This window comes from Coregonus lavaretus (genome assembly GCF_964263955.1).
Source record: "Coregonus lavaretus genome assembly, chromosome: 10".
Taxonomy (NCBI): domain Eukaryota; kingdom Metazoa; phylum Chordata; class Actinopteri; order Salmoniformes; family Salmonidae; genus Coregonus; species Coregonus lavaretus.
This window is the reverse complement of record NC_139997.1, coordinates 48,216,030-48,330,300: the sequence shown is the minus strand read 5'-3', so window position 1 is coordinate 48,330,300 and position 114,271 is coordinate 48,216,030. Positions and strand designations below refer to the sequence as shown.

Genomic DNA, 114,271 nt, shown 5'->3' with positions numbered 1-114,271 from the left:
AGCTCCGCCATATAAACAGCCAGACGATCTGTAATACGTTTCCTGACTTCCACCCCACATTCCTGCACAACAAATGCTGACCCAGTACGTCCTGTCCTTGGATCTTTTGAAGCATCTGTGTAAATGGCCACACAATCTTGATATACAGTTTCCAGACATCTCTTAAAGAAATCAGCTGGATCAACACCCTCCCTATTATTCTGTAGTCTCTCCAACACTTCTAGATCAACTACTGGAGGCGGGAGTAGCCATGGTGGATTTACAGGAATAACTACCGTTGGATTAAACTCCCTTCCGTACAGTCCCATCTCCTTCACCTGGGTATTACCCACCCACCCAAAGCTAGTTTTCTGTCTTTGCTTATGTTCCCAGCATGCCTGTAAAATCCCTTTCGCAGGATGAGACACCCCATGTCCTTGTAGGTTGACCCAATAATTCATTGCCAGCTGCTGTCTCCTAATCTGCAATGGCATATCCCCCATCTCCACCTGTAATGCAGCCACTGGGGACGTCCGAAACACCCCACTACATATTCTGAGTCCTTGGCCCTGTATGACATCTAGCCTTTCCAGTGAGGTCCGGGCTGCCGAACCATATCCTATACTGCCATAGTCTAATACAGATCGGATCAATGCAACATACATGGTCTTCAATGAGGAACGCCCAGCCCCCCACTCCTTCCCCGTCAGACAGCGCATCACATTTAGCACCTTCTTACACTTTCCCACCACTCTCTCAATGTGTTCTGACCAGGTCAGTCTAGTGTCAAAGTATACCCCAAGGAACCTGAAGGCCCCCACCCTCTCCAAGTTTCTCCCATATAACCTCAAGCATACCTCATCTCCCACCTTCCTCCTGGTAAAGAACACTGTTTGAGTTTTCTCTACAGAGAACCTGAATCCCCACATTAATGCCCACCGCTCTACCTCATCAATTGCTTCCTGTACCTTCCTGACTATGTATGGCACATTTCTTCCCCTCTTCCATAAGGCCCAATCATCTGCAAATAACGACCTCCCTATACCCGGCTGTACCTGAGAGTAAACATCATTGATCATGATTGAGAACAACAGAGGACTAATCATGCTCCCCTGTAGTGTACCGTTATCCACCAAGTAGCTGCCTGATAAAGACTTCCCCACCCAAACCTGGATAGACCTTCCAAACAGGAAATCCTTTATCCAGTTGTACGTCCTTCCTCCTACCCCCATAATATCAAGCTTGATTAACAACCCCTCCTTCCACATCATATCATACGCCTTCTCCACATCAAAAAAAGACAGCTACAACAGTCTCCTTCTTCAACTGAGCCTTCCTGACCTCTGCTTCTAAGCAGAGCACTGGATCCATAGTTCCCCTACCCTTCCTGAACTCACTCTGATGTGGCGATACTAGCCCTCTGCTCTCCAGGAAGTAAGTTAGCCTCTCCGTAATCATACGTTCCATAATCTTACATACATGTGATGTTAAAGCTATTGGCCGATAGCTTGTTGGCTTCGTTGGATCCTTACCGTGCTTCCGGATTGGTACCACTACTGCCTCCTTCCAACTGCCTGGTAGTTTCCCCTCCTCCCACACTCTGTTGTACAACACCAATACCTTATCCAGTGCCTTATCACTAAGATGGGCCTCCACAAATGTATCCACGTGACCTCAATATGAGCGCGGAGCCGCAAACATCGTCATGTGATCAAAATAGGAAGTGCCGCGTATGGTGTGGTTGACTGTGACGAGGTGTGAATGAAGGAGTCAGGCGCAGGAGGTAAAATACCGAAGTCCAGAGTTTATTCCGTTCACATAAATCAAACGCCCAAAGCGTCAAACAAAACTATACAAGGGAAAACATCCACCTTGGCATAAACACAGTGAATAGTAGCTCAACCGAGCTACACGCTCTCACAACAAACAATCACTCACAAAGACAAGGGTAACAGAGGGAGCACTTATACACATACTAATTAGGGGAATGAGCACCAGGTGTGTGTGATTGACAAGACATGACAAGTGGAGTGATGAGAATGGGATCGGCAGTAGCTAGTACTCCGGTGACGACGAACGCCGAAGCCTGCCCAAACCAGGAGGGAGGGCAGCCTCGACGGAAGTCGTGACAGTAACCCGCGCGGCTCCAGCAGTGCGCTGACCCCAGCCTCGGGGACAGCCAGGAGGACACGGAGCAGAGCGAGTCGGATGGCGACAGTGGAAATCCCTCAACAGGGAGGGATCGAGGATGTCCCGCCTTGGGACCCAGCACCGTTCCTCCGGACCGTACCCCTCCCTCTCCACGAGATACTGAAAGCCCCCCACCCGACGCCTCGAATCCAAGATGGAACGGACCGAGTACGCCGGGGCCCCCTCAATATCCAGAGGAGGTGGAGGAACCTCCCGCACCTCAGACTCCTGGAGCGGACCAGCTACCACCGGCCTGAGGAGAGACAAATGAAACGAGGGGTTAATACAGTATTCAGGGGGGAGTAACAACCTGTATGTCACCTCGTTTATTCTCCTCAGGACTTTAAATGGCCCCACAAACCGCGGGCTCAGCTTCCAGCAGGGCAGGCGGAGGGGCAGATTCCAGGTCGAGAGCCAGACCCGATCCCCCGGTACGAACACCGAGGCCTCCCTACGGTGGCGGTCAGCGTTGGCCTTCTGACGATGCACGGCGCGCTGGAGACGAACGTGGGCAGCGTCCCAAGTCTCCTCCGAGCGCCGAAACCAGTCATCCACAGCAGGAGCCTCAGTCTGGCTCTGGTGCCACGGTGCCAAGACCGGTTGGTAACCTAAAACACATTGGAAGGGTGTTAGGTTAGTGGTGGTGTGGCGGAGAGAGTTCTGAGCATATTCTGCCCATGGCAGGAACACCGACCACTCCCCCGGCCTGTCCTGATAGTAGGTCCGCAGGAACCTACCCACATCTTGATTCACCCTTTCCACCTGCCCATTACTCTTGGGGTGAAATCCAGAGGTCAGGCTGACCGAGACCCCCAGACATTCCATGAACGCCTTCCAGACTCTAGACGTGAACTGGGGACCTCGGTCGGACACTATATCCTCTGGTACCCCATAGTGCCGGAAGACGTGAGTAAACAGAGCCTCCGCAGTTTGTAGAGCTGTGGGGAGACCGGGCAGAGGAAGGAGGCGGCAGGACTTTGAAAAGTGGTCCACAACGACCAGGATAGTGGTGTTACCTTGGGAGGGGGGAAGATCAGTGAGAAAATCAATACTCAGGTGAGACCATGGTCGTTGTGGAACTGGTAAAGCTTGTAGCTTACCCACTGGGAGGTGCCTAGGTGCCTTACTCTGGGCGCACACTGAGCATGAGGAAACATACACCCTCACGTCCTTAGCCAAGGTAGGCCACCAGTACTTCTCGGTCAGGCAGCGCATTGTACAACCGATACCTGGATGACCAGAGGAGGGTGACGTGTGTTCCCAGTAGATCAGACGATCACGGATAAGCGCAGGCACTTACTGCAGCCCAGCTGGACACTGCGGTGGAGATCGATCTGTGCATAATGTCTGCGCTATATCTGCGTCCATCGCCCATACTACCGGCGCCACAATGCATGAGGCCGGGAGTATGGGGGTGTTGTCTCTGGGCCTCTCCTCTGTGTCATACAGCCGAGACAGTGCGTCTGCCTTCACGTTCTTCGTACCCGGAATGTATGAGAGTGTGAAATCAAACCGGGTGAAGAATAGGGCCCACCTGGCCTGGCGAGGATTCAGCCTCCTCGCTGCCCGAATGTGCTCCAGGTTACGGTGGTCTGTCCAGACGAGGAAAGGGTGTTTCACCCCTTTGAGCCAATGTCTCCACACCGTCAAAGCTCGGACAACAGCCAGCAGCTCCCGATCACCAACGCCATAGTTCTGCTCCGCCGAGCTGAGCTTCTTAGAAAATAAGGCACAGAGGCGGAGCTTGGGTGGCGTGCCCGAGCGTTGAGATAAGACAGCTCCTATCCCTACCTCGGACGCATCCACCTCCACTACGAACGGTAGTGATGGATCGGGGTGAGCCAGTACCGGGGCTGAGGTGAACAGACCCCGCAATCTACTGAAGGCCAAATCAGCCTCAGCAGACCAGCGGAGCCGGGACGGCCCACCTTTCAACAAGGAGGTAATGGGAGCTGCGACCTTGCCAAAGCCCCGAATAAACCTTCGATAGTAGTTGGCAAAGCCAAGGAAGCGCTTACTTTATCCTATCCCAGGTATTCCTTAAAGAGGTGGGGTTTCAAATGTCTCCGGAAGGTGGTGAGTGACTCCGCTGTCCTGGCGTCGTGAGGGAGCTTGTTCCACCATTGGGGTGCCAGAGCAGCGAACAGTTTTGACTGGGCTGAGCGGGAACTATGCTTCCGCAGAGGAAGGGGAGCCAGCAGGCCAGAGGTGGATGAACGCAATGCCCTCGTTTGGGTGTAGGGACTGATCAGAGCCTGAAGGTACGGAGGTGCCGTTCCCCTCACTGCTCCATAGGCAAGCACCATGGTCTTGTAACGGATGCGAGCTTCAACTGGAAGCCAGTGGAGTGTGCGGAGGAGGGGGGTGACGTGAGAGAACTTGGGAAGGTTGAACACCAGACGGGCTGCGGCATTCTGGATGAGTTGTAGGGGTTTAATGGCACAGGCAGGGAGCCCAGCCAACAGCGAGTTGCAGTAATCCAGACGGGAGATGACAAGTGCCTGGATTAGGACCTGTGCCGCTTCCTGTGTAAGGCAGGGTCGTACTCTCCGAATGTTGTAGAGCATGAACCTGCAGGATCGGGTCACCGCCTTGATGTTGGCGGAGAACGACAGGGTGTTGTCCAGGGTCACGCCAAGGCTCTTCGCAATCTGGGAGGAGGACACAACGGAGTTGTCAACCGTGATGGCCAGATCATGGAACGGGCAGTCCTTCCCCGGGAGGAAGAGCAGCTCCGTCTTGCCAGGGTTCAGCTTGAGGTGGTGATCCGTCATCCATACTGATATGTCGGCCAGACATGCAGAGATGCGATTCGCCACTTGGTTATCAGAAGGGGGAAAGGAGAAGATTAGTTGTGTATCGTCAGCGTAGCAATGATAGGAGAGGCCATGTGAGGATATGACAGAGCCAAGTGACTTGGTGTATAGGGAGAAAAGGAGAGGGCCTAGAACTGAGCCCTGGGGGACACCAGTGGTGAGAGCACGTGGTGCGGAGACAGCTTCTCGCCACGCCACTTGGTAGGAGCGACCGATCAGGTAGGACGCAATCCAGGAGTGAGCCGCGCCGGAGATGCCCAGCTCGGAGAGGGTGGAGAGGAGGATCTGATGGTTCACAGTATCAAAGGCAGCAGACAGGTCTAGAAGGACAAGAGCAGAGGAGAGAGAGTTAGCTTTAGCAGTGCGGAGAGCCTCCGTGACACAGAGAAGAGCAGTCTCAGTTGAATGACCAGTCCTGAAACCTGACTGGTTTGGATCAAGAAGGTCATTCTGAGAGAGATAGCAAGAGAGTTGGCTAAAGACGGCACGCTCAATAGTTTTGGAAAGAAAAGAAAGAAGGGATACTGGTCTGTAGTTGTTGACATCAGTGGGATCGAGTGTTGGTTTTTTGAGAAGGGGTGCAACTCTCGCTCTCTTGAAGACGGAAGGGACATAGCCAGCGGTCAAGGATGAGTTGATCAGCGAGGTGAGGTAGGGGAGAAGGTCACCGGAGATGGTCTGGAGAAGAGAGGAGGGGATGGGGTCAAGCGGGCAGGTTGTTGGGCGGCCTGCAGTCACTAGTCGCAATATTTTATCTGGAGAGAGAGGGGAGAAAGAAGTCAAAGCATAGGGTAGGGCAGTGTGAGCAGGACCAGCAGTGTCATTAGACTTAACAAATGAGGATCGGATGTCGTCAACCTTCTTTTCAAAGTGGTTGACGAAGTCATCCACAGAGAGGGGGGGGGGGGGGGGGGATTCAGCAGTAAGGAGAATGTGGCAAAGAGCTTCCTAGGGTTAGAGGCAGATGCTTGGAATTTAGAGTGGTAGAAAGTGGCCTTAGACACAGAAACAGATGAAGAAAAAGTAGAGAGGAGGGAGTGAAAAGATGCCAGGTCGGCAGGGAGTTTAGTTTTCTTCCATTTCCGCTCAGCTGCCCGGAGCTCTGTTCTGTGAGCTCGCAATGAGTCATCAAGCCACGGAGCTGGAGGGGAGGACCGAGCCGGCCGGGAGGATAGGGGACACAGGGAGTCAAAGGATGCAGAAAGGGAGGAGAGGAGGGTTGAGGAGGCAGAATCAGGAGATTGGAGGGAGAAGGATTGAGCAGAGGGAAGAGATGATAGGATGGAAGAGGAGAGAGTAGTGGGAGAGAGAGAGCGAAGGTTGCGGCGGCGCGTTACCATCTGTGTAGGGGCAGAGTGAGTAGTGTTGGAGGAGAGCGAGAGAGAAAAGGATACAAAGTAGTGGTCGGAGACATGGAGGGGAGTTGCAGTGAGATTAGTAGAAGAGCAACATCTAGTAAAGATTAAGTCAAGCATATTGCCTGCCTTGTGAGTAGGGGGGGACGGTGAGAGGGTGAGGTCAAAAGAGGAGAGGAGTGGAAAGAAGGAGGCAGAGAGAAATGAGTCAAATGTAGACGTAGGGAGGTTGAAATCCCCCAAAACTGTGAAGGGTGAGCCATCCTCAGGAAAGGAACTTATCAAGGCATCAAGCTCATTGATGAACTCTCCAAGGGAACCTGGAGGGCGATAGATGACAAGGATATTAAGCTTAAATGGGCTAGTGACTGTGACAGTGTGGAATTCAAATGAGGAGATAGACAGATGGGTTAGGGGAAAAATTGAGAATGACCACTTGGGAGAGATGAGGATTCCTGTGCCACCACCCCTCTGACCAGATGCTCTCTGGGTATGCGAGAACACATGGTCAGACGAGGAGAGAGCAGTAGGAGTAGCAGTGTTTTCAGTGGTAATCCATGTTTCCGTCAGCGCCAGGAAGTCGAGGGACTGGAGGGTAGCATAGGCTGGGATGAAGTCAGCCTTGTTGGCGGCAGAACGGCAGTTCCAGAGGCTGCCTGAGACCTGGAACTCCAGGTGTGTGGTGCATGCAGGGACCACCAGGTTAGAGAGGCAGCAGCCACGCGGTGTGAGGCGTTTGTGTAGCCTGTGCGGAGAGGAGAGAACAGGGATAGGCAGAGGCATAGTTGACAGGCTGTAGCAGATGGCTACAATAATGCAGAGGAGATCGGAATGAAATGAACTAAACATCTGGGAAAGGAGAGAGCAGGGCCTCCCTCACCAAAAAAATATAACTCTCCCAACTTCCACCTCAGAAACTATAATTGTTTCACTGAACCACCCGAATAAAACTCTCCCAACTTCCACTTTAGAAATTAGAATTGTTGTAAACTACAGCGGTTCAATGTTTCAATGAATAGACTCGACTTACTTTATTCAGCTAGCTAACTATGACGCCATAGCTAACTAGCATGCTAGCATCCAATAACACACAGTTTAGCACCAATACTTGGTTACAACAAACTACCAATAGTGTGTGAACACACTAAACAGATAATTCGTGTCCGTGTCTAGTTCTTTCATAACGCAGCAATGATTAAACGTTGGCTAGCTAGCACAAAGATATTGTATTTAGCTACTACAGTACAGCCAGCTGGTAGTGTTGGCTAGCTAGCAATGGCTGCTGTGTTGACTTTGTTTGAAAAACGGCGTCGCTGCGAACGAATGTAGCTGGCTAAAAGGATATTGTTTTTAGTTGCTACCGTTGCTAATAGCTACTCGCCAGCTAATCCAGGAGGTGAGTTAGCTAGCTAGCTTCGTGCTACACCCGGCACCGCCGAATACAAAAGTAACCTACAATAACTACATACAACAACTACCCACAACAGCCCACGATGCCTACCTATACTACCTAATAATATACAGCCCACGATGCCTACCTATAATACCTAACTACAATCTAAATACATAGTTTAAGCCTTACTCGACAAAGCCCAAGCTATGTATAAAGCCAAACTCACCCGACGCCAGCTGTCTGGGTGGCAGACTGCAATCAGTAGCTGTAATTAAGTACAGCAGCTACCAACCACCTAACGTTAATGCCTCGGATAATGAGGTTTAGAAAAACAGCTGAATGGTAGGCAGCTAGCTGGCTCAATCACAGGTACTCTTAAGCGTGAAATAACATTGGAAACAACTAACCACAGTTGCTAAAAGTTACCAGTAGCTACCCGCTAGCTAGCTAGCTAGCTAGCTTTGTTGGTCCAAGGAGTGGGTAAGCTAGCCTCGTGCTTCGCCGGGGTCCGCCGAATACAATACTTACCTACAATAATTACCTACAATAACCTACAATAACCTACAATAACTACCTGAGTAAACTACCTATAATACCTAACTACAATACCTACCTACAATCTAAATACATGGTTTAAGCTTTACTCAACACCATATAAGAAGCCAAGCTTACCTCCTGCTAGAGAAAACACAACCTCTCCCGACAACCGCTCCTGGCTCCACTAATCAATGCACGGGCGTAAACCGCCATCTTTCTTCTTCACAAAGAAGAAACTTGAGGAGGCAGGTGAAGTGGAGGGATGTATATACCCCTGGCGCAAGGACTCGGTGACGTATGTTTCCATAGCCTCCATTTCAGCCTGCGACAGGGGATACACATGACTCCTGGGAGGTACAGCGTCTACCCAAAGGTTTATCGCGCAATCCCCCTCCCGATGAGGTGGAAAACGCGAGCGCCAGATCATGGTATTCGGGGGGAATGCGCACAGTGGGGGTACCGTCTGGACTTTCCACCGTGGTCGCACCAACGGAAACACCTAGACACCTACCCGGACACTCACGCGACCACCCCGTAAGAACCCTCTGCGGCCATGAGAAATTGTGGTTGTGAAGGGCTAACCACGGGATACCCAAGACTACAGGGTAAGCAGGAGCCTAAATAATTATAAAGGTGATCTGCTCAACATACGTCTCCTGCGTAATCATCGTGACTGGTACCGTAACTTCCTTAACCAACCCAGACCCTAATGGTCGACTATCAAGTGCTCTGATGGGGAGTGGAATGATTAGGGGAACCAATGAAATGCCTTGACGGCGTGCAAATGCCCTGTCCATAAAATTCCCAGCTGCGACGAATTGACTAGCGCCTTACACTGGGAACCTACCAAGTGATTGGGAAAGGAGATAGATAAAGTACAGTGCGCCGTAACGGGCTCTGAACACGTTTGGGTGTCCGTTATCTGGGGTGATGCGTGACTACCCTGCATACCGCCTCCAGACCCAAAAGAACGTTGACTGCGACGTGAGGTGGATTGTCCCTTCGTGCACTGTCGCTGTACTCCTGCGCTCTCTCGACCGGCGGCTCCCCCCAGCTCCATCTGCTCAGGGTCAGAGTCGTCCGGAGTGGGAACGGGCAGACCCCTACCAGGACGTCCTCTGGCTGCTAGCAGATTGTCCAGCCGGATGGCCATGTCCACCAGTTGGGAGAACGATAGCATGGCATCCCGGCAGGCTAGCTCCCGTCGGACGTCCTCCCTTAGGTGGCACCGGAAATGGTCGATCAGGGCCTGCTCGTTCCACCCGGACACCGCTGCCAGCGTCCAGAACTCCAGCGCGTAGTCCTGAGCAGTCCTCGTCCCCTGCCTCAGATGAACCAGTCATTCGCCCACCTCTCGACCCTCAGGCGCGTGATCAAAAACGGCCCGAAAGTGGCGAGCAAACTCCCCGTAGTCCTCCAATGTGGTACCTCCCTCGTTCCACACCACGTTGGCCCACTCCAGGGCTCTCCCACAAAGGCAGGAAACGAGGACGGATACCTTCTCCCGCTCCCGGGGCGCCGGCCTGATGCTGGAGAAATACAACTCCAGTTGGAGTAGGAATCCCTTACATCGCGCTGCCGTCCCATCAAACGCCGGTGGCCGGGATATCTGGATCCCTCCAGGGGCTGGGGTGTAGGTGGCTGGATCCGGTTGACCAGCTGGTCTCGATAGATCGGATCTTCTCCTCTCCAGGCGTTGTACCACCTGAAGAACCCGATTCATCGCTTCCCCCAAGCTGGCCAACATCGAGGAATGCTCCTGGACCCTTGCCACAACACCATGCATGTGGTCTTCTCCTGCTGACTCCATATCAGATCAGGTGATTGATTCTGTGACGAGGTGTGAATGAAGGAGTCAGGCGCAGGAGGTAAAATACCGAAGTCCAGAGTTTATTCCGTTTACATAAATCAAACGGCCAAAGCGTCAAACGAAACTATACAAGGGAAAACATCCACCTTGGCATAAACACAGTGAATAGTAGCTCAACCGAGCTACACGCTCTCACAACAAACAATCACTCACAAAGACAAGGGGAACAGAGGGAACACTTATACACATACTAATTAGGGGAATGAGCACTAGGTGTGTGTGATTGACAAGACATGACAAGTGGAGTGATGAGAATGGTATCTGCAGTAGCTAGTACTCCGGTGACGACGAATGCCGAAGCCTGCCCGAACCAGGAGGGGGGGCAGCCTCGGCGGAAGTCGTGACATTGACTACGTAAACATTCATGAAATAACTAATTTAAGGTTAGCATTGTGGTTAGGATTAGGTTTAAAATATGATTTTATGAAGATAAATTGCAGAAAGCCAGGTTGAGTGGAAGCGTCTGAGATATTTGATTATTAACCTTCAAGGTTTCCCCATGAAAATACGAAATTATTTGTGTTTGATAGTGAGGACAATGGGGACACTTTTTCTGCTTATGGTGGTATTATATGGTACCATCAATTCAGTATGTATCTCCTTTCGTTTCCTTTCATGCATTTACATTCACATTTAAGCGTGTTAACCCATGCAGGGCTGCAGTATCCTCAAAGCATGTGCAGACCAGCTGGCTGGAGTGTTTAGAGACAAATTCAATCTCTCCCTATCCCAGTCTGTTGTCCCCACTTGCTTCAAGATGTAAACACGGGGCCCCACAAGGATGGGTGCTCAGCCCCCTCCTGTACTCCCTGTTCACCCATGACTGTGTGGCCACACATGTCTCCAACTCAATCATCAAGTTTGCAGACGACACAACGGTGGTAAGCCTGATTACCAACAACGACGAGACAGACTACAGGGAGGCAGTGAGGGCCCTGGCGGAGTGGTGCCAGGAAAATAACCTCTCCCTCAACGTCTTCAAAATGAAGGAGCTGATTGTGGACTTAAGGAGACAGCAGAGGGAGCATGCCCCCATCCACATTGATGGGGCCACAGTGGAGAGGGTGAAAAGCTTCAAGTTCAAGAAGATCTAAATTCATATTCCCATGAAACTAAATGAGATAAAATGATTGGCATGCAGTTTGGACATTTTACCGGTAAAACATGAAGAATTATCATTCACAACTGACCGTGATGATGGCCTATTTTGAAATTAGGTATGCTTAACTTGGTATTAAAAATAAAAACAATTATTGAGACCATATGTGTGGGCATAGGCTGAAGTTGCAATTCAATAGACTACATCTATCGGTACAAACTTTGATTGAGAAATGATGACCTAATGAAACCAATAATGAATGTTTCATTAAGATCCTAAAGCTGAGTGGGGTGTGTTGGGTTGAGTCTGTGCAGGGCGGTGGACCCCTAGGGGCAGGACGGGGTGATCCAGCTATATTGTGTGCAAGTAAAAAGAGCTCTACAGTACTATTAGGCCTATGATATGAATTACAGTGCCCTCCGTAATTATTGGGACAGTGAAGTAAAACAAACAGCAAATGCATCCAACAAATTTGTAGTCACAAGCTTGATGTAGTCATTGCGTGCTATGAATATGGGACCAAATACTTAACTTTTTACTACTTTAATACACATAAGTGAATTTGTCCCAATACTTTAGCTCCCCTAAAATGGGGGGACTATGTAGAAAAAGTGCTGTAATTTCAAAACGGTTCACCCGACAGGGTGAAAATAACCTCAAATTAAAGCTGACAGTCTGCACTTTAACCTCATGGTTAATGTTTGATTTAAAATCCAACGTTTTTAAGTATAGAGCCAAAATAAGAAAAAAGGCTTCACTGTCCCCAATAATTACGGAGGGCACTGTATGAAGGATGTGCTGTTTCTGTGTGTTAATGTATATGTGTATGTGTGTTTTTATTAAACTTTTGTTTTCCAAACCTTTCCCTTTTTCCCCCACATTTTTTTTTGTGGGAAGTAAATTGTGTTTGGGAGAGAGTTGAGTTGCTGACTAGACTGGTGGGGGTCGGGCGTGCAGGCAGCTCTGGCTGGCTGGGCGGTCTGGCTGAAATTTGATTTAGAGGATGTTTTAAAAAGACAATCAAAAGTCTTTGTACTTCATTTTTTAAAGAGTTGTTAATTTGTTAGGCTGTTGGTTAAAGGTGCAACACAATATAGATTTTTGAATTACCTTTGATCTAGTTCAGTCATCAATCACTTAACTCGTGTTGTCCTCCCAAATGCCTTACGCCTTTTGTCCTCTGGGGTCAAAAATGACCCCGCCTGGTTTGACTGTTTATAAAGCATACAGTATACATTTTCAATCAATTCTGTGTTACATCTTTATTCTTACTTCTGTTCAACCCATTACTATAATTTTTTTCATTTGTTTTGGAATTTAGAGCCAATAGACCTTGTTTACATAAAAGTATACCCTGTTTTTAAGTAAAAATACAATGAAACTATGAATTATTTTGACCTATTATTATTTTGACTATTTCACTTATCACTGAGTGGTATTTGTAAAAGTTTAGTGAGGATGCTGTTTTTGAATCATTTAATTTTTATTAATGACAGCCCATAATCACACCTTTTGTCCTCTGGGGTCAAAAATGACCCCGCCTGGTTTGACTGTTTATAAAGCATACAGTATACATTTTCAATCAATTCTGTGTTACATCTTTATTCTTACTTCTGTTCAACCCATTACTATAATTTTTTTCATTTGTTTTGGAATTTAGAGCCAATAGACCTTGTTTACATAAAAGTATACCCTGTTTTTAAGTAAAAATACAATGAAACTATGAATTATTTTGACCTATTATTATTTTGACTATTTCACTTATCACTGAGTGGTATTTGTAAAAGTTTAGTGAGGATGCTGTTTTTGAATCATTTAATTTTTATTAATGACAGCCCATAATCACACCTTTTGTCCTCTGGGGTCAAAAATGACCCCGCCTGGTTTGACTGTTTATAAAGCATACAGTATACATTTTCAATCAATTCTGTGTTACATCTTTAGTCTTACTTCTGTTCAACCCATTACTAGAATTTTTTTCATTTGTTTTGGAATTTAGAGCCAATAGACCTTGTTTACATAAAAGTATACCCTGTTTTTAAGTAAAAATACAATGAAACTATGAATTATTTTGACCTATTATTATTTTGACTATTTGACTTATCACTGAGTGGTATTTGTAAAAGTTTAGTGAGGATGCTGTTTTTGAATCATTTTATTTTTATTAATGACAGCCCATAATCACACCTTTTGTCCTGCCTGGTTTGACTGTTTATAAAGCATACAGTATACATTTTCAATCAATTCTGTGTTACATATTTAGTCTGAAAATAACGGTAGTTGTTTAATACTATGCTCTTTATGATTCAAACAAATTTGAAGTAATTTGATTGAATTATGGGTGTTTTACTAAATGTAATAACTTCTGTTGTCCTCTGGGATCAAAAAGACCCCGCAGCACAAAGTTTACATACTGCTTGGCAAAACATCTTTGATCATGTTTCTTTGATGTGTGGGGTCAAAACATCTTTGATCATGTTTCTTTGATGTGTGGGGTCAAGCAATGGTTATGACAACAACAACAACAACAAAAAGTATTTTCTCACAGGTGTTTGGGCATTTCACATTTTAGTCTGAGAGAGACAGGCAGCACAATGAGGAGGCAGAAGTTTTATAATGCACAGGAGGCTTGCAAGATAATTTTTGAAATAAAAGAAAATAATGACCAGGAGGACAATGCTGCACATAATGAGGATGAATCAACTGATGAAGAGGGTTCAGGGTCAGAAGAGGAGGAACATAATGATGAGGTGATAGATCCAACATACAGACAGCATGCTACTTCTTCCTCCGAAGATTCCCCCACATCTCCTGCTGCAGAAATGGAAGATGATTATGAATATAAGGAAATGGATGAACGTGATGATGACGTAGAATCTGAAGCTGGTATGGAAGAAGTGTCAGAAGTGGAGCACTGCACCTATTATGATGAAGAATCAACAGATGAGGTAGAATCTGAAGTTGAAATGGAAGAAGTGTCAGAAGTGGAGGACATCATCTATTATGATGAAGACGAAGAATCAACAGATGAGGTAGAATCTGAGGAAGAGGACCCAGCTGACCCTGAACCCTCTTCATCAGTTGATTCATCCTCATTATGTGCAGCATTGTCCTCCTGGTCATTATTTTCTTTTATTTCAAAAATTATCTTGCAAGCCTCCTGTGCATTATAAAACTTCTGCCTCCTCATTGTGCTGCCTGTCTCTCTCAGACTAAAATGTGAAATGCCCAAACACCTGTGAGAAAATACTTTTTTTGTTGTTGTTGTTGTCATAACCATTGCTTGACCCCACACATCAAAGAAACATGATCAAAGATGTTTTGCCAAGCAGTATGTAAACTTTGTGCTGCGGGGTCTTTTTGACCCCAGAGGACAACAGAAGTTATTACATTTAGTAAAACACCCATAATTCAATCAAATTCCTTCAAATTTGTTTGAATCATAAAGAGCATAGTATTAAACAACTACCGTTATTTTCAGACCAATTGATGAATAAAAAACATATTTTGTCGGCAAAAGATTTAATTTGGGGTCAGAATGACCCCAGGACAACAGGAGGGTTAAGCATATTTAATAATGATCTCTTACCTATCTTGATGACTGTGTGCATTTTTGCTTACTTTTAGTTGTTCTAAATAGAGAAGGCTAGAAGGGTCATGGGTCATATTAGATTGTGTAGAAATGCAGGAAATTATCTTTAGATGCCCACCGCCAGGTTGCTCATATTGTCGCCTGAGTTGTGGCGACAATAAGAGGCAACACCTCACATCTATTCAATAATTTGAAGAATATCCATCCCCTACTTTAAGACGATTGCATGATGAAAAATACATCTGACAGCAGCAAAGCCCCTCACCCACAACCAGTCAGAGCCACCTACGTTAAACAGGCATTGATGGCCAATGCATTTAAGTATAAAACGCCCTACTAAAAAACATCCCGCAGAAATCACAGAGGTTATCACCTATCACATACATTTACCAGACGCTCTTATCCACAGCGACTTACAGGAGCAATTAAGGTTAAGTGCCTTGCTCAAGGGCACATCGACAGATTTTTCACCTAGTCGGCTCGGGGACTAGAACCAGCGACCTTTCGGTTACTGGCACAGCGCTCTTAACCACTAAGCTACCTGCCGCCTAAGACATGGTTCCTATTTACGCAGTCATCAAAGACGGCTTCGAGAAGATGATAAACAAGCTGGACAGGAGATACAAGATTAAAACTTGCACATATTACACAAGTCGCCATCCCAACACTGTATAACAACATTAAGGGAGAAGTTGAAACAATGAATGTCGCGTTGAATGACTGGACCAGACGCCAATGTTTTGGACACAGCTACACCTTGCAATCGGTAGGCTATGTGTTACATGTTTTTAAGGAACTTTGACTTATTTCAATTATAATAATGATTGCGCCTACTTCCATATAATTACACAATCATAAACTTCCTATTCCATCCAGGGGCGGTGTGTTCAATAGGGCGATATGGGCGACGCACTGCCAAACGGGAAAAGGAAGGGATTTTTTTTCTAATCAATTATATCACGGCAACAGTAGTTATCAGTGTTGTAATCTAGACGTCTGATCTGCCACAGTGCCACTAAATGTCCAATCAGGCTAAAGTCGTGCTTCAAATGGCCCCCCCCCCTTTTGGGGCGATTTCAGTCAGGTTGAAAATCGCCCAGAAGTCTGTCATAGACTCCCATGTAAAATCTATTTTTTTCAAATATCAGAGCTTTCAATACAATCTCTATGGGTTTCTGAGGGCTTGCACTTACGCGCTTTCGTCATACGTAACATAACCATGAACGTAACTAAGAAAAGAGCGGGTAGCCTCATCAATCAATTCACTACTACTATCAAAATGGCTAGGCTTCAGTGCAACTCGATTGTGTCTTTGAAAGAAGTTCCTTTTTGTCGGCGAACAAATGAAGATAAATTGGCAACGAAACAATTAGGACCTCCCAGACCAAATTTAATAATTCAACAGGTTTCTACTAAAGGGGGGAAGTCCTACACCCGAGGATTTTCCAAAAATTGGTACGAACGAAAAACCTGGCTAGCAGGCTGCGATGTAGCTAATGCAGTCTTCTGCTACCCCCTGCTTACTCTTTCACCCTGAAGGCGGCACGGCAGACAGCACCGCTTGGACAGCGACTGGTGTGTAACGGACATGCACCATCTTTCAGGAAAGATTAAGAAACATGAGCTGTCAAAGACCCACATGGATAGATGTTTGAGATTGTCTGCTTTGGGGAGAGTGAACATTCCCACTCAACTGGATGAGGGATACAGGCTAGCTGTCCGCCGCCACAACGATGAGGTTAGTGTTGATAATCACAAGTTTACTGGAGAACTGAAACTGACAAGGCTGACAAGATAGGACCCTTTTGTCCATTGTTATTGGATAGGAACAGAACTTATAACCAGCTCCTGACCTAAATAGATCTTAGCACAACATTTTACTCAACATATCATATTCCATATTCACTATAACAAATATATTTACTACGACATTAGCAAGAACCGCCACATCCTCAGCCGGCTAATCCAGTGTGTGAAGTTTTGCGGAGTGTTTGAGTTAGCTTTGCGAGGCAAAGATGAAACTGAGGGCTCCACCAACCCTGGTAAGCCAACACTTTTGAGATCAGTCAATAAATGCTTCTGGTATTGACTTATATGCTGCCCCTGTCTTCATGTTGTTGCTGGACATATCTTTTTTAAAATGTGTGTAGGTCACCTAAATCATCAGAAAAATTGCCCCCCCTGAGAATTTTTTCAGGAGCCGCCACTGATTCCATCTGCAGCCTATGGCGACCTGAATAAATAATTAACTTAGGTTATTTAAAGTGGAACTGACAGCGTTTTAGCAACATGACATCTTATTAAAATCTGTTCATATACACCCCCAGGAAAAATACGACACTTTTTTTGTTTTACATTTTCTGACAAGCAAGCACTTAGATATGGTCATTTTCAGGTTTTCAAAAATTCATAGAATGTTTGGGAATGACGTATACTAAGGCATTTGTGAAAATTCTATAGCAATATGGAGTGGGAAACGGCAATGGGTTTGGACAATTAATAGACTTGTCACGCCCTGGCTCTGGGGACTCTTAAATGTTGAGCCAGGGTGTGTAGTGTCTATGTTTTGTTTTCTATGTGTTTCTTTCTAGATCGTTTATTTCTATGTTGGCCAGGGTGGTTCCCAATTAGAGACAGCTGTGGCTCGTTGTCTCTGATTGGGAACCATACTTAGGCAGCCTGTTTTGCACTTGTCATTTATGGGCTCTTGTTCCGGAGAGGTTTGTGTTTGTTAACCTTAGGACTTCACGTATCGTTTTGTTGTTTTTGTCATTGTTATATAAGTACTCATTAAAAGATGTACGCATATCACGCTGCGCCTTGGTCCGTTGTTTACAACGTTCGTGACAGACTAATAAAAATATCTGTCTTGTCCAGGACTGGTGTCTACGCAGACTGGTGCACCATAGCCAATCAGAGCTACAGTAGGCCTATATGCAAACAAGCCATTTGCCACACTGGCCTGCCATCATTCACTTTGAACTGGACTGTGTTTGTGTGTTTTACAGGCATTAGTAACAGCGCGACTTTAGATATTTTTTTATATGTGACACATATTAATGCCAAAATAACATGCAAAACAGGCAAATATATACAGTGAGGGAAAAAAGTATTTGATCCCCTGCTAATTTTGTACGTTTGCCCACTGACAAAGAAATTATCAGTCTATAATTTTAATGGTAGGTTTATTTGAACAGTGAGAGACAGAATAACAACAAAAAAATCTGTGCTCATGTCGACCATAGCGCAGAGTAGGTTTGAGAGTCCCGCAATAGACAAAGATGTTAGATGTGTTCCTTCCAGCAGTGTTCAACAGATGTCAGATGTTTTACTCAGGATTTAATACCAGCCTTCGCCCAATTAGAGACAGAGTTTGTCTTGTTGTAGCTACCAAGACCTTATATATATGATTTATATTTTTAATACATTTGCAAAAATTTCTCAACCTGTTTTCACTTTCTCATTATGGGTTATTGTGTGTAGATAAATGAGGAAAAAAATTATTTAATCCATTCTAGAATAAGGCTGTAACATAAGTCACTCCAGGGATGCATCTTTAAAAGGACATCAAACAAAGTAAAGATGACACAATCCCATTTCAAAGCAAATTAGCACTCCTGGGACATTCATTTGGGTTCACCTTCCCGAAGTGCATTCGTAAATCAGACCCTGAGACAGAGAAGTAGGTAGAACTGGTAATGACATTAGTCCTGAAACAAGTAAACACCACCAACCATATGCCAGTCATTACACTTCCCATGGCACCGTCATAACAATCTTTGAAAACAACAGGAAATAGGATTATGCATATTTCTTCAAATGTAATCACATTGTTTCATGCTGATTGCTAATAATTTTTTGGGTAAATGAGTTGAGCTTCCACCAGCATCAGGTTTAATCCTCAGACAGCTGGATGTGAAACCATTGGATACTAATGCAGCAGCAGCCAATTATGCCAGTCCACCTGAGAGGTGATCACAGGGAAGAGACATCCTAAACTCTATCTGCCAGACATGGACTACCTCGTCTTCTGTAACAGATGGAGCCCTTTGAGGTTGCTGTATAGATGGAAGGTGCACTGGACTGGATACTTATAAAAGGAGATGAATTACACGCATCCAGGCATCACATGGCACAGTCATGCAATAAGAAGAAATGTCTGCTTACTATTTTCTGCTAATCACTGACAAGATTCTAAAATGAAGACTTTCATGTGAATCATGAGTATATGAAATGTTATAAGTGTATAGTCATTAAGAATACTGCCTGTATACATGAATGAAGATAGTAAGTGTAAGGAATACCCGGGGCGGCAGGTAGCCTAGTGGTTAAGAGCATTGGGCCAGTACCTGAACGTTTGCTGGTTCGAATCCCCAAGCTGACTAAGTGAAATATCTGCCAATGTTCCCTTGAGCAAGGCGCTTAACTCTAATTGCTCCTGTAAGTCTCTCTGGATAAGAGTGTCTGCTAAATGACTAAAATGTAACAATGATATCTGTTTCTCCACAGGAGGTGTCTTCAAAACCTTGTCCAGTTTGTACAGTAAATGGCAGTATGTAGCTCTGGAAATGTAAGTAAATGTTACAAAGTGAATATTGATAGGGTAACATAAAATATGGTATATATGTAACCACTTCCCAATGAGTTAGTGGTGTACCAGAACAGGCTTAAAAAGAGACAATTACACCTCTGGACTATCATGCTAAGACCACTCTAATATTAAGGGAGTCTCGAGGTTCTGCTCCCTAAGTTAGAATACCTCATGATAGGCTGTAGACCATACTATTTACCAAGAGTGTTTTAATCTATATTAGCTGTCTACACTGAGTATACCAAACATTAGGAACACCTTTAAATGCAGGGAAACTGAAATCCATTTTACCTAATTTCTACCAGCATGTCACCTGTGAAACTGGAGGCGAAAAAACTCTAGATCACATTTACTAAACACATAGAAATGCATACAAAGCTCTCCCTCGGCCTCTCTTTGGCAAATCTGACCATAACGCTATCCTCCTGGTTCCTGCTTACAAGCAAAAACTCAAACAGGATGTACCAGTGACACGCCCAATAGATGGGTTATCTGATAACGTCACGAAAACAATGCACACGCTTAAATGGGGCAGAAGTCTGTGAGTTGTTGTGATTCTGGATGGCCAGATAGCTACCAACAATGACAAGAAACTGCCATGTGGAGAATCATAAGTGACTTGTTTCAGCTAGTTTCATCTTGTTCTTGATACCATGTCTTGTTTTGATGTGTTTTGACTGATTTCATGTCAATGCTAATATGGCTAAAATTTGTTAACTAACCAACAACTGTAACAATGTATTTGAGAGACAACAAATGCTCATTGTGCAAATGTATTGACACTGAACAAAAATATAAATGCAACACGCAACAATTTCAAAGGTTTTACTGAGTTACAGTTCATATGAGGAAATCAGTCAATTGAAATAAATTCATTAGGCCCTAATCTATGGATTTCACATGACTGGCAACACTTTAAAAAAAGTAGGGGCATGGATCAGAAAACCAGCCAGTATCTGGTGTGACCACCATTTGCCTCATGCAGCGCGACACATCTCCTTTGCATAGAGTTGATCAGGCTGTTGATTGTGGCCTGTGGAGTGTTGTCCCACTCCTCTTCAATGGCTGTGCGAAGTTGCTGGATATTGGCGTGAACTGGAACACATTGTCCTACACGTAAAATCCAGAGCATCCCAAACATGCTCAATGGGTGACATGTCTGGTGAGTATGCAGGCCATGGAAGAACTGGGCCATTTTCAGCTTCCAGGAATTGTGTACAGATCCTTGCGACATGGGGCTGTGCATTATCATGCTGAAACATGAGGTGATGGCAGCGGATGATTGGCACGACAATTGGCCTCAGGATCTCGTCACGGTATCTCTGTGCATTCAAATTGCCATAGATAAAATGCAATTGTGTTAGTTGTCCGTAGCTTATGCCTGCCCATACCATAACCCCACCGCTACCACAGGGCAGTCTGTTCACAACATTGACATTAGCAAACCGCTCGCCCACACGACGCCATGCACACTGTCTGCCATCTGCCCGGTACAGTTGAAACCGGGATTCATCCGTGAAGAGCACACTTCTCCAGCGTGCCAGTGGCCATCGAGCATTTTCCCACTGAAGTCGGTTACGATGCCAAACTGCAGTCAGGTCAAGACCCTGGTGAGGATGACGAGCACGCAGATGAGCTTCCCTGAGACAGTTTCTGACAGTTTGTGCAGAAATTATTCGGTTGGACGTACTGCCAAATTCTCTAAACCGACGTTGGAGGCGGTTTATGGTAGAGAAATGAAATGACATTTTTTGGCAACAGCTTTGGTGGACATTCCTGCAGTCAGCATGCCAATTGCACGCTCCCTCAAAACTTGAGACATCTGTGGCATTGTGTTTTGTGACAAAACTGCACATTTTAGAGTGGCCTTTTATTTTCCCCAGCACAAGGTGCACCTGTGTAATGATCATGCTGTTTAATCAGCTTCTTGATATGTCACACCTGTCAGGTGGAAGGATTATCTTGCTAAAGGAGAAATGCTCACTAACAGCGATGTAAACAAATTTGTTCACAAAATTAGAGATAAATAATATTTTTGTGCGTCTGGAAAATGTCTGGGATTTTTTATTTCAGCTCATGAAACATGGGAACAACACTTTACATGTTGCGTTTATATTTTTGTTCAGTGTATGTTTTCAGTAAACATTGGAGACTAAATATAGTTCAACTATCTAAGCCAACCCTGTCTGTTTTGCCCCATAGTTGCACACCCGTTGGTTTTGTTGCTAAACAACCAACCCATCTATACGGAAGTGGTCCGATGAAGTGGATGCTAAGCTACAGGACTGTTTCACTAGCACAGACTTGAATGTGTTCAGAGATTCATCCGATGTCATTGAGGCTTTTACTACATCAGTCCCCAGCTTCATTAATAAGTGTATCGACGACGTCGTCCCCACAGTGACCAAACGTACATATCCCAACCAGGAGCCATGGATTACATGCAACATCCGCACTGAGCTATTCTAGAGCTGCCGCTTTCAAGGAGCAGGACACTAATCCGGATGCTTATAAGAAATGAGCCATCAAACAGGCAAAGCGCCAATACAGGACAAAGACCGAATCCTACTACGCTGGCTCTGAAGCTCGTTGGAGGTAACAGGGCTTGCAAGCTATCACGGACTACAAAGGGTAACACAGCCGCGAGATACTCAGTGATGCGAGCCTACCAGATGAGCTTAATGCCTTCTATGATCGCTTCAAGGCAAGCAACACTGAACCATGCATGAGAGCACCAGCTGTTCCAGACGACTGTGTGATCACGCTCTCCGTAGCCGATGTGAGTAAGACCTTTAAAAAGGTTAACATTCACAAGGCCGCAGGGCGGATTACCAGGACGCGTACTCAGAGAAGGTGCTGACCAGCGGGCAAGTGTCTTCACTGACATTTTCAACCTCTCCCTGGCCCGGTCTGTAATACCTACATGTTTCAAGCAGACCACCATATTCCCTGTGCCCAAGAACGCCAAGGTAACCTGTCTAAATGACTATCGCCCTGTAGCAATTCTTTGAAAGGCTGGTCATGGCTCACATCAACACCATCATCCCAGACAACCTGGACCCACTCCAATTTGCATACCGCCCCAACAGATCCACAGAAGAGGCTATTTCTGTTGCGCTCCTCACTGCTCTCTCCAACCTGGACAAGAGGAACACCTATGTGAGAATGCTGTTCATTGACTTGTCATGACTCTCCTGACAGTGGATCAAAGGACTCAGATCGGCTAGGCAAATTGCTGACAACTAACAGAATGCACAGAAGAGGGGAGGGGGGTCTGTGCCGGTCTTGACACCTTAACACTGGACCGTAAATTTAAGCAAGAGAGAACTCTCTCCCTGGCTCTCTAGTATAGAGAAAATAATGCCTTTGTCTAGAGAATGTATGCACGCATGACTGTAAGTCGCTTTGGATAAAAGCGTCTGCTAAATGGCATATTATTATTATTATATTATAGAGAGAGAGTTTTTCCGGCAAAACCTTTTTCCCTAAAAAGTGAACATTGGAACATTTATTTATATCATCCGAATGTTAAGAATGGTCATGGGGACCTAAAGAATAATCATGTCATATTGTTTATTATTTTGTGATGTAATTAAGGATTGTATAACGAAATAACTGTAACTCAGAAAGTGTACACATTCTATTTATCAAGTTTACACCCAAATGTTGTATAAAATATATGATTAAAGATGAGAGTATTTTGTGAAGATAAGAATGTGATTTTAGTCTTCTAAATTAGGTAATTGTTTTTCATATAAACTTTTGCCCAGTCAGTAACCATGCCCAAGTGAGCACAGATATTGTGTCGGCGTGATGGAACACCCACTTTTTACCCGAGGATAAAAAGTATTGGTAACGAAATTTACCTCAGACCAGAAAACGTGAGAGTGGCGACTGCATGTTTAGAATGGTTAGAACTTTGAATCAGAGAACAGCAGACGTGAAGTGTGAGCTAAATGTTACAAATGGTTGAAACTCTGAGACCAGAAAACGTGAGACGGTAGTCTACACGTTTAAAATGGTTAGAACTTTGAATCTTTACAAGAGGTGGGAAGAAGAAGATCCCATCTCAGAAAATCACGGGTGCATCTGAGTATCTTTTCTATTTGAACCCTCCACTCCAAGCCAGGACAACTAAGGACATTGTGACCTCTGGTGGACAACCAGAGCCGTACACCCATAGGACACAAACCCTTTTTGAGAAAGTGATCGAGTTCAACAGAGAGACGACGAACAAAGACAGACACGTAAATACATTCATGAATTCTTCTCCGAATGGGCGGTGGTTAGGGTGCAAAGTATTATGATTACTGTGAGCGTAGTTACAAATGTATAAGTGTTGTGTCACTCTCTCTCTCTATTTTCTTATTTATCTACCCCTCCCTTTCCTTTGATAACCAAGCAGTCTTCCTGTTGTTATTCCGCTAGGGACCTTTTCTCATGTACTAAGTATTTATGTATTCTGTGTTATTATTTAGTTAGCTAGCAAATCAATAATTAAGCCAATTTGTGTACTGCTGATTCATAAGTAAGGTTAGGGTTCTTGCGGATTCAAGGATAATGCGATGTTCAGAATGAGACTGATATGATGTAATGATTAATAAGTGACTTATCACTACATAACATATATATATATATATATATATATATATATACAGTACCAGGCGTTGTAAACGCCATGCTCTACCAACTGAGCTACATCCCTGCCAGCCATTCCCTCCCCTACCCTGGACCAATTGTGCGCCGCCCCATGGGTCTCCCGGTCGCGGCCGGCTACGACAGAGCCTGGATTTGAACCAGGATCTCTAGTGGCAAAGCTAGCACTGCGATGCAGTGCCTTAGACCACTGCGCCACTCGGGAGGGTGGACTGGTATAGGACTGGTTTTTACTGTGGATATAGATACTTTTGTACCTGTTTCCTCCAGCATCTTCACAAGGTCCTTTGCTGTTGTTCTGGGATTGATTTGCACTTTTCACACCAAAGTACGTTCATCTCTAGGAGACAGAACGAGTCTTCTTCCTGAGTGGTATGACGGCTGCGTGGTCCCATGGTGTTTATACTTGCGTACTATTTTTGTACAGATGAACGTGGTACCTTCAGGCGTTTGGAAATTGCTCCCAAGGATGAACCAGACTTGTGGAGGTCTTGGCTGATTTCTTTTGATTTTCTGATGATGTCAAGCAAATAGGCACTGAATTTGAAGGTAGGCCTTGAAATACATCCACAGCTACACCTCTAATTGACTTAAATGATGTCAATTAGCCTATTAGAAGCTTCTAAAGCCATGACGTCATTTTCTGGAATTTTCCAAGCTGTTTAAAGGCACAGTCAACTTAGTGTATGTAAACTTCTGACCCACTGGAATTGTGATACAGTGAATTATAAGTGAAATAATCTGTCTGTAAACAATTGTTGGAAAAATTACTTGTGTCATGCACAAAGTAGATGTCCAAACCGACTTGCCAAAACTATAGTTTGTTGTAAAGAAATTTGTGGAGTGGTTGAAAAACAAGTTTTAATGACTCCAACCTAACCTTCCGACTTCAACTGTATATGTACATGTTTACCTTATTTACCTCGTACCCCTGTACATCGACTCGTTACTGGTACCCCATATAACCAAGTTATTGTTACTCATTGTGTATTTCTTATTACTTTTCTTATTACGTGTTTATTATTGATCTATTATTTGTCTATTTTCTTTCTCTCTGCAGTGTTGGTAATGGCCCTTAAGTAAGCATTTTACTGTTAGTTTACACCTGTTGTTTACCAAGCATGTGACGAATAAAATGTTATTTTATTTAATTTGAACTAAAATCTCCCTCAGGGGGATCATGTCTAAAAAAAGAGTTTATGACACTAGTCTGTGGTCACAGTGGCTATACAGAGTAGATGGGGATAAGTGGTTTTGACATTTGTAGCTACCTGGCCACTAACCAAGATCAGTAAATGCAGGGCAAACCCAACAAATATGGGGGATGATGTGATATCATATATTAGTGAAGTTTCTTATCTGCTTCTTCAAGAGACACACCCATCTTTGTACAGAAAGTGTCCCACATTACACAGCTGCATTTTCACAGAGCTGTCACGACTTCGGCCGAGGCTGCCTCCCCTCCTTGTTCGGGCAGGCTTCGGCGTTCGTCGTCACCGGAGTACTAACCACTGCCGCCCCAATCATCATCACAATTGTCTTGTCTCGTTATCACACACACCTGGTTCTAATCCCCTAATTAGATCACCCAGGAGACTCATTTTGAGCAGGTTATTTTTTCGATGATTGAATCTCCTGCTTTCCCTGTGGTATTAGGTATCCCTTGGCTAGCACTCCACAACCCCACCTTCTCATGGCCGCAGAGGGCTCTCACGGGGTGGTCGCGAGAGTGTCAGGGTAGGTTTCTAGATGTTTCCGTTGGTGCAACCATGGTGGAAAGTCCAGACAGTACCTCCACCGTGCGCATTCCCCCTGAATACCTCGATCTGGCGCAAGCGTTCTCTAAAACGCAGGCAACTAAATTACCACCTCATCGGGCGGGGGATTGCGCAATAAACCTCCAGGTAGACACTGTACCTCCCAGGAGTCATATATACCCCCTGTCACAGGCTGAAACGGTGCCTATGGAAACCTATGTCACCGTGTCCCTGCGCCAGGGGTATGTACGTCTCTCCATTTCACCCGCCTCCTCGAGTTTCTTCTTTGTGAAGAAGAAGGACGGAGGTCTGCGACCGTGCATTGATTATCGATCACTGAACAGGGAGACAATAAGATTTAGTTATCCTCTCCCCCTCATTCCTTCGGTGATTGAATCAATGCATGGGGCATGCTTCTTCACCAAATTAGATCTCAGGAGTGCGTACAACCTGGTGCGTATCCGAGAGGGAGATGAGTGGAAGACAGCATTCAGCACAACCACGGGGCATTATGAATACCTGGTGATGCCCTATGGTTTGATGAATGCTCCCTCAGTTTTTCCAGTCCTTTGTGAACGAGGTGTTTCTGCGGGGTCTGTTCACCTCAGCCCCATTACTGGCCCACCCCGTTTCATCACTACCGTTCGTAGTGGAGGTGGATGCGTCCGAGGTTGGGATAGGAGCTGTCCTGTCCCAAGCTCCGCCCCTGTGCCTTCTTCTCTAAGAAGCTAAGCCCAGCGGAGCAGAACTACGACGTTGGTGATCTGGAGCTGTTGGCTGTTGTCCGAGCCTTGACCGTGTGGAGTCATTGGCTCGAAGGGGCGAAACACCCTTTCCTCGTCTGGACGGACCATCGTAACCTGGAGTACATCTAGGCAGCGAGGAGGCTGAATCCTCGCCAGGCCAGGTGGGCCCTATTCTTCACCCGGTTTGATTTTACACTGTCATACATACGAAGAACGTGAAGGCAGACGCACTGTCCCGGCTGTATGACACAGAGGAGAGGCCCAGAGACAACACCCCCATACTCCCGGCCTCCTGCATTTCCAAGGTTTGGAAGGCATTCATGGAACGTCTGGGGGTCTCGGTCAGCCTGACCTCTGGTCAGCCTGACCATTCCAATGTGTTTTAGGTTACCAACCGGTTCTGGCACTGTGGCACCAGAGCCAGACCAAGCCTCCTGCGGTGGATGACTAGTTTCGGCGCGCAGAGGAGACGTGGGACGCTGCCCACGTTCACCTCCAGCGTGCTGTGCGTCGTCAGAAGGCCAACGCTGACCGTCACTGCAGTGAGGCCCCGGTCTTCGTACCGGGGGATCGGGTCTGGCTCTCGACCCGGAATCTGCCCCTCCGTTCAAAGTCCTGAGGAGAATCAATGAGGGTACGTATAGGTTGTTACTTCCCCCTGATTACCGTATTAACCCCTAGTTTCATGTGTCTCTCCTCAGGCCTGTGGTGGTTGGTCCACTCCAGGAGTCTGAGGTGTGGGAGGTTCCTCCACCTCCTCTGGACATCAAGGGGGCCCCGGCGTACTCTGTCCGTGCCATCCTGGATTCGAGGTGTCGGGTGGGGGTCCTTCAGTACCTTGTGGAGTGGGAGGGGTACGGTCCGGAGGAACGGTGCTGGGTCCCGGTGAGGGATATCCTCGATCCCTCCCTGTTACGGGATTTCCACCGTCGCCATCCGGCTCGCCCTGCTCCGCGTCCTCCTGGCCGTCCCCGAGGCCGGGGTCGGCACGCTACTGGAGCTGCACGTCGGGGGGGGGGGGGGGGGTACTCTCACGACTTCGGCCGAGGCTGCCTCCCCGCCTTGTTCGGGCAGGCTTCTGCGTTGGTCGTCACCGGAGTACTAACCACTGCCGCCCCAATCATCATCACAATTGTCTTGTCTCGTTATCACACACACCTGGTTCTAATCCCCTAATTAGTCTGTGTATGAGTGTTCCCTCTGCCCCCTTGTCCTTGTGGGTGATTGTTTATTGTGAAGGTTAGTGAAGCTCGGTGGAGCTCGTGTATTTTGTTCAACAGGAGTATTTTCCTGTGTGCCTTGTATTTTCCAGTGCACCTGTTTTGTGCCCTGGAGTGTGTTTGACGCAGTTCTGCGTAAACCTGTATTTTGCGGATTAAAGCTTGTTATTCTGTGATTTACCCTCCTGCGCCTGACTCCTTCAACACCACCTCATCACAAGAGCCCTTTGAACAATGCCGCAATTTCAGGAGATAAAGTTCACCATGGGTTCGTAACAACCAAACAATAGGAGAAGTGTTTTGTCCATTAAAGAAGAGTACTGTAGGCCACTTAAGGCTTTTACATTGATATTATCCTGTCAGGTGGATGCTCTGTATTTTTTTAGACTTTGTTGTGTATACAAATGACAATTATCTTTATCTGTGATAACGAAATAAGTACATGGGAGTTCCATGTACAAAATAAATAAAATAAAGTGTAATAAATCCTGTACAGTTTAGGTACTGTATTATGTTTAAAACCCTTATTTTACTAGGTAAGTTGACTGAGAACACGTTCTCATTTACAGCAATGACAGCAAGTATATCTTAAATCCTCCAATTGATTTGTTGGGATTGAATAGAATTACAACATGGCTCTGCTGTAATCCAGAGAGCCAAATCATGGAGTATTCCTCTGTTTAATGATCCCTCCCATGTGGATGCTGAATTTCTATCATTCTTTAATCACATACACTACCATTCAAAAGTTTGGGGTCACTTAGAAATGTCCTTGTTTTCGAAAGAAAAGCCTTTTTTTGTCCATTAAAAAATTAATCAGAAATACAGTGTAGACATTGTTAATGTTGTAAGTGGCTATTGTAGCTGGAAACGGCTGATTTTTAATGTAATATCTACATAGGCGTACAGAGGCCCATTATCAGCAACCATCAGTCCTGTGTTCCAATGGCATGTTGTGTTTGCTAATCCAAGTTTATCATTTTAAAAGGCTAATTGATCATTAGAAAACCCTTTTGCAATTATGTTAGCACAGCTGAAAACTGTTGTGCTGATTAAAGAATCAATAAAACTGGCCTTCTTGAGACTAGTTGAGTATCTGGAGCATCAGCAATTGTGGGTTCGATTACAGGCTCAAAATGGCCAGAAACAAATAACTTTCTTCTGCAACTCGTCAGTCTATTCTTGTTCTGAGAAATGAAGGCTATTCCATGCGAGAAATTGCCAAGAAACTGAAGATCTCGTACAACGCTGTGTACTACTCCCTTCACAGAACAGCGCAAACTGGCTCTAACCAGAATAGAAAGAGGAGTGGGAGGCCCCGGTGCACAACTGAGCCAGAGGACAAATACATTAGAGTGTCTAGTTTGAGAAAGACGCCTCACAGGTCCTCAACTGGCAGCTTCATTAAATAGTACCCGCAAAACACCAGTCTCAACGTCAACAGTGAAGAGGCGACTCCGGGATCCTGACCTTCTAGGTAGAGTTGCAAAGAAAAAGACATATCTCAGACTGGCCAATAAAAAGAAAAGATTAAGATGGGCAGTCTGAGATATGGCATTTTCTTTGCCAAGAGTGTGCAAAGCGGTCATCAAGGCAAAGGGTGTCTACTTTGAAGAATCTAAAATAAATGTTGATTTGTTTAACACTGTTTTGGTTACTACATGATCATGTAGTGTAGGTGCATATCTAGACAGCACAGATTAAAGGCCAGGCAGAACTCATCCTGTGGACGAAGGAGGTTGTCAACCACTTTTGGTGGTGCTGTAAAAGGGCGGACACATACGAGGAGTTTATTTTAAGTCATATTTATCTTGTCTTATTTATTACTCTCATTTATGTGTTATGTTTGAGTGGTGATGTACTTACTGTATTGTGCTTAGCTGTGAGCTAGCACTTGTCCCTGAGTTGCTGAACTCATATCTACAATAGGCAAGGTGGAGAATGACACTGATCTTTGAAAAAATGCATGCATTACGATTGTATGTTTCAGGGCCTGTGGAGAGGTGTTATCCACCATGTGGTGAATGAACTCACATGGACACTGGGACATTGTGAACATTACTGCCTGGGGGACAACCACACCAAGGAATGGATCAAAAAGGTCTCTCCAGCACATCAGGCTCTCACAGACATCGTCCTCAACTCAAGGCGGCTGAAGGATGTTCATAAATACCTGAACTTCAGGTGGGTTACATATTTTCTCAAGAATCCTTCCCCGTATTTAGCAATTGGTTACAGATAATGGTCCATTATGTATTACTGCAGTACTATCCTCGGGGACCACCAGAACATTTATAAAAATATTGGTATATTTGTCACAGAGAAGAGGGTTGGGAAACCCTGCATTAGGGTTATGTTTGACATGCACACAGCCAAAGGAGGTTGAGAATTGAGTTGATATGACGCATTCATTATGACTTGTCTGTGTTCTTTAAAAAATATTTTGTTTTACGGATCAAAAGCTGATCTTGAGTCCTACCAGAAACATATTCTGATGTACGCCAGCAAGCGTTTTTCCTTTTCACCACCAGTCTGAGGCCAGAACACGGCTGGCAGAACTAGATTTCAACTTCCACAAGGACATGCCAGCCAGGCAGAACGCAGATGGCACCAAGATGTAAGTGCCCACTCTATTTGAAGTCAATAAGTTAGAGAAGGACGTTTTGAACAACATAACTTTTCAAGTCTGCCCTGCGCACCTGTTCATACTCACACATTGGCCAAACACAGGGTCTTTCTAAATTCATATTTCCTGAATTGCTTATATCCTCTCTCCTTGCCTCCTTCTCAAAACCTATTGGAGAAGAGGGTCCGAGGGGAGTGACCCTGGACCTTCTTCTACCATACGACTGAGAAGTAGGCAAGGACGTGGGATATAAGAAAATGTAGTCATTGAATATAAACAGGAACTTCTAAGTGTATTTGCAGTGTTTTGTAAACCATCCAATCTCCTTTCTCTAAACCATTGAGGGAGGTGATGCACAACCTTATTTGTTCTGTTGTACTCAGATTGCAAGATCTGTGACCTTACTAATTAATAATATAATAAATAACATGCCATTTAGCAGACGCTTTTATCCAAAGCGACTTACAGTCATGCGTGCATATATTTTTACGTATGGGTGGTCCCGGGGATCGAACCCACTACCCTGGCGTTACAAGCGCCATGCTCTACCAATTGAGCTACAGAGGACTCACAATTGTCCTTGAAAGTACATTTTTTATATTTTATAATAATGCATACTCTACAATTATGTTGGTTTATAACTACAGAAGACTGTATTTAAAAAAAGCTAAACGTTGGAGTGTCTACTCACTGAAGACTAAGAAGACATATGGATACATTCTGGACCTCCAATGCAAGATTTTGAGGAAGTGGTTGGAATCTGGTGGCGGGATGCCAAGGAGAAGAACCCTATGGCCCGAAGACCCTAGAAGACGTGGAATCCTACCCCACCAACAACCGAGGAACTTGTGCAATCACAAGTGAGAAGAGGCCTAGGTAAGTAAAGAACTGAAGGCAGGAATATCAGGTAGAATTACATCAGACCTCAGAGTGAGTTATAACAAGGCCTGTAGGAGATGATTCCTATGCAGTCAATTAATATTTGTATTTTTATAATTTCACGGTATCTGTACACTAAACCTCCACATTCCTCCTTCTTTCCCTCCCCTCCCCCCTAGCGTTGGGTGAACCTCGAGACCATGCAGGAGCTCCAGCAACCTCCTCCAGCTCAGCAACCCTGTGAGAAACCCAGGTAATGACCCACATACATAAATTACAAACAGTTTGACTCCAAGTACATTACAATGACAGAATTTGAAAGAAGTGGTTTCAATAATTTTTTGCACTACAGAATTCTTTGCCCCTCGTAGTAACAATTATATTTTTTCTGACTTATCTGTTGGAATACATCTCAAGATTGAAAGGCCCTGATGGACCAAGACCCCTGCTGCTGGACCTCTCTAAAGACCCCTCTGAAGCATCCACTATTAAGCAACTAGGGGGAGACCTCTCTCCCAGTCCCAGCCCCAAAACTGATGCAGCACTTTCTCCATGTACCAGACCACACACACAGACTGATGACAGGAACATACACATGGACAGCTTAAGCTCGATGGCTGGCTGGTATAGTGAAGGAATGGGATGAAATGAGCATTGATCTAAATATCCTTATGCTGTGCAGAGGGCCTACAGTGCCAGACCAATTTCATAGGTTTACTCTGCTCTGTAAACATGGCCTTACTTTTGAGAGTACATTACTTCATTAAAGGCCCACCGTCATCACATGATCACCCCATTCAATTTGCCAAGCAGCTCCTCCTAAAAGGCTCTTCACAAAAAGTGACATCACATGTCCCGACTTACAAACGAATCATTGGTTTAGAAGATAAAATAAGAGTGACAACGTGATTCTAGTCTATTGAAACACACAGAGCAGACCATCCCCCTACCCAAATCCCTTGCTACACACCTGAACCTTATTTTGATTAAGATTGTGATCGGTGGTGTACACGTGAGGTCATTTGAATGGGGTGATCAATTGACAACAGTGGGCTTTTAAACAGTTAGTTCAGATGAAATCTATAGAGGTATTTACATAGCTAGATCCATTGATCCACCTATGCTGCGACGTCTTACTCGGACCACCTGTCAGCCATAGCTCTATTAAAAGATATGGTTGGCCTCTTTTCCCTCCTCTAATCCTCCCATCCCTGTGTTCATGGGGCTCTACCTGCCTCTAGGGGTGTATATTATGTCTGGGCTGGCATACAAATCTTTTATTTCTTGTTAGGTGACAAGTGACACAAGGTTCTGGATCATAGGTGTTTTTGATCTGGTTATATTCTGAGTTTCTGTTTTAGCCATCTATCAGTTGACCATGTTTCTTGGTAGCTAAGGGTTAACTTGAGTTTGATCATGTTCACATTGCATCTTAACTCCTTAAAGCTGGAATCAGCGAGTCGTCTGCGACCCCCAGGATGCACCTCTTCTTTTGTTATTTCATTTTGAACGAAACCCAACACTTACCTCTTTTTCTCTCTTCTCTTTTGGGGTCGAGTTGATCCAGATCCAATATTAATGATGATGATGCTTGTTCAGTAGATCATTAAAAAAAAAAAAAATGTTGTCCTTGCTACCACAACTGTTTATCTACAACTACCTAGCAGCTGACTACTCTGCTGTTTACATTCTAGCTCTCTCGCGCACGCTCATGCGTGCTCCCTCATGACCAAGCGCTCTCTCTCACATCTATGCGCTCTCCCACTCTCTCACAACCATATATTGTGTATATATAGTATAAACACATGAAGCGGGGCGAAGCCTGGGGTCATGGACGACTCGCTGATTACCACTTTAAATCGCGGCTATGGAACCCTGACCTGTTCACTGGACGTGCTACCTTGTCCCGGACCTGCTGTTTTCGACTCTCTCTCTCTACGACACCTGCTGTCTCATCCTCTGAATGCTCGGCTATGAAAAGCCAACTGAAATTTACTCCTGAGGTACTGACCAGTTGCACCCTCTACAACCACTGTGATTATTATTTGACCCTGCTGGTCATCTATGATCGTTGAACATCTTGAAGAACAATCTGGCCTTAATGGCCATGCACTCTTATAATCTCCACCCGGCACAGCCAGAAGAGCCTGGTTCCTCTCTAGATTTCTTATTAGGTTCCTGCCTTTCTAGGGAGTTTTTCCTAGCCACAGTGTTTCTACATCTGCATTGCTTGCTGTTTGGGGTTTTAGGCTGGGTTTCTGTATAGCACTTTGTGACATCTGCTGATGTAAAAAGGGATTTATAAATACATTTGATTTGATTGAGTTCATTTGTCCAGGGGTAGTTATGTGTTTTATATCCCAGTTGAAAAGAACTAATAACTTCACGCCTCTGTCTTATTTCACTGTCTTATGTCTTATTTCACTGGACATCCCATGTCTCCTTGAATAGCAAGGCATGGAGAAAGTTATCATTTACCTGCATAGACCTGACACAAGTCATTGGCATTGACTGTTGTTTTGAGGGTGACATTTTTAACTGTATGATTATGTCAATGGTAACCAATTTTCAAGATAGACAAATGTCTAAAATGTGTAAAACCCTTCCTTTTAAACTTTAGATCCACAAAAAAACAAATATGCAAACAAACTAATGTAACATTATTTATTCAAGCACACTTTCAGATGCATGAATAACATAGAAGTGCAGCGATGACACTTTTGGGTGAGAAATTAACTACTAACCTTTAGAATCTTTGATATGATGTGGTGTTCCCAGTAAGAAGGTTTTTGATGTCCTGAAGATGCACCTGGCAGGTGTTTGTGTGTGGAGAATGCAAACTGAGGGAGAGGTTGTGTTCTGTTCACAGCAAGTGACATGATGCCATACTAATGTCATGCCAATAAGTGTCTCGCAACGGACACTCTTTGGGCATAACACTAGTATGTCATCATGCCACACGCTTTAAGAATCCTAGCGCCCAGGGTGGAACCCAGTGTACTGTGAATGGAGATCAGGGAAAGTGTCCTTGATTCTCCAAACACAGCAACTGGGGATGACAACTGGCTTTCCTGCACCAAGGGCACCATGTTGCCATATCACAAACTGTGTGACAGCATGCTGGTACTCCTGGGCGTCATCTCCAGGCTCTGCTGCATAAGGCCACTGCCAACCCTATACCGCCTGTGCAAACGTAAATATCCGTTGTCTAGGCAGTAAATGTGGCAGCTGGCTTAAACAGAGGTCTGGTCCCTGACCGCAACACTTCCTCTCTCTGTCTGTAGGCATCTCCCTGCAGTTGCCACAGGTGCACCTGGTACATGTGCAGGTGGTGGCTCACCATTGCGCTGCCGGTAAATCTCTAGACATCAAAAACCAACCCTGGCTCTCGCTGAAACATCAGCCTCACCACCTCCCTGTTGTCTGCATCATCCAGATCCCTGAGGAGGTATTCCTGAATGAACAGATGCACATATAGCCTATTATCAGTAAGGCAGAATGTGCTATTTCTCTTCACACCCCACTAAATGTATTTCTCGTATGGTCAAGGTCTACGATTCATTCAAAGCCAATTCAAACACTACTAGATCATGTTTCTATTGAAAGTAGCATGTGTGGAGAAATACACTTGAATATAGTATGTGTGGAGAAATACCAAAAACCAATATGCATTCAGCCACCAATTATTCTATTCATACATGAACTATTCAAGAAAAAATACTTTATTTTTGTTAAATCTATAGGCATTTTCAACATAATACAAACCTGTGTGGCAGCCATTCTATCACGTTGGAGAGCAAAAAGTATCTCGTCATCCTAATTTCTGTCTCTCTGCTGCATGCCTCTGCCTCTCGCTCTCCCTCTAGCCCTGCCTCTGCCTGTCCGTCCTCTGCCCCTGGCTCTCCCTTTAGCCCTGCCTCTGCCTGTCCGTCCTCCACCCCTCGCTCTCCCTCTAGCCCTGCCTCTGCCTGTCCGTCCTCCACCCCTCGCTCTCCCTCTAGCCCTGCCTCTGCCTGTCCGTCCTCCGCCCCTCGCTCTCCCTCTAGCCCTGCCTCTGCCTGTCCGTCCTCTGCCCCTGGCTCTCCCTCTAGCTCTGCCTCTGCCTGTCCGTCCTCCACCCCTCGCTCTCCCTCTAGCCCTGCCTCTGCCTGTCCGTCCTCTGCCCCTGGCTCTCCCTCTAGCCCTGCCTCTGCCTGTCCGTCCTCCACCCCTCGCTCTCCCTCTAGCCCGGCCTCTGCCTGTCCGTCCTCTGCCCCTGGCTCTCCCTCTACTTCTACATTTTGCCCTGCTAGTCGGACTGCCATCAACATTGTCCAACGCAACCTGCGCATACAATGAATGACGTTAGCTAGATGTTAGATGTCCTGCTATGTGAAATACTTTCTTACATTGGCTATTACAAAACAATTTCACAAGGTTGAACTAGCTTTGGTTTAGCAAACGTTAGCAAGGCTAGCAAGAGAACCGACAGAACACATCACAGAAATTGCAAGTACAACGTTGCCATATGGTATTACAATACAAATACTTTTTGGAGTTTAACGTTGTATTTCACCTCATCACTCGAACATTCTGTGTGTCCAGTGGTTAGCTAGTAAACTGCTGCTGTAGCTGTATGAAATGGCTGGCTAGCTAGCTAGCTATGCCTATGTAAACAAATCCACACATTTTAGAATTAAAGGGAGAGAGCATGCAAAGGTGGAGTGACTCTAGGCTTGTTGAGAAAGGGGGAGGGGAGAGAGTTGTTTGGAAATAGCCTAACTGTTGTTGTAATTCGCCAAGCTTCCACAACGTGGGAGAAAACTGGGGATATCTCCTTTAAGACCTACTTTAAAAAGGCAAAAGGATGCCATTCTGGTGCACATCCATTCCGGCATCTCACAGCCCTCTATGAGCCAATGTTTTGGATATATTCGTCAGCAAAATGAACAGTAACACATACAATTCCCATACACCATCACACAATAGGTTGAAGTCAAGAGGAGTTTCATTGCTATGATGCCAACAATGGGTTCCCAAATATGAACGGAATAGACGGCACCCACATCGCCATAAAAGCACCATCCCAAAACGAGTTCAACTGTATGAACAGAAAAGGCTTCCATTCGTAATGTGCACAGGTGATACTGTAGGTTGTGATGCGCAAAAGACGCTGCTGAATGTGGTAGCAAGGTGGCAAGGCGGAACACACGACTCCTTCATTCTACAGAACAGCAATGTTGGCCTATACGCCTACAGGAGGGAGCTGTTGAGGATGGATGGCTTATTGGTGAGTGTTGCTTACTCATTTGAAGTATTTTTGCCAAGCTGTCATCAAGGCAAAGGGTGGCTACTTTGAAGAATCTCAAATATAAAATATATTTTGATTTGTTTAACACTTTTTTGGTTACTACATGATTCCATATGTGTTATTTCATAGTTTTGATGTCTTCACTATTATTCTACAATGTAGAAAATAGTCAAAATAAAGAAAAACCCTGGAATGAGCTGATCATTGTCTGCAGCTGGCTCTGATCATAGTGTAATGAAACAGGCAGGGAGAGTGAGCTCATCTGTGGTGGTCGGCAAACCCTCAACCTTCTGGCCCATAGCCCTGCATTGCACTAAGTGTGCCACAAAAGCATGCTGAAGTGGCAAAGTCCATAGCCACATTTACATTTTAGTCATTTAGCAGACGCTCTTATCCAGAGCGACTTACAGTTAGTGAGTGCATACCATTATTTATTTTTTTTCATACTGGGAATCGAACCCACAACCCTGCCGTTGCAAACGCCATGCTCTACCAACTGAGCTACATCCCTGCCGGCCATTCCCTCCCCTTCCCTGGACCAATTGTGCGCCACCCCATGGGACTCCCGGTCATGGCCGGCTACGACAGAGCCTGGATTCGAACCAGGATCTCTAGTGGCACAGCTAGCACTGCGATGCAGCGCCTTAGACCACTGCGTCACTCGGGAGGTAGTTTATAAACACAGGTACAGTTATTGTTATTGTTATTTGTGGTCATAAACATTATTTTGAGTTAATTCTATGAGGGGGGAGGGTGTTCCATTTATTTTACAGCACAAGGGGAGGTTCATGTGAAAATCTTTGTATCTTTGGGGAGGGGGGGTGCATTTTTTAAAATGACACCTTGAGTTGGACCAGCCCCTCCCCCCCAGTAAATATCAATCTGTCCCTAAAGCATCTTGAATTGTCCTAATGGTCCTCTCCAAGGTTGTGCACAAGCACTGAGGATTAGAACAATTGGTATTTATCAATGGTTTGGCTATCTCCTACCAGTGTGTGTATGACGCTCGTAGGATTGTTTGATAAATCACACTTTCTATGTGTACGAACATTCTAAATTTCGTTTGTAAGTAGTATTTTAGAAAAGTTTCAATGCAATATTGATAAATAAAGTCCCTGGCCCATAGGAATTGTCTCTTTGCGTTGTAACAATATATACAGCATGTATATACTGTAAATCAAACAGTTGCTGGAAACTATTAGAGCTTGTTGTGAAATATAATAACAATATTATCATTATTATAAATCCATGTGTTCAAGGAATGTCAAATGGACCACAATGTACAGTATGTTACATCATTTACCAGTATTAGACATAGTATAATCTGTCCACATAGGAGCCTACATGGCATGAGTCCTCATTATGACATGCATCACATCCATGAGTAAACATACCTGGACTTTTAGCTTGAATACATGTTAATCATTAAATCCATGCCCGAATAAGAGTAGGTTACATTACAGGACAGTTCATATCAAGACCTAATCCTTCAAAGCCCAGAGTCCATGATACATCCTCTAAATGATGCTTTTACTTGAACTTACTGTGATTTGATGACCTTGTATATTTTGCTTACACAAATGAGTCTTTGAGAAAAACTTTATCACATTACCACATTTACCGAATGCACAGGGTTGTTGCTGTTCTGTTGATCTAGCTACATGGTTACCATAAAGGTTGTATGAGTTCCCAGGAGTTGGTCCAGTCTTTCTTCTGTTGTATTACATTTCTGCACAGAACAGTCCACATTGTAGACTGTGGTAGGCAGTGAGAAGCAGCTGAAGTGTAGAGGCCTTGTATATCTCCGCAGTGCTGTTAGAGCACTCTCTCACTTATAACCAAGGCCATCATCCCGTCTGGCAGGAGAACACCATTTGTAGTCCTCGTCGCTGGAAGATAGAAGCAACAGCTGTTACTATAGAAGTGAAATTCGTTTTTACCACACAATTACAGAGCAGCTTTTGTATAGCCACCGAATAAGCAGTTAAAAGGGAGATAGATAGTCCATGTAAAAAATGACCGCACATCCCCGGTCATATCAGCCTCTGAACACAACCTCAACAGCTCCACATCCATCATAATGTCCTGAGTCTTGTTAGGTCTGTGTTCATGTTCCCTTTTTTAGAGAAAGCCAGGCAGGCAGTGAGGGACCCGCTGCACCTCTGCTTTGATCTGACTGTTACAGCCAAATTCAGACAGTAAGTCACCATGCAACCAGCCTGGCCAACACAGGAAATTGGCTGTATAGGGTGTGGAAACATTGTCTAATGTTCTCCCTTTCTGTCTGATATATATATCAATGTGTTCAAGGATGGGCTTAGGCAGTGCCAAGCACTAGGCTTTACTCCCATTCAGGGACAATCTTCAGATGAGCTGAATTATAATGTGATGCTTGGCTTGATCCAACTGTGGAATATCACCTTCCAACAGCAACAAGAGAGGACAAGTCTGTTTTTCCGTTGTCTTTTACAATACCACTGTAGTTAGAACAGGCAGAGATGGTGTGTGCGTTGACAAAACAAAGAGAACAAACTAAGGATATTGATGCTAAATGGGCATCAAAGGTCATGAGTCAGAAAAACGTCCAATACCTCTGTACATACAGTTGAAGTCGGAAGTTTACATTCACCTTAGCCAACTACATTTAAACTCAGTTTTTTACAATTCCTGACATTTAATCCTAGAAAAAATTCCCTTTCTTAGGTCAGTTAGGATCACCACTTTATTTTAAGAATGTGAAATGTCAGAATAATAGTAAAGAGACTGATTTATTTCAGCTTTTATTTCTTTCATCACATTCCCAGTGGGTCAGAAGTTTACATACACACAATTAGTATTTGGTAGCATTGCCTTTAAATTGTTTAACTTGGGTCAAATGTTTCGGGTAGCCTTCCACAAGCTTCCCACAATACGTTGGGTGAATTTTGGCCCATTCCTCCTGACAGAGCTGGTGTAACTGAGTCAGGTTTGTAGGCCTCCTTGCTCGCACACGCTTTTTCAGTTCTGCCCACAAATGTTCTATAGGATTGAGGTCAGGGATTTGTGATGGCCACTCCAATATCTTGACTTTGTTGTCCTTAAGCCGTTTTGCCACAACTTTGGAAGTATGCTTGGGGTCATTGTCCATTTGGAAGACCCATTTGCGACCAAGCTTTAACTTCCTGACTGATGTCTTGAGATGTTGCTTCAATATATCCACATAATTGTCCTTCCTCATGATGCCATCTATTTTGTGAAGTGCACCAGTCCCTCCTGCAGCAAAGCACCCCCACAGCATGATGCTGCCACCCCCGTGCTTCACGGTTGGGATGGTGTTCTTCGGCTTGGAAGCGTCCCCCTTTTTCCTCCAAACATAACGATGGTCATTATGGCCAAAAAGTTCTATTTTTGTTTCATCAGACCAGAGGACATTTCTCCAAAAAGTACGATCTTTGTCCCCATGTGCAGTTGCAAACCGTAGTCTGGCTTCTTTATGGTGGTTTTGGAGCAGTGGCTTCTTCCTTGCTGAGCGGCCTTTCAGGTTATGTCGATATAGGACTGGTTTGACTGTGGATATAGATACTTTTGTACCTGTTTCCTCCAGTATTTTCACAAGGTCCTTTGCTGTTGTTCTGGGATTGATTTGCACTTTTTTTAATGTGCACTATGGTCTCTTTTGGGGCTGGTAGATGACACCTCCTGTTACTACAGGGCCTGGTGGAGATTGGAGAAGCATTTGATATTCCAACTGTTTGAATGAATGACTGTGAATGATGCAGTCCTGAAGCATGGCCTTCAATTTAGCCTTCAGGTACACGTATAAGAATAGTATAATGATGTTTTTGAAGGTCTTTTTACAAACGTCACAAACACATGACTTTTCTAATCCAACAGGTTTCTTCTAAACCTGGCTAATTCTAAAGTCAAAATGATTCAAACATGTTAACATGTGCATGTCAGATGGTAAGAAACACTTTTATGTACTTAATCTTCAAACTAACCTTTATGGCATGATTATCCTGCCATAAGTTTATGTTTTATGGTATATGAAGAAGTATGACTTTGCTAATGTTTAAAGTAGAGGGAGCCATTTTGTAGTGACACCCCTGTTCGTTGGAGACAGGTGATTGGACAGTAGAGGGAGCCACCCATATTTTTGTATATCTTATAAGTATAGGCTAGAGACAAAGGACGTTAGAACAGACATATTATTTTGGGACACTGTTCTCCAGACACTGCAGGCGTCTGTAAACTTATACTGAAATCTTGTGATATAAATAAAACTTATAATCAAAGTACAGTATAAGCGGACTCTTTGTTTCACAGCAATAATTAGCAGCATTGACTCGACACTACAATTGGCGACGAGGATGGGATCGGTCTGCATCTTTCCTGTGTTGCATTCATGAGCAGCGAGGTGACTCCCGCTCAAGCCGGCTCATAAGGTGAGATTCCTCACAAATTTTGTGCGCTAGTTGGTTCGCTGGCTTTTGGGTGTGTGCGCTGGGGAGATGTACCGTGTAACTTGTGTGTGCTGGTGTGGCTGTTATTGCTGTCGACTAAGGGTCTGTCATAACTATTCTAAATTTGTTGGCACTGGTAAACGGCGCAACTAGGGGGGAGTGGCTATAGAGATATTTTGCTTGAATAGGAATTCAAGAACAATCGATGGAAGGGGATAAGGCCAAGGTATATGTATACAAATTAGGACATTGCGAATCTGGAAAAGACCTCTAAACAAGGCGACCTCTTTAAGGTGGGCCGGAAATCCTGGAACATGTTAGATGTAATGGGTGAGTCCGTAGGACTGGAGATTGTGGTATATACATTTTATTGCAAGTTACTGCTCATCTTATAGCTGACAAGGTATATGTTTGATGTGACCGCTCATAGAATATCCATAACTCGCGGCAGCATAAAGTTAGGGACAAAGGAACAGGAATTTTGGCGCAATGTAGGTTACATGCTACATGTTACATGCCACATGTTACATACATGCTACATGCTACCTGCTAACATGTGACCTTAGAGGGCCATCGAGATGGAATAAAGCCTCTTAAATTATGTTTGTGTGTGTAGAATTTAAGTTCTAGGCTTTGTGAGCTCTGTTAAATGTTGTTTGGCTATGAGGAGAAAACGGAGTTACAGCGGGACTGTTAACTTTCTGTTTGGCTTGGGGAGAGAGCTGCTTGAGGGCTCCGTCCACGCTGAAATCGTATTGGTGAATGAACTGCGCATGCGTGTGATTTTATGACTTTAGGGTTACGTAGGGAGAATATCCCACTGCCTACACTGGGTGCTGGGAGATGCAGACTCAGAAGCAGACAGAGAGAGATTTGAACACGAATGGAATGTTCTAGTTGTTACATAGTCTGTTGCTTAATGATGAAGCTATTTGTTGAGATCTATTGAATTGATAAATGAGAGAGATATGTTGACGGATAAAAAAATTAAATAAAAATAATAAAATAAATGAAATAAAATGTTAGAGCTATCGATAAATATTCCTGAGTTAAGTGTTTGCTTATTTCTTAGCGCAAGTGTGAACAGAGGAATATTGAATGCTTAAAATAACTCAGTGAGTGTATAAACTATTAAATGCTTGTCTGTCCTTTTGTTCTTCGGTCATATGAGAGACGAGAAGGAGGAGAGAGAGATATAGGAAGTGCTGACGTGTACATCACGGGACAGGTGTGACGTGACAGAGGATTGAGTCAAAATCAGGCCAGTGCTGTTTTGTTTACAAACCTTACCTTCCCATACAGGATATTTTGTGTGCCTTGCATATTTCATGTTATGACAATTTGGCAGGGACTTGGCAACAGACTGATCAATTGATGTAATTGCATATGGGAGTTTTTGTGCATGAGTTGGTTTGATTAGAGTTCTGTTGGAAATCGAGTACTGACATTATTCTGTAAAATTAAGATAATTGGGTGCTTATTAAGCAATGGGGTTTATGAGTATTGTAGTGTTGTAGGATTAGAAGTCTTTATTTTTTGGATTGCTCTGAAGTTGACTACTTGCATTTACTTTCCTGATGGGATGTGGTAAGATAGCCACTAATTGATAAATTTGTAAAATAGGAAATAGAAATAAAAAATTCTTTTTGATTATTCCTAAATGTATTGATTAATTGTTTAATTTAAAAAAAATAAAAAAATAAAAAAAATAAAAAAATAAATAGTTGATTAATTATTTTTGAATATTCATATTTTTATTGATTAATTTAAAAAAGAAAAAAGATAAAAAATAAATAAAATACTAAAATATTAAAAAAACAAAAAACAATTTTTGTATTTTTGTATTTTATATTAATAATTAAAGGGAGGAAGCCATAGGCTATATAGTCTAAAATAAAATAATTCACAATAAAGGAATATAAAAGAGTTGTTACAATGGGGAAAAAGGACATCAGGGCTATGAAAGTATGAAAGTAATTACACCTGTTGATATAGTTGAAAATAGTAATCCTTTAGTTAATGGTATTGCGAGGTTATCCAGCAAATGGAACAAACGTTGGCCTGACATTGAACAACCATGGCCAGTGGAAGGGACTCTTAACCCTGACGTCATCAACATCATGAAAGTGCTTCTGTCAATTTACAAGGCAGATCAAAAGAAGGGGAAAAAAGAGAACAACGTAAAGAAAAGAGACAAAGAGAGCTGGGTGTTCTTAAGCTGTTTGAAGATGAAGGACAAAAACTGATGAAAGATACCAACAATAAGAGAAACAAAGGTATAGAGAAAATGCTAAAGGAAGAGAAGGCGACAGAAAAACTAAGGGCAGAAGTCAGTATACCTTTCTCACATACGGATTTAGCAAAAAGACCCCCACCTTATGAGAAAGAAGTAGAGTTTAAGGACGTTTATCCTCAGCTTCCAGTGATCAGCCAGGAGGGTGATTATTGCATCAGAGATGAAGATGAACGAATAATAGAGAGAGGACAAGCAGAAACGACCATAAAAATGAATCCAAACTCCAAAAGTAAAAAGAAAACGAGATGTCTGGAAACTAAGGGTGGAATGAGGTTAAGTAGGATGGAACTGGATGATGACGATGATGATCAGAGTGATTCAGATGAGATCATGGGTGGATATGATCCTGTGATCAGACGGAGGTTGTCCAGAACGGAAAGAAGGGGTGATGAAGGTTTGAAGAAGAAGAATACAAGATATTCTAGTTCTGATGAAAGCAAAGATGAAGACAGCGATAAAGATTAGGAGATTAAAGGTGCTGCGTATTCAAGAGGATTTTATCCTACAATGACTGGCACAGAAGAAATAGAAAGAGATATAGACCGATGCGTATCATGCCTGGATAAAGCTAATAGTTTCGTAGAAGTAAAAGAACTGGAGGAACAACTCAAGAAGCTGAAGATACAAAAGGAGAAACTGCTGAGAAAAGAATCCCAAGAAGTTGAGGGAAAATATACATTGAGGCCAAGGAAAAAGGCCACTAGTAAGAAAATGATGCCAGTTATCATTCGAGGTCAAAACTTAGAATATAAGCCTTTGCAAAATACTGATATGTCAAATATACTTGAGAAGCTGCCTACTCTTCAAGATGGGGCCTATCCTTGGATTTCAAAATTGGAAGAAATTACGGTGGGAACACAGTCAGCCATAGGAGACATTAAGAGACTTTTGGCTAATCTCCTTGGGATTCCAGATATGGAAGAAATCTTTCAGAGAGCTGGACTTAATAGATATGTAGGGACTGCAGTGAACGACCCTGAATTGTTGGCTGCAAGTAGGAATCGTCTGTGGAGAGCATTGAAAGATACATTTCCAACAAATGTGCATCCTGATAATATTCTGATTGACCCACTAGGACAACAAGAAAATCCGAGAGCCTATGTGTCAAGAGTTCATCAAGTGTGGAGAAATATTACTGGAAATGATCCAGATGTGAGTCAAATTGAGCAGTCAATTTTGAGAGCTAAACTGCAGATGGGACTGCCCTCACCAGTAAGGAGCAAACTGGCAGAAGTGGTTGGACTTGGAAGCATGACAAAAGGTGTCTATACCGATCATATAGCCCATCAAGTGGATCTGTACAGGAAAAAGGAACACAACCAGAAAGAACAGGACGAAGAAACTCTCAGAAAACTCAATCAAATACAACTGGTGGAGAATAAGAAGGAGAAGAAACAAGCTTTGGTTATGCAGAATCAGTGTGCACCAAATCAACAATCTCTGCCACAGCTTCAACCAGACCAGTTCCAACCGCAATTGTACCAGCCACCAATGGCGGTACCAGTTGTTTCATATCCACAGCCAGTTTCTGGACAGACACAGAATTGGAGAGGAAGAGGACGAGAAGGCTTAGAAAGAGGAGGAAGATTTAAGCCATACTTCCAGCAATCTCCAGATGTGTGTTATAATTGTGGACAGGTTGGTCACTATGCCCGTGAGTGCAATGGGTCAGGAGGAAACATCAGAGGGAATTTCAGAGGAAGATACAGGGGCAAGTCAAGATCATCTGGAGGACCGGTGAACCCCTATAGGGGTCCGGAGCAAGGATTCTAGGGGTGCCTAGAAGATCCGAAAGGGGGGTGTCAGCTGGTAGCATCAGGACCAAAAAAAGATCCAACAATTGAGGTGAAAATAAACAACCGACCATTGGAAGTGATGGCGGATAGCGGAGCTGCGTTCACCTGTGTTCGGCCTGAAGATGCTACACATCTCCCTATGTCCAATCAACTCATTAGGACAATCGGATTTGAGGGAGTAAAACAGCTGATTCCTCTTACGGAACCAATTGAGCTCTGCTATAAAAATCAGAAAATTACAATACCCATACTGGTATCAGAACATACACCTATTGCATTATTGGGAAGAGATGCATTGTGTAAGTTGAACTGTACAATAAGATGTACACCAGACGGCTGTCTGGTAGAAGTGCCAAAGGAAAAGGTTTACCAATTGTTGATGATGACAGAGATGGATTCGTCTTCAGTATTCTGGATTGGAAATCTCAGTGAAGATTTTATGAAGCAGGCTAAGATATGGGAGAGATTTATTGTTGCAAATATGCCGGATGCGAGGCTTCCGGAATATCCATTCCATTGTACGCTCAAGTATTTCAAGAATGCTGCCCAACCACACTCAAAGGAATGGTTGAGTCATCAACCGAAGAATGTTCAACTTAGCTCAAGTTGCATTATTTTAGGACCACAAGGAGCAGCTATGAAGATAAACACAGACGATTATCTGAATAAAGAATTTGAGATTGAGAAGAGTGTGCCACATGTTACCTTGTTGGTTTCGGAAGGCTATGAGCAGAAGCAAATAGGAGAAATTATGACAGAAGCAGAGAAAGTTGTTTTCAGACCGATGAAAGAGAATTTGGCGATTTGGAGGAGTGAAGATCAACGAGTTCTTAAAATAATGATTTCGGCTCAAGGACAAGGAGAGCCACAAGCTGTACGGATGACACATGAATCTATGTGCAATATGAAGATGGATTCAGACTCTATGAAAGAGGAGATGTTGCAACAAGTTCCAGAAGGGTTGTGGTCTCAACACAGTACCGATATTGGACTTGTGAAATCAGCCCAACCTGTGAAAGTTGAACTTCGACCAGGAGCCAGACCTCCATGGAAAAATCAGTATCCATTGAAAGATGAAGCAATCCAAGGGATTGAACCACAAATTGAAGGACTTTCGAAAGCAGGTGTTTTAAGGACAACAAAAACAACCCTCGGAGTAACACGCCTTTGTGGCCTGTGGAAAAACCAGATGGAACTTATCGTGTGGTTCATGATTTGAGAGCAGTAAATGAGGTAGTGACTGACATTCCAGCAGAAGTGCCAGACCCTCATACCTTGTTAGCCCAAGTTCCTCCTGATGCGACACATTTTACGGTGTTAGACTTATGTGGTGCATTTTTTACTGTTCCACTTAGTGTGGAGAGTTTATTTGGGTTCACATATAAGGGACAATTCTATGAGTACAGTCATTTGCCACAGGGGTACCGGCATAGTCCTCATATCTTCAATAAAGTACTGAAGGATGATTTGGTAGGGATAGATCAGATATTGCACAGCACTGTCATTCAGTATGTAGATGATATAATTATTTGCTCACAAAATAAGGAAACATGTCATAGAGACTCAATTAAATTGCTACAGGTATTGGCAGAAAAGGGGCATAAGGTTTCACAGAAAAAGCTGCAATATTGCCAGGAGAAGGTTGTGTATTTAGGTCAAAACATAACGCATGGCCACATAAACATTTCGGAGAGTCAATTGGAAACTATTCGTAAGGCTCCGAAGCCTAGAACTGTCAGAGAGATGATGACATTTCTTGGTATTGCTGGTTATTCCTCAGCTTGGGTGGAGGGTTATACTAGTTTGATGGCACCTTTGAGAGCTATGGTTAGGGGTACTGGGAGTGGTCAACTCCATAGCAATCTTTCCTGGACACAGGAAGGCCATGTGGCATTTGAAACGATCAAACAGAGGTTGCAGGAGGCACCTGCACTTACACTACCAGATTACTCAAATCACTTTTTGCTATATGTGTCTACTTCTACTGGAGGTAGATATGCATGTGCAGTTCTTTGTCAGCCGACAGGCACAGGGACGAATCCTCAGCCTATTTCCTACTACTCTACTGCTTATTCAGAGGTAGAACTAGGGTTACCACTGTGCTACAGAGCAATGGTGGGAGTATATTCAATGTATGACAAAGCATCATCGGTCACGATGGGTTACCCAGTAACAATTCTTACCCATCATAGTCTCAGAAATCTTCTGAACTATGGGAAATATACATTGACTATGCCTAGGCTCAGAGACTATCATAGGCTCTTAGAGCAGGAAGATGTCACCCTAGTGAGGTGTGATAGTACTAAGTACTAAGTCATGTTTTGCTGAGGGGTCAAATACTTATTTCCCTCATTAAAATGCAAATCAATTTATAACATTTTTGACATGCGTTTTTCTGATTTTTTTTGTTGTTCTTCTGTCTCTCACTGTTCAAATAAACCTACCATTAAAATTATAGACTGATCAGTTCTTTGTCAGTGGGCAAACGTACAAAATCAGCAGGGGATCAAATACTTTTTTCCCTCACTGTATATATATATATATGTATATATATATATATATATATATATATATATATATATATAGTGGGTTACGAAAGTATTCACCCCCCCTTGGCATTTTTCCTATTTTGTTGCCTTACAACCTGGAATTAAAATGGCTCCAGCTCCTTCAAGTTGGATGGGTTCCGCTGGTGTACAGCAATCTTTAAGTGATACCACAGATTCTCAATTCGATTGAGGTCTGGGCTTTGACCATTCCAAGACATTTAAATGTTTCCCCTTAAACCACTCGAGTGTTGCTTTAGCAGTATGCTTAGGGTCATTGTCCTGCTGGAAGGTGAACCTCCGTCCCAGTCTCAAATCTCTGGAAGACTGAAACAGGTTTCACTCAAGAATTTCCCTGTATTTAGCGCCATCCATCATTCCTTCAATTCTGACCAGTTTCCCAGTCCCTGCCGATGAAAAACATACCCACAGCATGATGCTGCCACCACCATGCTTCACTGTGGGGATGGTGTTCTTGGAGTGATGAAAGGTGTTGGGTTTGCGACAGACATAGCATTTTCCTTCATGGCCAAAAAGCTCAATTTTAGTCTCATCTGACCAGAGTCCCTTCTTCCATATGTTTGGGGAGTCTCCCACATGGCTTTTGGCGAACACCAAACGTGTTCGCTTATTTTTTTCATGAAGCAATGGCTTTTTTCTGGCCACTCTTCCGTAAAGCCCAGCACTGTGGAGTGTACGGCTTAAATTGGTCCTATGGACAGATACTCCAATCTCCGCTGTGGAGCTTTGCAGGGTTATCTTTGTTGCCTCTCTGATTAATGCCCTCCTTGCCTGGTCCGTGAGTTTTGGTGGGCGGACCTCTCTTGGCAGGTTCGTTGTGGTGCCATATTCTTTCAATTTTTTTACAATGATTTAAATGGTGCTCCGTGGGATGTTCTAAGTTTCTGATATTTTTTTAGAACCCAACTCTTATCTGTACTTCTCCACAACTTTGTCCCTGACCTGTTTGGAGAGCTCCTTGGTCTTCATGGTGCCGCTTGCTTGGTGTGCCCCTTGCTTAGTGGTGTTGCAGACTCCGGGGCCTTTCAGAACAGGTGTATATATATTGAGATCATGTGACAGATCATGTGACACTTAGATTGCACACAGGTGGACTTTATTTCACTAATTATGTGACTTCTGAAGGTAATTGGTTGCCCCAGATCTTATTTAGGGGCTTCATAGCAAAGGGGGTGAATACATATGCACGCACCACTTTTCCGTTATTTATCATTTATAATTTTTTGAAACAAGTTATTTTTTTTATTTCAATTAACCAATTTGGACTATTTTGTGTATGTCCATTACATGAAATCCAAATAAAAATCTATTTAAATTACATGTTGTAATGCAACAAAATAGGAAAAACGCCAAGGGGGATGAATACTTTTGCAAGGCACTGTACACACACACACACAGTATATATAAAATATTGAACAATCCTATTTATTTTTCATAGGTTCTTGGAGAGTGGGGCAGAAGCGATTGATGCATGCACCTGGCACCATTAAGTTGAACTGTCTGTCCTCACCTAGCACACAGTGATGGATCAGATGTCACATGTTGCTGCTTTTGACTTTGACACACAGACACTGAACAAATACAGGGTTAGTTTATCAATGTGCTTGGGATGTTGGACACGTGGGGTTGTCACAAGGGGAAAGAGGAACTGTTTGTAAAGGCTTGCACATGAGTCTGTCAGATGAGGGATGTACTTTCAGTCTGAACACCATAGAATATGTATATTAGGTTTATTTTCATTCTTCAATCACAGACATTTTAATGATACATATGTTTGTCGTGTCACTTTGATATTAAGAACTGATCTTTAATCGACTACTCTGTCCTTTTATTAGTTACTATGTCAACGGAAGAGACATGTCTTTAGAAGATTTCCTAGACCCTGAGGTGCTAAACACTTTGGCCCTGAAAACACATGAAGTCATGGAGGTAATGAAAAGATGTGGAAACAGTGGTGTAAAGTACTTAAGTAAAAATACCTTAAAGTACTACATAAGTTGTTTTTTTGGGTATCTGTACTTTACTTTTTATATTTTTGACAACTTTTACTTCACTACATTCCTAAAGAAAATAATGTACTTTTTACTCCATACATTTTCCCTGACACCCAAAAGTACTCATTACATTTTGAATGCTTAGCAGGACAGGAAAATGGTCCAACTCACACACTTATCAAGAGAACATCCCTGGTCATCCCTACTGCCTCTGATCTGGAGGACTCACTAAACATTAATACTTTTGTTTGTAAATTATGTCTGCGTGTTGTATTGTGCCCCTGGCTATCCGTAAATTTAAAAAACAAGAAAATTGTGCCGTCTGGTTTGCTTAATATAAGCAATTTTGAAATGATTTATACTTGTACTTTTACATTTGATACTTAAGTATATTTTTGCAATTAAATTTACTTTTGATACTTAAGTATGTTTTAAACCAAATACTTTTACTCAAGTAGTATTTTACTGGGTGACTTTCACTTTTACTTGAGTCATTTTCTATTAAGGTATCTTTACTTTTACTCAAGTATGACAATTGGGTACTTTTTCCACCACTGTGTGGAAATGTGTCTAATCATAGTATATTTTTATAGATGAGTGCCAGTGCACAGTATTGTGAAAAGTTTTTCCCGCTCTGCAGACGGCTATATCGGTCGGCTAATACAGGACTATTATAGGCCCAGTGCACTACTTTACCCTATACTCATCAAGAGGTTGCTACAACCTTGCCTATGAATGAACGTTTTAAACGTAGGTGCACAGGTCGAGATACATTTTAGTAATCAAGGTGACAGACATTGACACATTCAATACCGCCTTGCACACTCGTGCCTGCATCTAGCTGATCTAGGGTGTAATCATTAGTCCAACAGTTGCAAACGAGAGTTTGTTGGACAGATTCAGGTATGTTTATCCCCGTTTTGTTTCGTTTGCTTCAGTTTAAGAAAAGTTTTTCAACAGAATTGGCGGAATGAATACACCCCTGATCACATGCCAACACAGTTCACTTTCATAGCAGCCACATAACAGCATGATCCCTTTGATCGTTGTATTCCTTCTCGCATCTACGCGCTCTCCTCTCACCTTTACCCTTCGCTTGTGGACTTCAGTGCACAACACATCAGCTTTCTGGGACCAGGCAAAAAAAAAAAACTTTCCAAGCCAAACCTTCATTTCATAACCGCTACACGCAGCCTACATTGTTGTCACCATATTAACGTCATAGTCAACATAGCTACTAGAACTAACACGTTAGTAAAGCCGCTATAATCATGCTGTACAGTGTACAGTCAGCAGTAAGCAGTTTAGTAGTTACACCGGCGGGTCCCGGTGGCAATAAATGAATAAAACCAAAAGCTTACCTTGACTTTTAAGAGTTCCAGTGCTGGATAGCCATAGCCAGCTAGCTAACATAGCATCCCTCTAGCTAGCTGCAATTCCTAGCTAAGTAAGTGAAAGTGAAATAAAATTAACCAAAATATAGCTCTCTCGATTCTCCTTTATTTTGTAATAACTTAATTTGTTCAAAACTGTTTAACTATTGTCTTCTCTCTCTTTGAGTCAACTACTCACCATATTTTATGCACTGCCGTGCTAGCTAGCTGTAGCTTTTTATTTCAGTAGTAGATTCATTTTCTGATCCTTTGATTGGGTGGACAACATGTCAGTTCATGCTGCAAGAGCTCTGATAGGTTGGAGGACGTCCTCCGGAAGTTGTCATAATTACTGTGTAAATCTATGTAAGGGAGTGAGAACCATGAGCCTCCTAGGTTTTGTATCTACACGCCCACGTTCTGGATACGCTAAGCACAAAGAGAGACTGATCGAACAGTCAATATAAAGGCATATGCGAAATACCCACCCAGCCGGGCTCAAAGAGGAGAATGAGAGAGAGACAGAGACAGAGAGAGAGAGGGTTACACAGTCGAATTCAATACGTAAATTCCAAAATGCTGACATTTAATCGATTACAAATGACATGACCATCCCCTGGGTTAAATTAAAGAATACTAAACCCTCCGCCTGACTGAAATTGAAAAAGCATGACCCTCCCCCATTTTCCTCCAGCTACAGTAGGTGCATGTAAACAGCTTATCCCAAATACGACCTTAAGCAGGATATGAGCTACTATCCGGAATACTGTGTAAACATGGTCAGTGTGCCCAATCAAAGTTGTGAGTAAGGAAAAAATATGATGTTTGTTCTTTACATCAAATTACTTTAAGACCTTTCTTCCCCTAAGCTAGGCATTCAACCAGAATAAAGATGGGTTCATTGACAAAGAAGCTCTAAAGGATACCTATGCATTTCTTGATCAGTATTTCAATGATATCTTCTGAATAACTGAATATCACTTACTGTAGAACAGCTAATGGTTGTTTGAATGTCTGCAATGTCTAAGATCTCATCTATCCTTCAGGTAAACTGAATGTGAAGGACAAAGAGCTAGAAGACATGTTCAAAGAGGCCAGTGGTCCCATCAACTTCACCATGTTCCTCAACCAGTTTGGAGAGAAGTTGCATGGAACAGACCCAGAAGATACCATTCTCAACGCCTTTAGAATGTTTGATCCTGAGGACAAGGGTCATGTACACAAAGACGAGTATGTAGATTAGACCTGATTTTGATCAATAATGCTGTGATGTATCAAAGGTTATGTTAACTTTGAAAGTGTGTACGAGCATAATCACATTCTACTGATGTATCTAATTGCGCATACTGATGACACAAGCAGACAAGTTTACAGCCGAGGAGGTAAGAAGCAGATAACTTTTAAATCTGTAAACCTTTTTAAATGTATGATATAAAGATTTCTTTTGTGGACAATTTGGAGCATCCGCAGGTCAGGTGTATAGCAGGCTAGATAAACCCAGTACTATACTTACAGTAGGCTGTGTGCTAACCTCTGTTTATTGTTTGACAATAAGTAACATGAATACCCCTAATACTTAATCAATGTAATTTTAGGTGAAACAGATGTTCCAGTCATCTACCACCGACCCAGCAGGAAACGTGGAATATAAAATACCTCTGTTACATCATCACACACAAGGAGGAACAGGAGGAGTAAAGGATCTGTCGACGTCATATCAACGTCCATGATAGTGTTGTCAACATCAGACAGGGGCTGATGGTACTACTGCCTGTTCTGTGTATAAAATGTGAATAAAGTTTGCATTAATGACCCTAGCTGATTCAAATGTTAAATACTGGTATTAAGAGAATATAAAATAAAGAATATCAACTTTATAGCATGACATGCTTTGAATTCATTACTGCATTTATTTTCTCATCAAAAATAATTTGGTAAAGATATCACAAACAGAAAGTTCATAAAATCAAAAATTGCACAATTCAACTATTAAGTGTAAACAGAATGTAAACAAGTTGTGTTTAGGCTCAGGTTTAGTACATTTAAGTACATTTAAGTATTGCCTAAACAACATTTTCTACCAAGACATGGAATGAAACCTTTGGATTCCTTTGAACATTTAAACACTACTCACAAGGTATTAAGACTATACATGTTTAAAAAATATACAAAATGTAATATATGTAGATGAAAACAAAATTATTTTATAAAAATGATTGAATCCTTTCACCACATTCACCTGGTTAACATTCTTTGGCAAAAACATACAGCAGTGTTTAGAGTAATAGTCAAGTGTTTCCTTCTCTTAGTCTAGACAGTGAGTTTACCTCCATCTTCTCAAGTCCTCCTCTCCAGTTGGGGTCATCGGCAGGCCAGTGCCTGGGCCTTGCTGAGGACATAGAAGGCAAAGGAATAACCAGGGAGTCTGAGATGTTCTCCTGCAGCAAGAGGGGTTCCCTGGAGCGATGGAAGAGTTCTGTCATCCACCATCTTCAACACCTCTCCGTTGAGTTTCACAGACCTGGAGATCACAGCACACTGTTAGTCTCCTTTCTATCGTATTTTAGCACGGCATTGTTTACACTGACAATGTTACAAGGCAAGACAAAAGCAAAACAGGTAACACTTACTTGTACAGTACTAATAAAAACATAGCAAAAAGGTTCAAGAAACAAACTTAAGGTTAGTGATCCCATTGATGGGAATAAAGGTTAAATGGTAGCCTACTTGGAGTAGAGTCCCTCCTTGCCAGGCTGTTCAGACTGAAGAACAAAGGCCTCTACAGTGCTGTTAGAGACCATGGCAGGCACAGCGATCTTCACAGGGCTCTTACTCAGGTTCAGAGCAAACAATGTGACTGCTCCACTTTTGTAGCTTGTACTGGAGAAGAGAGGAAGATAACATTGAGGAACAGGCCTGATGGTTGTCTCACAAACACATGATGGTTGTCTCACATCTGTCTCACAAACACATGATGGTTGTCTCACATCTGTCTCACAAACACATGATGGTTGTCTCACAAACACATGATGGTTGTCTCACATCTGTCTCACAAACACATGATGGTTGTCTCACAAACACAGGATGGTTGTCTCACATCTGTCTCACAAACACATGATGGTTGTCTCACATCTGTCTCACAAACACATGATGGTTGTCTCACATCTGTCTCACAAACACATGATGGTTGTCTCACAAACACATGATGGTTGTCTCACATCTGTCTCACAAACACATGATGGTTGTCTCACAAACACAGGATGGTTGTCTCACATCTGTCTCACAAACACATGATGGTTGTCTCACATCTGTCTCACAAACACATGATGGTTGTCTCACATCTGTCTCACAAACACATGATGGTTGTCTCACAAACACAGGATGGTTGTCTCACATCTTAAAGCTGGAATCCTTAAATTGGTGAAACTGCCACATCCGTTTGAGACATTTCAACAACAAAGAAGTTACTGGAAACAACAAACACTTTGTTTCATTGCATGCGTATAGAACAGCAGAATATGTGCTGCAATTGTTTTTACCATGCTGCTGGAGGTTCCTCACCTCCATTTAATCAACAAAACAAAGGTTATGGGGACGAACAGTGGCGCTGTTTCGCCTAACACAGATTCCATCTTTAAATACAGCTGGATTGTGAAATACCTTTTCTTGTTAGTGCAGTGCAGGTAGACCCGTACTCTTTTCATCTTTCCCAAAATGGAAAAGGCTTCTATACTCAGCACCTCTGGTCCAACAAGCCTCTTGTACAGAACTGATAGCCAGTAATCCTGCCATAGTGATACAAACATTGTCACAATTTAAAAAATACTTAATTTGATCATTGCCGTTTTTTCAGGAATTCAAAAGACAGAAGGAGAATAAACAACAATTTCTCTTACAGGAAGTGGATCGAGGTTATCATCTACCAGGTGGTAAGTCCCAGATCCAATCAAAACCTGCCTGATTACAACATCTAAGCCAAGCTTCGCACCCAGGCCCAGTTTATCCAGCCACCTGTAATCATTAAACAGTTATTTTACACCACAAATACAGTACTGCAGGGGTAGGCAACCCTGGTCCTGGAGTGCCGCAGGCACTTCATGTTTTTGATTTAACCAACCAGGAGGACCAGGTGTGTTGAATTTAGGCAATCACTGAACTGATCAATTAGCTCAGTTGGTCAGGTGTGGTGCCTAGTTGGAAGAAAATCCTGCAGTACCTGCGGCATTCCAGGAACAGGGTTGCCACCCCTGCAGTACTGTTTCAAGACACTATAAAGTTTTTTGGGGCAATAATGAGATTTAGCCACATATAATCTGATCTAGAAACAACCAACCGTATTCAGGCTCAATGAGAATTACATTAGATGTAATCCTTTGTAAAAAAATACTTCCCTCACACTGGATTAAATCAATGTTGGATACATCATGGGACACATGCATTTTTGTGGGATTCCTTTAAAATAATTTGGCACGCAAGCCTACTATTTCTTAGCCTTCCTGGAACAGGGCATGGTTGAAAAACTGATCATGAGACGCAGGCTGACCGGTGACCTGTAAATTCAATGAAATCCACATTCCCAAATAGCAGAGATTCCCTTCCATGAGAGTAGACTAACAACATCATTGACTCAACTGCTGCCAGTGCACTAAGCGTGCAAAGCTAGGCTGTCTATAGTCTCTCTTCCCACAGTGGAGCAGTCAGACGAAAATGATCACTCTGGCTCACATGGTATCAGGGTATGATACTGACTGGGTCTATCTTTCTGTGATCACAAACACACACAGACATACACTCACATGAATCCAGTGACAAATGTGTCAGACAGCCCCTTAGCCCCGCCTCCATAGGCAGAACTAGTCTCCCCAAGCCACACCTTCTTCCCAGGGGATGCCAGATCAACAGTCTGAGGACACAAGACACAGAAGAACCAGTTAATTGCCTTTACTGAAATATATAAACATTTATATCCTGTGAAATTGCTGAGCACTGGCACTCATCTATAAAATTAAAAATATATGTTACAGTTGAAGTCGGAAGTTTACATACAGTGGGGAAAAAAAGTATTTAGTCAGTCACCAATTGTGCAGGTTCTCCCACTTAAAAAGATGAGAGAGGCCTGTAATTTTCATCATAGGTACACATCAACTATGACAGACAAATTGAGAAAAAAATATCCAGAAAATCAAATTGTAGGATTTGTAATGAATTTATTTGCATATTATGCTGGAAAATAAGTATTTGGTCACCTACAAACAAGCAAGATTTCTGGCTCTCACAGACCTGTAACTTCTTCTTTAAGAGGCTCCTCTGTCCTCCACTCGTTACCTGTATTAATGGCACCTGTTTGAACTTGTTATCAGTATAAAAGACACCTGTCCACAACCTCAAACAGTCACACTCCAAACTCCACTATGGCCAAGACCAAAGAGCTGTCAAAGGACACCAGAAACAAAATTGTAGACCTGCACCAGGCTGGGAAGACTGAATCTGCAATAGGTAAGCAGCTTGGTTTGAAGAAATCAACTGTGGGAGCAATTATTAGGAAATGGAAGACATACAAGACCACAGATAATCTCCCTCGATCTGGGGCTCCACGCAAGATCTCACCCCGTGGGGTCAAAATGATCACAAGAACGGTGAGCAAAAATCCCAGAACCACACGGGGGGACCTAGTGAATGACCTGCAAAGAGCTGGGACCAAAGTAACAAAGCCTACCATCAGTATCACACTACGCCTCCAGGGACTCAAATCCTGCAGTGCAAGACGTGTCCCCTTGCTTAAGCCAGTACATGTCCAGGCCCATCTGAAGTTTGCTAGAGTGCATTTGGATGATCCAGAAGAGGATTGGGAGAATGTCAGATGAAACCAAAATATAACTTTTTGGTAAAAACTCAACTCGTTGTGTTTGGAGGACAAAGAATGCTGAGTTGCCTCCAAAGAACACCATACCTACTGTGAAGCATGGGGGTGGAAACATCATGCTTTGGGGCTGTTTTTCTGCAAAGGGACCAGGACGACTGATCCGTGTAAAGGAAAGAATGAATGGGGCCATGTATCGTGAGATTTTGAGTGAAAACCTCCTTCCATCAGCAAGGGCATTGAAGATGAAACGTGGCTGGGTCTTTCAGCATGACAATGATCCCAAACACACCGCCCGGGCAACGAAGGAGTGGCTTCGTAAGAAGCATTTCAAGGTCCTGGAGTGGCCTAGCCAGTCTCCAGATCTCAACCCCATAGAAAATCTTTGGAGGGAGTTGAAAGTCTGTGTTGCCCAGCGACAGCCCCAAAACATCACTGCTCTAGAGGAGATCTGCATGGGCCAAAATACCAACAACAGTGTGTGAAAACCTTGTGAAGACTTACAGAAAACGTTTGACCTGTGTCATTGCCAACAAAGGGTGTATAACAAAGTATTGAGAAACTTTTGTTATTGACCAAATACTTATTTTCCACCATAATTTGCAAATAAATTCATAAAAAATCCTACAATGTGATTTTCTGGATTTTTGTTTCTCATTTTGTCTGTCATAGTTGACGTGTACCTATGATCAAAATTACAGGCCTCTCTCATCTTTTTAAGTGGGAGAACTTGCACAATTAGTGGCTGACTAAATACTTTTTTCCCCACTGTACACCTTAGCCAAATACATTTAAACTCAGTTTTTCACAATTCCTGACATTTAATCCTAGTAAAAATTCCCTGTCTTAGGTCAGTTAGGATCACCACTTTATTTTAAGAATGTGAAAATGTCAGAATAATTGTTGAAAGAATGATTTATTTAAGCTTTTATTTCTTTCATCACATTCCCAGTGGGTCAGAAGTTTACATACACTCAATTAGTATTTGGTAGCATTGCCTTTAAATTGTTTAACTTGGATCAAACTTTTTGGGTAGCCTTCCACAAGCTTCCCACAATACGTTGGGTGAATTTTGGCCCATTCCTCCTGACAGAGCTGGTGTAACTGAGTCAGGTTTGTAGGCCTCCTTGCTCGCACACGCTTTTTCAATTCTGCCCACACATTTTCTATAGGATTGAGGTCAGGGCTTTGTGATAGCCACTCCAATACCTTGACTTTGTTGTCCTTAAGCAATTTTGCCACAACTTTGGAAGTATGCTTGGGGCAAGCTTTAACTTCCTGATTGATGTCTTGAGATGTTGCTTTAATATATCCACATAATTTTCCTTCCTCATAATGCCATCTATTTTGTGAAGTGCACAAGTCCCTCCTGCAGCAAAGCACCCCCACAGCATGATGCTGCCACCCCCGTGCTTCACGATTGTGATGGTGTTCTTCGGCTTGCAAGCATCCCCCTTTTTCCTCCAAACATAATGATGGTCATTATGGCCAAAAAGTTCTATTTTTGTTTCATCAGACCAGAGGACATTTCTCAAAAAAGTATGATCTTTGTCCCCATGTGCAGTTGCAAACCGTAGTCTGGCTTTTTTATGGCGGTTTTGGAGCAGTGGCTTCTTCCTTGCGGAGCGGCCTTTCAGGTTATGTCGATATAGGACTGGTTTTACTGTGGATATAGATACTTTTGTACCTGTTTCCTCCAGCATCTTCACAAGGTCCTTTGCTGTTGTTCTGGGATTGATTTGCACTTTTCGTACCAAAGAACGTTCATCTCTAGGAGACATAACGCGTCTCCTTCCTGAGCGGTATGACGGCAGCATGGTCCCATGGTGTTTATACTTGCGTACTATTGTTTGTACAGATGAACGTGGTACCTTCAGGCGTTTGGAAATTGCTCCCAAGGATGAACCAGAATTGTGTCTACAATTTTTTTTCTGAGGTCTTGGCTGATTTATTTTGATTTTCCCATGATGTCAAGCAAAGAGGCACTGAGTTTGAAGGTAGGCCTTGAAATATATCCACAGGTACACCTCCAATTGACTCAAATTATGTCAATTAGCCTATCAGAAGCTTCTAAAGCCATGACATCATTTTCTGGAGTTTTCCAAGCTGTTTAAAGGCACAGTCAACTTAGTGTATGTAAACTTCTGACCCATTGGAATTGTGATACAGTGAATTATGGCCCCGTGTAGCTCAGTTGGTAGAGCATGGCACTTGCAACGCCAGGGTTGTGGGTTCGTTTCCCACGGGGGGGCAGTATGAAAAAATGTATGCACTCACTAACTGTAAGTCGCTCTGGATAAGAGCGTCTGCTAAATGACTAAAATGTAAAAATTATAAGTGAAATAATCTGTCTGTAAACAATTGTTGGAAAGATTACTTGTGTCATGCACAAAGTAGATGTCCTAACCGACTTGCCAAAACTATAGTTTGTTAACAAGTAATTTGTGAAGTGGTTGAAAAATGAGTTTTAATGACTCCAACCTAAGTGTATGTAAACTTCCGACTTCAACTGTAAATACTATGATTAGACATGTATTAACACATCTTTTCATTACCTCCATGACTTCACGTGTTTTCAGGGCTAAAGTGTTTAGCACCTCAGGGTCTAGGAAATCTTCTAAAGACGTTTGTCTTCCGTTGACATAGTAACTAATAAAAAGACAGAATAGACAATTAAAGATCAGTTCTTCATATCAAAGTGACACGACATAAACATAAATGTATCAGTAAAATGTCTGTGATTAAAGAATGAAAATAAACCTAATGTACATATTCTACGGTGTTCAGACTGAAAAGTACATCCCTCATCTGACAGACTCATGTGCAAGCCTTTACAAACAGTTCCGCTTTCCCCTTGTGACAACCCCACGTGCCCAACCTCCCAAGCACACTGATAAACTAACCCTGTGTTTGTTCAGTGTCTGTGTGTCAAAGTCAAAAGCAGCAACATGTGACATCTGATCAATCACTGTGTGCTAGGTGAGGACAGACAGTTCAACTTACTGGTGCCAGGTGCATGCATCAATCGCTTCTGCCCCACTCTCCAAGAACCTATGAAAAGTAAATAGGATATGATTGTTAATAGTGTGCAAAGCTGTCATCAAAGCAAATGGTGGCAAGTTTGAAGAATCTCAAATATATTTTGATTTGTTTAACACTTTTTTGGTTACTACATGCTTCCATGTAGTAACTGTGTTCTTGGAGACCTTCAATGCTGCAGACATTTTTTGGTACCCTTCCCCAGATCTGTGCCTCGACACAATCCTGTCTCGGAGCTCTATGGACCATTCCTTCCACCTCATGGCTTGGTTTTTACTCTGACATACACTGTCAACTGTGGGACCTTACATAGACAGGTGTGTACCTTTTCAAATCATGTTCAATCAAGTGAATTTATCCCAGGTGGACTCCAATCAAGTTGTAGAAACATCTCAAGGATGATCAATGGAAAAAGGATGCACCTGAGCTCAATTTCGAGTCTCATAGCAAAGCGTCTGAATACTTATGTAAATAAGGTATTTCTGTTTTTTATATTTAATAAATTTGTAAAACATTCTAAAAACCTATTTTCGCTTTGTGATTATGGGGTGTCATACGTAGATTGCTGTGGAAAAAGTAAAATGGTCTGAATACTGAAGGCACTGTATATAAATATATAATATCCCACATGATTGGTAGTTATGTGAGAATAATCTATTGACCCAACGTTAACCAGCCCTGAGACCACCTGAGACACACTGGAAGGGTTGAGAGTTTGTCCCATACACTGTAAAACATAAAGGAGTTTTCCCAATAGGGAAAAGAGACAGGAAATGTTTGATTTACTTTGTGCCTTTTAGATATGAGTTGGTGTTATTATTAACAGTTTAGGTTTGAACCAGAGTATTGGGTATAGACATGCAGTAGCTGGAGGTAAGTGAGAGAAGCAGTAATACAACTCTGTCCTTATTGTATAATACGGCTGTGAAAAGACAGAAAACGCCCATAAACTGGACAAACCAGTCTAAATCAAAGTGGCCTATTATTCAGGGTTTAGTCTCCCATTGCATTGGAAGTGATATTTAACCATGAATATAGACAGGTCATGTCGTAATTCAATTGTAGAATAATCTTTTAATTAATAATAATTAATACTTTCTTTGCTTTAGTCGTTTTCTAGTTAACAACAACCTATTCATGTTTGGGAAAATATGTTTCTTACTTTGACCGAGGAGACTTCCAATACTATTGCTTTAGTTAGTACACCATCATGTTCAACAGGACTATATTGGGACTACTTTATGTATAACCTACATATAAAGGGCCAAACTCTCACCCCTCCAGTAAGTCTCTCGAGTGGTCTCGGGGTTGGGTAATGTCTGGTCCATAGACTCCAGTGTCATGGTAAAGTTTGGATTCCCGCAGAATCTTGCGGAGTTGAACGAAATCCTGGCCCAGCTGGTATCCGTCCACCCGGATCCCTGCCTTCTTTTCATAACTGTTGGGCTCTGATATGAATGGAGACAGGATTTTTAAGAGGTACATAAGTCAGACTTTATGTTATCCTTGATGATTTGTAAAAGTCAAAAATGTGGATACAGCTGCTCATTCAAGGGTTTTTCTTAATTTTTACTATTTTCTACATTGTAGAATAATAGTGAAGACATCACAACTATGAAATAACACATGGAATCATGTAGTAACCAAAAAAGTGTTAAATAAATTTGAGATTCTTCAAAGTAGCCACCCTTTGCCTTGATGACAGCTTTGCACACTCTTGGCATTCTCTCAACCAGGTTCATGAGGTAGTCACCTGGAATGCATTTCAATTTCTTTCCTCCTTAATGCGTTTGAGCCAATCAGTTGTGCTGTGACAAGATAGGGGAGGTACACAGAAGATAGCCCTATTTGGTAAAAGGCCAAGTCCATATTATGGCAAGAACAGCTCAAATAAGCAAAGAGAAACAACAGTCCACCATTACTTTAAGACATGAAGGTCAGTCAATCCTGAACATTTCAATAACTTTTAAAGTTTCTTCAAGTGCAGTCGCAAAAACCATCAAGTGCTATGATGAAACTGGCTCTCATGAGGACCGCCACAGGAATGGCAGACCTAGAATTACCTCTGCTGCATTGAATAAGTTCATTAGAGTTACCAGACTCAGAAATTGCAGCCCAAATAAATGCTTCACAGAGTTCAAGTAACAGACATCTCAACATCAACTGTTCAGAGGAGACTGTGTGAATCAGGCCTTCATGGTGGAATTGCTGCAATGAAACCACTACTAAAGGACACCAACAAAAAGAAGAGACTTGCTTGGGCCAAGAAACACGAGCAATGGACATTAGACCGGTGGAAAAGTGTCCTTTGGTCTGGGTGCTTTGCTGGTGACACTGTCTGTGATTTATTTAGAATTCAAGGCACACTTAACCAGCATGACTACCACAGCATTCTGCAGCGATACGCCATCCCATCTGGTTTGGGCTTAGTGGGACTATCATTTGTTTTTCAACAGGACAATGACCCAACACACCTCCAGGCTGTGTAAGGGCTATTTTACCAAGAAGGAGAGTGATGGAGTGCTGCATCAGATGACCTGGCCTCCACAATCCCCCGACCTCCACCCAATTGAGATGGTTTGGGATGAGTCGGACCGCAGAGTGAAGGAAAAGCAGCCAACAAGTGCTCAGCATATGTGGGAAGCATTCCAGGTGAAGCTGGTTGAGAGAATGCCAAGAGTGTGCAAAGCTGTCATCAAGGCAAAGGGTGGCTACTTTGAAGAATCTCAAATTTGCTTAACACTTTTTTGTTTACTACATGATTCCATATGTGTTATTTCAGAGTTTTGATGTCTTCACTATTACTGTACAATGTAGAAAATAAAGAAAAACCCTTGAATGAGTAGGTGTGTCCAAACTTTTGACTGGTACTGTATGTGCTGCCATTGTATTGGTGTGTAGCTGACGTATTTAATTGTTTAGTCAATTCAATCAATGAACCAAACTGCAATTGTTACCATTGCCCAGCTCCCAGGACATGCTGTACTGTTTGGATTCACAGTACTGTATGAGGGTCCTGGCATTGCTGCTGTCCCAGGAGTTGACAGTGGTCCTGAGCAGCTCGTTGAGCCCAAAGATGAGGTCTAATCCAGAGCAGTTTGTAAAAGAGTACAGCAGATCCACTGCATATTCTGCCAGGGAAAAAAACATATTTTAAATGTTTTCTTCTTTCAGACTATTTGCTCAAGGGAAAATGGGTGGTTAGCTAATCAAATGAGTCAGTCGATTGTGAACTAGACTGATGCTGCCTGCATCATAACCATTGCTCATACCTGTGAACTTTACACTCCGGTATTTCCTCTGCAAGTCCTCTTTCTGGAGAAGTACTTCCTGTAGAGCCCATTCCTGCTTCAGCCTCTCCTCCAGTAATGGGGGCAGCTCTAGCCTTTCACAGAGATCATCTGACAGCAGAATAGAAAGCAGGAGTAAGAAAACAAGTGGCTGTGAGTCACTCAGAAGCTGATGACCTAAGATTTACCTCAAACTCATGATATTGTTTGAGATCTGCCTGGTCTACTGTGCGCATTCAAGCTGACTCTGTGTGAATCAACATACTGTTCCTTCTCTCAGTCTCATTAATGCAAAACAGGAATCGTGCTGAGGAAGTAAGTGACCACAATCAAACCACACACACTCACATCACAAGAGCTGCTGGTGCTATATATGAGATATGACTGTCTGTGGTAATATGACTAGTAAGCAGTTGAAATGTGTGACAATGTATGCCATATTTACCTGCATCAAAAACAGAGTTTTTGTGATACTCATTTGAATGTAAAAATGCAGGGTTGAAGGTCATGAAATCTTGTCTTGTCCCTCCAAATCTCAGAAATGCTGGGGTTAAAGCTTTTGCCAATGTCCTCAGCTTTGGAGACCTGGTGGAATGAAAGAAGGTTTAGTTCAGTATTTATGCAGTTTTGGAAGAGTAAGTTGAGCTGGAGTGTATTCATTAGTCAGATTCCGTTGCAAAACGTTGTCTGTTGCAAAACTTTTGCAACAGAAACGTTTACTCCAAACGGAAAACGTTTTGCAACAAAAACGAGAGTTTCTCTTGGACACATTCAGCTCATTCCGTTTGGTGGATCCTAGAGTAAACGGTTGTCTGTTGCAAAACGTTTTTCAACTGGGGTGTAATCATTAGTCCAAACAGTTGTTTTGCAACTAAAATAATAGTTTCTATTGGACAAATTCAGGTAGGTCCCTCCCCATTTCGTTCCATTTGCTTGTTTAACAAACGTTTTACAACATTGTCGGCGTAATGAGTACGCCCGAGGTGTCTCTGAACTGTTGCTGTTATGCCAACAACAAAAAAAATGATAGAACCTAATTGTTTTTAATCTAATGGTAGTCTGGTGGTTAAAAAATAATAAGGCAATCGTTTTATGAAACACAAAAATAGTAATACTCACGTTAAAAGGTACATGAACTTCTCTTCAGCGACTAGACTCGCATCTATGGCCACAGACAAAAAACGTTCGTTCACTCTCTTGAGTACTCGAGAGAGGTCTACATTCAGATTTACAGACTCTAAATTCACCTCATCCCTCGCAGACCTGACACTTGCTCCGACATAATATCCATGAGATAGAATAGATATCACAAATGCCAAGATTAATATGTCTGACATGATAAGGCTAGACGGACACAGTTCAAATCTTACCGCAATGTGTATTCACTATAAGACAATTGTAACCAAATCTATTGATGCTCTCTATTCCCTCACTATCCCAATAAATGCGTCGATATGTGTAAATCCATCGTCATTAGTGTATTCGTATGCAGTTATGCTCGGACTCAATTGTTGAGAGGAATCTGAGCGTTTCCTGGTTCAGAAAATACCTTGGTCTATGGAGGGTGGTTAAATAAGAATGTGAAAATGATAAATGCATGTATATGTTTCATAACAGTGCGCATGATTAATGCCACAATGAAATTGCAATGTTAAAATAAAAATCTAAAATGGTTTATTGAAAATTCTAAATGGAAATGGTAAAAAGAAAATGAATGGCAAATTGTTAAAGGTGCACTATGCAGAAATCGATCCCCCATTTCCTGGTTGCTCAAATTCAAAATTTCAGTTGAAACAAGCTGAGAAATATATTTTCCATAACCAAAAACATTTTATTTTCAGCTGGTGTACAAAACCGAAAGTAAAAGACGCAAAAACGAAACTGAAGAACCGGAAGCATAGAAATAGTGCCCATAGAACAGATCTACCGCTTCTTAGACTTGCTTTCAACGAGAATGACAGATCTATAAGTCCAATTTCTATGTGAATTTGGTCAGGTCACCCAAAAAGTTACATATTGCAGCTTTAACAGAAAATGGTAAATGCAATGTGCAAAGTGAAATGGAATGTGTCTGTTTTCCAACTGGCCTATTTAACATTCTCTCTTTTCATTTTCAAAGTGTACAGTCCTGGTCAAAAGTTTTGAGAATTACACAAATACTAATTTTCAAAGAGTGCTGCCTCAGTTTTGATGATGGCAATTTGCATATACTCCAGAATATTATGAAGAGTGATCAGATGAATTGCAATTAATTGCAAAGTCCCTCTTTGCCATGAAAATGAACCCTCTTTGCCATGAAAATGTCAGTGATTCTCTCGTTAACACAGGTGAGTGTTGACGAGGACAAGGCTGGAGATCACTCTGTCATGCTGATTGAGTTAGAATAACAGACTGGAAGCTTTGAAAGGAGGGTGGTGCTTGAAATCATTGTTCTTCCTCTGTTAACCATGGTTACCTGCAAGGAAACACGTGCCGTCATCATTGCGTGGTCCTCTGTAGCTCAGCTGGTAGAGCACGGCGCTTGTAACGCCAAGGTAGTGGGTTCGATCCCCGGGACCACCCATACACAAAAATGTATGCACGCATGACTGTAAGTCGCTTTGGATAAAAGCGTCTGCTAAATGGCATATTATTATTATTATTATTATTATTATTATTGCTTTGCACAAAAAGGGCTTCACAGGCAAGGATATTGCTGCTAGTAAGATTTAACCTAAATCAACCATTTATCGGATCATCAAGAACTTCAAGGAGAGATGTTCAATTGTTGTGAAGGCGGCGTCAGGGCGCCCAAGAAAGTCCAGCAAGCGCCAGGACCGTCTCCTAAAGTTGATTCAGCTGCAGGATCGGGGCACCACCAGTGCAGAGCTTGCTCAGGAATGGCAGAAGGCAGGTGAGAGTGCATCTGCACGCACAGTGAGGCGAAGACTTTTGGAGGATGACCTGGTGTCAAGAAGGGCAGCAAAGAAGCCACTTATCTCCAGGAAAAACATCAGGGACAGACTGATATTCTGCAAAAGGTACAGGGATTGGACTGCTGAGGACTGGGGTACAGTCATTTTCTCTGATGAATCCCCTTTCCGATTGTTTGGGGCATCCGTAAAACACCTTGTCCGGAGAAGACAAGGTGAGCGCTACCATTAGTCCTGTGTCATGCCAACAGTAAAGCATCCTGAGACCATTCATGTGTGGGGTTGCTTCTCAGCCAAGGGAGTAGGCTCACTCACAGTTTTGCCTAAGAACACAGCCATGAATAAAGAATGGTACCAACACATCCTCCGAGAGCAACTTCTCCCAACCATCCAAGATCAGTTTGGTGACGACCAATGCCTTTTCCAGCATGATGGAGCACCTTGCCATAAGGCAAAAGTGATAACTAAGTGGCTCGGGGAACAAAACATCGAAATTTTGGGTCCATGGCCAGGAAACTCCCCAGACCTTAATCCCATTGAGAACTTGTGGTCGATCCTCAAGAGGCGGGTGGACAAACAAAAACCCACAAATTCTGACAAACTCCAAGCATTGATTATGCAAGAATGGGCTGCCATCAGTCAGGATGTCGCTCAGAAGTTAATTGACAGCATGCCATGGCGGATTGCAGAGGTCTTGAAAAAGATGGTTCAACACTGCAAATATTGACTCTTTGGAATGCTTGTAATTATACTTCAGTATACCATAGTAACATCTGAAAATATCTCATAACACTGAAGCAGCGAACTTTGTGAAGACCAATACTTGTGTCATTCTCAAAACTTTTGACCACGACTGTATGCAAATATTGATTATTTGAGGCGTGAAACAGGAGAGAAAAAACACAACCACGCAGTGACTTAACCTAGCCATGTCACGCGCTCTGTGCATTGAAATTTAGCTGGTCTCAGGCAAAGTTACTTAACACTAGGCAAAGTTAATCAACACATGTGCATATCATCGGAACGTGCAAGTAAGTAGGGGGTGGTCTCAATACACTGTAGGCCTACGTATGCTACCTACTTTACTATAAGGGGGAACTTTTAGTGAAGCGGGTTAACTCTGATTGCATTCGTTTTGGAAGCAGGCTGCTTCCCGGGCGTGGTGCCCCGTCAAAAGTGAATTAAAAGTTAAGCACGTGGAGTAATGAGTAGGATTCTGTGTTCACATGAAAAAGTGATTGCTTTTGATTAAAAGCCTTTATCTTCCTTCCCAATGAAAACTAGCACTAGTAGAACTCCCTCTATGTCCGACTACTCACTGATCTTGGGTCAAGCACGTGTGAGCCTGTCGATAAATTATGGCAATGCCGTGATAGAATGTAATATTTCCCATCCCATCACGTGTGATCATTGAGCACTGAGCTTGAATTCTTTCATGGTTTTGATGCACATGAGCGTTTTATTCATTTCTATGGGATGGAATTATTACTCTATTTTGAAGAAATCTTCCACATTATCACAAAAAATATAGAGATACACATTGTTTTAATAGCACTCCCATAAACTATAAACAATATGATACACCACCATAAACAATATTAACACACCAGGCCATATAAAAGTAATCTTTACTAAATAAATCCACCCCAGCAACATATTTACAAAGAGGGGGGATCAAGAGGCATCATCAACAAGTCATCCACCTCCTCCTGAAGTGCATCAGCTTTCTCATTCAGCAGCATCTGAAACAGAGTAAATGCTCGTCATGTCGCATCACAATCCCATTTTCTACGATATTCAATGTTTTATTTACTTTATATGGATTTAGGATGTAAACAATTGTGCGTATACTAAGCATTTGACAACAGTCGTACTTTTGCAGAAGCAACAATCTGATTGGCTTGCTTCTTGAAGAGGTTCTCCACAGTCTTGACAAGAACGTTTGGGTCAGCGTTGGCCAGATGAGCCAGTGTCTTATATCCAGCATTGTACAGCTGCTTCGCTCTTCCCTGTCAAAAGCAGATAAAGGTTACAGCATGCAAAAAAACATCTGGAACAATGCCTGAATACCTTGGCTAAGATAATCGCTCTTATAACTGGATACCAAGATGTGGATATGTTTTTTTGGCCTTTTGTTGACATGTAAGTAGGACATTGTCACCATTTTAAGGATGCTATAATGCCAACAAAATGAATAGAGATTTTTTTTTAAGTCTGACCTCCATGACTCCTGCTACCTCCATGAGAGGGATGAGCTCGGCCTTGACACAGTAGGTCAGCCTGCGGGTCAGCTCAGTCAGGAGAGCGTTGAAGGGCCAGAACTCCTCCAGCTCCTGATAAGAGAGAGAGAGGACACAGTAAGATCAGTGGGGTCAAAATGGAAGGCATAGAACAGACAAAACTTAAGAGCTATTCTTAGTACTGAGAAGTGTTTGCAGTAACCCCAAGCCGTTACACTTAGATGAAATCTCAATGTTCTTATGATAATCAAGCATAGGACATGGAACCATTTTCATGAAACACTGACATGAGGGACAAAGATACAGTTATATTTAGCTGGCCTGGTACCCAATGACATCATATTCACTGAGTAAACCAAACATCAGAATGGTGCCGGAGGGGATGGCTGCCGTTTTACGGGCTCCTTTTTTCGTGTTGTTTGTAACTTATTTACAAGCACGCACCCATTCTCATCAACGGGGCTGTAGTGGAGCAAATCTTCAAGTTCCTTGGTGTCTATATCACCAACAAACTATCATGGTCCAAAAACACCAAGACAGTCGTGAAGAGGGCACAACAACGCCTATTCTCCCTCAGGAGACTGAAAAGATTTGGCATGGGTCCTCAGATTCTCAAATGGTTATACAGCTGCACCATCGAGAGCCTCCTGACTGGTTGCATCACCGCCTGGTATGGCAGCTGCTTGGCATCCGACTGCAAGGCACTACAGAGTGTAGTGCGTACGGCCCAGTATGACAACTGCTTGGCATCCAACCACAAGCCAAGCTTCCTGCCATCCAGGACCTCTATACCAGACATTGTCAGAGGAAGGCCCTAAAAATTGACAAAGACTCCAGCCACCCTAGTCATAGACTGTTCCCTCTGCTACCACACGGCAAGCAGTACCGGAGTGCCAAGTCTAGGTCCAAAAGCCTCCTTAACAGCTTCTACCCCCAAGCCATAAGACTGCTGAACAGCTAATCAAATGGCTACCCGGACTATTTGCATCCCCCCTCCCCCCTTTTTAAACACTGCTGCTACTCGCTGTTTATTATCTATGCAGTCACTTTACCCATACCTACATGTACATATCACCTCAATTACCTCGACTAACCTATACCCCCGCACATTGACTCGGTACCGGTACCCCCTGTATATATAGTCTAGTTATTGTTATTTTATTGTGTTACTTTATTTTACTTTAGTTTATTTAGTAAATATTTTCTTAACTCTTATTTTTCTTAAAACTGCATTGTTGGTTAAGGGCTTGTAAGTAAGCATTTCACGGTAAGGTCTACACCTGTTGTATTCGGCGCATGTGAGAAATACAATTTGATTTGATTAGGAACACCTTACTAATATTGAGTTGCTGCCGCCCCCCCACCCTCAATGGCACACATACACAATCCATATCTCTATTGTCTCTAGGCTTAGAAATAAATCCTTCTTTAATCTGTCTCCTCCCCTTCATCGACACTGATTGAAGTGGATTTAACAAGTGACATCTATAAGGGATCATAGCTTTCACCTGGATTCACCTGGTCAGTCTGTCATGGAAAGAGCAGGTGTTCTTAATGTTTTGTACACTCAGTGTGCCTCTATACTGGTAGCTACCTCTGTGAAGTGCAGCACGCAGGAGCAGAAGGCTGAGGAGGAGCTGAGCAGTGTCTGGATGAAGCCCCGGCTGAGCAGGAACCTGTCGGCCACGCTCCACAGGTCAGTCTCCTTCAGCGCTGACAGCAGCACCAGGGCCAGGTATAGCCGGCTCACCACCACCGGGTCCACATTCTGGGGAAGAGAGCATAGTGAAAGGACCATAGAAATATAATTATTCCTCCTACTGTAGGAAGGACATCATAGTACAAAAGAATGGCTCATTGACTGTTTGGCTCATTACAGTATTATATCAATGATCACAGTTGAGAGCAGATTTGAATTCCCATCACAAGAGATTTACGGTTCATTATCTTCTATTATCTCATCTAGGGGATAAAGTGTGGGGAAAAAAATCGACAGAAACACAAGAGGATTAATCTAAAGATGAACTAAATAATGGTTTTAAGACAACCTATTCAAGTATAAGGCCCCTTAAAAACGACAGGGATTTAAAGCTGCAATATGTAACTTTTTGGGCGACCCAACCAAATTGACATAGAAATGTGTGGTAAACATCTGTCATTCTCATTGAAAGCAAGTCTAAGAAGTGGTAGATCTGTTCAATGTGCGCTATTTCTATGCTTCCCATTCTTAAGTTTCGTTTTTAATTTAAAACAGCTGAAATTACAAAGAAAATACAATATTTTTTGTTATGGATAAGTTATTTCACAGCGGTTTAGATGGTACAATGATTCTCTACACTATACTTGCTTGTTTTGTCACTAACTGAAATTAGGCAAACTATTCGAATTTTAGCAACCAGGAAATGGCAGAGCGATTTCTGCATAGCGCATCTTTAAAGCCAATGATAATCTCTCAACCTAGGGAAATGTGAAAATATTACACTATTGTTATAACAGTATTTAAGATATTGAATATTCTTACCTTCTTCACATTCTGGCCCGCAGCCTTTCTAGCAACGAAACTCTCAGACACTCCAACTGCTGCACACATCTTTTGCTCCGCAGCTGACAACATTGTGAACTGGAATTGATGAGCAAAAAAACTATTTTACACAATAATTGTTGTACTAAATACTAGGGTTGTCACGATACCAGATATTCAGTGGTATCGTGGCAAGGAAACAAAACATGAAGCGGACCGAATTTCCGGAGGAAAACAGTCCTAATGTTGGAAACAAGCAGCCTTATGTTATCACCCAGAATCAAATGTTTATTTTCCAAGCTATAGCACACAATATTTTACATACAGTGGGGAAAAAAAGTATTTAGTGCCCACCAATTGTGCAAGTTCTCCCACTTAAAAAGATGAGAGAGGCCTGTAATTTTCATCATAGGTACACGTCAACTATGACAGACAAATTGAGGAAGAAAAATCCAGAAAATCACATTGTAGGATTTTTAATGAATTTATTTGCAAATTATGGTGGAAAATAAGTATTTGGTCAATAACAAAAGTTTCTCAATACTTTGTTATATACCCTTTGTTGGCAATGACACAGGTCAAAGTTTTCTGTAAGTCTTCACAAGGTTTTCACACACTGTTGCTGGTATTTTGGCCCATTCCTCCATGTAGATCTCCTCTGGAGCAGTGATGTTTTGTGGCTGTCGCTGGGCAACACGGACTTTCAACTCCCTCCAAAGATTTTCTATGGGGTTGAGATCTGGAGACTGGCTAGGCCACTCCAGGACCTTGAAATGCTTCTTACGAAGCCACTCCTTTGTTGCCCGGGCGGTGTGTTTGGGATCATTGTCATGCTGAAAGACCCAGCCACGTTTCATCTTCAATGCCCTTGCTGATGGAAGGAGGTTTTCACTCAAAATCTCACGATACATGGCCCCATTCATTCTTTCCTTTACACGGATCAGTCGTCCTGGTCCCTTTGCAGAAAAACAGCCCCAAAGCATGATGTTTCCACCCCCATGCTTCACAGTAGGTATGGTGTTCTTTGGATGCAACTCAGCATTTATTTTGGTTTCATCTGACCATATGACATTCTCCCAATCCTCTTCTGGATCATCCAAATGCACTCTAGCAAACTTCAGACGGGCCTGGACATGTACTGGCTTAAGCAGGGGGACACGTCTGGCACTGCAGGATTTGAGTCCCTGGCGGCGTAGTGTGTTACTGATGGTAGGCTTTGTTACTTTGGTCCTAGCTCTCTGCAGGTCATTCACTAGGTCCCCCCGTGTGGTTCTGGGATTTTTGCTCACCGTTCTTGTGATCATTTTGACCCCACGGGGTGAGATCTTGCGTGGAGCCCCAGATCGAGGGAGATTATCAGTGGTCTTGTATGTCTTCCATTTCCTAATAATTGCTCCCACAGTTGATTTCTTCAAACCAAGCTGCTTACCTATTGCAGATTCAGTCTTCCCAGCCTGGTGCAGGTCTACAATTTTGTTTCTGGTGTCCTTTGACAGCTCTTTGGTCCTGGCCATAGTGGAGTTTGGAGTGTGACTGTTTGAGGTTGTGGACAGGTGTCTTTTATACTGATAACAAGTTCAAACAGGTGCCATCAATACAGGTAACGAGTGTAGGACAGAGGAGCCTCTTAACCCTCCCGTTGTCCTAGGGTCAAAATGACCCGCCACTGTGTTGAACCAACTTTATTTAATTTTTATATTTTTGGGATCATTTGTGAGAAGGAGGCAGTGAGACTTTAAAGAAAGTATCACTGCCTACTTCTCACAAATGATCCAAAAAATATACAAATTAAATCAAGTTGATTCAACACAGTGGCGGGTCATTTTGACCCTAGGACTACGGGAGGGTTAAAGAAGAAGTTACAGGTCTGTGAGAGCCAGAAATCTTGCTTATTTGTAGGTGACCAAATACTTATTTTCCACCATAATTTGCAAATAAATTCATAAAAAATCCTACAATGTGATTTTCTGGATTTTTTTTCCTCAATTTGTCTGTCATAGTTGACGTGTACCTATGATGAAAATTACAGGCCTCTCTCATCTTTTTAAGTGAGAGAACTTGCACAATTGGTGGCTGACTAAATACTTTTTTTCCCCACTGTACAGAAGGTTTTTAAACCAACGAGTTTAGTCTGCTTTGTGTTTTCCTTTGCGATGGAAAATCCAGTATCGTAGTTTCGAGATACTGGTATCGTAAAGAGCCTACTAAATACTACAGAAGAGACAAACTCTTACACAAAACAAAATACATGCATTTCATGATTTAATAGATAGCCATAAACACACCCAAAATGCATAAAAACTAAAAAGATTGAGGTATTTTACCTACCAATCTACGTTTAATGTAGAAAACCAAAAAGCACAACAACAACAAAAACATTTAATAATTAAGAAGCATATACAGTGCATTCGTAAAAGTATTCAGACCCCTTTACTTTTTCCACTTTTTTTTACGTTACAACCTTATTCTAAAATTGATTAAATAAATAGTGTTCCTCCTCAATCTACACACAATACCCTATAATGACAAAGCGAAAACAGGTTTAAGAAATGTTTGCAAATGTATAAAAAATAAAAAACAGAAATACCTTATTTACATACAGTGAGGGAAAAAAGTATTTGATCCCCTGCTGATTTTGTAAGTTTTCCCACTGACAAATACAGTCTATAATTTTAATGGTAGGTTTATTTGAACAGTGAGAGACAGAATAACAAAAAAAAAATCCAGGAAAACACATGTCAAAAATGTTATAAATTGATTTGTATTTTAATGAGGGAAATAAGTATTTGACCCCTCTGCAAAACATGACTTAGTACTTGGTTGCAAAACTCTTGTTGGCAATCACAGAGGTCAGACGTTTCTTGTAGTTGGCCACCAGGTTTGCACAAATCTCAGGAGCGATTTTGTCCCACTCCTCTTTGCAGATCTTCTCCAAGTCATTAAGGATTCGAGCCTGACGTTTGGCAACTCGAACCTTCAGCTCCCTCCACATATTTTCCATGTGATTAAGGTCTGGAGACTGGCTAGGCCACTCCAGGACCTTAATGTTCTTCTTCTTGAGCCACTCCTTTGTTGCCTTGGCCGTGTGTTTTGGGTCATTGTCATGCTGGAGTACCCATCCACGACCCATTTTCAATGCCCTGGCTGAGGGAAGGAGGTTCTCACCCAAGATTTGACGGTACATGGCCCCGTCCATCGTCCCTTTGATGCGGTGAAGTTGTCCTGTCCCCTTAGCAGAAAAACACCCCCAAAGCATAATGTTTCCACCTCCATGTTTGACGGTGGGGATGGTGTTCTTGGGGTCATAGGCAGCATTCCTCCTCCTCCAAACACGGCGAGTTGAGTTGATGCCAGAAAGCTCGATTTTGGTCTCATCTGACTACAACACTTTCACCCAGTTCTCCTCTGAATCATTCAGATGTTCATTGGCAAACTTCAGACGGGCCTGTATATGTGCTTTCTTGAGCAGGGGGACCTGGCGGGCGCTGCAGGATTTCAGTCCTTCACGGCTTTGTGTGTTACCAATTGTTTTCTTGGTGACTATGGTCCCAGCTGCCTTGAGATCATTGACAAGATCCTCCCGTGTAGTTCTGGGCTGATTCCTCACCGTTCTCATGATCATTGCAACTCCACGAGGTGAGATCTTGCATGGAGCCCCAGGCCGAGGGAGATTGACAGTTATTTTGTGTTTCTTCCATTTGCGAATAATCGCACCAACTGTTGTCACCTTCTCACCAAGCTGCTTGGCGATGGTCTTGTAGCCCATTCCAGCCTTGTGTAAGTCTACAATCTTGTCCCTGACATCCTTGGAGAGCTCTTTGGTCTTGGCCATGGTGGAGAGTTTGGAATCTGATTGATTGATTGCTTCTGTGGACAGGTGTCTTTTATACAGGTAACAAGATGAGATTAGGAGCACTTCCTTTAAGAGAGTGTGCTCCTAATCTCAGCTCGTTACCTGTATATAAGACACCTGGGAGCCAGAAATCTTTCTGATTGAGAGGGGGTCAAATACTTATTTCCCTCATTAAAATCCAAATCAATTTATAAAATTTTTGACATGCATTTTTCTGGATTTTGTTGTTGTTATTCTGTCTCTCACTGTTCAAATAAACCTACCATTAAAATTATAGACTGATCATTTCTTTGTCAGAGGGCAAACATACAAAATCAGCAGGAGATCAAATACTTTTTTCCCTCACTGTAAGTATTCAGACCCTTTGCTAAGAGACTCAAAATTGAGCTCAGGTACATCCTGTTTCAATTGATCATCCTTGAGATGTTTCTACAACTTGATTGGAGTCCACCTGTGGTAAATTCAATTGATTGGACATGATTTGGAAAGGCACACACCTGTCTATACAAGGTCCCACAGTTGACAGTGCATGTCAGAGCAAAAACCAAGCAGAGGTCGAAGAAATTGTCCGTAGAGCACCGAGACAGGATTGTTTTCGAGGCACAGATCTTGGGAAGATCACCAAAAAATGTCTGCAGCATTGAAGGTCCCCAAGAACACAGTGGCCTCCATCATTCTTCAATGGAAGAAGTTTGGAACCACCAAGACTCTTTCTAGAGCTGGCCACCAAACTGAGCAATCGGGGGAGAAAGGCCTTGGTCAGGGAGGTGACCAAGAACCCAATGGTTACTCTGAAGGAGCTCCAGAGTTCCTCTGTGGAGATGGGAGAATCTTCCAGAAAGACAACCATCTATGCAGTATTCCACCAATCAGGCCTTTATGGTAGAATGGCCAGACGGAAGCCACTCCTCAGTAAAAGGCACATGACAGCCCGCTTGGAGTTTGCCAAAAGGCACCTAAAGACTCTCAGACCATGAGAAACAAGATTCTCAGGCCATGAGAAACAAGATTCTCTGGACTGATGAAACGAAGATTGAACTCTTTGGCCTGAATGCCAAGTGTCACGTCTGGAGGAAACCTGGCACCATCCCCACGGTGAAGCATGGTGGTGGCAGCATCATGCTGTGGGGATGTTTTTCAGCGGCAGGGACTGGGAGACTAGTCAGGTTCGAGGGAAAGATGAACGGAGCAAAGTACAGAGAGATTCTTGATGAAAACCTGCTCCAGAGTGCTCAGGACCTCAGACTGGGGCAAAGGTTCACCTTCCAACAGGACAACAACCCTAAGCACACAGCCTAGACAACGCAGGAGTGGCTTCGGGCCAAGTCTCTGAATGTCCTTGAGGGGCCCAGCCAGAGCCCGGAGATGAACCCGATCAAACATCTCTGGAGATACCTGAAATTAGCTGTGTAGCGACGCTCCCCATCCAACCTGACAGAGCTTGAGAGGATCTTCAGAGAAGAATAGGAGAAACTCCCCAAATACGGGTGTGCCAAGCATGTAGCGTCATACCCAAGAAGACTCGAGGCTGTAATCGCTGCCAAAGGTGCTTCAACAAAGTACTGAGTAAAGGGTCTGAATACTTATGTAAATGTGTTATTTCAGCTTTGTAATTTTTTTTACTTTGCTAAAATTTCTAAAAACCTGTTTTTGCGTTGTCATTATGGGGTATTGTGTGTAGATTGAAGAGGGGGAAAAACAATGTCATCCATTTTAGAATAAGGCTGTAACGTAACACAATGTGGAAAAAGTCAAGGGGTATGAATACTTTCCGAATGCACTGTAAGGGCTCTAACCTGTCTGAAGTAGATCATCCAATCAGGCTTGCACTGGGAGACCATGTCATAGGGTGTTACCAGGTAGACCAGGTGGAGGAAACTATCCAGCATCAGACTCTCCAGGCCTTTAGACAGGTCTCTATACAGGACGTCACAGTAGGTCAGATCCACTGAGCCTGGCGAGGAGAGGGCAGATACACTTAAGAGTGTAGGATTGATTCATAGAAAAAACATGTCTCTGTAACAGGATTTAAATGGATTCCTAAGCATGAAACACACTGAGAATCTCACTGCTGATAGATACTTATCACAGTGGGAGGCCATTCCTTCTCTTGCTAAAACAAAAGCGGTACCTGCTACGTGCCGACCAGGTAGTGACGAACATACCGTTTCTACTTGTAGAATCGCAATGCTCGTCAATGGCCAACAACTTGACTTTGAGCCAATACGAGAGCACGAACCCCCACGTGGGGGAGCCAATAGGAGTGACAACAAAAAGGAAAAAAAAGAGGGCATTTTCTCCGTACATCCATGGATGAGCCAGTCACACTTCATATGCAATGTAGGCTATGGGATGGTAGCTAGCTAAATGCACAGATGCAATGCACGCAGCACTAAATACTTCCTCCAAGCTAGCTAACCACTGTAGCTAGTATTGACATTGCTGTGGCAATCTGGCTAGTATCAACAAGGGCTTTCTACAAAATAGCAACATTAGCGCAGCTAGCTAGCTAGCAATGTCCTATGGGAATAGAAATTGAATTAACACCTGCTCTGGAGTGTTTGAGAGTAGTTCACCTTTGTAAGTAGCTCTTCCTAGCTTGGTGACATGCAGAGTCCCATCATGTGGCTCTGTGGACACAGTGATGAGGCCTTTCACTTTCAACAGCTCAACACACTCCTGTGTCACCTCCCACAGGCTCCTCTCCAAGCACACCTGTTTCTCCTGGACAGACAGCAATGTGCCATCCATGAAGTCCCTGACCTGCTCTAAACTGTTCGTGATCTGAAGGGAGACAAAGAAAAGAAACATAAAAACCATATCATCAAATCATTCATTAAGACCAAGTTATTTTCTAAAAATATCCATCAAAAAAGGAAACTGGATTTTTCTGGAATTCACTTATGGATATTCTTCAGAAGTGCTCACATTTAATCCAATGATGGATAGGATGAGACTCAGGATACCCTTTCCGTTATCATGCATTAGGTTGCTTTTACAGATCTCTATTGGTGCAGACACAAGCTTTTTGACCTGAAAATACAAAAAGGTGGACAGGACCAATGCATTAGATGAGTCTGCTATAAAATGTCAGAACGTGCAAACATAAGGACCTGATGTCATTACATAGTACTACATGCACAGGTTTACTGTTGTTGCTCTTTACCATGACTTTGTCTTTGTCCTGTAGGATGAGGATGCTCTCTCCATGAGTGTCTATCCCAGCCCGTCCAGCCCTCCCCACCATCTGCTTGTACTGGCTCCTCTTCAGGAAGTCTACCGCCATGTACGGAGAACGCAGAATCACCCTGGTTCAAACACACAATGATGGATCCAATTACGTCTATAAGAACTGTCATTATCTAATACAGAGATGCAACTTATGTTATAACATGTCTCATGTGAGAACAGCTGTTCCTAGTAGCCTTAGTAGCAGTAAAGTAGTCTGAGACAGGTTACGCTTATTTGCTTTCGCTTACCTCCGAGCAGGTAGGTTGATCCCTGCAGCCAGCGTGGAGGTGCAGGTGAGGAGACACAGAACCCCAGCAGAGTAAGCCTCTTCCACCAGCTTCCTCTCCTCGCTGGTCAACCCACTGTGGTGGTAGGCCAGGCCGTACGGCACCATCTTCTTGAGCACCGGACACAGGGAGCCGTTCCCACTGCTCCTCAGATCCCCCAACAACACAGCCTTCTCTGCCTGCTTGTGCTGGATAAAGTCCCTGGAGAATTCAAGAAGAAGTGGCATGTTGGATCAATCACAAGCCACACAATCACAGCCACTGTACAGGCTTACCATGATTTGGAATACAGAGAGGAGGAATACAAAGATATGTCCTCTTACTGTTTCAGGTATTTGCAGATCATCCCAGCCACGTTCTCACAATTCTTCTTGGTGGGACAGAAGACAAGGCACGACTGGCTTGGAATGACCTCAGTCACCAAGGCAACAATATGATCCTGATCGATCTTCTGCATTGCACTGGAGTACTGGAAAACAGAAGGATTAGTCAGGTGTTAAGACTTCAAATACAATGTGTGTCAGGCTTCAACAGCCGACTGCCTGGTACTGGAGCCTAGTATATATTTAATTATAAAATGGGTGGTTAGAGCCCTGAATGCTGATTGGCTGAAAGCCGTGGGATATCAGACCATATATCACGGATATGACAAAACATTTATTTTTACTGCTCTAATTAAGTTGGTAACCAGTTTATAATAGCAATAAGGCACCTCTGTGTTTGTGGTATATTACCAATATACCACAGCTAAAGGCTGTATCCAGGCACTCAGCGTTGTGTCGTTCTTAAGAACAGCATATTGGCCATATACCACACCCCCCTCGGGCCTTGTTACTTAAATATAAAATATGATGGCTCTTCAAAATAAAATGAATATACCTTAAAGTTTAGGAGCCGAGAGAACCTGAAGCACTCCTCCTCCTTGGGGTCCACCTCGTATATGCTGTCCTTCAGTTTAACATACTCCTTCAGCTCGACCTGGAACAGAAACACCATGGCTATCAGTGGCCTACAATCACAGAGACAAAGGAGTGCACAACCCGCAGTCTAACTTGTATACGTTTTAACTAAGGTTTCAAAGAATATGTTGGTGATTTACATGTTGTATGTGGACTCTCACAAACAAGAAGTAGGCATACCACAGAGGATCAACATTTGATCCTCTGTGGTAACATTTGATCCTCTGTGATATGCCTACTTCTTGTTTGTGAGAGTCCACATACAACATAGCATTGCGTATATCAAGCCTATGGTTAGGAAATTACATACCGGTCTGAAGTCATTAGTGTAGTTATCTGCGCTCAGAAACCTCTGAAGATCTTGGACATTGCCCAGAGTAGCACTCATTCCAATGATCTGAGTTGACTCTGTGTAAAGAAAATAAATTTTTCAAAAGATCTCCAATCTCCATGAACATGATGAGTGTAAGAATAGCAGTCACACTTACTACTGATATAGAGCACCTTGGCTAGAGTCATCTCAATGATAGCTCCTCTGCTACCATCACCCAACATGTGGAGCTAATAAAAACAGAGATCGAGGAAACATTTGATACTACTGTACAGTATAATTGATTGCATCAAATACACAATCAGAGCATCAGAGGATTAATTTTTTGTGTTTAGTGAGTGGCTATTCTATATTTGCCAATGATAATGTCTTAGATGTTTACATAATAAGATATTTGCATACCTCGTCCACAACCACCAGCCCCACATTGTCCAGTCTGTTGGCCTCTATGAGGGAGTTGACCAGGCTGTGGGCCTTCTCTATGGTGGCAATGTACAGGGACCTCTTGCCCCTTCTCTTCACTGGAGGGAACCTGCCCTTATTGCCAGCATACTCCTCCACCATGAAGTCCAGCTCCAGGCCAAAACTGGCCAACCCTCGAACCTTGAAATGCATGCAATACAGTGCTCAGATTTGCCATTGACATGAGTTTTGTGACAATTTCCTAACCCAAATGTGGCCTTGAATACAAAAATGTCTGTGTAGTTGGATGAAAGGGGAATTATAGACATTTTGTAAACGTAATATAATGACCACAATACCTTCTCCTGCACTAGAGATATGTAGGGTAGGATGAAAAGGGCATCCCTCTCTCTGCACAGAAGCTCTTTGAGGATGAGAATCTCAGCCACCAGAGTCTTCCCACCACTGGTGGGCAGAGAGTAGATGAGGTTTTTCCTCTGCTGAACTGAGTCCAGGTTTAGACAGTTCTTCTGCCATTCTGAAATAGAAGAGAGCATTGATAATGATCCTCTGTAATATGAAGCAGGGCAAGAGATCCAATTATTCAAGACAACCACACACTTTTAAAACATAGACATGGTAAAGTTGACGCAGAACTATAGTGAGGACATGCATTAGACAGGGAAAAGGGGTAGAAAGCTATTCACCATATAAATATTTGATTCCTTTGAGATTACATATCAGCGCCTTCACTTTGGTGGGAAGACCGAAGAAAGGCTCAAGGTCCATTGTCTCCATGGAGACAGATTCCATAGCCTGCATGGCAACACTGATCTCTGTAACTACGGCCTCCTTCTGCACTGCAGTCCGTGAGACACTAGAAGGAGCTGCTGCATTAACCAGCATGGCTCTCTTCAGATGATCTGACATGCTCTTCCTTGCCTTGGGGACCACACCTGCATTGTGCCTCTCATTTCCATCTTCAGTGCTGACAGACTCAGGACGTCTCATAGGCTTGGACGTTTTGTCCCCATCTGGACAGCAGATCCACTCTGCTGTTTGGAGAGCGTCCTGTTGAAAGGCGAGCTGTGAGCTTGGCATGTCTCTGAAAAAGTAATCACTGAAGCCCTCCAGGTTTGAGTCTGTCATTGAGTAATCTCGTGATTTTTTCAGACACTTGTCAGTTGAAGACTTCAGTGAGGTGAAGTCAGGGTTTTCATGCTGCAGAACCACAGGGCATCGGTTGCTGGTTGCATGGTCAATGTCATGACGTCTCATGTTCTGCTCCTCTCTATCCAGCTTGGCCAGGAAAGAGCTGTCGCCTACAATGCTGTCATAGTCCCCAAATAAATCCTCAGTGTCACTGCAGTACTGCAAAATACATTTAAAACAGTTAATACATGTGTAACGCACTACTAGACAATATATGATCAGACCACAAACATTGTGGTGTTAGTTAGCTACCCACCTCACTGAACTTTGCATGCATAGATTGGTCCATAGCCCTGGGATGCTCCATTTCAGCTGTGCTGCTGTCAGGACATTGTTGTCCAGAAGAACTGGGTATTTTCCTTACGGGCGTGAGATGACTTCTGAGCCCATCTCTGGACCTCTTCCTCGAGGACACTCGTTTTACTTTGATTTCGGCACTCATAGTCAAACCTGACTGTCTGACACCTAGCCTAAGCATACCAGCCATGTTGGCATGCTAGCTAAGTAAGTACATTCAATACAATAATGTTGGCTGACAGGTTGAGCTCCCCAATTACTTGGTAAATTAGTCAACTAATTTGATACTACTGTACAATATAATTGATTGCATCAAATACACAAGGCAAACTAGCTTTAAATTGTTTTAACTAACGTTAGCTAACGAAATGTTAGCCAGAAAACTCTACGTCTAGCTAATTTAACTAACGTTAGACATGGTTAAAGCTTGGCTTACTACCAAACGACTAAAAAAAGTACTGTATAAATAGAGGATAAACTTTTAAGATTAGCTAACTGGCTACGGTGCAGAGAATGCTATTTTAAACCGTTAGTGCTACCCGGTATCCTTGGGGCGTCCATGCCCTAAACCCTAATTTTAAACCCTAATCTTAACCCTACCCTTAACCCACTGGTGGGCAGAGAGTAACCCTAAATCCAATCCAATCCTATCCTATCCTACCCTAAACCCTTAACTGTTATAAATGTCAATTTCAATTGGGTGACGTTAGAGTTGGATCCGTTCAGATTTATCCAATGTTTTACTAGTAAACATTAGTTTATTTAACGGATTAGCCAATCAGAGACGAGTAAAGATCGTAGGCAAATTTCAAATGGAGTCCGGTGGAGTACGGAATTTTTACGAGACTGTATTTATTCCGACCTAATGATATTGATACAATTAGTTCATATTTGCAGTACCGTATTTTAATATTTTAGATGCATTATATTTGTTATATGGAACTATTAAGATGTGTTATATGGAAATGTAACAAACTATCACTTTGAAAATCCATTGATTTTGGGAGGAACTACTGATCAGGCAGCAACATTTAAAGTTGAACACAAGCTCTCACGTCGTTGTTGTTTTCTTCACACAGGTCAGAAATGCTTGCTGTCCGAAGCGTTCGATCTTTGCCATTCAAATGTTCACAGCTTGGAGGCACACATAAGAATGCAGTTTTATTGTTTTGGATAAATCACATTACTAGGGATAAAATCACAATTATACTGACGTTTGTAATCATTAAGATAACCTAATATAAGCTAAATGGCTAACCTCTAAGTAGCTATGCCGTCCATTAGCTAACTAGCCACATCATGTGTCATATAAACTAACTATTCAGCATCCGACCCGTTTACTTACAGCTGCACTAGGTTCAGACAGCATTCCTGTGTAGTTTAAGAAACCACAGAGCCAGAGCTGAAACAGCGCTGATAATGAGACAATTCGGAGTACAACGCATTTCTCATCCCTGGATTGAGGTACATTTTCCGAGCCATATCTCTCGCCTGCTCAGCGATGGCTTAATCTACACAGGAATTCTGGCCGACCCTATGTAGCTAAACAAACGGGTCGGATCTGCTGGCTAATAAACTAGCTAGCTGGCCAGAGTAACCTCAAAATGGACGTAAGGTAATGTCTTTACTTTTATCGCAGAACAATGTCTCAGAAGTATCCCAGGCTCGTCTAATCTAGTCCAGAAGAAATGACATGGTAAACAATTGAATGTGCATATGTAACGTTACTATTAGCTAGCTACCAATCTAGTAAACTACCAATCTAGTAAGAGCGCACAAAGAAAAACATTATCGATGGACTAATTAGATCCCGGATGACATTTAAAAATACAAATTGAACTTGATTCTTATGTACTCTTAGTGCTCAAGGAGTGACATTCCACATGACGAGCATTATTACTTCTTTTAACAGGATTTGAAGCTATGCCTCATTTGTTTACAACGTCTATGACAACTACATTGTTGTATGGATTTACATAACTTTATGTAAATTTTTAACTCCCCAGACATTACGGATGGAGAATCCATACGAACAACCACAGAACGGCTGCATTTTATGTAACATCACAGTGTACTTCAAGAATGTTCAGGTCTGTCATTAGACTACAGTACTTACTACCGTACTGATTAGCAAAGATGCAATTGGGCAATGTTTATTTATAATATGCTTAATTTTCCTCCAAACTTCTTTCCAATAGCTGCTGGCCCAGTTTATATCCCCCCCACAGGAATAATTTACGGCAGGCACGTAACAGGTGAGAACTTGGTCAGATAAAAAAGCTAAACATGTTCATATCACATCAGAGGCGGTCATGTCCTATTAACAAGGTGTTTGTTCCTTTCCAGGTCTGTGGTAAGAAACAGAGGGTGATTTCCAAAGCCATAAAGAAAGCTAATTCGATGGGTAAGTCATCAAATCGCTCATTTTATTATTGACTGGTCTTGGGACAGAATATCATATGATCCAATACTCTTGGGTCAGCAGCATTAAGCCTTGAGGTTGCTCTGTGATAGTTTCTCTTTGGAAACGTCAATGCACCATTTATCACTACTGACCAGAGGGTATTTGACATTGTGTACTACAGACTTGTCTATGGCTCAAAATGACCTTGTTTTGATCATCTAGGCCTTTGTATAATAAATACTAATACTATTTTCCTCCACAGGATTCATGTCTGTAACCCACAAGGACCCACATTTTATGAAAGATCCAAACATCTTCGACATCCGGCACTTGGAATAACTGTCTGCCTGTATTGTGGAACTAGTGTAGCATAGATACTGTAATCATTGTGTATTTAAATCATTCTTAATGTGGAATATTGCTTGTTAGTCTAGTCTTTGAGCTGCCATGCTTGGTTTGAGCCATGAGACCAATTATCGTAACTCACTACACGTGAAAATAATGTAATTATGTACAAGTCCAATAACAGCTTGAATATAAACAATTATTGATAAACACTAAAGTTATTTTAATCTCAAGGACTTGGGACAGTTATTTCTAAATGAATTTTTTTGCCCCCAAAATAAGCTAATTGAAGGCATCCCTGCAAACATATCAAGTTTTCAGTCATTGATAGAGGACTGTTACAGGGGAATGTCACAGAATTTCCTATAATCCATACACAGTGACATTTAATGCAAAGTAATCATTCTTGAGTGGTCCATTTGGTCCTCAGAAGACCGGGGAGTTGGACACGTCTAAATTATTTAAGTTCTGATTGGCTGGGATCAAATCCTCCTCAGTCTCTGACCCACTGACTGACAAAGACCCCTCAGTCTCCTCCAGCATGCCTTTCCTCCTCTTGGCCACCTCAGTTGATTCACGAGCGGGACGTTTTCTCCAGGATGTACCTCCGACTCTCCCAAGCCTCCCCTTCCTGGCTTTAGGGAGTGTATGACTCAGGATCAAAGGCAGTGTTGTGGCGATGTCTATGCCATGGTCAGTGCTGCAGCAGAACTCGGGCAAGGGAAACCCCTGGAAGTTTAGAGCCTGTGTTTGGAGTAGAGATGCCCCAGGAAATAGTGTTTTGATGGCCTCGCAGAGCAGCACATTCTCCTGCGGCTGAGCTGGGGTGGAGGCTCCATCTGCTGAGACTGGAAACACAAAAGTAAATAAAACATGCTTAATACACACGAGAAGAATAAATCAAGTCTGATTGATAAATAGAAACAAAGGTCATACTTTCTCTCTGCTCTTGTTTCCTCTCATTGAGCGTCCTTCTTAGAGCAGATACGTCTGCAAGCAGCTTCTCGACCAATCGTTCACTCTCTTCCACTTTCTTACATGCCGTCTGTGAAGAGAAATAAACAGAAAACCCAGGTGACGCCATGATGTTTACCAATGGTTGTACTGTACATAGTCTTTTGTACACGTTTTTACACTTCTCTTGCCATCGATTCAACTTACCTTCAGTTCACCCTGCAAGGAGTTGTTCATGTCATTAATCTCATCCACCTCCTGCAGAGATCCATCTGAGGAGAAGAATCTAGATCTACACAGGGCAAAATACAAAAATGTAAGACTAGTCACACAGGTACCAGACAAACAGATTACATTTTTCAAAGTCAATAGTGCCCAGTGCTGAGGCCCAGTAGTAGTACCTGTGTTTCCTAACAGCGCGGTTGTAGTTGACTGATGAACAAGATGCAGAGAGTCTCCAGTAGTCCTGCTCTTCCAACAAACCCAGGTTGCTGACCAGGACAGGAACACTGCAATACTGACTAATAATAATACATGGGATTTAAAGCACATTTTAAGAAATCCAAGGACTGTACAGCAAGACAGTAAAAACAAAACAAGGATAAAACTACAGCGTACAAAACATTAGGAATACCCACTGATGTCACTTGTTAAATCCACTTCAAATCAGTGTAGATGAAGGAGAAGAAACTGGTTAAAGAAGGATTTTTAAGCCTTGAGACAACTGAGACATGGATTGTGTATGTGTGCCATTCAGAGGGTGAATGGGCAAGACAAAGGATTGAAGTGCCTTTGAACAGGGTATGGTAGTAGGTGCCAGGCGCACCGGTTTGAGTGTGTCAAGAACTGCAACGCTGCTGGGTTTTTCACACAACAGTTTCCTGTGTGTATTACAGATTTTGCCCATTGCTTACACACTAAAACCGAATGCTTAGACCAAAGCCTCAATACCTAAACTTCTTGTAGCATACCTTAAACACAGTGTAACCATAGCTTAAACACAATGTCAACTTTGCTTGCAATTCTGTAACACACTTATTGCAAAACACTACACACGTTTTCTTACATTAGACACTTTGTTCAAAAACGAAATCACCTGTTATCATTGGGAAAACACTCTGTTCAAAATGCTAAACTCATCTGGCAATTGTATGCACTTACATACACACCTGAAAACACTTGCACAGAAAACAGAACACCAATCAGTCTGAGCCTTAGCACTACAAATAGGCCTCAGGTAAGCCATTTTTAGAACCTTGCAAGCATGGAGGCAATGAGAGTCAGAGTAAGAGGAGGACAAAGCGAGAGAGGAGTCGGATGTGGAAGAGGACGAGTGTGGAGACGTATATCAGATGACATCAGGGCTACTCTGGTGGACCATGTGATAAATCATGGCCTGTCCATGAGGGAGGCTGGGCAAAGAGTCCACCCTAACCTCAGTCGCTACACAGTAGCATCGATAATAAGCACATTCCGACTGGAGAACAGGTATATCTTCAAGTTTCTACTCCAGACTGTACCTACTGTATGTGTCACATGATTCTGTATCATATTACAGTATTACTGTACTAACTATACTATACAAAAATGGGTAGTGCTGTGAAGTACTGTATATGTAAAGGAATACCATTGTGATGTTGCAGTACTGTGTACAGTTTGAAAGTACAGTATGTGAAAAATAACCTAACCAATGACATCTTGTGGTGGCATTTTCTACAGAATGGTTGGACGACCTCCTCAAGGTGGAAGGGAACGGCTCTTCACTCAACAACAAGAGCTTGCCATCATTGAAATGGTGCGAGAAAATAATGCAATCCGACTTTGTGAGTTGCAACAACGCATAATTGCAAATGGAAATGAATTCAACAATATCAACAGGGTCAGCATTTCTACACTAAGTCGCATCCTACAGAAACATAACTTCAGAATGAAGCAGCTGTACAGGGTGCCATTTCAGAGGAACAGTGTCAGGATCTGCGCCATGATTATGTGCAGGTATGTGTCACTTTACTTTACATACTATATACAGTGGGGAAAAAAAGTATTTAGTCAGCCACCAATTGTGCAAGTTCTCCCACTTAAAAAGATGAGAGAGGCCTGTAATTTTCATCATAGGTACATGTCAACTATGACAGACATATTGAGAATTTTTTTTCCAGAAAATCACATTGTAGGATTTTTTATGAATTTATTTGAAAATTATGGTGGAAAATAAGTATTTGGTCACCTACAAACAAGCAAGATTTCTGGCTCTCACAGACCTGTAACTTCTTCTTTAAGAGGCTCCTCTGTCCTCCACTCGTTACCTGTATTAATGGCACCTGTTTGAACTTGTTATCAGTATAAAAGACACCTGTCCACAACCTCAAACAGTCACACTCCAAACTCCACTATGGCCAAGACCAAAGAGCTGTCAAAGGACACCAGAGACAAAATTGTAGACCTGCACCAGGCTGGGAAGACTGAATCTGCAATAGGTAAGCAGCTTGGTTTGAAGAAATCAACTGTGGGAGCAATTATTAGGAAATGGAAGACATACAAGACCACTGATAATCTCCCTCGATCTGGGGCTCCACGCAAGATCTCACCCCGTGGGGTCAAAATGATCACAAGAACGGTGAGCAAAAATCCCAGAACCACACGGGGGGACCTAGTGAATGACCTGCAGAGAGCTGGGACCAAAGTAACAAAGCCTACCATCAGTAACACACTACGCCGCCAGGGACTCAAATCCTGCAGTGCCAGACGTGTCCCCCTGCTTAAGCCAGTACATGTCCAGGCCCGTCTGAAGTTTGCTAGAGTCCATTTGGATGATCCAGAAGAGGATTGGGAGAATGTCATATGGTCAGATGAAACCAAAATATAACTTTTTCGTAAAATTCAACTCGTCGTGTTTGGAGGACAAAGAATGCTGAGTTGCATCCAAAGAACACCATACCTACTGTGAAGCATGGGGGTGGAAACATCAAGCTTTGGGGCTGTTTTTCTGCAAAGGGACCAGGACGACTGATCCGTGTAAAGGAAAGAATGGGGCCATGTATCGTGAGATTTTGAGTGAAAACCTCCTTCCATCAGCAAGGGCATTGAAGATGAAACGTGGCTGGGTCTTTCAGCATGACAATGATCCCAAACACACCGCCCGGGCAACGAAGGAGTGGCTTCGTAAGAAGCATTTCAAGGTCCTGGAGTGGCCTAGCCAGTCTCCCGATCTCAACCCCATAGAAAATCTTTGGAGGGAGTTGAAAGTCCGTGTTGCCCAGCGACAGCCCCAAAACATCACTGCTCTAGAGGAGATCTGCATGGAGGAATGGGCCAAAATACCAGCAACAGTGTGTGAAAACCTTGTGAAGACTTACAGAAAACATTTGACCTGTGTCAATGCCAACAAAGGGTATATAACAAAGTATTGAGAAACTTTTGTTATTGACCAAATACTTATTTTCCACCATCATTTGCAAATAAATTCATTAAAAATCCTACAATGTGATTTTCTGGATTTTTTTTACTCATTTTGTCTGTCATAGTTGACGTGTACCTATGATGAAAATTACAGGCCTCTCTCATCTTTTTAAGTGGGAGAACTTGCACAATTGGTGGCTGACTAAATACTTTTTTTCCCCACTGTATTGTGATGTGGGAATGAGGGTTTATGCTGCCACCTGCCCTGCCTGTACAGCTTGTAGTTTTTGTCTATACTCACCCAACCCAGCCCCTACTTGTGTGAAAATATAGACATTGTAGTTACTGTATGTGTTTTCAGTAACACTATTCAATATTTTCTGTTACAGACAGTTCTGGAGTTTGATGCCGCCGAACTGCCGCATGAGTTCATCTACGTGGATGAGGCAGGCTTCAATCTGGCCAAAACCAGGCGTCGGGGCCGTAACGTAGTTGGACAAAGGGCTGTTGTAAATGTCCCTGGGCAGCGTCACCTTGTGTGCTGCAATTAGTGTCCAAGGAGTCCTGCATCATCATGCCACTCTAGGTCCCTACAATACAGGACAGATCATTGCATTTCTAGATGCACTACATGCAGTTGTGCAGGACAGACCACAGCAGCCCAGGTTTGTTGTCATCTGGGATAATGTTAGTTTCCACCGGGCTGCTCTGGTCCGAGATTGGTTCAACAACCATAATCATTTCACAGTTTTATACCTGCCCCTTTCTAAATGCAATCGAGGAATTATTTTCAGCGTGGCGGTGGAAAGTATATGATCGGCAACCACATGCCCGCATGACTCTTCTGCAAGCAATGGAAGAGGCATGTGGAGACATTGAGGTGGGATCAATCCAAGGGTGGATTCGGAACACGAGGCGATATTTTCCCCGATGCCTAGCCCGCGAGGACATCGCCTGTGATGTTGACGAGGTCTTGTGGCCAGATCCGAACAGAAGGCGTGATCCATAAGCCCTCCCCCGCCCCCCACCACACACACACACACGCAAGCAAAACAAGTATATGTTTTTCCCCCCCAATAGCAATTTATCCAGTAATTGTTTTGTTTTTTTACTTTTGTTTTGTTGCTAAATTTGATGTTAAGAATTTCTGTAAGAATGTTTGTTTTTTTGTAAAAACTTTTTTGTAAATACTGTTTGATTACTGCAGAAATTCTACTTTTGAGTTTTACAGAAGACAATGACAATAAAATGACAAAAATAGAAACACAAAGACTGCAGTGTTTTATATAAAGCCCATCAGTGTGTTGCTGGTGATATGAAAGAGTAATTCAAATGTTGCTTGTGTGTTGTTTTGTTTTGTTGCAATAATTCTATTTTTAGAAAGGAGGGTTAAGTTTTGATTGCAGTGTTTCATTTTGTCATATACGTGAGTTGTTAATCTCCAAGTGCTATGTCTGATTGGCTTGTGTGTTGAGTTTTGACATAATGAGCCAAATTCTGCAAACAGCCAACCTGACACAACTATGTGAAGCATTGGAGTCAACATGGGCCAGCATGCCTGTGGAACGCTTGACACCTCGTAGAGTCCATGCCCTGACGAATTGAGGCTGTTCTGAGGGCAAAAGGGGGTCCAACTCAATATTAGGAAGGTGTTCCAAATGTTTTGTACACTCAGTGTAGAATAAAAAATAAAAGCTGCTTAAGCTAGAGCTGAGTAAGGGCTGAGCTAAGCTAAGCAGAGGGTAAAGCCATACTGAACAGATCGGAGTTCAAATCTTAAAACGTACAATCACTAACTATCCCATGGCAAAACACTCACAGTTTGATTCAAAACAGTGTGAAGGCCATTAAAATGTGAATGTACTGACCTGCCATGTGATCTGTAGACTGCATACTCCAGTTTGTGAGTGGAGCCTGTCGTTGTGATCTCACTGGGTGTCAGTAGCAGAAAGATCAGCTCGTGATTGGAGAGTGCGCTCTTCAGGTTCTCATGGACTACTTGCTCTCTGAAGGTCATTTGTTGATCTGTGTTTCTCCGCTGTTTATACCAACCAATCACATTCTCCTGGATAGGAAAATCAAATAGAAGAAAGAGGGTGAATAAATGTGTGTGCTTTGTTGGCTATCAAACAAGATAGGAATGAAACGCAAACAACTTGCATTACGGTACAGGTTCCTTTACTCCCTGGACCCAGTTGCAATATCACCATCTGTAACATCAATATTACCATGCTATCTTCTTCCCCTTACCTCCTTATAGTTGGATAAAATGTGCCTTATTTCATCCTGGTTCACCTCCCCTATTCTATTATAGAAGCTAAGGGAGGTGGAGAGAAAAATACATTAGTTTAAGTGGCATGCTTTCAGAAATAATCCATGATAGTAAGTGATAGCTGTTGAAATAGCTACACACACAGCTGAATTACAATTTTAAGAAACCTTTGTCTCTGCAGTTTACCTATTGAGCTTGCGACAGGATATGTGTTTCTGAATGTCTGGAACAGAAAGCAGGGTGAGACAACAGTCAGTACACACCAAGATGATATTATAATGATTCAAATCAAGTGCACAGCTGATGACTCACTTATTGTATGCTCAAACTGTATGTTGTCGATTTGAGAATCAGTGATGTTGCTTCTCTCTTCAGCTTTGCTCTCCCCGAGAATGAGACCTTCCTGCAAAATGTTATGAGGTGCATACAAGTGTACGGGCAGTTTAATATAATAAACAATCTCTGGCAATAACCAGTATCTGAATGAGTAAGCTATTTGGTCAGACCTTTCTGTTGTGGTGTTAGGCAACAACTAGCTAACGTAGCTAGTTAGCTAGCGATCTAGCCAACTACTTACCACATCAGAATCACTGTTAAAGTGCTGAAACATCAATGAACCAAGAACAAATCCGGAGACGCGAATAGAGGAGTTTGAGTCCGCCATGATTCTTTTAGTCAGAAAGACAACATCGAAAGTGTTACCGCACAGACAGAAGTGGTAACCCAGACACGTCACAGCGGCTATAAAGCTGAAGCATCCGTTTAGAACGTTTTCCCACCACCAAATATGGTAGTGAGAGGAAGTCCAGTCGCGGGTAGTGGGAGAGGATGGAACTAGGTGAAACTGGACCGACATTCTGCTAATTTTCTCATCGATCAAACATCTGATCTCAATACATTTTTCTGTCCCAAAAACTATAATCTGGTACGAACACAGTGCACTGAGTTTTATAGACTTGACGCTTTGACAAAGTTCTAAAAAATTGCATTGTTTAGGAGTGCAAGGTCGAATTGAGTTTATGCACATGCGCATTTCATAGAGGAGGCGTTCCCTAACTGAAATATGCAAATACATGCCAATAGGATCTCGCTAGCTCGTGCTTGGCTTTGCCCACTTCCTTGCTTGTTCTGCCCACTATGCTTCATTTACTCCCACTTTAAACGACACAGTTGAACTATCTTGGGTTAATAAATATATTTGGTGTTACGATTGCGTAAAAACAGCGCTACCTGCAATGGCAGGCGCATGCTCTATTGCTGCGCATGTGCACGAGAGGTGAACTTTTTTAAAGGAACTCGCCAGGTTTTATTATTCCCACTAGTTACCACAGCCATAAAGTCAAAATGGCTATATCGTAAAAATTCATATAAACAAAAAATACATTTTTGGTCTTAATTTAAGGTTAGGGTTAGGCATAAGGTTAGCTGTTTGGTTAATGTTAGAGTTAGGTTTAAAATCACATTTTAGGAAGATGTATTGTAGAAATAGGCGCGGTTTATGACTTTGTGACTGTGGTAACTCGTGACGACCTGGTTTTATTTGTACAGCAGAACTTGCGTACAAGCAGAATTTGCGTACAGTCCTGTGGCTGGCTACACTACCGTTACAGCGAGGTACAGAAGAATGGAAAACTCGCTAAGACCACGAAAAGGTCTTCAGGTTTGCTATTTGTCTTTAATACATGTTGAAACATTTCATGTTCTGCAGTCAAACTCGGATATGGTAGGCTCAATAATGTAAGCTATTTATAGTGGTTCTCGGCTTGGCTGTGTAGTTAGCTAGGCTATTTCGGTGTTCATATCCCGTTTCAGATCCTGTTTACCTAGCTAACTTTACACAGCTAGCTACCTAGCTAGGCCCAAGTCAAAAATATGCATTCAGTCTCCTCTATTATAAAACCAAAATATAATGCTTATTTGGAATGAGTAGTTAATAACGTTATGTCTCTGTTCTGTAGATAACTTGAACCCTATGTACCATACCAGTGGATGACAGATCTCTGTGAGGTAGGGATGGAGGACCTGTGGAGTATAGCGACTTTGTTGCTGCAGGTGTGGTTCTCCGTGATGGTTGGGCTCATCATGATACCTGCTATGTTTGGCCTCTCCCTGGGGGTCACTTCGGTCTACATTCAGATTCTGGTCAAGATACTGGAGGTAACTGTGCTGGAAGTTCTGGAAGAGCTCAAATTCTGGAATTCTGGAATAGCTCACTATTTCTTATTTTATTCTGAAACATTTTATTTAAGCATAACCTCGTATAGCATCTAATAAAGAACTATGTTATTCTGTTTGCGAACAGATGATTTATGTAAAGCAAAATCGTTTTTATATAAATGCATTAATCGGATACAATTCAGGCTGCTGCAGGCTATATTCACTACTATATGTAGGATTTTGTGCTGTGGTTGCTGTATTCATGTTGCCCCCTGACCCCTTAGAACAGACAGACATAGTTCATGTCCAATGTGGGGCACGCCAGGCAGTTGGGCAAGTGCAGTATGTAGAAAGCATTGTGTGCGAGGTCAACTGAAAATATCTCTGTTCTATGGGCAGTGGGCCACCCTGCGGATCCAGAGAGGACACAGGGATCGACCCACTCTGCCAGTGCCTGCTCCGCTACCCAATGGTGAGTGACTTTAAACTCAATACCCATCAATGAGTGAGTTCATGCTGAGGTCTGGAGGGACCCTGTCTGTGTAACTTATTATGGATGACTATCAAACTGTAGCATAATCTTTATTTTCTTCATTAACTTTTGTTCCAAGCAATTATTTTCTATGGTTCCTTCACTATGATCAATGTCACCATTTTTGCCCCTAACTGAAATGTGAATAAGCTGTGATAACTATTAGGCTAATTACACAGTAATAAGGTAATTGCACATCCAGTAAGTTGAGCTGGGTTCTGATGGTCTATAGGATCAATATTTGAATTCAGTAGAACTGAATTTCCAACATCCCATTGGCATGTGGAGTCCTTGGTTCTGCTCTTAGACTATAGTGTTCTGTAGTATGAGGAATTGAATTCAGCTCTATCTGGAAGGAGTAGAGTAGACCCTGCACATGTGACTGTGTGTCAGTGTGGTGGCTTATGATTGGTCAGCTCAGCTGATGTGGGGGTGCGGAGTGATCATCACGAGCTTCTATACCCACAAAGTCATAAATAAAGTCTGCACATTTCTACAATTTATCTTCTTAAAAATATATTTTAAAAGTAACCATAACCCTAACCTTAACCACACCGCTAACCTTACGCCTAACCCAAACAAATGTAGCCAAGTTTGACTTTGTGGCTGTGGAATCTGACTTTTGGGATATGGAAGCTAGTGGATACCGTGCGGAGTGGAGCAGCCTTGTCCCACTCTGATGATGCAATAGAGGATTGCATAACTTCAGGCAGAAAACTGACTATGTGTGTAGCTTAACCCTCAACCCATGCTGTGAAATACTGTATGCCCCCTTCATCTGCTCTTCCTGGAAATATACTGTACAATGTTTGAAAGATGTCACGTCACCATCTCCAGGGGAGCTATGTTGAGTTAAATTTGACACTTATTAGACATGTATATCACATTCTATTTTGAACTGCCTTGAAGATTCCAAAAGATTGGCTTTATACTGGGGACTTTTTGTGGTGTCTCTATAAGTTGTCTATCTGTAATCCTACCCTATGCTGTTGAATTAACACTCAATCATCTTTTGATCACAGAAACATTGGTATTCTAAATCAAGCGTGACAGGAAACTTAAAAAAGGACAGAGTTTTTTTTTGTATGGAAGGACAAAAAGTCAATGCAATGTTGTGCAATAAGATTGAGCAAATCATTCAGCAGCAGAGATTACAAAACCCACCATGTTTTCTCCTTTCGTTTAAAACCCTTCTGTGAAAATAATACTAAAGTGTATATAACTGTATAATCATGACACAAGCAAATTGTTAACCAGTAAGTTATTAGAAAAGTCTTCCGTGTTTTACTGGAGCAGGGTAAAATACAGTACATCAGTGCTGAGTACAGCGAAAAGGAATGCGAGCTCTGTACTCTCAGACGTACCTGGTACTGATGGGCTATGCCACAACAGTCCTCCCATCGCATTCCTCATCGGCTTTACCTTCTCTGGGATCTCTTTATACCAAGAGAGGAAGAGCATAGATAGATACAGTGCCTCAATTAGTAGGTGTATATTTTACTCTTTACATACAATCCTTCCTATACATCCCCCACTCTACAGGCTAATCCATCATATTTAATGTCCTACATCTGAAAATCTCTGACTATGACTAAACCTACAGGTACAAAGTCATGCTACCCATTCAGAGATGTATCTGTGCTGTTCCTCTCATCTCTTCCCAGGACTCATCCAGAGGGAGGGTGGCTCTATGGAACAGGAGATGGGGGAGCTGCGTCGGTATCGTACCCAGTCCATATCCAGGGGAGACTTTGCGCTGAGCGACTCATTCTACTTCTACAGAAAGGGCCTGGAGAGCATCGTGGACGACCAGGTGACTCAGCGCTTCTCCTCTGAGGAGCTGGTCTCCTGGAACCTGCTGACCCGCACCAACCACAACTTTCACTACATCAGCCTGCGCCTCACCGTCATCTGGGGCCTGGGCGTGATCATACGTTACTGTGTCCTTTTCCCTCTCAGGTGGGTCTGACAACATCCCCCCCTTAACTCTATCCATCTCAGACCAATCAATTAATAATTAAATTAATATGCCATTTAGCAGACGCTTTTATCCAAAGCGACTTACAGTCATGCGTGCATACATTTTTGTGTATGGGTGGTCCTGGGGATCGAACCCACTACCTTGGCGTTACAAGCGCCGTGCTCTACCAGCTGAGCTACAGAGGACCACAATCAACAGTTTGTTCAGTTCAGTTTCTGTCAACTGATTTATTGGAGTGCAATTATTACTAATATTATTATTATTATTATTATTAGACACGATTTGAATGTATATATATATACACTGCTCAAAAAAATAAAGGGAACACTTAAACAACACAATGTAACTCCAAGTAAATCACACTTCTGTGAAATCAAACTGTCCGCTTAGGAAACAACACTGATTGACAATACATTTCACATGCTGTTGTGCAAATGGAATAGACAACAGGTGGAAATTATAGGCAATTAGCAAGACACCCCCAATAAAGGACTGGTTTTGCAGGTGGTGACCACAGACCACTTCTCAGTTCCTATGCTTCCTGGCTGATGTTTTGGTCACTTTTGAATGCTGGCGGTGCTTTCACTCTAGTGGTAGCATGAGACGGAGTCTACAACCCACACAAGTGACTCAGGTAGTGCAGCTCATCCAGGATGGCACATCAATGCGAGCTGTGGCAAGAAGGTTTGCTGTGTCTGTCAGCGTAGTGTCCAGAGCATGGAGGCGCTACCAGGAGACAGGCCAGTACATCAGGAGACGTGGAGGAGGCCGTAGGAGGGCAACAACCCAGCAGCAGGACTGCTACCTCTGCCTTTGTGCAAGGAGGAGCAGGAGGAGCACTGCCAGAGCCCTGCAAAATGACCTCCAGCAGGCCACAAATGTGCATGTGTCTGCTCAAACGGTCAGAAACAGACTCCATGAGGGTGGTATGAGGGCCCGATGTCCACAGGTGGGGGTTGTGCTTACAGCCCAACACCGTGCAGGACGTTTGGCATTTGCCAGAGAACACCAAGATTGGCAAATTCGCCACTGGTGTCCTGTGCTCTTCACAGATGAAAGCAGGTTCACACTGAGCACGTGACAGACGTGACAGAGTCTGGAGATGCCGTGGAGAACACTCTGCTGCCTTCAACATCCTCCAGCATGACCGGTTTGGCGGTGGGTCAGTCATGGTGTGGGGTGGCATTTCTTTGGGGGCCGCACAGCCCTCCATGTGCTCGCCAGAGGTAGCCTGACTGCCATTAGGTACCGAGATGAGATCCTCAGACCCCTTGTGAGACCATATGCTGGTGCGGTTGGCCCTGAGTTCCTCCTAATGCAAGACAATGCTAGACCTCATGTGGCTGGAGTGTGTCAGCAGTTCCTGCAAGAGGAAGGCATTGATGCTATGGACTGGCCCACCCGTTTCCCAGACCTGAATCCAATTGAGCACATCTGGGACATCATGTCTCGCTCCATCCACCAACGCCACGTTGCACCACAGACTGTCCAGGAGTTGGCGGATGCTTTAGTCCAGGTCTGGGAGGAGATCCCTCAGGAGACCATCCGCCACCTCATCAGGAGCATGCACAGGCGTTGTAGGGAGGTTATACAGGCACGTGGAGGCCACACACACTACTGAGCCTCATTTTGACTTGTTTTAAGGACATTACATCAAAGTTGGATCAGCCTGTAGTGTGGTTTTCCACTTTAATTTTGAGGGTGACTCCAAATCCAGACCTCCATGGGTTGATACATTTGATTTCCATTGATAATTTTTGTGTGATTTTGGTGTGATTTTGTTGTCAGCACATTCAACTATGTAAAGAAAAAAGTATTTAATAAGATTATGTCATTCATTCAGATCTAGGATGTGTTATTTTAGTGTTCCCTTTATTTTTTTGAGCAGTGTATATATCTTTTTTACATTTGTTTTGATCTTATTTTCAGGATAACCCTGGCAATCATAGGGTTGAGCTGGCTGGTGATCGGGACAACTTTGGTGGGGTTTCTACCTAACAGGAGGTAACAACGATGTACACAATGTTTTAGAACTTTCATAAACTGTGGTGATAGGAAGATTGATAGGAACATTGAATGTTCCTATCTCTTATAACAGCTAGCTAGCTCGAGAGTTGATATACGGCTTGAGAGAATAGAATGTCCCTGGCTGTTACCGTACATTGCTCTTGTGTTCTAGAGTGAAGAACTGGCTCAGTGAGTTAGTCCATCTGATGTGCTACAGGATCTGTGCCAGAGGCCTCTCTGCCACCATCCAATACCACAACAAGTTAGTATACAGCCAAAACTAACTAAAATAAACATTTAGGAAGTAATATTAGTATCAACATTTTCAATGTCATGATGTCATTGAAATAAATACTTATTTTTTACAGAAAGAATAAACCACAAAAAGGAGGGATATGCGTAGCGAACCACACCTCGCCTATTGACATTGTCATTTTGGCCAATGATGGATGCTACGCTATGGTGGGTAACATGAACATGGCGGTGTCAACATATGACTGAAATTTGATATCGTATCCATCACTTTTGGTTCTCTGCAGACTGGAGTTGTCATGCTCACTGTGTCCGGATTTATTCCCAGGTGGGTCAAAGTCACAGTGGGCTGATGGGGGTCATCCAGAGGTCAATGGTGAGGTCCTGCCCCCATGTATGGTTCGAGAGGTCGGAGATGAGAGACCGACATGCTGTTACCAGTAGGTGAGACGGCAAGTAAATGGGAAAAGACAGCAGGAGATGCATTTAGTATGTCTTTTTCAGTTGTCTTCTGTAAAGTGAATGAATCGCTTGCCAATGTCGATTTATTGCTTGTGTAATGATATACATTGCCATTGCTGCCACTCAATCATCTCATACATTGTATTGTTTTCATCGTGATTAGTGTTGTCCTGGTTATTGATCTCCCTCCCTCCATCCTCTCCTAGATTGAGTGCTCATGTTGCAGCGAAGAGCAATCTACCCATTTTGATTTTCCCAGAGGGTAAGTCTCTATACTAGGACTTTATTGTAGTCTATATACTAGGACTTTAGTATAGTCTTCATACTAGGACTTTATTGTAATGTCTATACTAGGACTTTATTGTAGTCTTTATACTAGGACTTTATTGTAGTCTTCATACTAGGACTTTATTGTAATGTCTATACTAGGACTTTATTGTAGTCTTTATACTAGGACTTTATTGTAGTCTTTATACTAGGACTTTATTGTAGTCTTTATACTAGGACTTTATTGTAGTCTATATACTATGACTTTATTGTAGTCTTTATATTTTATTGTAGTCTTTATACTAGGACTTTATTGTAGTCTAGATACTAGGACTTTATTGTAGTCTAGATACTAGGACTTTATTGTAGTCTTTATACTAGGACTTTATTGTAGTCTATATACTATGACTTTATTGTAGTCTTTATATTTTATTGTAGTCTTTATACTAGGACTTTATTGTAGTCTATATACTATGACTTTATTGTAGTCTTTATATTTTATTGTAGTCTTTATACTTTATTGTAGTCTAGATACTAGGACTTTATTGTAGTCTAGATACTAGGACTTTATTGTAGTCTATAGACTAGGACTTTATTGTAGTCTTTATACTAGTTGTCTCATCCACCTTCAACTGCTGTCTGGAAGGTGTGGTTGGGGTCAATTCCAGTCAATCCATAAAGTAAACTCATATCCAATTATTATTATTAATTTTTAAATGCAATCTACTTCCTGAATTGACAAAGTTGAAATGGAATTGACTCCAACGCTCCTGGAAGTTTGTGGTTGTGGTTGTCTCATTACCTTTTTATCTCCTCCTGCAGGAACCTGCATCAACAACACATCGGTCATGATGTTCAAGAAGGGAAGCTTTGAGATTGGAGGGACAATATACCCAGTTGCAATCAAGGTACTCGCTGCAGTCTTCAGTAAATTGTCCATTGTCTGAATCTCTGAAATGCCTCTCTTGTGTTCTAACCCGGGCTCTGTCATCAATCAGCAGTTACTATATGACAGTAAAGATTGTTACATATTGACCTTCACTTGTTACATGTTGACTTTGTCGGCTATTGTTTTATATCATTTTCATGTAAATGCCTTTTGATCAGTGGAGGCTGCTGAGGGGAGAACGGCTCATAATAATGTCCGGAACGGAGCAAATGGAATGGCATCAAACACCTGGAAACCATTCCACTGATTCCGCTCCAGTCATTACCACGAGCCCATTCTCCCCAATTAAGGTGTCACCAACCTCCTGTGCTTTTGATTAATATTAGTTTGGATGTCCTTTCTCCTTCCCTGTTAGTATGACCCTCGTTTTGGAGATGCCTTCTGGAACAGTGCCAAGTACAACATGGTGAGCTACCTGCTGAGAATGATGACCAGCTGGGCCATCGTGGTCAACGTGTGGTACCTGCCCCCAATGACCAGACAGGTAGATTGTCACACTCTATATACTGTATTACTGCTACTTCCTCCCATGACCAACAGGTTGGACCTTATGTTGTGTTTTATTCACAAACCTTTATAGAGTACACACTCCTCTTACCCCAGGACCATAGACATACATAAGACTCCTCTCTATATATGTTTTTTTATCATATCTTTCTTCATTGCCACTTTGGATAGGAAGGGGAAGATGCTACCCAGTTTGCCAACAGAGTGAAGTCTGCTATCGCACATCAGGGAGGGCTATTGGACATGGCATGGTAAGGAAACCCTCAGTAAACTTTATTCTCACTAAAGATCCCTTAAAACATGTCATTCTATCATAATAGAGTTCTGGGATCAAAAGAAAATGTGCTGTGAACCATACTGTACTATAATAATGTGTTACAAGTAGGCTGTACTTGGCAGCTAAAATCTGAATTGCAGTACACAGCACATAGAAGTAAACATATCTCGAGGTGCTTAAAAAGCAAAACAAACAGCAACAAAAAATGTGAATGACATGAGTATATGTCTGGACTACAAAGTTCTGAGTAGGCTACTTCAAAGTTCTGAGTAGCCTACTTCAAAGTTCTGGGTAAGCTACTTCAAGGTTCTGAGTAGGCTACTTCAAACCTCCAACAGATGGAGCGGCAGTCAATAGCACAAGGCTTGAACAGAGGGAGGTGCAGGGGGTCAACAGGGAGAGCTGAGCAACCAGATCAGGTCGTCCGGGGGCAGGTACCTCAAGCTGGGTGTCTCGCCGTCCGCGTCTTCTCCGTGCGGTAGGACACTTGTAGAATGAGATCGATGCCGTTGGTCCCCATTCACTCAGGATACAGTACACTCATAACTTTGGAGGAATGCTCTTGAGCGATGAATTTCTCACTGCCAACTCGCCACTGCATTGTAGGCCCCCTCTTGGATCAAGGAGACCGTAGAAACATCCCAATGTAGGCTGATTAATTCAAATCAAAATAGCTAGCTAGCTAGCATTGTTAGCTAGCCATCTTGAAAAGCTGTTTTACCATTCATTCTCGGGCAGGAAACAAAAATTATGTAATCCAGACTAAATCTATACTAGTTTGGCTATTCAAAAAACATGAAATATTTAGAAAATATACAGGAGCTCTCTGCCTAGGCTGCCAAAAGGGCGCCATGGCAACTGTAGAACATGTCTGTCTCTCTCTCTACAGGGATGGGAGCTTGAAGAGAGACAAGGTGAAAGAAGAATTTAAAGAGCAGCAACAGAAGATGTACAGCAGTATGGTTGTGGGAAAGAAAGGTAGAAACTCACAAGAGCCTCACACAGCGAGCACCAGGAGACAATGCCATTGGAATTAACACTGTGGACAATCTCTGACAGTGGGCGATAACTTCAAAGTATTTTACATACTACAACGCATACGGACTGGATTTATTCCAAATCATTGGCCTTTGTTATTGAATACATATTCATTATAATTGTGTTGTATCAGACTCTGATACGCAACATATAGTGTATCAGTTTTTAATGCATGAAATGCCTTTTTTTAAATACTTGTTTTATAGAAACATAAACATTTCAAACTTAACTACAAGTAGTACTAATCTGTATGATACTAAATTATCTCTGATAATGTTACAGTAATGCTACGTTTTCGGATTGCACTCTAACTAAACTCACCATTATTCAAGAATGTGTTTACATTGACCCAGAGTTTGTACTGGTATTAGTATTAATTTGTGCAATTTTCCTTCTTATGTTACATTATGCTCCCTACAATACAACCCCTTACCCTAAATTGCCCCCTACAATATACACTGAGTGTACAAAACATTAAGGACACCTGCTCTTTCCATGACATAGACTGACCAGGTGAATCCAGGTGAAAGCTATGATCCCTTATTGATGTCACCAGTTAAATCTCAACTCAATATTAGGAAGGTGCCTTTAATGTTTTGTACACTCGGTATATACTGTACACTCATGGTCATGTTTGGAGGTGCTTTGATCAAAGTCCAAAACAAATGCAAACATTCCAAGTGTTCACAATTTCTTTCTTCTAAGACTGGGGGTTTATTGTTGCTTACTTAAAAGCTTAAATGTTATGAAATCTACATTTTGGCCTGGTCCAGAAACAACCACTTGCCCTGGCCTAACCCTTAGCCACTTATGCAGATCTGAGAGGGTAGATGTATAGGTAAAAATAATATGGAAATGCCTATTTGACATTTACAAGTTAGTCATTTAGAAGATGCTCTTATCCAGAGTGACTTACAGGAGCAGTTAAGGTTAAGTGCCTTGCTCAAGGGCATATCGACAGATTTTTCACACATTTGGCTCGGTTACTGACCCAAAGCGTTTAACAACTATGCTACCTGCCGCCTATAGAGGCTAATTAGAGGTTGTCTCTGATCTACACTGAACAAAAATATAAACGCAACATGTAAAGTGTTGATACCATGATTCATTAGCTGAAATAAAAGATCCCAGAAATGTTCCATACACACGTTAAGCTTATTTCTCTCAAATTTTGTGCACATATTTGTTTACATTCCTGTTAGTGAGAATTTCTCCTTTGCCAAGATAATCCATCCACCTGACAGTTGTGGCATATAAAAAAGCTGATTAAACAGCAGTATCATTACACAGGTGCACCTTGTGCTGGGGACAATAAAAGGCCACTCTAAAATGTGCAGTTTTGTCACCCAACAGAATGCCACAGATGTATCAAGTTTTGAGGGAGCGTGCAATTGGCACCCTGACTGCAGGAATGTCCACCAGAGCTGTTGCCAGAGAATTTGTTAATCTTTCTACCATAAGCCGCCTCCAACGTCGTTTTAGAGAATTCGGCAGTACGTCCAACCGGCCTCACAACCGCAGACCATGTGTATGGCGACGTGTGGGCAAGCGGTTTGCTGATGTCAACGTTGTGAACAGAGTGCCCCATGGTGGCGGTGGGGTTATGGTATGGGTAGGCATAATCTACGGACAATGAACACAATTGCATTTTATCGATGGCAATTTGAATGCACAGTGATACCGTGACAAGATCCTGAGGCCAATTGTCGTGCCATTCATCCGCCGCCATCACTTCATGTTTCAGCATTGTAATGCACAGCCCCATGTCGCAAGGATCTGTTCACAATTCCTGGAAGCTGAAAATGTCCCTGTTCTTCCATGGCCTGCATACTCACCAGACATGTCACCCATTGAGCATGTTTGGGAAGCACTGGATCGACGTGCATGACAGCGTGTTCCAGTTCCCGCCAATAGCCAGCAACTTCGCACAGCCATTGAAGAGGAGTGGGACAACATTCCACAGGACACTATCAACAACCTGATCAACTCTATGCAAAGGAGATGTGTCGTGCTGCATGAGGCAAATGGTGGTCACACTGGTTTTCTGATCCACACCCCTACTTTTTTTTAAAGGTATCTGTGACCAACAGATGCATATCTATATTTCTCAGTCACGTGAAATCCATAGATTAGGGTCTAATGAATTTATTTAAATTGACTGATTTCGTTATATGAACTGTAACTCAGTAAAAAAATTGAAATTGTTGCATGTTGTGTTTATATTTCTGTTCAGTAGTTGTCAAATTCTGCTTGTACTGTCGTTTATGAAACACTAGGAGGCAGTGTTTGCAAACAAATAACAATCATGTCACCAACTTACTCGGTCAATGATCAGAAGGATCCATTCACACAAACAGATCTCACTACCTTGACTAAATATCAACACCTCATTTACAATCCAAAAGATTCAATATAAGAAAGAAAGATATGCTATTAAGTTTAATAGTATGGGGTGTGGGGATAATGTTAGACGGTGGCTGATTAAGACTGTATTTGGTATACCATAAAGCTTTGGTTTTACTCATACAAAACACAAAAAACAAATATTTAATTTATTTTCATTTATTTTATACAAATGTTATACAATGATGACTGATTACTAAATAAGCTGAGGTCTTGGTGTGTAAAAGTAATACATTCCTGTTCTGTTACTTTGTGAAAGGATGATGGGAATGATGGTTGACTGTGATAATATTACAAGCTTATTTTACTAATAGCCTGATACATATAACAATATGACACCTATCATCTAACCAGGTTCACTCTTTTGGGACAAGGTATCTTGTCTGTGAGAACCTGTATGTGCCCTGAGAGTGACATGGTGGGTTAGGTCCTCTGTAGCTCAGCTGGTAAAGCACGGCGCTTGTAACGCCAAGGTAGTGGGTTCGATCCCCGGGACCACCCATACACAAAAATTTATGCACGCATGACTGTAAGTCGCTTTGGATAAAAGCGTCTGCTAAATGGGATATTATATTATTATTATATTATAGGGAGGGGGGAAGAGAGTGAGTGAGGGGGTTGGATGATCCCAAATAAAAAGGCTGTACAGATAAGCGTGGGTAAGACATGTTTACTGTGCCGGTGCTTTAATAAAGAAAGCAGAGACTGTGAAATAGCCTGGAGTTATTCTTCCGCACACAGCGAGCTGGAGCCAGCTTAAATTTCACAGCCTCTCCTCCGTCGCAGACCCACACCGAGACCATCTCCCAGCACGGCTCAAGCACCCGGCTATAATAACAATCCCGCAACTTAAATTGCTTGAACAAAAATGTTTGTTCTCTTCTAACAGGATTGTGAATTATTAATCGGATCTAAAGCCTATTTTATAACCTGGTTGTTGAGGTGGGACTCTTGGCGAGTGATGCTCCACCACACCATTTACTGTGATGAATGTGTGTGCACATCTTTATATCGAATTTAATGTGATTCGGATAGATTTAGAAGGGACATCAAATAAAAAGCATGGGAGTGAACCCTGCAGGGCCTATATGACTGCAGACTCCATACAACTGCCCAGTATGTCTTAATATGTTGATTAGATTTTCTCCATTTCATTTTTACTTTGATGTGATCTAAACAAATGGAATGCAAGTACACTCAGTAAATATGAATAAATTGCCAAATTGAATCATTTCCCCCAGAGAATGTAGTTCATGGAGGACATTAAAGGCACCTTCCTTTTAAATCGAAGTTTGCCTGGAACTGAGCATCTTGACCAGTCAGGAGGTTAAATGACTCTGGCTCTGTCTAAGACCTGACATTAGTTAGAGCATAGTGTCTTTAAAAACATTGTTCTGCCATCCCTTCTGTGCTTCGAGTGGAACTCCTACGCTAATGTAGGGCTATGTTATGTTGAGGAACAATGTGACTCACAGAGAGAAATCAATATAGAGGCCCTGAGAGGAATATCTGGAAAGACTATTCATTCTAGACCCATGATGCACCTCGTTATTGCATTACATTCATCACAAACTCCCCCTTTGTGCATTTTGGGTTGAGTCAAAAGACAACAGTTGGGTACATGGATGGACAGAGTATTCTGATGAGCTGGAGTGTGTGTCCCTACCTCCAGCAGTCATCCGTCGCTTAAATCCCACTTCTTCAGACTGATTCTGACTGAGAGAGATCAGTAATTATTACAGTTTTTTCCAACTGCTTACACACAAAATCTTTTCATGTCACACGATTTTTGAAACTTCTCACTCAAAGTGCAAAACTACACACCAAATCTCCAAAACCATAAGCTATTTCTCAGCCTTTGACTCAGTTGTCAATTGCATAAAACACTTTTTTCAAAACACTACACACAATTCTCTACCTAAAACACAAAAATCTAACAGGAAGTGACTTGCTTTCCTTTTCCAAACACAACCAATCAAAATGCTACACTTATTCACCAGGTCAAACACACTCTCCTCGAATGTTCAAACACTAATTGCTTTACTGATCACTAACCAATCACTGCTTTACTGTAGTATAGGACTGTTTTGAACAATGGATGCCAACAATGGACAGAGCAAGAGGAGTAGGAGGGAGAGGCAGGGGACAACAACGAGGACAAATTCAAAGATGAAGAGTTGGAGGAGGAGGAGGAGGAGGAGGAGGAGGAGGAGGAGGAAGAGGAAGAGGACGAGGGCAAAGAAGAGAAGGAAGGAGAGCCATCTCTGATGAGATTAGGGCAACACTTGTTGATCATGTGATCAACCACGGTTTGACCATGAGAGAGGCTGGACTGAGAGTCCAGCCCAACTTGAGTCGATTTACAGTGGCGTCCATAATTCGAACCTTCAGAAATGAGAACAGGTATGCAACTATCTAATGACTATTTTAGCATTAGAGTAATGTACTGTAAAATACGTATGACTGCATAGTATTGCATAAACATTTGTAACTCTAAGCCATCCATGTACTGCACTGCATTGAATGAATGAGGTTGGTTATCATGCTGTACTACATTTTTGTGTACATTGTTTACAGTTCCTATGCTGAACACATACTGTGTTTGAATTCTGTACAGAGTGGAAAGGCAAAGACATCATGGAGGACGAGGACGTTTGTTTACAGATGTACAAGAGACTGCAATTATAAATATGGTTTTGGCCAACAATGCAATTAGGATTTGAGAGATAAGAGAGCATATCTTGAATAATGACACCATATTTAACAACATCAATGCTGTAAGCCTGTCGACCATACAACGCATCCTCCAATGGCACCAAGTGACGATGAAAAAACTTTACAAGGTGCCATTTGAGAGAATCTCTGACAGTCAAGAATCTGCGACATTACTTTGTAGAGGTATGTATGCAACACTACTTCCAGTACTTCAGACATACCATATTTACTCATCTGTATATCCTTTTGTCTGTTACAGAGAGTATTGGAGATGGATGCCCATGTACATTTATTTATGTGGATGAGGTTGGCTTTAACCTCACCAAAACCAGGCGCCGCGGAATAAATGTAATAGGACAGAGGGCAATTACCAATGTCCCTGGACAGCGTGGGGGTAATATAACTATGTGTGCTGCCATCACTCAAAACGGGGTCCTCCATCACAATGCCACACTGGGTCCGTACAACACCGGCCATAGGCTCACTGTTCTGGATGCAATTTACACAATGCTTGTCCCTGATCCATATCAGGAGCCTGCTAGATTTGTGGTTATATGGGACAATGTTAGTTTTCACCGGGCTGTTCTGGCCCAAAACTGGTTTGCCACCCATCCACAATTTGTAGTTTTGTACCTACCCCCATATTCACCTTTTCTAAATCCCATAGAGGAATTCTTTTCAGCCTGGCGCTGGAAAGTGTATGATTGCCAACCCTATGCCCGCGTGCCGCTTCTCCAGGCAATGGAGGACGCATGTGGGGACATAGAGGTTGCCTCTGTCCAAGGTTGGATACGCCATGCTAGGAGATACTTCCCTCGATGTTTGGCAAGAGAAAACGTATCTTGTGATGTGGACGAAGTATTGTGACCAGACCCAGCCCGGAGAAGAGATGAAGCGTAGCTTAGCACTGGTGACTGCCCCCCCCGCCCCCCCCCCCCCCGCCTACCAATTCCTGGACTGCCCCCCCCCCACGGACCCCACACACACTTTTGTGTTCTTTACTGTATTCTAAAGAATATACTTTTGGTTTACATATGTTTATGGTTTTGTTGTATGCTACTGTATACAACAGTAATGTTTGGCCTAATAAATATTTTCTGTTTCTACATTGCATTGGTGTTTACAGTGTACTTGTTACCCCTCTCAGCAGATTACTTTCACTGTAGAACATTGTATTGGAATGTATATATAAGCCTATGAAAGACCAAAGGGCTTTAGATTTAGAACAACAGTGTTTACATGGTATATCCAAAAATTTACTATTATGAAAGTAGTGTTTGCCATTTGATGCAAATGCTTCATTCTGACGTGTTTATGGCATTTTGAATGAAGTGTTACATTTTGAAGGAGATGTGAGGCATTTAGCATTTTGTGTGTGCAGTTTTGGGAATTGTGTGTAGAGTTTTGAAAAAAGGAGACATAGTTTTGAAAACGTGTGTAAGCAGTTGGAAAAAACTGTAATTGCTTATTGTGTGATTTGACTTCATTCTTCGTAAGAAAGAAGACGTAAAAGACAATGTATCCAATACCTGCTTTATTCCATCACGTACTTCATCAGACTGATAGTTATCAAATATGATATGTTTTGGGGAAAAGTCACTGTTTGTATTATTTTTGTTGCACGGCTCCAGCGAAAACCTGACTATAAAAAATAAAAATAAAAGAGGTTCCTGCTACAATTGGAATGAAGGATGTCTGTCAGTCTGACTGATAAATAATACAAGATGACAATCCTTCAATGTTGTGGACAGTGTGTCTGCTGTTCCCAGGCATGGCCCAGACTGGACCCTAGCTCCAGTCACAGAGTGAGCGTGATGCTGTGATATGTCGCATTATAGCCAGGACCAAATCAGGCTGAACACAGGTCAAAGCAAGCCTGTCACACACACACACGCAGACACAGACACAGATGCAGACACAGACACAGACAGACAGTATTACCAGGGTTTTTGGTTCTTAACAAACAGCACAAAACATAAAGTGTGAAAAAAAAACATCTTCAACAAAGTTTCAAGGATTTCCATCTCCAGTTGTTTTTAGTGTGTGGTGGCCAGGAGGGGGGGGGGGGGGGGGGGGGGGGGATATATGATTTGCATACACTAATGAAACAGGCTATAATTGGTCCACATTGATCTATTTGATTGAGCTGCAACGGAGTCTGAAGTTCTTCAAGTGGAGAGCTGATTGATTTGTGGTTAAATTCAAGATCATTTAGTTTGGGAAATAATTATGTTATTTTCTAGTTATCATCAGATGCTGAAAGGAAACTTTTTCACTAGATTGTATGGTTGACTTGAAGGAATGTTCCCTCATTTTCCCTCCACTATTTGCAAATCTGTTGGTGAAAATGGCATAAAGGAATATTATTTTGCATTAGATAACTTGTACATTTTAGTCATTTAGCAGACGCTCTTATCCAGAGCGACTTACTGTAGTGAGTGCATACATTTTCATACTTTATTCATACTGGGCCCCCGTGGGAATGGAACCCACAACCCTGGCGTTGCAAGAATCAACGGGGGGGGGGGGGGGGGGGGGGGGGGGGGGGGGGGGGGGGGGGGGTAAGGTATTTATTCTGTTATTGACAGAGTTGGAGCTGGGCTGGCAGAGGCTCCCTGCGTCCACCCCCTCCCTCTGATTGCTTTTGTTTCCAGGTCAGCTCCTATCTATTGCAGCAACTTTTCCAATTTCTTAGGACTTGTTATATGAGGATGAAAGATATGGCCAGTGGGTGCTGAAGGCAGACTGAGACCGCTCTCTGGAAATGTACATAAACCTATAACGAAACAATACCAAAGAAACAGATTCAACACCCCTCAGTTTCATGCTCACTGAGCAATGGAGATGATCTAATTTAAGAATGGGATTCAATGAAACTCACTGTGGTGCAAGTTCATAAAATAAATAATCTAATAAATGTCTGTCCATTAATATACAATTATCTTTAGCCTTGATGATTAATTGCATTAAACTTATGAAAGTGTGTTTTTGTACAAATCAAAGGGGGGGGGGGGGGGGGGATGATGGATGAGGAGGAAGGATATGATGAATGAAGAAAGCAACGGAACTAAATTGAAAGTGTACTCATCCATTCTCTCTTCCACAACTAATGATAAATTGAGCATGTCACATTGAACAATACATGTTCAGGTTTAAACATCATCTCCACAGAGCTGTAATGTGGACCGACGGCAAGGCAAGCAGGTAGCTCAGTCTGACGGAACTCTTCACACTTCTCAGATGGCTTTTCCATTGCAGGCAGGGCTTAGAGCGAGAGAAACGCTTGTTGGCTTTGATTTGCAGGGAATAATTCAGTGCCTTTGATGAACGACCGTGCTATGGAATACATGGATATACATATCCTTTGTGTACCTACAAGAGTCATGGCCTGTGGGAGACCAGTATTCAGAAGTAGATTTAGACCTGATTCAGGATCTGATCCTAAACTACATTTAATTCATGAACATGAACAATATGTATTCATATACAGGTAACTGCCAAAATAATAGAAACACTTGAGTAAATGAGGGAAACAAAGTATATTGAAATAGTAAATGAGGGAAACAAGGTATATTGAAAGAGTAAATGAGGGAAACAAAGTATATTGAAATAGTAAATGAGGGAAACAAGGTATATTGAAGTAGTAAATGAGGGAAACAAGGTATATTGAAATAGTAAATGAGGGAAACAAGGTATATTGAAATAGTAAATGAGGGAAACAAGGTAAATTGAAATAGTAAATTAGGGAAACAAAGTATATTGAAAGAGTAACTGAGGGAAACAAGGTATATTGAAATAGTAAATGAGGCAAACAAAGTATATTGAAATAGTAAATGAGGGAAACAAGGTATATTGAAAGAGTAAATGAGGGAAACAAAGTATATTGAAATAGTAAATGAGGGAAACAAGGTATATTGAAATAGTAAATGAGGGAAACAAGGTATATTGAAATAGTAAATGAGGGAAACAAGGTATATTGAAATAGTAAATGAGGGAAACAAGGTATATTGAAATAGTAAATTAGGGAAACAAAGTATATTGAAAGAGTAACTGAGGGAAACAAGGTATATTGAAATAGTAAATGAGGCAAACAAAGTATATTGAAATAGTAAATGAGGGAAACAAAGTATATTGAAATAGTAAATGAGGGAAACAAAGTATATTGAAAGAGTAAATGAGGGAAACAAAGTATATTGAAATAGTAAATGAGGGAAACAAGGTATATTGAAATAGTAAATGAGGGAAACAAGGTATATTGAAATAGTAAATGAGGGAAACAAGGTATATTGAAATAGTAAAGGAGGGAAACAAGGTATATTGAAATAGTAAATTAGGGAAACAAAGTATATTGAAATAGTAAATTAGGGAAACAAAGTATATTGAAAGAGTAACTGAGGGAAACAAGGTATATTGAAATAGTAAATGAGGCAAACAAAGTATATTGAAATAGTAAATGAGGGAAACAAAGTATAATGAAATAGTAAATGAGGGAAACAAAGTATATTGAAATAGTAAATGAGGGAAACAAAGTATATTGAAAGCAGGTGCTTCCACACAGGTGTGGTTCCTGAGTTAATTGCATCCCATCATGCTTATCATTTATAAAAATGCTGGGCAGGCCATTATTTTGTCTACCATGGCTAGGATGACAATGCCCCCATCCAAACCTCCCGCTTTGGACTGGATATGTCAATGTGTAGTTCATACATGCATCATCTATGAGCAAAATTACTGTCTTACCTCAATTAGCCACCAAGTCCCTAGTTTGAAAGCAACTGTTTTTCTGAAAGCTGTGCTGCGCCATTTTCCCTACATTTTCCCCCACATGAGCCAGCCCCCTAGCAATTTGAGTTCAACCAATGAGCTTCAGCCCCTCGCAATTTGAGTGACAGCTAGCAAGATGCAAATCATGCACTCACAGCAGAGTGAGAGAGTGAGCAATGACGTGCACATATCCGCAAATATGTGAAGTTGTATGCAATTTTCGGGGACGACTTTTGGCTCGTGAGCTCTTTCAGAACTACTGGCTATACAAAGGTACTGGAGTATCTCTTTAAGACACTTTATGTTGGCAGTTACCTGTATCTCTAATGTAAACAAGTAGCATATACTGTATACTTATTCACTTGATTTATGCAATTCCCATTTCTTGTGGAGATTTTGTATTTGTGCGTGTAACTTTCTCTTGCACAACCTTTTCACAGAAGTCTCAACCTTTCACTTTGTCCTCCCAAAAAAGTCTAAACACGTCAAAAGAATTGAGGGTGGCCATATTGTTTGCTTTGCTTTGTTAAAAAACGAACTAATTGACACACAGCCAAAGTTACAGATGATCAAATTCCTATTAAGATTGCATCTGGCTTGGCTCCAGGCGACAGCCTATATTGTAAATAATATTGCCATCTGTGAGATGGCGACAGCTGGGAAATTAAGAAGACACGACGAGGATGGAATTAATAGGGAGAAAATAAGGATGGTTTCTTGGGATCTCTAAAAACATGCAGTAATGCAACTTAAATTACATAATTTGTAGTAATTCATTTACAAATAAACACAATGTAATAACCACTAGCAGGATTACACATTGCTGCATAGTATGGATATCTCTGCTACAGATAACAAATGAACGAAAGCTATGTAAAGGGATAGTCCTCAAAAACGAAAATGTTAATCCTTCCATCCCAGCATTTCCCCCCTGCTTTAAACAATTATTATAATCACAGTAAATACATATTTTATTGAGCATATAGTAAAAGCAGGGGCGGACTTAGACCAGAAACTAACACACCGGCCCATTTTTGTCCTTGAGGCCTCCATTATTTGCCAGATAATTATAATTTTTTTGCAAAAGAAACAATTAGACAGGCTCACTGGGCAAAAAATGGACCAGCCCATCCAGTGGCGTAGCGCAGTTTCGTGGGGCACCGCGCAAGGATCGAGCAAGCCCCCAGCTCGTGCTGGGTTGTGTGCTATGCCAGTGAGCCCATCTGCCATTTATGGCCAGTCCGCCCCTGAGTAAAAGTCCGGACTAACATTTCCCATCATTCCTACAGAATGTGACCTAACATACTATGTAGCCTTTCCTGATCATAAGGAATCTCTCATAATATGTCTCTCAGGCGTTTGGGGGATTCAGCTCCCTTTTTCCTCCAGCTGCACCATAATCCACAACTCCACTGTGTCACGATTGTTGACACATGATGAAGCGGACCAAGGCGCAGCGTGATAAGCGTACATTCTTTTAATGAGTACACACGAACAAAACAATAAACGATACGTGAAGTCCTAGGGTTTAAACACAAACCTTACGGATCAAGATCCCACAATTAACTGTGCCAAACAGGCTGCCTAAGTATGGTTCCCAATCAGAGACAAGGAGCAACAGCTGCCTCTGATCGGGAACCACCCTGGCCAACATAGAACTAAACGATCTAGAATAAACACATAGAAACTATAACATAGAAACTAACACCCTGGCTCAACATTAAAGAGTCCCCAGAGCCAGGGCGTGACAGTACCCCCCCCCCAAAGGCGCGGACTGTGACCGCGCCAACCAAACACCACAGGGGAGGGGCCGGGTGGGCATTCCACCTCGGAGGCGGATCCGGCTCCGGGCGTGACCACCACTCTCTCTCTCGCCCTCGTGGTCTGGCCCTGCTGGCCGGAGCTGGACTGAACACCGGTGGAGCGGATTGCTCTGGCTCCGGCGTGGAGCAGCTGACCGGTGCCGGACCAGGCACAGGTGGAACAGGCACGGACCGTGCCGGACTGACGACGCGCACCACTGGCTTGGTGCGGGGAGCGGGAACGGGCCGGACCGGGCTGACGACGCGCACCACTGGCTTGGTGCGGGGAGCAGGAACGGGCCGGACCGGGCTGATGACGCGCACCACTGTCTTGGTGCGGGGAGCAGGAACGGGCCGGACCGGGCTGACGACGCGCACCACTGGCTTGGTGCGGGGAGCAGGAACGGGCCGGACCGGGCTGACGACGCGCACCACAGGCTTGGTGCGGGGAGCAGGAACGGGCCGGGCTGGCGACGCGCACCACTGGCTTGGTGCGGGGAGCAGGAACGGGCCGGGTCGGGCTGGCGACGCGCACCACTGGCTTGGTGCGGGGAGCAGGAACAGGCCGGACCGGGCTGGCGACGCGCACCACTGGCTTAGTGCGGGGAGCAGGAACGGGCCTGACCGTACTGGGAACACACACCACTGGCCTTGTGCGGGAATCAGGAACGGGCCGGACCGGACTGGTAACACACCCCAGTACCTCTCGCCGTGCCTCTACACTACCCTTCTCCCTCGTGACCAGTGGCCCCCGTAACCTGGCAGCCTCCTCTGCTAACCTGCCGAACCGCTCTATCGCGGCCTCCCGCTGCCTCGCCGTCCACGGTGTGAGCCCCCCTCTAAAAATGTCTTGGGCTTGTCTCTCCCCCGTGCTCAAGGCCTCCATCCCTCTTGCCAGACTCGCACTCATCTCCTCCCAAGTCCATCCTCTCTCCTCGTCACGCTGCTTGATCCAGTCTTGGTGGGATCTTCTGTCACGATCGTTGACACATGATGAAGCGGACCAAGGCGCAGCGTGATAAGCGTACATTCTTTTAATGAGTACACACGAACAAAACAATAAACGATACGTGAAGTCCTAGGGTTTAAACACAAACCTTACAGATCAAGATCCCACAATTAACTGTGCCAAACAGGCTGCCTAAGTATGGTTCCCAATCAGAGACAAGGAGCAACAGCTGCCTCTGATCGGGAACCACCCTGGCCAACATAGAACTAAACGATCTAGAATAAACACATAGAAACTATAACATAGAAACTAACACCCTGGCTCAACATTAAAGAGT

At 42.8% G+C, this 114,271-nt stretch overlaps 4 protein-coding genes across 10 annotated transcripts; 1 reads left to right on the top strand and 3 right to left on the bottom strand.

Annotated features, from left to right (window-relative positions):
• Positions 1 to 51,627: 51,627 nt before the first annotated feature.
• On the bottom strand, positions 51,628 to 64,839 carry LOC311136114 (heparanase-like). Of its 4 annotated transcripts, none has more exons than XM_084170198.1 (13): positions 64,373 to 64,812; positions 63,699 to 63,838; positions 63,236 to 63,364; positions 62,921 to 63,094; positions 61,240 to 61,411; positions 59,928 to 59,975; positions 59,480 to 59,573; positions 55,861 to 55,967; positions 54,961 to 55,075; positions 54,725 to 54,849; positions 53,792 to 53,944; positions 53,392 to 53,585; positions 51,628 to 52,840 (listed from the first exon to the last, which is right to left on the bottom strand). In XM_084170198.1, exons 1-12 carry the CDS (start codon positions 64,588 to 64,590, stop codon positions 53,426 to 53,428), a joined length of 1,635 nt encoding a protein of 544 aa, XP_084026324.1. In that variant the 5' UTR covers positions 64,591 to 64,812; the 3' UTR covers positions 51,628 to 52,840; positions 53,392 to 53,425. The 4 variants fall into 4 exon arrangements, with proteins under 4 accessions (XP_084026324.1, XP_084026323.1, XP_084026322.1 ...); XM_084170197.1 differs by lacking the exon at positions 51,628 to 52,840 and having other exon boundaries at positions 52,926 to 53,585; positions 64,373 to 64,415; positions 64,624 to 64,839; XM_084170196.1 differs by lacking the exon at positions 51,628 to 52,840 and having other exon boundaries at positions 52,926 to 53,585.
• A 2,855-nt stretch (positions 64,840 to 67,694) lies between these two features.
• LOC311135903 (helicase POLQ-like) lies at positions 67,695 to 81,643 on the bottom strand (the record flags this gene model as incomplete). The annotated part of the gene is made up of 18 exons (XM_084169923.1): positions 67,695 to 67,907; positions 68,040 to 68,174; positions 68,385 to 68,498; positions 70,000 to 70,173; positions 70,927 to 71,025; positions 76,576 to 76,733; positions 77,356 to 77,563; positions 77,708 to 77,812; positions 77,946 to 78,087; positions 78,259 to 78,498; positions 78,621 to 78,766; positions 79,177 to 79,275; positions 79,567 to 79,664; positions 79,745 to 79,817; positions 79,990 to 80,190; positions 80,349 to 80,527; positions 80,697 to 81,360; positions 81,458 to 81,643. The coding sequence occupies 18 exons, from the start codon at positions 81,641 to 81,643 to the stop codon at positions 67,824 to 67,826; spliced, it is 3,105 nt and encodes a 1,034-aa protein (XP_084026049.1). The 3' UTR covers positions 67,695 to 67,823.
• A 1,471-nt stretch (positions 81,644 to 83,114) lies between these two features.
• LOC311136265 (BRCA1-A complex subunit Abraxas 1) lies at positions 83,115 to 91,602 on the bottom strand. Its single transcript, XM_084170396.1, has 9 exons — positions 91,450 to 91,602; positions 91,185 to 91,275; positions 91,059 to 91,095; positions 90,851 to 90,917; positions 90,469 to 90,665; positions 85,603 to 85,722; positions 85,409 to 85,493; positions 85,184 to 85,292; positions 83,115 to 85,095 (listed from the first exon to the last, which is right to left on the bottom strand). The coding sequence occupies exons 1-9, from the start codon at positions 91,534 to 91,536 to the stop codon at positions 84,674 to 84,676; spliced, it is 1,215 nt and encodes a 404-aa protein (XP_084026522.1). The 5' UTR covers positions 91,537 to 91,602; the 3' UTR covers positions 83,115 to 84,673.
• An 826-nt stretch (positions 91,603 to 92,428) lies between these two features.
• LOC311136239 (glycerol-3-phosphate acyltransferase 3-like) lies at positions 92,429 to 103,507 on the top strand. 4 transcript variants are annotated; one of them, XM_084170369.1, is made up of 14 exons: positions 92,429 to 92,532; positions 92,831 to 93,029; positions 93,429 to 93,501; positions 95,226 to 95,520; positions 97,472 to 97,546; positions 97,722 to 97,811; positions 97,918 to 98,011; positions 98,130 to 98,245; positions 98,470 to 98,525; positions 99,353 to 99,438; positions 99,835 to 99,963; positions 100,158 to 100,237; positions 101,153 to 101,241; positions 102,655 to 103,507. In XM_084170369.1, the coding sequence occupies exons 2-14, from the start codon at positions 92,862 to 92,864 to the stop codon at positions 102,678 to 102,680; spliced, it is 1,377 nt and encodes a 458-aa protein (XP_084026495.1). In that variant the 5' UTR covers positions 92,429 to 92,532; positions 92,831 to 92,861; the 3' UTR covers positions 102,681 to 103,507. The 4 variants fall into 4 exon arrangements, with proteins under 4 accessions (XP_084026495.1, XP_084026494.1, XP_084026493.1 ...); XM_084170370.1 differs by having other exon boundaries at positions 92,433 to 92,524; XM_084170368.1 differs by lacking the exon at positions 102,655 to 103,507 and having other exon boundaries at positions 92,429 to 92,524; positions 101,153 to 102,444.
• The last annotated feature ends 10,764 nt before the right edge of the window (positions 103,508 to 114,271 follow it).

Excerpts from the sequence above, each read along its gene's own strand:
- LOC311136265 (XM_084170396.1), bottom strand. The coding sequence starts at position 91,536 with ATGGCGGACTCAAACTCCTCTATTCGCGTCTCCGGATTTGTTCTTGGT. Across the intron at positions 85,494-85,602 it reads CGCGCTGTTAGGAAACACAG|ATCTAGATTCTTCTCCTCAG; the intron begins GTACTACTACTG and ends TGCCCTGTGTAG. Across the intron at positions 85,096-85,183 it reads GAAACAAGAGCAGAGAGAAA|TCTCAGCAGATGGAGCCTCC; the intron begins GTATGACCTTTG and ends TTGTGTTTCCAG.
- LOC311136114 (XM_084170198.1), bottom strand. The coding sequence starts at position 64,590 with ATGTCAGACATATTAATCTTGGCATTTGTGATATCTATTCTATCTCAT. Across the intron at positions 63,365-63,698 it reads AAACTCTGTTTTTGATGCAG|ATGATCTCTGTGAAAGGCTA; the intron begins GTAAATATGGCA and ends TTCTGCTGTCAG. Across the intron at positions 55,968-59,479 it reads AAACACGTGAAGTCATGGAG|ACTGTTGATCTGGCATCCCC; the intron begins GTAATGAAAAGA and ends TTGTGTCCTCAG.
- LOC311136239 (XM_084170368.1), top strand. The coding sequence starts at position 92,862 with ATGACAGATCTCTGTGAGGTAGGGATGGAGGACCTGTGGAGTATAGCG. Across the intron at positions 98,012-98,129 it reads ATGATGGATGCTACGCTATG|GTGGGTCAAAGTCACAGTGG; the intron begins GTGGGTAACATG and ends ATTTATTCCCAG. Across the intron at positions 99,964-100,157 it reads TGCCCCCAATGACCAGACAG|GAAGGGGAAGATGCTACCCA; the intron begins GTAGATTGTCAC and ends CACTTTGGATAG.